Raw genomic sequence first — 122,396 nt, forward strand, 5'->3', positions numbered from 1 at the left:
GTAGTTTGGCTTTGTGTTGTTGAAGAATGGAGTAGAGTCGAAAAATGTTTTTTTATCATGGCAACCTGATCAACCCAATAAATATAAATTTAACAAAAAAAAGTGGAGTCGAGAGAAATGGATCTGAACAGTACCGAACAGAACAGCATAGATTCATAGTAGCTTCAATCAGTCCCTATACATATGCCCATAACTATATCTCTATTTTGGTTTATAGATCTCAAGATATTATTTTTCTCTTGTGACTGAATCATTTTTGCCTCAAGAGGCCACCAAAAGTTTTGAAGATAGCTGTCACTGTCACATAAGTCACTATCATTATGAAATTAGCCTGTTTGTCTCTTCCAAATCCTATGGATCTCCATGGAAAAGTAGAGTAGAGCAGAGCAGAGCAAAGCAGAGTTGAATAGAATAGAATAATAAATCTACAGTAGCTATAATCAATACCTAAACATATGCCCATAATTATCTCTATTTTGGTTTAAAGATCTTAAGATATTATTTTCGTCTTTGTAGTTCCTTCTTTCTTGCCGCGGGAAGCCCTCAGATGTTTTGAAGATGTTTACATGGGTGACAGTGTCTCTATCATAATAGGATTAGCTTGTTTGTCTCTTCCAAACCCTATTGGTCTCCATGGAAAAAGGAATTGCTGTCCCTGAAAGATGTTATTTATTGCCCCCATGATATTCCATCCCATGGATGGAAGCCCCAAAGCTTTGTGAGTTGATTTGATAGTATGTTCTATTCTCTATTTCTCTTTGAAAAATGTCTCAAGAAGACAGTGGAGTCTGATCTTCTTCAAAGATCTTTTTGCAGACATAGACATTTGTACACAAAAACAAGACACTCATGGAAGATGTTAGCATTCATGCAGTTACTGTTAATAGTAATGCCTCAAGTGGTGTGCAAGGATCCTAGTCTTCAGTGTGGTTTTGATGAGCTTTCTCCTATTCATCACACACATCATCAGCTTGGAGAGATTAACATTGCTGGCATTATTTCTGTATTCTTTACATTTTCTAAACCCATTGATTTCAGTCAACATCCTTCTCATGGATTTCATGATGGACTTGTGTACGTACATCATCATTTCATTATCAGGTTCTGGACATTGCTATTAAATCATATGAAACTTGAAGTGTTTTCAGGGGACATATTTCCCGTGATAATTTTCTCACTTAATATTTCTGGTACGTGAATTTAGCAATTTCATCCATATTTAAAAATGGAGGTTGGATACTAGACTTTTTTCATATATTAAGAAATAATGCTTATAATTTTGATCCAGGGTTTGTTTTCTATTAAAAATAACTCCAGTTCTTGGGAGGAGATATATATATATATATATATATATATATATATATATATATATATATATATATATATATATATATATATATATATATATATATATATATATATATATATATATATATATATATATATATATATATATATATATATATATATATATATATATATATATATATATATATATATATATATATATATATATATATATATATATATATATGATAGTTTTTTGTTTTGCATTTCCCAGGATCTTAGATGAATAATGAAAATACTGTACTGAAACACATTTCACAAAATGTGTTTTGCTGAAAGATTGTGTCAAAATAAAAATAAAAATAATTCTTAATGCATTTTTAATGCTGATGTTTTGCTTTTACAGAATATTTTTTCAGAATTACCAGCATATTATGGCCTTAGTTTTTACTATAAAACAGATCAATGAAAACCCTCAGATTCTACCCAATGTCACGCTGGGCTTCCACATTTTTAACAGCCATTTTAGTCCAGGCTGGACTTACTTTGCCTCAATGTTGCTCCCTGTCACTCAGGGAAAATTCATCCCTAACTATAAGTGTGGGGTCCCAAAAACTTTGGCTGCAGTCATTGGCGGACCTGACATCGCTCTTCACATGGCAACTATATTGTGCATCTACAAAGTTCCTCAGGTAAGATATACTGAAAATATACATTAGCATTCCCCAGACATCTGTATGCTTTTGTTTGCAAAAAGGATAGAACTTTCAGATTCCTAGTTATTATTTTTTTGCTTGGTAGGATTTCCACAACAACATGAATAATAGTAACTCTGAACAGACAGTGGATATCTTTGGCATAGCAAATCATTCCCCAATTCCAAACTTTGAACAAAGGTTCAAGTCTGAAATATTCACAATGAGACTAGTTCCAGGAAAAGGTATTTAGTGATACCTTAGAAGGGACATTTTGGTTGATATTTCAGAATAAATATAACTAGTATTTCATTACATAAACTCAAGGGCAGTCAAATGAATATGCACATTTTCAGAGACTCATGTCAACCTTTGGAATTGCATATGTTTATCTTTCTGTAGTTGACCTATGGCTCTGCTCCAGTCATGGATAAAAGGACTCAATCTATTTTCATCCAACAAATGTTTCCAGCTGAATCATACCAACGTAAGGGCCTCTTGCAGCTACTGATGCATTTTAGATGGATCTGGATTGGAATTCTTGTAGTAAAGGATGAGAAAGGAGAAAAATTTCTCCAGGAGATGATCCCCACATTTTCTGAGTATGGAATCTGCACTGAATTCATAGCAGAATTACCAAATGTAGCTTTTTATGGTGATTTTATTGATATTATGGAGGAAGGATTATACATATACCATGTTCTCATGAACAGCACAGCTAATGTGATAATCTTATATGGTGATATTCAGTCTATATCAGTTGTGAGAAATTTCCTCCAGTTTTCAGAAGTGGAGGATATACCAAGGAAGAAAAAGATCTGGCTTATAACTGCTCAGACAGATTACACTTCAACATCTGTTCATAAATCTTGGGATATCCATTTCCTACATGGTGCTTTATCCTTTGCAGTTCATACAAAGACAGTCCCATATTTCCAGGAATTTCTTCAGAACTTAAGTCCTAATAACAACCAACATGATCATTTTCGGAAAGATTTTTGGGAACAGGCATTTGATTGTTTCTTTGCAAACTCAAAAATGGAGAGGTCTGAGAAGAAATGTACTGGACAGGAGAGGATAGAGACCCTTCCCACATCTGTGTTTGAGACACACATGAGTGGACAGAGTTACAATATTTTCAATGCAGTCCATGTTGTGGCACAAGCTTTGCAATCTCTGTATTTATCCAAATCCAGGGAAAAAACAGTCATGAAAAAAGGAAGAAAACAGTTTCATAATCAAGTATGGTGGCAGGTAAGTCTGTAATTAAAGTAGTGAAGAACCTGCCATATCAGTAGTTGAAGCAGCTGTTGGTAAACTCTAGCAAACAATGTTCACTAGCAATATTGACATTAAGTCTGAAAGCTGTACAACTCAATTGAAAAAAAAAACTGAAATCTTTTATGGGGGGAAATAACAATAAACATATGGAGTGTTTTAATAAGTGTCCCTACCTTACTATAAGTAGGGATGGTCTATGCTCAGAATTAACCAATCATATTATACTGATGAAAATTAGTAATAGGTATATATCTGCATCCATTCAAATGTCTCTAATTTATCTGGTATAAAGTTACACTGTTCTAGAAGGATTTTTCTGACATTTACTCAGTTGCCTCTTAAAGGAAAAGCTATGATCTGCAAAGAGCATAAAAACATCAAAGATATTTAATAGTAGGAAAGCTTCAGTCAGAAGGGTACAAAATAATTTCTAACATAGTGGATATATCATAGAACACAGTGAAGGCAGTCATCAACAAATGGAGAAAATATGCCGGAACAGTTACATTACCAAGACTTAGATGCCTTTCCAAAATTAATTGAAAAAACAGAAGAAAACTGGTCTAAGAGGCTGCTAAGAGGCTTAAGGCAACATTATAGGAGCTGCAGGGATTTCTGGCAAGTATTGTGTTCTATATGTGACAATAATCTCCAATAATCTTCATATGTCTGGGTTAAGTCAAGGTGGAGATCATTATGAACAGTTCGAAATACCAGTCAATTTTGGCACAAAGACTTCAGGCTTCTGCTAAAAGACTGAAGATGTAGAGGACTGTTTTCCTTGCAATATGACTACGACCAAAGGTATACCCCCAAATCAGCAAAAGTATGGATTTATCAGAAGAAGAACAAATGTTTGAAATGGCCCAGACAGATTCCATATTGGAATCTAATAAAAATGTGTGGCTTGAAGAGGGCAATACATGGAAGATGCCCTTGCAATATGACAGAGTTGGACTGCTTTGGCAAGGAAGAGTGGGCATACATTGCCAAGATAAGATGTGCCATGATGATACATTCTGAATGCAAAGACTGATTGCGGCCATAAATTCAAAAGGTGCTCCAACAAAATATTAGTTTAACAGTATGCACATTTATGGGTAAAGGTAAAGGTTACCTTCACACATATATGCTAGTCATTCCCAACTGTAGGGGGCGGTGCTCATCTCTGTTTCAAAGCCGAAGAGCCAGCTCTCTCTCAAAACATATCTGTAGTCATGTGGTCAGCATGACTAAATGTTGAAGGTGCATGGAACACTTTTTTGCCCACCAAAGGTGGTTCCAATTTTTCTACTTGCATTTTTTACGTGGTTTCAAATTGCTAGGTTGGAAGAAGCTGGGAAAAGTCACAGGAGCTCACTCAGTTACATGGCAGTAGGGATTCGAAATGTTGAATTACCGACCTTTCTGATCGACACATTTATACAACATTATACATATTATACATGCACATTTATACAACCACATTATTATACATGTTTATTTTTGTCCCCCCAAAAAAGGTATCAGTTTCAGTTCAAATGGAAAACAATAAACTAAATTGTACAGTTTATATATTATATTAGGGGTGGGGGAATGGAAATGGTTTGTCTTGGCCTGATATTTTTATATCTTTAGAACCTGACATTTTAATAAGGGTGTAAAGCAACATTGTGGCTCATGAGTACTCCTGCATGGGAGGCTGAGCTTCCATTGATTGCTCCAGCTCCTGCTCACCAAGCAGTTTGAACACATGGAATTACAAGTAGATAGATAGGTACCACTTTGATGGAGATGTTAATAGGATCGTGTAAGAAGCCTTCATCCAGGCATCACTTGGGCAACAGTGATGTCACTGGATAAATCTTTCAGCTAGGAAGCTCCTTGGTGCTTCCAATACAAAAATGAATGCTAATTGGTGTGTAGATTCTTATATCCATCATAAGTAGAATTTTGTTTTCTAAAATTAATTCAGATTGATTTTACTTTCTAAAAGTTCATCTGTCTTCCATTATACTGTACACTTTATAGGTAGTTTATAGGTAGTCCTTACTTAACAATGTTAATTGAGGTCTGAATTTCCATTGTCAAGTGATGCAGTTATAAGTGTAATGTTTCTTGACTATGTGGCTTAACAACAGCAGTTGGTGAAGACTCCAGTTACCATTGTTAAGTGAAGACTGCAGAGATTTTTGGCCAAGGACCTAATGTGATCACAATTTCCAACTACTTTCTAGCTTTCCCATTGACTTTGCTTATGGAAAGCCAGCAAGGAAGGTTGCAAATCACAACCATGTAAATCTAGGAGGACACAATAGTCACAAATCCAGACCAATTGCCAAGATCCAGGATTGTGATCATATGATCACAAGGGTGCTATGACAGTCAATATTTCAAGGAAGTCATACGTGCCACTCATCCTGCACCATTTCAATTTCAAATCCTTGTTGAACAACAAGCAGTCATTACACAAAAGTCCCTTGCATTTATGTGTTGCTCTGCTGCTTCATTTACAGCAGTGGTGGGATTCAAATAATTTACCAACCGGTTCTCTGCCCTAATGACCAGCTGGGTAGGTGGGGCTCAGTGATCATGTGATCATGTGGGGGTGGCCAAGTCAATGTCACTCAAGTCGATGGGCACTTCGCCTTAGTTGTTACAAAGGTAATAAGGGTTAACTGGAGAGGGCAATAAAGATTAGGCTAGAAAAAATACCAGAATGTTTCCTTCCTGACTTCCTTACAGGATTAGCCCTGTAAAGTGGGGGGGGGGGATTTCTTACAACAACCAGTTCTCTGAACTGCTTAGAAAGTTAACAACCGGTTCTCCCGAATAGGTGTGAACTTGCTGAATCCCACCACTGATTTACAGAGACCTCAAAATGTTGACTGAGAAACTAATACCATTTAGGTCAGGACTAATTTAATGAATCCTACAAGTTTGAGTGTGCTTAACCCTCCCTCATAGTCTTTGTTTGAACTGGGTGTGACATAAATGTTTTCTCAACTTATATTTCTTGGTCCAGGCTCAAGTTCTTATTTGACTGTTGCCTTGATAGTGGCTCTTCATCATGTCCTTCAAGACCATTCCTATTAGCTCTAGAGAAGGAGGGAGGTTGATTTCCTTATCCTCTTATCAGCTGGCCAGGGATTGGATTATCAAACATTGTAGCTGGGTTTCTTATGGAAGCCATGATTGAATGCATATGACTCCTTTAAGTGAAATGATCCTGATCCCATCTAGCTTAACATAAATCGATATGTCTTATGATCATTTTCCTCTCTCTTTTCAATATAAGATTACATATTTAACAATGTAAGACAAGAACAATATAAAAATAATACTGAAAAAGTATGTCCTACTGTGTGTTTATGTATATCTTTTCAATTACATATAATTTTATCTTATTATTTATCTTGTTTCTGGTCTGTTGGATTGATTTCAATAATCCCGATCCAATCTTAGAAACCTAGAGCATGAATAAGGCTCTTTAGAAGTAAAAATAGTATTAAAGTTTTGTAGCCTTATACATCCTTGTATTTCTTATATATTTATCAGAAGTCATCTAGTTTAAGTAATTTTCAAAATTAAATTACAAACGGTTATTTTTTTGTTTTTTTAAATTGCAATTCTATGTTCATTTTATTTCAGTAATCTGATATTTTACCTGTACCCCTATTTTGGAATGACTGTTGTTTGTATTGGCCTACAACTAAAAAAAAGTTTTTATACTTTCTTTCTTTAATGAGGCATTCACATAAGTATTTTGAACATATGCATTTTCCCCCCTCCCTTTATCCTGTTCTCTCTTTGCCCCTTTTTCTGTGTTGTTGTGTTTCAGGTTCATTCTTTTCTGAAAAGGGTCAGATTCAACAACAGTGTTGGTGAAAAGATCTCCTTTGATAAAAATGGAGAATTGATTGGCAGATATGATATTATCAACTGGATCACATTCCCAAACCAATCCTTTCTTAGGGTCAAAGTTGGCGTGGTAGATCCCACAGGTCCAGCAGACAAGTTCTTCAATATTTCTGTAGATTCCATCACATGGCCAGTAGGCTTTAATCAGGTTAGCTGTTAGAATCTAGACTGGTTTGTCTCAATTTATATGCTATAAAATATAATTATTAATGAAAGTTTCAGAACATCATTTCTGAATAAAGTTTGTTCTAAGGAGAAATGACCTGAAGAAGGAAAACATTATCTCTAAGAATGTTTACTTTTCTAATAGTTGGTATTATTTTGGCTCTTTTAATTACAGACAATGTTTTATGGTTTAGAAGCAAAATCTGAAGTCTTACTGTTGACTTCAAATACAGAAGCTGAGAAAAATATCTGTAACTAACCAGTACAGAAATTGTCTTTGGAGAGTGTGGATGATAGTTTTGAAAAGTCATAGATGCCAATAAAGATAGATATTTAATGAATTATTATTTCAGACCAATTCCATCTCAAAATGATGAAAGCCTCAGAGCATCGCCTCTGAATAAGCTAAGCACAAATGTCCTCAGGAAGAAGAAAAAAAACTGCAGTTGGTATAGAATATTTACGTTGGCCTTCTGTTAATTATGGACAATGTTTTTCATGGTTTTTGAAGTAAAAGCTGCAAGCCAGTATACTAGATTTAATAAGTCTGGAGATTTCAAAATTCAGAGGCTGAGAAAAACATCTTCAACTAACAAGCACAGAAACTGTCTTTGGAGAATAGAGCATATAGTTATGAAAGATCATAGATGCCAATAAAGATAGATATTTAATGAATTATTTGTTAACTTGCAAAGCCAATTCAAGCCAACATCATTTCAAAAAGATGCCAATGCACTACTGTTATTAATCCCTTTTTGTTCTGTTGATTCCATGAAGACACTACTTCTCCATGCATTTCCTTTCCTGTCTGTATCTTAAAATATTCTTCTTCATTTGTTGATAGGCACTACCTCTCTCATTGTGTAATGATCCTTGTGAGACAGGATACAGCAAGGCCAAGAAAGAAGGGGAGTTGTTTTGCTGCTATGATTGCCATCTGTGTCCAGAGGGGAAAATTTCAAAGGAAAAGGGTAGGAACTTTCTGAATATAATGGACCTAAGCCCATTATACCTTATGTTACAACACTGCCTGTAATCAACTGTATCAATTCCACTGCATTCTTTTTCAGACAAGGATGACTGTTCTCCATGTCCTGAAGATCAATATCCAAATCCTGACAAAAATAGGTGCATTCCAAAACAGATTACTTTTTTGTCATATGAAGAACCTTTGGGGATCAGTCTGACCGTTCTTTCCCTTTGCTTTTCTTTAATGACAATTTTGGTAATAATAATCTTCATGAAACATAAAGACACCCCCATCGTGAAAGCCAACAACCGGAATCTTACCTACACTCTCTTAGTTTCCCTCCTCCTCTCTTTCCTTTGTGTGTTTCTATTTGTTGGGAGACCTGATAAGATTGTTTGTCTCCTTCGTCAACCAGCTTTTGGGCTCATCTTCTCTGTGGCAGTTTCTTGTTTATTGGCCAAAACCTTTGTTGTGATTCTAGCATTCATGGCCACCAAACCTGGTTCCAAACTGAGGAAATGGGTGGGTGGAAGAATGGTCAGCTACATTATTCTTTCCTGCTCCTTTCTTCAAATATGTTTTTGTGCTGCATGGCTGATAACATCCCCACCATACCCAGATTTTGATATGAAGTCATTGTCTGAAGAAGTCATCTTGGAGTGCAATGAAGACTCTGTCATGTTCTACTGTGTTTTGGGCTTTATGGGTTTTCTTGCTCTGCTTAGCTTCTCTGCTGCTTTTCTAGCTAGGAATTTACCTGACAGCTTCAATGAAGCCAAATTCATCACCTTCAGCATGTTGGTCTTCTGCAGTGTTTGGCTGTGCTTTATTCCAACCTATCTAAGCACTAGGGGAAAATATACATTAGCTGTGGAGATCTTCTCCATGATTTCTTCCAGTGCTGGATTATTGTTGTGCATTTTTCTTCCCAAGTGTTTTATCATTGTGATGAGACCTGAACTGAACAATAAACATCAGCTCATGAAAAGAAAGTTTTAAGAATGATATTCTTTATTTCTCCAAGTTGCAGATCTTCCCCACTTGCACATCTAAACTGGAAACAATCTGCATTTAGAATGGCCTTTTATGTTGCAATTCCTATCCTTCCCTGGAGCTATTGGTAGCTCATAACATTTTTCCTTCTGAAAGGCAATTCAAAATGTGGACCATAACACAAATAAATAATAGTACAAATACATTTATTGAAATTTTTTTGTTATGTGGTAGACATCTCTGACTAAAAATATAGATTAAATGTGAATTTTAAAGCTGTTTTACTGGTCATCTTAATTCCTATGCTTGTTGTGTTCGAATGAAGGCATCTATGTTTCTTGGCTGAGGGAGCCAGCATTTTCCAAAGATATTTTCTGTGATCATTTGACAAGCATGACTATATGCCAAAGGTGCACAGAATACTATAACCTTTTCATCTGATAAACCCGGTGTCTTTAACTGCTGAGCCATCGTGTCCCCTCAATATATGCACACTAGCATATGTATACATAAAAAGTGAGGATTAAATACAAATGAGATTTTCATTTCAACAGGGAAGGCCTCCGAGTTGGACAGTGGGGATTCTCTGGTGCACATCATGTGTTGTGATCACCTACGAAATATGGTGTCAAATATCTTTTATCGGGACATATGTCTTCTCCTCAGTAGCAAAGACAAATGTTGAAACTCCTTTGGTTTTAAATGCTACTTTTAAGCCTTCAAAGAATTGTATTTGATGACTATAATCTCTGTGATGTTTTGGTTAAAAGAAAAAAGAGAACAGGGTTTCAAAGGGTACTGCTATTTCAAACCAAGTTGGAGAAAAGAAAATAGAGTAGAGAGAAAGGAGAAGAGAGAAAGAAGAGAGATGGAAAAAAAAGAAAAAGAAAGAGGACAGTGTGCTGGGGTGATCCTTCAGAGCTGATCTGCTCACAAATGCTGATAGAAATCTCTGATTGGTTGGCTACAGATTTGTCCTCTTATTCACTAATATTAAAATTACCCCCAAGGAACAGATAAATAAAGCCAATCCAGGCAATTATTGTCACAGTAGCTGTCTATGCATAATTATCAACCGGAGCAACCTGGGTTAAATGCCAGGTTTCTTTTTTTATTGTGGATCAGTGAGTCACTTTTTGCCAACTCTCTGCAAAGTATATTAATCCTCCTGGGGTGCTCTTTGTAATGTTTTCATAAATCTACAAGTGGCATTTGATTGAAAGATTGTGGCAGAAACTGGTTCATTCATTGACTACTGGTTTCTGCAACTATATCTAGTTCTTGAGCTACAATCAGCTTTTTAGGTAATGTTCAAAGTTACAATGGACACCTATAGGGCTACCTATGACCCTGATTTAAAGCCCTGACATCTCCCTACGATCATATGAATACATTTTGTGTTGAGTATTAAGATGTTGATTGATTGTCATTTTAGCGGGAGGAATGCTTGTTGTTGATTGGACAGTTGTGGTTGACAGCGGGGTGTCAGGCCTGCAGTTATATTCCTTGGATTTTTGGCCTGCCACAGTCTCTATTATTTTCCTATGCTATTTCATTAGTGTAGTAATTTGGAGGGGGAATAGTAAGGAGGAGAATTGTAGAATGTGTTGTTGTCATTCCTTTCTAGAAATCAAGGTCATCTTTTGCCTCTGCACTTCTACATCTGACCGGAACTAGATGGGTGGAAATGCCAGCATGGCCAAAGAAGATTGGACCATGTGATGGATTTATGGGTGTGGGGATAAGATCATGAACTTTCAACTGGGAGAAATCCCAGGAAGCTTTTAGATTTGGGATTCGACAGTTTGTGCCAACATGTCTGTCTTATTAAATGGGAACTTTAAGGATAGCTCTGTCTTGGACTCTGATTTAATTCTGCATGATATTTGGAACGCTAACATTATCCCAAATCTCCCTTCAAAATAAATCACCAGCAAAACCCCACATGGGGGCTGGCGAGGGGTGCTGATTTCCCAACGCTGACTGACCCGGTCAACAAAAAATATTAGCAAAGAAAATGACCTGGACAAGACACTTCTCTGCAAAACTTCAGAGTGCAAAGGAATCTCTGTTTGAAGCTTATTTGCAAAGCCTCAGAGTGCGAAGGAGTTTCTGTTTGAAGATTTATAGCTTCTGGAGGAATGCAGTCGGAGAAACATTCTACACATGGCTGGAAGCAACAAGATATTTGGAATCCCAGACCTACTTCTTCAGCCAAACGTGAGTCAATCTTTCCTCCCCTTCACTAGTAAAAACTGGAATGGCCTGGAGAACTGGAGTGGAGATAATTACTCATTCCAAACAGCGATAAATGAGATGACCCATTACCCTACAACTGAGTTGAAGATAGATTCCCTATCAATATGGGAAATTCAACCCAGCCAGCAAGAAGGGATTTGGCCAGCATCTTTCACTAGACAGCCACTGTAAATTGGGCTGCAGCTTATGAATCAAGCACTACTAAATTGGGCTTTCTTCCCAGGTCATGGATGGCAGAGATGCCACTGGGCACCTGCTTGGCCATCATGGGAAAATCCTCCAAGCCAGCAGAGGGGGTCTTGGCACATAACCACCCCCCCAGCCAGCCATCATTGGTTGAATTACAACCTGTGAATCAGGCAACCCCGGGATGGGTCTTAACCCCAGGTCATGGATGGAAGGGATGCCAGTGGGCACCTGCCTTCCCTCAGCAGATGGTACCATGGCAGATAACTGGGCAGTGGCCAACCCAGGGATTGCCCCCCCCCCAAGAGTACAATGTCACCTGCAATGCCCCAACAGGTTCTTACCCCACCTTCCTACAGAGAAGAGTTCTTGACAATGGAAGAAAGGATGAATAAGGGAAAAGTTGCAGGATGGATAGCGGAACGATGTGATGAGGTGGTTCCTAAGTTTAAAAATGTAACTAGGTTCCTTCCCTCGTGGGGCCAATAAAATGCCACCATTGCTGTTAACTTGGCCACAGAGCGTCAGAGTGCTTGGCTCCATCCCCAAAGCCACAAACATGCACACCAACCACCACGGCGGTAAAGAGAAGGCCCCAGATGCCACCAGAAAAGAGTAATCTGGGCCAACAACCTCACACAGAGTATTTAAAGGAACTGTTGACTGCAAATTGCGCTTCACATTTCTCTGGGGTTTAGAATTGGAGTTCTCAGTTGTTAAATAAAGAAGGTTACTTAACTGAGCTATTGCCTGATTATTGCATCCCGAACCTTTTGTTATACACAACAAAGTGGTGCCGAAGGTGGGATAGCAATAATTGGCTGCTTAAGCTGGAATTAGGGAAGCGGACCATTTAGGAGTAATTACTGCCTGAAGGAACGACATTACCTCAGGTGCTGGTGGTTGTGATATAGGAGATGGCTTCACAAATGGTTTTCGCACCTTTTGACCCAATTGCAGAGAAATGGGAGTCATACACAACAAGATTTGAGTGTTTCTTACAAGCACATGAACTTTCAGAGATTTTGGATGAGAGGAAATGTGTTTACTTTTTAACTGTGTGTGGTGCTGAAACATTTGACACCGCCAGAACTTTAATGGCACCCATCCCTATTCACGAGGCATCTTGTGAAATTCTGAAGTCAAAATTAAACAACCACTATGCCCCCACACCCTCTAAGATAGCTCATAGGCATGAGTTCCATAAGAGAAACCAGGCTGAAGGGGAAACAATTAATAATTATGTGACTGTGTTGCGATCATCTGCCATAAATTGCGAATTTAAACATATTGGACTGCCTAGTCTGTGGGGTCTGACAGTTGCTAGCAAAACCTGATTTAACATTCCAGACATCTCTGGATGAGGCTAGTGCAGCAGAGATGGCACAGAAATCAGTAGCTGCTATTCAAAATAGTCAGAGCCAGACAAACAACAGGAATTTAGTTTCCGTGCCCAGTGCTGAGGCTCATCAAAGTGAGGGGGTTTGTGAGGCAGATGAAGAGGAATTAGATGAAGTGAACTGAATAAGAGAAAACAGAAAGAGGAATTGGAAGCCTGGGAGAATTTCACATTCTGAACAATGTTAGGGCTGTGGGGAAAATCATTCCCAAAGTAATTTCAATTTTAAATTGATAGTCTGTCAGAGATGCAATGGGAAAGGGCACCTCACCTGATATGCAGGGCATCGCAGCCCACAAATTTTCAATTGAGCCTGTGACCCCCAGCCAAGAAGCCTCATTTAGGAGATGATTGCCTCACTGTCCAGACTGGGTCAGAGGATGTAATCAGTCAAATTAGTAATGGACTAAAAAAGAAAATTCAATTAACAGTAACTATTGGAGGAAGGGATTGTGTAATGAAAGTGGATACAGGTTCTGCCATCTCCATCGTATCATGGAGTAATAAAAAGGCTTGTGCCTTTGATATCCAAATGTAAATTAAAAGCAGGAGATTTGACCCTCAAAGACTATCAAGAAAATTCTATTCCTATAATAGGTAGTGGATATTTCAGGGTAGAATATAATAAATTACGGGGACGCCTTCCTTTAGTGGTGGTTGAAGGAGCGTTGCCTAGTCTTTTGGGACTAGAATGGTTTGAAGCATTGGGGTTCAGGGTTAGTGGCATTCATCAAGTATAGACCTCTGATTTGGACATATTAGAGAGGGCATTTCCTGAGGTTTTTGGTGAGAAGTTAGGCACTTATACAGGCAAACCAGTGTCATTTAATTTAGACCCCAGTGTGGCGCCAGTGCGAATGAAACCACGTCGAGTACCATTTGCACTCAAAGCTGGGATCGATGCAGAATTGGATAAACTGATTGAGCAAGGGATATTAGAACCTGTAGAGTATTCAAAATGGGAAACCCCTATTGTGACCCTAATTACATCAGACGGGTCCATTCGCTTGACTGCTGACTACTGTTATACTTTGAACTGTGCCCTAGCTGCTCATGTGTACACTGTGCCAGTGGTCCAGCATCTTCTCCATTTGCTAGGGAGAGGAAAAATATTCGCTAAGCTGGACCTGGCACAGGGGTACCAGCAATTGCTGGTAGATGAAGAAACAGAGGAGGCTCAGACTATAATAACACACAGAGGAGCTTTTAAATGTAAGAGGCTTCAGTTCGGAGTTAGTGTAGTGCCAGGGCTCTTCCACAGTTTAATGGAGTGGATATTACAGTGAGTCCCTTGTGTCATACCCTATTTTGAACATGTCTTAATATCTGCTACTAGCAATGCAGAATTGTTCACCAGATTAAGGGAGGTGCTGAAACATTTTTTTTAAAAAAATGGGGCTTAAAGTGAAACAAGTGGCAGTGCCACAAGTAGAATTTTTATGGTTTTCAGTGGATAAGAATGGAATTCACCCCACACCTTCCAAGACTCAAGCTGTGAGAGATGCCGCTGCACTGACTTGCAAGGCAGAATTGCAAGCATTTTTAGGACTTCTTAACTTTTATGCCATTTTTCTACCTCATAAAGCTTCAGCGGCAGAACCATTACATCGGTTACTGGATAAAGTTGCCACGTGGAAATGGGGATTGACAGAAGAGATTGTTTTTAAGACTGTTACTATCAAACTGAGTCCTTGCTCAATATAGTAAATTACTTCCACTCAGGTAATCCTGCGATGCTTCTCCATATGGGGTGGGGGCTGTGTTAAACCATATTTTGTCAAATGGAAGAGAAGCCCCCATTGCATTTTCTTCGAGAACTCTGGCGTCAGCCGAACGTAACTATAGCCAATTGGACAAAGCTATAGTTGCAGTTGTGAAGAAGTTCCATGACTATGTTTATGGCTGTCAATTCCAGATTGTAACAGACCATGAGCCTCTTTTGGGATTGTTAGCAGGGGACAAATGAATTCCCCAGATTTTATCTCCTAGGCTAACCAGGTGGACGGTATTCCTAGCGGCATACCATTATGAATTCATTCATCAGCCTGGAAAACACCTGGCCCATGCAGATGCCCTGAGTAGATGTCCATTGCCAGTTACCCTTGAAGACCCTGCACCAGCATTGCAAGTGCTCTTAATAGATAATTGTATCCTGCCAGTGACTGCTGCTGACATTGCCAGGTTGTCAGCTAGGGACAAAATATTATCCCAAGTGTTAGATTGGGTCAAGAGGGGTTGGCCATGAGACGTATCTAGCCTCAAAATCCAACCTTACATGAATTGCAGATTGGAATTGTCAGAGATAAAGGCTTATTTATTATGGGGGCAGTGGGTGATTGTCCCTCCCCCTCTAAGAAACACCGTATTGGCTATGTTGCATAGCGCACATCCTGGAATAGTAAGGATGAAGGCATTAGCTAGAAGATATCTATAGTGGCCAAAAATTGACAAAGCTATTGTGGAGTGGGTAGCTGCCTGCAAACAGTGTCAGATGGTGCAAGCGGCTCCACCGAAGACCCCTCCCCGAATATGGGAGATGCCCACATCCCCTTGAGCACGCATCCACATAGATCTTGCAGGCCTGTTCTATGGGAAGAAGTTTTTAGTAGTGGTTGCCGCTTTTTCAAAGTGGGTGGAAATCACAATGATGTCATCAACCACCTCAGAGGCTTTTAATAGAGTATTGGGGAAATTATTCACCACCCATGGGTTGCCAGAACTTTTGGTCTCAGATAATAGACCACAGTTTACCTCTGTAGAATTTGAGGATTTCTTGGCAACCCTGGGCAAACACCATGCACTAATTTCTCCATTCCATCCATCCAGCAATGGTCTGGACAGCAAAGAATGTTGCAACTAAATTGGCCCCAGGGGATTGGCAGGATAGGATAGATCAATTTTTGCTCATCCAGCATTCCACCCCTTGTCCTTCTTTTAATAAATGTCCTGCGGAATTACTTATGGGGCACAGGTTAAAGACGGTACTAGATAGGCTATACCATAATTTCTCCCCAGTGAAACCCCTTGATGCTACAGGAGGACAATGGGTGTTTGCTTTAGGGAACCTGGTTTATGCAAAAAAAAAATTGGGGGCAGCCATTATGGCTACCTGGCAAGATTGTGCGAATAACTGGACCTTGTTCATATAGGGTGGACTTGTCGGATGGATGGACATGGAAGTGCCACATTGATCATTTGAGGAGCCGGACAACACCAGCAAATATGGCAGGGAATGAGGAGAGTGGCGTAGAGAGACAGAACCCCAGTGTGAATCTGGAGGACGATTGGCAGCCTACCCAAGCCATGGGAAGGGATGAAGCGCGCATGACTGATGACCAAGAAGAGGAGGTGAATGGAGACTTACTGTTTGGTGCAGGTCTAGGTCCAGAGGAGGCAAGGATGCAGGTTGGAGTTGTGTGCCAGCAGGAAGTCGAACATTGGCAGATTCTGGAAGCAGGTCAGAGACTGGCGGAGTTGGAAGTGCGGCCTATGACACCTAACTGGAACATCGAACCATACCAACCCTCCCCAGGCCCAGGTGGGCCAGTGGTGAAGATAGACTGCAGAGGTCAGGCCAAATCAGGTGCCGGGCAGCATATCTTCAGGAGTACGCTTGCACGAATTTACGGGAAAGGAGTGTTGAGTATTAAGATGTTGATTGGTTGTCATTTTAGCGGTAGGAATGCTTGTTGTTGATTGGACAGTTGCGGTTGACAGTGGGGTATTTAAAGGAGCTGTCGACCGCGAATTGTGCTTCACATTTCTTTGGAGTTTAGAGTTGGAGTTCTCTGTTGTTAAATAAAGAAGTTTACTTAACCGAGCTATTGCCTGATTACTGCATCCTGAACCTTTCATTTACACAACATTTTAAATTCTCAGTAATCTGCCCACGTTAAAGGATATTTTCAGCATCCAACAGTCATTTATGGTGGGTTTTTCTGGAAACTTCTAATTTCTAACAAAAACTTATTCATGGCAAATGATGGATTTGCTTAATGATCACCACTTTCACTTTTCATCTATAAAGAAAAATTGAAAAATTGAACCCAGTCATGAAGTGACCTGCTTAATGACTGTCATGAGAGATCACCATAATTATGAGCTCAGTTATGTTAACAGAATAAGGACTTCCTGTAGTTAAAATGTTATATAAAAGGAGTACAACATAGGTTAAATGGTAGAGATTAGTAGAGAAGTGACTCACACTAACTCTAAGAGAGTTAAACCGAACTCTATTTCGACTCAATTTCTATGGAGATTTACAATCATCCAGGTCAAGGTTGTCTCGAAGGTACTTTTTCAAAAAGCGACTGAACTTTCTTGTTTTTTAAAAAATGTTTTGTTTCTTATCTAATTCTTCAGTTCCATATTCTGACTCCTACATTTTTTAGTTTTCAAATTAACACTATGCTTTGAGCCCTTACCAAAGCTAACATTTTACTATGTTCTGTGGTTGGTAAACCAATCCTCACTCTGCTATGGGCTTACCCACACTGTCCTTTGTGTGTTTCACAATGCAGTCTTCACAAGTTAGCATCAGACTCTATCATATGCCAAACTTACATGGTAACCAACTATTGCAAAAAAAAAAACAACCCAAATCCATCCTTATTTCTGGGGGAACTCATGAAAATACAGGTAATCCTTGAGGTAAAACAAGCCATTTAATGCCTCACACTTACTTTCAGAAGCTCTCTGTGTTACATCCTAGCATAGTTACTGGCAAGCTAAGAAGATCCCTATTGGCTGATGCGCATCTGCCGGCTGGCGGGAAAATAACAAGCGCCTAATTGGCTGCCTGTCTGACAGCTAACAATATAAATAGCTGTCAGACAAGGAGTGTTTGTTCTTGTTGTGTGGTTAACTAGTTCTGTTAACAAAGCCTTGATAGTTACAGAAGCCTGCTCTCGTTCCTCAATAGCTTCGAATAAAGCACTGGCAACGAGGATGGGATCAGGTTTCTAAAACACCCACCCACAGAGAGCTTAGATATACTGAGGAGATTAACAAGGAAAAGGAAAAGAAATTAAAAGAAAAGAAAATTTCCTCACAATGCCGTCATGTCAGCGATTCCCCCTTTTGCCGCTTTTGCTGGACAAGGAATCTTGGGAAGCATTTCTTGAGACATATGAATGCTTTCTCAAAGCAGTTTTACTGACATTTCCTCAGACAGGAAACAAGTATTTTTTAAGTTTGTGTGGCCCGGAGATGTTCTCCACGGCTAGGGCTCTTGCAGTGCCTGTTCCCATGCACTCGCTACCATGGGAAGTCTTAATTAACAAGTTAAGAGCCCATTATGCTCCAGCCCCATCCCGCATAGCTAAGAGGCATTCTTTCCGAAAGAGTTTTCAGAGTGAAGGCGAGACTGTGAGTCAGTTCATGGCTACTTTGCGGAATTCAGCCATACATTGCGAATTCCAGAATCTTGATGAGGCTTTATTAGAGCAATTAGTATGTGGAGTAAAGGACTTGCATCTCCAAAGACGTTTATTAGCCCATTCTCAGCTTACTTAACAAATCACTATGGATGAGACTAGAGCAGCAGAACAGTCTGACAGATCTGCCACTGAAATTCAGAAGTACCAGGCTGCCTGTACTCAAGCCTTTTCTTTGGCGGCAGTCAATCACTAGCGAGATGGGGATGGAAGCGTGATGGGAGGTGACGATGATATCAGTCACCTCAGGGCAATCCAAGGGGATAAGTGGAAGGTGAAGCCGAAAGATTCCCAGTCTGGCTGCCTAAGCTGTGGCGATAATCACTTGCATTCCAATTGCAAGTTCAAGACAGCCACCTGCAGATGCTGTGGGAAGACGGGTCACCTATCATACATGTGCCGTGCCACACTACCCTCCCCTGAGATGGAATCACTGCAATCTGGCAAGCAACAGAATGGCAGACAACCCAGCAAACCCAGTGAGAAGTGTCATGTTATCAACTGTGCTGCTGATTCCGAGAAGCAATCGAGAGTTTAAAAAATGCACCTCACAGTACTGCTTGAAGGCACCCCATGTAAAATGGAAATTGACACCAGGTATGCTCGGTCCATTATATCATGGGGTAACCTCAAGTGGTTAATGCTTTCTGTTAGCAGTCAGAATTTGAACTCGTGTCCCTGCAAATTAAGAGACTATCAGGGCAATTACATCTGAATAATGGGTTGTGGGGGTTTTGAAATTGAATATGGGTCTTTTAAAGGGCGCTTATTGTAGTGGCTGACCCCCCTGGCTACCTTGTTGGGGCTTGACTGGTTTGATTCTTTAGGTCTTTCTATTGCAGGGGTCCACGCCATGGATTCCAAGGATGACTACGCCACCCTGACCAGGGAGCTCAAGGATGTGTTTAGTGACACTCTTGGTAAATATACCGGGTCACCAATCTCCTTTAACTTAGACCCTATTATTGCCCCAATCCGATTAAAAGCTTGTCACGTTCCTTTTGCCTTGAAAGTTAAGGTGGACACTGAAATTGATAAATTGTTGGCCCAAGGGATACTAGAGCATGTAGATTATGCTTGTTGGGAAACCCCCATTGTGATTCCTCTTTAGTCAGACCGATCCATTATGATCTGCGCCAACTATAAGGCGACCATAAATAGAGCCCTTCAGGCTAACCCCTACCCTGTTCCAGTAGTGCAGCATTTGCTGCACTTCCTGGGACAGGGTAAGCTGTTTGCCAAACTTGACCTGGCCCAGGCATATCAACAACTGACTGTTGATGATGCAACAGCTGATGCCCAAACTATAGTAACTCACCATGGGGCTTTCCGGTGCAGACGCCTTTGGAGTATGCGTGGCTCCGGGCATTTTTCAGAGTATAATGGAGCAAGTGCTCCAAGGTCTGCTAGGGGTAATAGCATATTTTGATGAAGTTTTAATTGCGGCAAATAATCGTCACAAATTATTAACTAAATTAAGGAGTGTCCTTCAGCGTTTTCACAGCGCTGGCCTAAAATTGAAAAAAAACCACCAACAACAAATGTTTCATTGTGATAGCCTCCATTGAATTTCTAGGGTTTCTGATAGATGCCTGAGGAATTCACCCAACTCTGTCCAAAATTGAGGCCATAAAAATGCCACTGCCCCTACGAATAAGGCTGAACTGCAAGCCAGTTTAGGGCTCTTAAATTTTTATGCAATGTTTCTGCAGCATAAGGCTACAGTTGCAGAGCCATTACACAGGCTGCTTGACTGTTCAACTACCTGGAAATGGGACAGCCACGAAGCGCATGTGTTTGCAGCTGTCAAATCACTGTTTACGTCATCTACTGTCCTTATGCAGTACAGTGATAAATTGCCCCTCATTCTGGCTTGTGATGCGTCCCCTTATGGTATCGTGGCTTTTTTGAGCCATCGATGCCCTAATGGGACAGAGGCACCAATTGCTTATTTCTCTCAGACCCTGTCCAAGGCTGAGATAAATTATAGTCACTTAGATAAAGAGGCTTTGGCAGCTATATCTGGAATCAAGCGATTCCATAATTACCTATACAGCCACTACCTTTTGCTCCTTACTGACCACAAACCTTTGTTAGGGATTCTAGCGGGCAACTGCCCTACTCTGACCATTCTTTCCCTACCCATGTCGCAGTTGACTGTTTTTCTGGCGGCTTATTCTTACCAACTTGAATACTGTCCTGGTAAGAATATGGGGCATGCAGATGCCTTCAGCCGCTGTCCTTTGCCATCCTTAGGCCCCGATGCAGTCCCGGCCATGGCAGTCCTCTTAATAGAGGACATAGAGTTGCCTCTAACAGCCACTGATATAGCTGTTCACTCTAAGCAAGACTCAGTTCTTTCCAAGGTGCTGGATTGGACATGCAGGGGGTGGCCTAGGGACAAGCTGTCCGATGAGTTCCTTCCGTATTTTAGACGGCGTCTGGAACTTTCGTAACTGAAAGATTGCTTGTTATGGGGCAGTAGTCGTTCCGCCTTTGCTCCACAATACAGTGTTAGACTACCTCCACAAGGGCCATCCGGGCATAGTGCGGGTGAAATCTGTAGCCTGCAGCTCCGTATGTCTGGTGGCCCAATCTTGATAAGGAAATTGCTGAGTGGGTCAGGAGTGGTCAGCCATGTCAGCTATCCTGACCGGCTCCTCCAATTGAATCGCCAAGGGAATGGGAATTGCCTCATGGACCGTGGTCCCCCATCCACATGGAATTCACGGTCCCGGTCCAAGGGCAAATCATCTTAGTTGTAGTGGACACATTTTCCTGTTGGATAGAATTGGTGCCTATGAAATCAACTACTTCGGAGAACACAGTAAGGGCCCTGCAGCACCTGTCCGCTATCCATGGATTGCTGGACATATTGGTGTCCCACAATGGGCCCCAACTAATGTCAGCAATCTTCCAAGCCTTCTTGGCAAGATTAGGTATTAGGCATATCCTGGTGGTCCCTTACCATCTGGCCAGCAATGGCAGAGCCGAGCAGGCAGTTCAGTCAGCCAAGGAGTCGCTGTCGAGAATGGTCTCTGGTAAATTAGAAGAGAAAATAACTAACTACCTAGCAATCCAACATTCTACTCCCTGTCCAGTGTCTGGCAAAAGTCCTGCTGAATTGTTAATGGGACGGCAATTACGGACATTGCTAGACCAATTGCACCCCACATATGAAACAGACACCCTGCATGCTGAAATAGGTCACACTAGAAGTTTCATTCCTGGGGATAGAGTTTATGCCCAGGAACTGACACGCTCAGGGCGGAGCCAAAGTCAGCCCACCTATTTAAAGGACTATGTCTGCGCAATCCGGGGGGGAGGAGTGTTATGTCCTGGCATAGTTATTGGCAAGCTAAGAAGATCCCTATTGGCTGAGGTGCGCCTGCTGGCTGGCGGGACAATAACAAGCACCTGATTGGCTGCCTGTCTGACAGCTAACAGTATAAATAGCTGTCAGACAGGGAGTATTTGTTCTTGTTGTGTGGTTAACTAGTTAACTAGTTCTGTTAATAAAGCCTTGATAGTTACACAAGCCTCCTCTCGTTCCTCAGTAGCTTCGAATAAAGCACTCCATTGTGGAAGGAGGCCAGGCAATTTATTCCCAAACCATGTCCCATCTGTTTGTGGGTGGGACAAAATGGCAGCCACCAGAGATCATGTTCATTTTGCTGCTTTATTTTTTTTATTAACAAACATGTAAAATACACACACACAAAACTTAGACGTACACCACATTTACACAGTACCATACGAACAGGAGCTTCCTGTTCTTTCTAATAGCAACAATCAAGTGTTGTGGCAGGTAAGTCTGTAAGTAGAGTAATGTAGAAACCACATATCTTAGTTCCAACATTGCTCTATAAGCTCTCGTGAATAATATTCCTCTCAGCTATGACCATTTAAGCCAACAAATCCATCCTCTGCTTAGTACAGGATTTTAAAGTCCAGCATCTCAGCCAATGTTGACTCCACTTCTCTTTGAAGTCATCCAGTAAAAGAAAGGGCATTGCCTTCAGTCGTTAATTCACATTGCCCAACCTCTTCTACTGAGACATGCTTTCTTGTATAGAATACAGTTTCCTAAAAAAAATATAAAGATACAGATATTTTCCTAATCACAACTCATTAGCGGGAGCAGGGTGGATGGAGGCTGATTTCCTTAGTTTTTTTGCTAGATGGCCAGGAATGGGTATCTCACACATTGTAGCCCCATTCCTTATATGAGCATGACTGAACGGATATGACTCCTTCAAGTGAAATGATCCTGAACCCCATCTAGGCAACCATAAATTGATATGTCTTTTAATCATTGTTCTCTCACTTTTGAATATAAAGGGGGACATGATGGCTCAGCAGTTAAGAAGCTGTGCTTGTGGGCTGAAAAGCCAGCAGTCCAGGTTCAAGACCTGAGCATTGAACGATGGGGTGAGCTCCTGTCGTCATCCTGGCACCTGCCAAACTGCTTTAGCAGTTTGAAGGGATCAGTTATAAGTAGATAAATACTTATTTATCCCTTCAGCAGGAAAGTAAAAATTTCTCCATGATATCAAGCTGGCCATAGGATGGTGGAAACTGTCATAGGACAATGTTGACTCAATGGCCCTTGAAATGGAGATGTGCACCATCCCTGGCAATAACTAGCATAGTAAAATCCTCAGAGACACTTTTATCTTTTCCTTTTGAGTATAATATAATATATTCTAATATATGAATGAATAAAAAACATACTTGAGTGTGTGAATGTGTGTATATATTTTGCAATTATATATTTTAAATATTTTTATTATCTTCAGGTTTGTTGGATTGTTTTTAAAAAAATATTTTTATTATTTTCTAATTTATTGGATTGCAGCTGCAATAATTCAAATCATACTTTAGCATGGCTACTGAAAGTATAATACTCTTGATAAGTAAGAATAGTTATATTTGTGTTGCTATGTTGCAATATTTACCATAAACCTGATAGTTGGATAGCACAGAACTGTTTCTTTCCTTATAGAAGTCAATTATGCATACATACAAACATACATACATATGCACGCACGCACGCACACACAAACAAACATACATACACACACATAGACATCATAAATAATAGTACAAATTAATTTATTGATATATTTCAGTATGTGATGGTGATCTCTGACTAAATATATAAGTTAAATGTGAATTATAAATGTGTCTATATCTTAATTCATATGCTCACTAGAATGTGTAAAAAAACTGGATTAAATACAAATAATTTGTTTACACATCCTGTAACACTAAATGCTATATTGGGTTTCCTTCCTCATAGGTAGAAAACCTTGAAGGCCCCCATCCCTCTTTTGTTATTCTGTCAAAGCATGGGTAAATTTAAAGTTTTTCCACCTGGCAATGTGTTTTCTTCTTAGTATCAAAGACCAATGAAATCTCTGGCACAAAAATAATTTTAGTAAATTCAAATAAATTCCACTAAACATCCAAATGAACCAACTCTCTGCAAAGTATATTAAACCTGCTAAAGATGCTCTTGGTGCCGTATTCATAAATCTGAAAACATTACTGGATTAAAAGATTGTGGCAAAAACTGTTCGGACCTAGGCTTCCCCAAAAAGCACAAAGCAGAGTCCTGGTCCCGACAATACTCATTTTATTAAACTAATTTGAATTTCTCTCATTCACATTCAGCAACGGCCTGGTAAACAGTCTTTTAAAGGTGAATTTATGACCACAGACCTTATCTAGCTTGGAAATCTACCATGTAAATATTTTCCAAATGTAATGCTGTGCAAGGAAAGACTTGGCACAGAGTCTCATAGATTTATGGAGAGATCCTCACACTCCTGAAATGAATGAACAAAAGAAATAATTGTTTCCTGCAAAAGCCCACTCCCCTTTCACTCCTCTTTTATTTCCTATGGGAGGGGCCATTCACCGTCTACCTGTGGCTTTACTCTCAAGTCAACCCTGATTTCTTATCTGTTCTTTTCTTCTGGCAGGTCTGAGAACTTCCAGATGGCCTTGGCTCCATCTCTGCCTCTGATGCACAGCCCTCATCCAAGCCTTCCTCAGCCTCCAGGATTGGCCCATGTCCCTCCCCAAACTCCTCTCTGTCCAACTCTGCTGCCAGCTCTGCTGGCCACAAGCAGACAACAACAAAAAGTACCTATTTCCTTCATTGACCACTGAATTACTTCTCTAGTTACAGTTCCTTAGTGTCAGTTCAAAGTTATAATCTCCAGGGCTACATAACTCCTGATGGCCAACTCACCCCTCCTCTGGTTACATGATCACATGTTGAATACTCAGCAATCATCCCACATTTATGGGTGCTTGCAGCATCTCACAGTCATACAAGAATTATTTATGATTTTTTTTGCTGGAAACTTCCAGTGACCTGTGAAATGACCATCATGACTTATGACCATGAGTCTGCACTCAATTGCAGTCATTAATAGAGGACTTCCTGTACTTTGAATGCCACTTAATGAGAGTAATTTTTGAACCTTTATGAAAACTGATTTTTCCTCTCTTTTCTGTGTCTAGTAAACCAATATTTACTCTGCTGTATGCTTAGAACACTGTCATATGACTGTTTCCCAATGCAGTCTTCATAAATTACTATCTGACTAGATAATATGCCAATATGAAATAGTAGAATTCAACTACATGACAGACAAGTATTGCAATAAACATCCCAATTTTTGGAGGAATGCATGAAAATATTTGCAATGAAATGGAGAATAGAGAATGGAGAGTAGTGTGGTTTAGTGTAGTGGAAGAATGGAGTGGAGTTGAGAACTGTTTATTATCAGGGAACCTGGTCTACCGAGTAAATATATATATTTTTTAAAAAAATTGAGAGTGAAGTGGAGTAGAGTGGAGTGGAGTGTAATGGAATAGGACAGAATGGAACAGAACAGAACAGATCTACAGTAGCTACTATCAGTGCCTGTACATATTACCATACCTATATCTCTATTTTGGTTTATAGATCTCAATATTTTTTTCTTGTGGCTCGTTCCCTTTTGACTCAAAGGTTCACCAAATGTTTTGAAGATAGCTATCACTGTCACATAAATAATTATCATCATGGAATTAGCCTGCTTGTTTTTCCAAATCCTATGGATCTCAGCGAGTAGAGCAGAGTAGAGTAGAGTAGAGTAATAGAATATAATAGAAAGAATAGGATAGGATAGGATAGAAGAATAGAATAGATTTATAGTAGCTATAATCGATACCTATACATATGCCCATAATTATCTCTGTTTTGCTTTATAGATCTTAAGATATTATTTTTGTCTTGTACTTCATTCTTTCTTGCCTCAGGAGGCCCTCAGATGTTTTGAAGATGTTTACATGGGTGATAGTGTAATAAGTAATAAGTATAATCTTTATTGTCATTGTGCTTAAATACAACGAAATTAGTTGGATCTATCAGAATGGAATTAGCTTGTTTGTCTCTTCCAAATCCTATGGGTCTCCATGGAAAAAGGAATAAATATCCCTGAAAGATATTAGTTTATAGTTTTTATAGTTTTATTAGTATTTGTAGGCCGCCCTTTTCCCTGAGGGGACTCAGGGCGGCTCACACAAAACCGGGAAGGGGGGATACAAACATAAGATAAGAACATATAATAAAATAGTAGGCAACATACATTCATCATTCGGGAGGGGTAACTATCCTTATCCCCAGGCCTGACGGGCGAGCCAGTTCTTCAAGGCTATGCGGAAGGCCTGGACGGTGGAGAGGGTACGAATCTCCACGGGGAGCTCGTTCCAAAGGGTCGGGGCTACTGCTGAGAAGGCCCTCCTCCTTGTAGTTGCCAGCCGACACTGGCTGGCCGATGGAATGCGGAGGAGGCCTAATCTATGGGATCTTATAGGTCGCAGGGATGTAATTGGCAGAAAGCGGTCTCTCAAGTATCCAGATCCACTGCCATGTAGGGCTTTATGGGTGACTAATAGCACCTTGAAGCGCATCCGGAGATCGACAGGTAGCCAGCGCAGCTCGCGGAGGATAGGTGTTATGCGGGTGAATCGAGGTGCACCCACAATCACTCGCGCGGCTGCGTTCTGCACTAGCTGAAGTCGCCGGATGCTCTTCAAGGGCAGCCCCATGTAGAGCACATTGCAGTATTCCAGCCTAGAGGTCACAAGGGCCCGAGTGACTGTTGTGAGAGCCTCCCGATTCAGGTAGGGTCGCAACTGGCGCACCAGGCGAACCTGGGCGAATGCCCCCCTGGTCACAGCCGCTAAGTGGTGGTCAAATGACAGCTGTGGATCCAGGAGGACTCCCAAGTTGCGAACTATTTATTCTCCCCTGATATTCCATCTCATGGATAGAAGTCCCAAGCTTTGTGAGTTGATTTGATAGTAGGTTATACCCCTTCTTTGAAAAATGTCTCAAGAAGATAGATGAGTCTGATCTTCTTCAAATATCACACAGAGACATTTGTACACAAAAAGAAGACACTCATGGAAGATGTTAGCATTCATACAGTTACTGTTAATAGTAGTACTTCAAGTGGTGTGCAAGAATCCTAGTCTTCAATGTGGTTTTGATGAGCTTTCTCCTATTCATCACACATATCATCAGCTTGGAGAGATTAACATTGCTGGCATTATTTCTGTATTCTTTACATTTTCTAAACCCATTGATTTCAATCAACATCCTTCTCAGGGATTTCATGATGGACTTATGTACGTACAAAATCACTTGATTATCAAGTTCTGGACATTGCTGTTAAATCATATGAAGCTTGAAGTGTTTTCAGGGGACATATTTCCTGTGATAATTTTCTCATTTAATATTTCTGGTACATGAATTTAGCAATTTCATCCATATTTAAAAATGGAAGTTGGATACTGGACATTTTTCATATATTAAGAAATAATGCTTACAATATCGATCCAGGGTTTGTTTTGTATTAAAAATAACTGCAGTTCCTGGAATACTATATGTAATAGTATTTTGCTTTGCATTTTTCAGGACCTTGGATGAATAATAAAAGTAGTGTACTGAAACTCATTGTACATTTTTTTTCTATTGAAAAATTGTAAGTGCCATAATAAGAAGTAAACAACTCTTAATGCATTTTTAATTTTGATTTTACAGAATATTTTTTCAAAATTACCAGCATATCCTGGCCTTAGTTTTTACTGTAAAACAGATCAATGAAAACCCTCAGATTCTACCCAATGTCACGTTGGGCTTCCACATTTTTAATAGCCATTTTAGTCCAGGTTGGACTTACTTTGCCTCAATGTTGCTCCCTGTCACTCAGGGAAAATTCATCCCTAACTATAAGTGTGGGGTCCCAAAAACTTTGGCTGCAGTCATTGGGGGACCTGACATCGTTCTTCACATGGCAACTGTATTGTGCATCTACAAAGTTCCCCAGGTAAGATATACTGAAGATATACATTATCATTCTCCTGTACCCCCCAGACATCTGTATGCTTTTCTCAGTAAAAAAAGAGAGAATGTTGAAATTTCTAGTTATTATTTTTTGCTTGTTAGGATCACCATAGCAGCATGAATAATTGTAACTCTGAACAGACAGTGGGTATGTTTAGCATAGCAAATCATTCCACGATTCCAAACTTTGAACAAAGGTTCAAAGTCTGAAATATTCACAATGAGACTAGGTATTTAGTGATTCCTTAGGAGGAAAAGCTATTTAGTGATACCTTAGGAGTGACATCTTGGTTGATATTTCAGAATAAAAAAAACCTAGTATTTAATTACATAAACTCAAACGCAGTCAAAGACTGAAATGAATATTCATGTTTTCAGAGGGTCACATAGACCTTTGGAGTTGCATATCTTTATCTTTTTGTAGTTGACCTACGGCTCTGCTCCAATCATGGATAAAAAGACTCAATCAATTTTCTTCCAACAAATGTTTCCAGCTGAATCCCACCAACATAAGGGCCTCTTGCAGCTACTACTGTATTTTAGATGGATCTGGATTGGAATTCTTGTTGTAAAGGATGAGAAAGGAGAAAAATTTGTCCAGGAGGTGCTCCCCACATTTTCCGAGCATGGCATCTGCACTGAATTCATAGCTGAGTTACCAAATGTAACTTTTTACAGTGATTTTATTGATATCATAGATGAAGGACTACATCTATACCATGTTCTCATGAACAGCACAGCTAATGTGATCATCTTATATGGTGAAATTCAGTCCTTAGCAGGTCTGAGAACATTCCTCCAGTTTTCAGAAGTGGAGGATATACCAAGGAAGAAAAAGATCTGGCTTATAACTGCTCAGACAGATTACACTTCAATGTCTGTTCATAAATCTTGGGATATCCATTTCCTACATGATGCTTTATCCTTTGCAGTTCACACAAAGGAGGTCCCAGAATTCCAGGAATTTCTTCAGAACTTAAGTCCAAACAAAAACAAACATGACCATTTTCGGAAAGATTTTTGGGAACAGGCATTTGATTGTTTCTTTGCAAACTCAAAAATAGAGAAGTCTGAGAAGAAATGTACTGGACAGGAGAGGATAGAGACCCTTCCCACATCTGTGTTTGAGACACTCATGAGTGGACAGAGTTACAATATTTACAATGCAGTCCATGTTGTGGCACAAGCTTTGCAATCTCTCTATTTATCCAAATCCAGGGAAAAAACAGTCATGAAAAAAGGAAGAAAGCACTTTCACAACCAAGTGTGGTGGCAGGTAAGTCTGTAATTAAAGTAGTGAAGAACCTGCCATATCAGTAGTTGCAGCAGCTGTTGGTAAACTCTAGCAAACAATGTTCACTAACACTATTGACATTAAGTCTGAAAGCTGTACAACTCAATTGAAAAAAATAACTGACATCTTTTATGGGGGGAAATAACAATAAACATATGGAGTGTTTTCATAAGTGTCCCTACCTTACTATAAGTATATCATATTCAAACTGATGAAAACTGGTAGTCAGTATACATCTGCATCCATTCAAATGTCTCTAATCTATCTGGTATAAAGTTACACTGTTCTAGTAGGATTTTTCTGACATTTACTAAGTTGTCTCTTACAGGAAAAGCTATGATCTGCAAAGAGCATAAAAACATCAAAGATATTTAATAGTAGGAAAGCTTCAGTCAGAAGAAGGGTACAAAATAATTTATAACGTACTGGATATATCATAGAACACTGTGAAGGCAGTCATCAACAAGTGGAGAAAATATGGCACAAACATTACCAATAGTTAGATATCCCTCCAAAATTAATGAAAAACACAGAAGAAAACTGATCCAAGAGGCTGCCAAAAGGCTTACATCCACATTATAGGAGCTGCAGGGATTTCTGGAAAGTATTGATTGTGTCCTACATATATGACAACAATCTTTTATATTCTTCATATGTCTGGGTTAAATAAAAGTGGAGAGAACAGTTATGAACAGTTCCACATATCAGTCAATTTTGGCACAGACTTTAGGCTTCTGCTAAAATGCAGAAAATCAAGAGGATTTTCCCCTTTCAGTATGACTATGACCAAAGGCATCCTCCAAATCAACAAAAGAATGGCTTTATCAAAAGAACAAATGTTTGAAATGGCCCAGACAGATTCCATATTGGAATCTAATTAAAAATCTGTGGCTTGAAGAGGGCAATACATGGAAGATGCCCTTGCAATATGACAGAATTGGGCTTCTTTGGCAAGGAAGAGTGGGCATAGATTGTCAAGATCAGATGTGCCATGCTGGTACATTCTGACAGCAAAAGACTGGATGCGGCCCTAAAGTCAAAAGGTGCTTTAACAAACTATTAGTCTAACAGTGCGCACATTTATACAACCATGTTATTATACATCAGGGACAGTCAACCCTTTTATCCCTACCGCCCACTTTTGTATCTCTGTTAGTAGTAAAATTTTCTAACCTTCCACCGGTTTCACAGTAATGGTGATTTATAAAGTAGGGAAGTAACTTTACTTTATAAAATTTATAAAGCAGAGTTATAGCAAATCCCTACCGCCCACCATGAAAGCTGGAATGCCCATTAGTGGGCTGTAGGGACCAGGTTGACTACCACTGTTATACATGTTTACATGTTTTGACCCCCCCCCCAAAAAAAAACAAGGTTTAAGTTTCAGTTCAAATAAAAAACAATAAACTAAAGTGTAAACTTTATAGATTATATTAAAGGTGGAAAAAAATGGAAGTGATTTATCCTGATCTGATATTTTTATATCTTTAGAACCTGAAATTTTAATAAGGGTGTAAAGCAACATTGTGGCTCATGAGGAGACACGAGTACTCCTGCATGGTAGGCTGAGCTTCCATTGATTGCTCCAGCTCCTGCTGACCAAGCACATGGAATTACAAGTAGATAGATAGATAGTACATTGGTGGAGATGTTAATAGGATCATGTAAGAAGCCCTGATCCAGGCATCACTTGGGCAACAGTGATGTCACTGGATAAATCTTTCAGCTAGGAAGCTCCTTGGTGCTTCCAACACAAAAACAAACACAAACTGGTGTGTAGCTTTTTATATCCATCATAAGTAGAATTTTATTTTCTAAAATTATTATCTAAATTAATTTAGATTGATTTTACTTTCTAAAAGTTAGTCTGTCTTCCATGACACTGTACATTTTATAGGTAGCTCCTTGGTGCTTCCAACACAAAAACAAACACAAACTGGTGTGTAGCTTTTTATATCCATCATAAGTAGAATTTTATTTTTTAAAATTATTGTCTAAATTAATTTAGATTGATTTTACTTTCTAAAAGTTAGTCTGTCTACCATGACACTGTACATTTTATAGGTAGTTTATAGGTAGTCCTTACTTAATGCTAATTGAGGTCTGAATTGTCAAATGATGCAGTTATACCGTAAGTGTGGTGTTTCTTGACTATGTGGCTTAACAACAACAACAGTTGGCAAAGACTACAGTTACCATTGTTAAGTGAGGACTGAAGAGATTTTTGAGCAAGGACCTACTGTGATCACAACTTCCACCTTCCTTCTAGCTTTCTCATTGACTTTGCTTATGGAAACCAGCAAGGAAGGTTGCAAATCACAACCATGTAAATCTAGGAGAACTCAATAGTCACAAATCCATAGCAGATCCAGGATTGTGATCATATGGCCACAGGGATGCTGTGACATTCAGAATTTCAAGGAAATCATATGTGCCACTCATCCTGCACCATTTTAATTTCAAATGACTGCTTGAACAACAAGCAGTCATTACACAACCATCCTTTGTATTTATGTTTTGCTCCGTTGTCTCGTTTACAGAGAACCCAAAATGAAACCAATACCATTAAGGTCAATTTTATAGTAACATAATCCTACAAGTTGGAGTGTGCTTAGACCTCCCTCATAGTCTTTGTTTGATATGGGTGTAACTGAAGTGTTTTCTCTGGTTATACTTGTTGGTCCAGGCTCCAGATCTTGACTGTTGCCTTGATAGTGGTGCTCCATCCTCTCCTTCAAGACCACTCCTCTAGAGATGGAGGGAGATTGATTTCCTTAGTCTCTTGGTTAGCTGGTCAGGAATTGACATATCAGACATTTTAGCTATTTTTCTTATGGGAGCCATGATTGAATGCATATGATTCTTTTAAGTGAAATGATCCTGAGCCCATCTAGCTTAAAATAAATCAATATGCCTTATGATTATTTTCCTCTCTCTTTTCAATATAAGATTGTATATTTAAAAATGTAAGACAAGAACAATATAAAAAATAACACTGAAAAAGTATGTCTTATTGTGTGTTTGTGTGGTGTGTATATATACATACATACACACATATCTTTTCAATTACATATACTTTTATCTTATTTATCTTGTTTCTAGGATTACTCCAATAATTCCAATTCAACCTTAGTATGGCTAGAGCAGGTATAAAGCTTTTTAGATGTAAAAATGGTATTAAATTTTTATAGCCTTATACATCCTTGTATTTCTTATATATTTATCGGAAGTCACATTGCTTTCAGAATTAAACTACAAGTTGTAATTTTTTCCCTTTTTTATATTGCAATTCTACGTTAATTTTATTTCAATAATCTGATATTTTACTGGTGGGATTCAGTCAGTTCGCACCACTTCAGGAGAACCTTTTGCTAACTTTCTGATCAGTTTAGAAAACTAATTATTGGAAGAAATCACTAGGACAGAGAACCAGTTATTAAATTATTTGAATCCCACCACTGCCTCTACTCCTATTTTAGAATGCCTGATGTTGTTTTTTGCATTGGCCTACAACTAAAAAAGTTTTTATATTTTCTTTCTTTAATGAGGCATTCACATAAGTGTTTTGAACATATGCATTTTCCCCCTCCCTTTATCCTGTGTTGCTATATTTCAGGTTCATTCTTTTCTGAAAAGGGTCAGATTCAACAACAGTGTTGGTGAGACGATCTCCTTTGATAAAAATGGAGAATTCATTGGTGGATATGATATTATCAACTGGATCACATTTCCAAATCAGTCCTTTCTTAGGGTCAAAGTTGGAGAGGTAGATCCCACAGCTTCGCCAGACAAGTTCTTCAATATTTCTATAGATTCCATCACATGGCCAGTAGGCTTTAATCAGGTTAGCTGTTAGAATCTAGATATCTATCTCAATTTATATGCTATAACATATGATTAAAAATGAAAGTGTCATAGCATTATCATAATGTTTGTACTAAGTTGAAATGTCCTGTAGAAGGAAAACATTACCTCTAAGAATGTTTACTTTTCTAATAGTTGGTATTACTTTGGCTCTCTAATTACAGACAATGTTTTCATTGTTTAGTAAAAGCTGAAGTCCAGCATACTACATTTCATCAGTCTGTTGACTTCAAATTCAGAAGCTGAGAAAAATATATGTAATTAACCAGTACAGAAATTGTCTTTGGAGAGTGTGGATGATAGTTATGAAAAGTCATAGATGGCAATAAAGATAGATATTTAATGAATTATTATTTCAGACCAATTCCATCTCAAAATGATGAAAGTCCCAGAGCATCATCTCTGAATAGGCTTAGTACAAATGTCCTCAGGAAGAAGAAGAAAAAAAATCTGCAGTTGGTATAGAATATTTACGTTGGCCCTCTCTTAATTATGGACAATGTTTTTCATGGGTTTTGAAGTAAAAGCTGCAATCCAGTATACTAGATTTCATCATTCTGGAGATTTCAAAATTCAGACACTGAGAAAAACATCTTTAACTGACAAGCACAGAAACTTTATTTGGAGAATAGAGCTGAAAGTTCTGAAAGGCCATAGACGCCAATAAAGATAGATGGTTAATGAATTATTTGTTAACTCGCAAAGCCAATTCAAGCCAATATCATTTCCAAAAGATGCCAATGCTCTACTTCTGATATTAATCACTTTTTGTTCTGTTGATTCCATGCAGATACTACTTCTCCATGAATTTCATTTTCTCTCTGTATCTTAAAATATTCTTCTTCATTCGTTGATAGGCATTCCCTCTCTCTTTGTGTAATGATCCTTGTGAGACAGGACACAGCAAGGCCAAGAAAGAAGGGAAGTTGTTTTGTTGCTATGATTGCCATCTGTGTCCAGAGGGGAAAATTTCAAAGGAAAAGGGTAGGAACTTTCTGAATATAATGGACCTAAGCCCTATTATACATTATGTATATGACATTACAACACTGCCTGTAATCAACTGTATCAATTCCACTGTATTCTTTTTTCAGACAAGGATAACTGCTCTCCATGTCCCAAAGATCGATATCCAAATCCTGACAAAAATATGTGCATTCCCAAAGAGATCACTTTTTTGTCCTATGAAGAACCTTTGGGGATCAGCCTGACCGTTCTTTCCCTTTTCTTTTCTTTAATGACAATTTTGGTAATAATAATCTTCATGAAACATAAAGAAACTCCCATCGTCAAAGCCAACAACCGGAATCTCACCTACACTCTATTAGTTTCCCTTCTCATCTCTTTCCTTTGTGTGTTTCTATTTCTTGGGAGACCCGATAAGTTTGTTTGTCTCTTTCGACAACCAGTTTTTGGCCTCATCTTTTCTATAGCAATTTGTTGTGTGCTGGCGAAAACCTTTGTTGTAGTTCTAGCATTCATGGCCACCAAACCTGGTTCCAAACTGAAAAAATGGGTGGGTGGAAGAATGGTCAGCTACATTATTCTTTCCTGCTCCATTGTTCAAATATGTATTTGTGCTGTGTGGCTGATAAGATCCCCACCATACCCAGATTTTGATGTGCATTCAATACCTGAAGAAGTCATCTTGGAGTGCAATGAAGACTCTGTCATGTTCTGCTGTGTTTTGGGCTTTATGGGTTTCCTTGCTCTGGTTAGCTTCTCTGCTGCTTTTTTAGCTAGATCGTTACCTGACAGTTTCAATGAAGCCAAATTCATCACCTTCAGCATGTTGGTCTTCTGCAGTGTTTGGTTATGTTTTATTCCAACCTATCTAAGCACTAGGGGGAAATATATGTTGGCTGTGGAGATCTTCTCCATGGTCTCCTCCAGTGCTGGCTTATTGGTTTGCATCTTTCTTCCCAAGTGTTTTATCATTGTGATGAGACCTGAACTGAACAATAAACGTCAGCTCATGAAAAGAAAGTTTTAAGAATGATATTCTTTATTTCTCCATGTTGCAGATACCCACTTGCACATCTAAACTGGAAACAATCTGCATTTAGAATGGCCTTTTATGTTGCAATTCCTATCGTTCCCTGGAGCTATTGGTACCTCATAACATTTTTCCTTCTGAAAGGCAATTCAAAATGGGAACCATAAAACAAATAAATACCAATACCAATACATTTATTGAAAATTTTTGTTATGCGGTAGAAATCTCTGACTAAAAATATAGATTAAATATGAATTTTAAAGCTGTTTTTACTGGTTATCTTAATTCCTATGCTTGTTGTGTTTGAATGAAGTCATGGTGCTCATTTATGTTTCTTGGCTGAGGGAGCTAGCATTATCCAAAAACATTTTCTGTGGTCATGTGACCAGCATGGCTATATGCCAAAAGCATATGAAATGCTATTACCTTCCCACCAATGTGGTACCTATTTATCAACTTGCAATTGCATGCCTTTCAATTGTTAGGTGAGTAGGAGCTGGGACACAAACCAGAGCTCACTTCATTGTACAGTGCTTGGGTCTCAAATCTGGGTTATAACCTTTCCAGCTGACAAGCTTGGTCCCTTTCTTTTACTGCTGAGCCATCATGCCCCCTCAACATGCACACTAGAATATGTAAAAAGGTGAGGATTAAATACAAATGAGACTTTCATTTAAATAGGGAAGGCCTATGAATTGATTCTGTAGCAATTGGACAGTGGGAATTCTTTGGAGCATATCATGTGTAGGGATAAACTACAAAACATGGCAATGTAGCAAAGACCAACAAAATCTCTGACACAAAAATAATTCAAATCTGGTTCCAGGCTGAGGAAATGGGTGGGGCGAAAGATAGTCAGTTTCATTCTTCTATTCTGCTCCATTATTCAAATATGTTTGTGCTGTCTGGCTGATAATATCCCCACCATATCCAGATTTTCTTCCAGAAGTCATTGTCTGAAGAAGTCATCCTGGAGTGCAATGAAGACTCTGTCATGTTCTACTGTGTTTTGGGCTTTATGGGTTTTCTTGCTCTCCTTAGCTTCTCTGCTGCTTTCTAGCTAGGAAGCTACCTGACAGTTTCAATGAAGCCAAATTCATCACCTTCAGCATGTTGGTCTTCTGCAGTGTTTGGTTGTGTTTTATTCCAACCTATCTAAGCACAAGGGAAAATATACATTAACTGTGGAGATCTTCTCTATGATCCCCTCCAGTGCTGGATTATTAGTGTGCATTTTTCTTCCCAAGTGTTTTATCATTGTGGTGAGACCTGAACTGAATGATAAACACCAGCTCATGAAAAGAAAGTTTTAAGAAATCTTCATTTTTACCTGATATTTTTTTAATGTAAATTTGTGTTTGCTGGTCATCTTAATTCATCTTATGCAGTAGAATGTGTAAAATGATGAATTTGTTTAAACAGGAAAGGTCTATGGTATTTTTTTCTGAAGTAATCGGACAGAGGGAATTCCCTGATGAACACCACTTGTAGTCATCTCCTAGAAAGCATGGGATAAATTCAAAAGCTGGCCATATGTCTTCTTCTCAATAGCAAAGACCAGAGAAATCTCTGGCACAAAAAAAAAATTCTAGTAAATTAAAATAAATTCCATCAGAAATCCAATACATGCTAGTATTCAATTTGCATAATGGTATCCTTTTGAGAGATTCAATCAAATATGATGACTATGTAGAACAGTATGTTTCATGGTCATAAGTCTATTTGAGTAGATAAGAGTTTTGCAACACTTGAATAACTGTGTAGAAGTGGAAGTTTAATTGTCATAAGCAGTAGTAAGATTCAAATAATTTAACAACTGGTCCTATGATGTAATGACCTGCTGGGTGTGCGTGGTCAAGATGGGTGTGGCCAGGGATGGGACAGCACCCAGCTTCTTGCAGAACTCTGCCAGTCAAAACAGGGTGCGTGGGTTAACTACTAAACGTTGGCTTTGCTTTGTGATATCCAGATCCAGCGAAGAAGGGATGTGAACTCCATAGAAAATACATTTTGGTTATGAAAAAAAATCCCCAAAGTCAGATGTACACTAAATGTAGACTGACCTTTACCTACACATCTCTCCAGCAAAAAGCAAATTTTGAATCTCCAGGTAAAAAGAATCATTTTAGGATGAGTTACAGGAATTTGCATTTGGGGTTTGCATCCTAAAGGAATGCTGGGAAACTCTGCATTTTAAAGAACATTTGAGGGAGGGGTGCAAAATACTTTACTTTTCAGTGTATAAGACACTCCGAAGTATAAGACACACCTAGCTTTTGGAGAGCAAAACAAGTGAAAAATATCTGCCTCTGCCTCCCAGCAATTTGTTTCCTTGCAACAAACAGCAAACAGTACAAACAATATACACTATTTGTAGTGTTATATTTCAGACTATACAGATGCTGTTAAAATTGATATGCTTTTGGGAAGTATCGTTATTCTCTGCTATTTAAAAGAAGACCTCCTGCATCAACCTGGAACTTCAAAATGTGCCATGGATGGACTCCATGGTGGGGTATGGTGGGGAGGGCCAGCCAGAGGTGGGATTAGCCAGTTTGCCAAACTGGGCTAAAAGTTAACAACTGGCTTGCCCGAACTGGTATGAACTGACTTAAGCCCACCTCTAGTTATAATAATAATAATAATATAATCTACTCTATGTCTGAGTAGATACTTTTACAACCCTTGAATGAGAGGCACACAGTGATTCTAATTGCCATTTGATGAGATGTTTCAGTGAGCCCTAGCTGAAATTTGCAAAGAATATGAAACCAAGTTATCTGAGGAACCATCTCACTCCAATGGGTTTAACACATACTGGCAGAAGAGACATGCTCTGAATCCCATTGGTTAAGGAATTTTGGCTGACAGGATACAGGAGAAGAATCTTTTCTGTTGTGCTCCTCTACTGCAGAATATCATGCCTGCTGTGGTGTTTAATTAGTTGCTACATCCTCCTCATGCGTATTTTACTCCCCTCTTGGTTAATTGAATTTTAAATATATGCATTTTTGTTGTTTCAGGATTCTTGATCATATTATAATCAAATGAATATAAACTTCCTCATATGAATATAAACTGCCTCATCTTGGCAAGATGGACGGCATAGTCATTTAATAATAAATAAATCTTACCTTGCTGATCTTATTTTCCAACCTGATGTTTCATTTTGGTGGTACACTGTTTGGCTGTTTTCTTTTTTGTTGAATTTGCTTCCTAGAAAATTCAGTTATAGCTGCAACTGTGCTGCACAACAGCTGGTCAGTTTGTTGTAGTGAGCTGGGGCTTATATTTGATATACGGTATCGGTGTCTTTTAATGCTTATGCTAGTTATTTCTTTGCTTCAATACAGGCAACCTTATTCTGTTATTTTTCTGCTACTCTAGTCATTCAATTATTCTTTTCTTCAATTCTTCCAGTTCTTTAATTATAGGTTTTTGCTCTTTCTGAGGCAGAGAAAAAGGTATTTTTTTCCAAATGAAAACAATTCTATAGTTGTGTTAGTGTCATGCATTGCCAATTCCTCCTGGTTTACCTCTATAGTCTGAGTTAGATGGCAAGAGTTGGACTTCTTTGCCCTGGATTGGTTCCAATTCAGCTTCTGTGAATACTTTATTTCACATTATAAATAATGACTGATCTGCTAATCCCCATTTTGTTTTTTCCAATTTTAAATATTATTTTATTTTCCAGAACTGGTCCATTCATTTAAAATGTCCTCTATTTCCTGGACTTTATTCACAATCACTGTATATTTGTGATGACTAAACACCTTTCCTTCCAGTAGTTCTACAGATGCTGGCCCTGGTTTCTTAGCCAACAGTCCTGTAGCCCATTTTTCACCAGATGTCCACAAACTTCAAAACCTTAGCAAAGTCCTTGTTGACCTGGGCAATGACCAAGCCAATATGAGTTTCTGTAATTTATGTCTCACCATATTTTTACAGGAGAATGACACTTTTTGTCTGACTCATCTGATGAGACCTGTCCAAAATGGTTGAACTTCTGTCATAGCTCTCACATTCTTCAGAGCGCAATAGCCCCATAACTACATCAAGGTAGTATATTACTGGCGCCCAAGGAACTTCCTCTCTGGGGATTATTATATTTAATCAGCAGATGTGGAAAAGGCAAAGAATCTTGACAGTACAAATAATATTAATAGACGTCTGGATTTTGGCAAAAGGAAAGAAAGAAAGGGAAAATGGAGGGTTGAAACACTAGTCCCCCCATAAAAGACATTTGTTTTGATTTTTTTTTTATTTGAAGTTTATTTGTATGCCGCCCTTTTCCCTGGGGGGACTCAGGGCGGCTCACAACCAAAAGGGGAGAGGGGAGACAAACTTTTAACATATAAGACAATACATAATTAAAAAACACAACATTCATACCATTCGGGCGGGTTACAGTCTTAGCCCCAGGCCTGACGGGATAGCCAGATTCTGAGGGCTGTGCGGAAGGTCTGGAGGGTGGTGAGGGTACGAATCTCCACGGGGAGATCGTTCCATAGGGTCGGAGCTACCACCGAGAAGGCTCTCCTCCGCGTAGTTGCCAGTCGGCATTGACCGGCAGATGGAACTCGGAGGAGGCCTAATCGATGAGATCTAATAGGTCGCGTGGAGGTAATTGGCAGTAGGCGGTCTCTCAAGTACCCAGATCCACTACCATGTAGGGCTTTATGGGTGACAAGTAGCACCTTGAAGCGCACCCGGAGATCGACAGGTAGCCAGTGCAGCTCGCGGAGGATAGGTGTTATGTGGGTGAAACGGAGGTAATTGGCAGTAGGCGGTCTCTCAAGTACCCAGATCCACTACCATGTAGGGCTTTATGGGTGACAAGTAGCACCTTGAAGCGCACCCAGAGATCGACAGGTAGCCAGTGCAGCTCGCAGAGTATAGGTGTTATGTGGGTGAAACGGGGTGCACCCACAATCGCTCACGCGGCTGCATTCTGGACTAGCTGAAGTCGCCGAATACTCTTCAAGGGCAGCGCCATGTAGAGCACATTGCAGTACTCCAGCCTAGAGGTCACAAGGGCCCGAGTGACTGTTGTGAGAGCCTCCCGGTTCAGGTAGGGGCGCAACTGGTGCACCAGGCGAACCTGGGCAAATGCCCCCCTGGTCACAGCTGACAGATGGTGTTCGAAAGTCAGCTGTGGATCCAGGAGGACTCCCAAGTTGCGGACCCTGTCTGAGGGGTATAGTGTTTGACCCCCCAGCCTGAGAGGTGGAATATGTGCCGAATTGGTGGGAGGGAAACACAACAGCCACTCGGTCTTATCTGGGTTGAGCACGAGTTTGTTAGCCCTCATCCAGTCCCTAACAGCTTCAAGTCCCTGGTTCATCACGTCCACCGCTTCATTGAGTTGGCACGGGGCGGACAGATACAGCTGCGTATCGTCCGCATACTGGTGGTATTTTATCCCGTGCCGCCGAATGATCTCACCCAGCGGTTTCATGTAGATGTTGAAAAGTAGGGGGGACAAGACCGAACCCTGCGGCACCCCATATGTTAGGGGCCTAGGGGTCGATCTCTGCCCTCCAACTAACACTGACTGCAACCTGTCCGAGAGGTAAGAGGAGAACCACTGCAAAACAGTGCCTCCCACCCCCACCTCCCGCAGTCGTCGCAGAAGGATACCATGGTCGATGGTATCGAAAGCCGCTGAGAGGTCAAGGAGAACCAGGACGGAGCCTCTGTCCCTGGCTCTCCAGAGGTCATCGGTCAATGCGACCAAAGCAGTTTCTGTGCTGTAGCCAGGCCTGAAGCTGGACTGGAATGGGTCGAGATAGCTAGCTTCCTCCAAGGACCGCTGGAGCTGAAAGGCCACCAAAAAAGACATTTGTTTGAAACAATTCAGACAGAAAGGGAGAAAGCAGAGAAGTTACAAACCCACTCATACACAAACTCTAAACTTGGTTTTGGATTTGAAATAGAAACCAAACTTTCCAAAGGAATTACTTCTTCCAAATGTCTGCCAACTAATATATCTTAAGCAACTCCAATTAATAAGAGGTGGAATGCAACAACAGAGAAAGATCAAGGAAAAAGTGCTATTTTCTCACTGACAACTGATAACCTAATCTTGCCTGTGTGGGAAGTTTTAATTAACCAACTAACCAACTTGGAAAAGCAGGAGGCGAAAAAACATACCCGGGTTTGGCTCTATGCAAGTATGTTCTAATTGATATATTTTGAGGAACTGTGGCCAATGAGAGGTGGAGAGTGGTAAGGGGAAAATAATAACAACATCAAGATTTGGGAAAATACAAAGGTTTTTTGTTTCTTTTTTTCTGCAAAACATCAAGACGGCTCCAGCTTCTCTTCTGTTTTCATATTATTTGAATTAGCTAAATTTAAGGTGGACCAGAACTTTGAAATAAGATTTGTATAATTAACTGCAATTTTGGAACTGGATATTAAGGAAGAACAAAAGACCAAGATGGCTCCCGTCATTCTTCTCCACAGCAGCTGAATTAGATAAATTTAACTGTAACTTTGGAACTAGATATTATGGAAAGGTGGGAATTTGAAGAACTATGTGAAATTATAAAAATATGCATAAATCTTTAAAATCAAGACTAAATAGACTTCTGAATCCCGAAGGGAAGGAAGAAGGGGGGAAAGATAATGAAGTGGTAGAAACTGTTGGAAACCAATGCAAATACAATACTCCATGATTTGGTATATGGTGTGCATGCTTACTTGCTATATGATAAAAAGGTGGATAAGAACTTTAAAAGTCAGATTTTAAGGAACGCTCTACTGTGGGTCTGGAAAAAATATCAATACAAACTAAATCTGAGCCGAGGTGGCGCAGTGGTTAGGGTGCAGTACTGCAAGCCACTTCAGCTGACTGTTATCTGCAGTTCAGCCATTCAAAATCTCACCGGCTCAAGGTTGACTCAGCCTTCCATCCTTCCGAGGTGGGTGAAATGAGGACCCAGACTGTGGGGGCAATTTGCTGACTCAATTTGCTAAAAATCTGTAAACCGCTTAGAGAGGGCTGAAAGCCCTATGAAGTGGTATATGTCTAATAAATAAATAAATAAATAAATAAATAAATAAATAAATAAATAAATAAATAAATAAATAAATAAATAAATAAATACATAAATACATAAATACATAAATACATAAATACATAAATACATAAATACATAAATACATAAATACATAAATACATAAATACATAAATACATAAATACATAAATACATAAATACATAAATACATAAATACATAAATACATAAATGATAAGATACCAATGTGAGCAATTCCTAGACACGCAATAGAAAACATAAAAATAGTACAAAAACAGGATGTAATTACATACAGACAACTTCTCACCTTAGAAAGAGGTGTATTACAATTAAAACCCTTGAATGTACTAAAAGAGGAAAGGGCAATTCAAACATAGTTTTAGTATGGGCAGTTACAGGCCAGATGGAAAAAAGATCAAAAAATCGGTTTTACGCAAAATGAGGATAATTTACTAAAACAAATTAGGGATCAAAGTCCAATGCATATAAAGAGACTATATAATGCATTAATAGAAATGGATTCGGAAACAGAATTAGTTAAAGACTGTATGATAAAGTGGGCACAATATTTTTTTATTACATAGACAACATCACATAACAATAGAGAAAAAAAACAATGGGAAAAGGAGAAGGAAAAAAAAGGGGGGGGGAACCCCATCATCACATACAATATGTCATTTGATCACAGGTGCATCCCTACTAAGTTTATACATCCCATATCTCTCTGTTGTATATTTAATAAACACCACAATAAGCTAGGGTTTAAAAAAGGGGGGGAGGAGGGGGAAGCCAAAAAAGACAAAAAAGAAAAAAGAAAAAAAAAACCATCATCACATGCAGCATGTCGTTTGGTTACAGTTGTTTTAACCTCTGCCTCTTCAAGTATTATTTACCGTCTCAAATATTTGATCTAATATAACTAAAGGCCTTATTTTCATGCTACAATATATATTTAGTTAACATTAGCATTATTTTTCCCCAGAGAGTATACTTCTATTTATTGTTAACCTTGCATTTCATACCTTCAAACAGAGATCTTATTCCTTCATTGTTCAACAAAGCATCACTGCCTATATATACCAGTTTTCATTTGTTCCCCTATTAGAATTGCTTTATCAGCAGTGACATGTCATTATAGTAAGTTCTTAACCTTATAGATTATATCCCCAGACCTTATGTTAATACTTCATTGTGTCATTATTAGATTATTTCACAGCATAATTATATCATCATTTACTTTTTTCAATTAAAGCATAAGTATATCATTTTTCATTTCCAAAGTTTTTTTTTCCCCCTAGCCACCGATAAAACAAGTCCCATATCTTATAAAATTGTTCATCCTCTTGCTCTCTAATTTCAAATGTCAATTTACTCATTTTGGCACAGTCCATTATTTTTCGGATAACTTCTTCCTCTTTTGGTATTGTTTCATTTTTCCAGTTTTTTGCAAATACAATTCTGGCTGCTGTTAACACATTTACAATCAGATATTTTAAGTCTTTGTTGTAGATTTCTGGTATGATTCCCAATAAAAAGACCTCTGTTTAAAGTCTATTTGTTTGTGTGTCACTTTCTCCAACCACATGTGGATTTTAGTCCAGTATCTTTTAGCTTCAGTGCAAGTCCACCACATGTGGTAGTATGAGCCAGGTATCTGGTGACATTTCCAACATTTTTCTGATTTATTCTTGAACATTCTTGCGATTCTGGTCGGGGGTAGGTGCCACCTGTAAAACATCTTATACAAGTTTTCTCTATATGCAGTAGACATTGTCATTTTGTAATTTTGAGACCACAATTTCTGCCAATTCTCTAAATCAATCCCATACCTAAAGTTTTTTCCCCAAGCTATCATAGTTTGTTTAACTTGTTCTTCATGCAATTTAAACTCCAATAAATATCCATATAGTTTTTTAATTACTTTTTCATCAGTACCTGTTAAAATTTTGTCTAACTCAGTCATTTTGTTATAAAGACCTTTAGTTTTTCTATCTTCATTATATCTAGATTGTATCTGTACATATGAATACCAGTTCATTTCCATCTCTTCTTGCTTCAACTCTTGACTAGATTTGAGCTCACCCTCTGTATTCAATAATTCTGTATATCTAACTGTTTGTTCCTTTTTGTATATTATCGGATACGAAAATGCTTCAATTGTTGATATCCAGACTGGAATTTTTAAATAATGTAGTCTTTTAATTTTTTCCCAATTTAACAACAACGCCTCCCTTATATAATGTCTTCTAAAATAACCATGTGATTTAGTACCCTTATACCATAAGAAAGCATGCCATCCCAACAGCAAGTCGTGACCTTCTACATTCAATAATCTAGAGTTTTTTAATGATATCCACTCCTTAATCCACATCAGGTTTGCTGCCTGATAGTATAGCTCCCAATCAGGTAACCCAAAACCTCCTCTTGATCTAACATCTTGTAGTAATTTAAGTTTTATTCTAGCTTTTTTCCCTTGCCAAATAAATTTCAAAACTATTTTATTTAAATCTTGAAAAAAATCCTTACCCAATCTGATTGGGATTGTCTGAAACAGATATAGAATTCTAGGTAGAATGTTCATTTTAATTGTGGAAATACTTCCCATCATTGATAAATGCAAGTTTTCCCATTTCTCCAAGTCGATTGCTATTTGTTGTTTTAATCTGGTATAGTTATCCTCTTTAAGAGTGCTACATCTAGGTGATAGCTATATCCCCAAATATTTAACCTTACTTGTGTTTTGAATCTGCAACATTTCTGACAACTCTTCCTTTTGTGTTGCTGGGATATTCTTTGTCATGATCTTTGTTTTATCTTTGTTTATTTTCAAGCCTGCTACTTCTCCATATTCCTCTATTCTTTCTAGCAATTTGGGTGCGGTTTCTAATGGATCTTCAAGAATAAAGACTAAGTCGTCTGCAAACGCTTGCAATTTATACTCTTCTCTCTTAATTTTCATTCCTCTTATTTCTTCTTCTCCTCTGATCTTTCTATTTAAGACCTCTAATGTTAGGACAAATAGTAGCGGTGATAGTGGGCAGCCTTGTCTTGTACCTCTCTTTATTTCAATTGGATCTGTTAGTTCTCCATTTACCATATCTTTGCTATAAATATGAGCAAATGTGCCATGTCGGAGCATGCTCACCATCTTCTGTGCATGTGCAGTGCTCTCACATTTTGTGCTGGCGGGTGGCCACAACCTGCCACTGCTACTGGTTTGCCTGAACTGGAGAGAACTGGCTGAATTCCACCTCTGCAACCATCTCATTGAATGTTTACTTGAAAAAAGAAATTGGAAAAGAATTTCAAAATTGGAAAATGAATTGAAAAATTGCGGGGGGGGGGGAATAAAAAGGACTTTTTCTTTAAAAAATGAATTTCAGATACATTTTTAAAAATTAAGAATTTAAAGAGGTTTTTGGTCTTTTCTGAATTAATATGCAACTTCTTTTTTGTTGGAAATACTCAAGCTGTTTTTCTAGGAGATGCTTTGCTCTTCACCCTCTTCTCCCCACCTTGAAAGATTATTCCTTTCCTCCCTGTCCACAAGTGATATCTTTATCCTTTTTTGACCTGGTTTCTTGCCCTTTGGTTGCCTAGCGACTTCCAGGGTTTTCAGGTATGATGTGCTGATGTGGGAATTCTGCTTTCCTGGATAGACAAATTTGATCTCCTTGTACTCCAAGGAACTCTCAAGAATCTTCTCCAGCACCATAAATCGAAAGCATAAATTCTTCAGTGCACAGCCTTCCTTATGCTCACACTCTCACAGTTGTACTTTACAGTACATAGTTATTCAGACCTTTGTTGACAAGGTGATGTCTCTGCTTTTTAATATGCCATCTAGATTTCCAAAGGAGCAAGCATCTTTTAATTTCATGGCTGCAAACAGCATCTGCAGTCATCTTGGAGCCCATGAAAATGAAATCTGTTCCTGCTTTAATTTCTTCCATTTTTATTTGCTATGAAGTGATGGGACCAGAGAACATATTCTTAGTTTTTTTTAATATTGCATTTCAAGCCAATTTTTGCACTCTACTCTTTTAACTCATCAAGAAGATCTTCCCTTTCTGTCATTAGAGTGGTACGGTCTGCATATCTGAGATTTTTGATATTTCCTCAAGCAATCCTACTTTTGGCTTGTGATTCATCCAGCTTGGCAATTCAAAAGATGTACTTTCCATGTAATTTAAATAAGCAAGGTGACAATATATAGCCTTGTTGTACTTACCCTATTTAGAAGCAATCAACTATTCCATGTCAGGTTCTAATTGTTGCATCTTGGCTGGCATGCAGGTGCTAGACCTGCCCCTATCTGATCCCTAGCGGAAAGAAGGACCCTCTACTCCATTTTGTTAAAGCAAATGGTTCTTTTATTAAAGATGTTGGTTGCAGTAATGTGAAGCCAGCTCTGAATTCTTCTGTGCTTGCAAGATACAAAAAAGCTTCATGCATAGCCCATTCTTCCTCCATCTCTGTGACCTTTCTGTTTCCAGCCAACCAGATAATGCTGAAATATTTGCAGATAATCCACCTATTTCTCAGGCTTCACCTTGGGATGCTGGTACAAACAAGAGCTGGCTGTTCTGTCTTTATCACCTGTCATTGCCCCTCCCAATTTCCCATCACCTAGATATACAGCTTTATTGCCCTTTCACACTTTCCACCTCTACCTGATTTTCACAGTAGGAAGCCTTTGAGGTTCCAGACGGAGCTTGGGGTTATTCCTGATACTCTCGCCCACAGTCCGGTGGAGACTCTGGTTGCTGCCTGGCACTCGGCAGCATCGGAGACCCTTGACCGGATTGCGCCACTACGGCCCCTCTGAGGCGGCGGATCCCGGAGGCCTCCTTGGTTCACCGAGGAGCTCCGGGAGATGAAGCGCCGGAGGAGACGCCTAGAGCACCTATGGAGGTCCGGTAAATCCGAATCGAACCGAGCAATCCTAACAACCAGCACCAAGGAGTACATCAGGCCACTTAGGGCAGCAAAAAGATCTCACATTGCCATCTTGGTTGCGTCCGCTGAATCCCGCCCAGCCACCCTGTTTAGGATAGCCTGCTCCCTCCTAAATAGGAGGGATACGGGGGAACCCTTGCAGGGTGGAGCTGAGGATTATGCCCAATTCTTAACGGACAAAATTTCTCGGTTTCGGTCAGATTTGGACTCCATCCCTGCAGTTCCAGCGGAGGCACAAGAGGATGAATTGGTAGACCACCTCTGGGTTGAGTTTCAGGATGTTGCCCCTGGGGATGTGGACAAGGCCATGAGAGCTGTGAGTGCCTCCACCTGTGTACTGGACCCGTGTCCCTCATGGCTGGTCGCCAACAGCAGTGAGGTGACACGAGGCTGGATCCAGGCGGTTGTTACCGCCTCTCTTTGGGAGGGGCACTTCCCCGCCACACTTAAAGCGGCGGTGGTGAGACCCCTCCTGAAGAAGCCATCTTTGGATCCAGCTGCCCTTAACAACTACCGTCCAGTCTCCAACCTCCCTTTTGTTGGGAAGGTTGTCGAGAAGGTGGTGGCCTTCCAGCTTCAATGGTCCTTGGAGGAAGCAAGCTATCTCGACCCCTTCCAGTCGGGCTTCAGACCCGGCTACAGCACAGAAACCGCTTTGGTCGCATTGACCGATGATCTCTGGAGAGCCAGAGACGGAGGCCATGCCTCCATCCTGGTTCTCCTTGACCTCTCGGCGGCTTTCGATACCATCGACCATGGTATCCTTCTGCGACGACTGCGGGAGGTGGGGGTGGGAGGCACTGTTTTACAGTGGTTCTCCTCCTACCTCTCGGACAGGTCACAGTCGGTGTTAGTGGGGGGGCAGAGATCGACCCCTAGGCCCCTAACATATGGGGTGCCTCAGGGTTCGGTCTTATCCCCCCTACTATTTAACATCTACATGAAACCGCTGGGCGAGATCATTCGGAGGCACGGGATAAGATACCATCAATACGCGGATGATACTCAGTTGTATCTGTCCACCCCGTGCCAACTCAATGAAGCGGTGGACGTGATGAACCGGGGTCTTGAGGCCATTATGAACTGGATGAGGGCTAACAAACTTGTACTCAACCCGGAGAAGACCGAGTGGCTGTTGTGTTTTCCTCCCAATAATCCGATCAGTGTTCCATCGCTCAGGCTGGGGGGTCAAATTTTATACCCCTCAGAGAGGGTTCGCAACTTGGGAGTCCTCCTGGATCCACAGCTGACTTTCGACCACCATTTGACGGCTGTGACCAGGGGGGCATTTGCCCAGGTTCGCCTGGTGCGCCAGTTGCGACCCTACCTGAACCGGGAGGCCCTCACAACAGTCACTCGGGCCCTTGTGACCTCTAGGCTGGAATACTGCAATGTGCTCTACATGGGGCTGCCCTTGAAGAGCATCCGGCGACTTCAGCTAGTCCAGAACGCGGCCGCGCGAGTGATTGTGGGTGCACCTCGGTTCGCCCACATAACACCTATCCTCCGCGAGCTGCGCTGGCTACCTGTTGATCTCCGGGTGCGCTTCAAGGTGCTACTTGTCACTCATAAAGCCCTCCATGGTAGTGGATCTGCGTACTTGAGAGACCGCCTCCTGCCAATTACCTCCCTGCGACCGATTAGATCGCATAGATTAGGCCTCCTCCGAGTTCCATCTGCCAGTCAGTGCCGTCTGGCAACCACATGGAGGAGAGCCTTTTCAGTAGTAGCTCCAACCCTTTGGAACGATCTCCCCGTGGAGATTCGTACCCTCACCACCGTCCAGACCTTCCGCGCAGCCCTTAAGACCTGGCTAGCCCGTCAGGCCTGGGGATAAAGATAATCTGTCCCCACCCGAATGATGAATGAATGTTGCTTACTATTTTACTTTTATGTATTGTTTGCGTCTATTGTCTGTACCCCCCCTTCCTTATTTTATGTAAGCCGCCCTGAGTCCCCTCAGGGAAAAGGGCGGCCTATAAATACTAATAAAATCCACAAATCCACAAATTCCAAGCTCATCATTTCCTGATGAGGAAATGCCTAAAAAAGGGATTTCCCATACAATCCATGCGTGGAAGAGAGCGAACTGATAATTATATCATGACATTCCTACTCAAGCAAGATTTTGTACAAGAGCTGGTCAGTTTGTTGCAGTGAGCTGGGGCTTATATTTAATATTACAGTATTGTTGTCTTTTAATGCTTATGCTAGTTGTTTATTTGCTTCAATGCAGGCAACCTTATTCTGTTATTTTTCTGCTACTCTAGTCACTCAATTATTCTTTTCTTCAATTCTTCTAGTTCTTTAGTAATAGTTTTTTGTTCTTTTTGAGGCAGAGAAAAGGATACTTGGTTTCCAAATGAAAACAATTCTATAGTTGTGTTAAGTTTCATGCATTGCCAATTCCTCCTAGTTCACCTCTATGCTCTGAGTTAGATGGCAAGAGTTAGATTTCTTTGCCCTGGATAGGTTCCAATTCAGCTTCTATGAATACTTTATTTCATATTATAAATAATCACTGATCTGCCAACCTCTGTTTGATTTTTTAAATTTTAATTATTGTTTTATTCACAATCACTGTATATTTGTGATAGGTAAACACCTTTCTTTCCAGTAGTTCTGCAGATGCTGGCCCTGGTTTCTTAGCCAACAGTCCTGTAGCCCATTTTTCACCAGATGTCCAGGAACTTCAAAACTTTAGCAAAGTCCTTGTTGACCTGGGCAATGACTGAGCCTGTATGTGTTTCTGTAATTTATGTCTCACCATATTTTTAAGGGAGAGAAACACTTTTTGTCTGACTCATCTGATGAGACCTGTCCAAAATGGTTGAACTTCGTTCATAGCTGTCACATTCCTCAGAGGACAATAGCCCCATAACTACATCAAGGTAGTATCTTACTTGAATGCAAGGAGCCTCCTCACTGGGGATTATTATGTTTTGTTGCACAATCACCAGATGTTCCGACTGGATTTCGCATTTTAATCTACATATCACATATATGGTGTATGGAGAGCAGAAAAGCCAATAATTGTTTTTGGGAGTTGATGGCAAGACGAGTTGATGTACACATTTAATAATACAATACGGTGTTGGCTATGTAATACTATACATGTGGTTATATATTATGAAAATAAAACAAAAAACTTTACAAAGAAAAAAAATGGACAAAAATTGAGGACTATTTGTATGACGTTGGTGGGGAACTCAGGTTCTGATGTGAGATCCCCCAATCACAAAAAAGGACCAGTATCATCTTCATTGCTAGGAATCTCCAGGTTTTGTAGAAGTTCACCAGAGAGGGACTTCCAGAAGATTCCTGAGGGGGGGCGGTCCTGGCACATGCATTAAAAATATGATCATATTTTGACAATCAAGAGAGGATATCAAGTGATAGCAGAGGACAGTGAATTAATGTTGTATTCATGCAACACAATGCACTCAACTATAGTTGACATATTTTGTAGTCAAATGGATTGTGGGATCTTGGGATTTACACCTTTTCCAACTTCTGTGTCTGTATGATGCAACTATTTTTGTTTATTTTGCACCCATAGTCTATTTTCTTCAATCACATCCTTAACTTATGAATGAAATACACTGAAGGCACTTTTAGCTAGATCAGAGTAATAATTGATTGATTCATTAAATTGGCACTCCTACCAGTCTCATTATGATGTTTCACATGTCTTTCTCTGTGTCTCAAGAAAAAAAAAATTGATGATGTACAAGAATCAGGAATGAAAATACCAAGGACTATATCAAATAAATAACAATACATTTTTTAAAAGTGAAGCAATAAACCTGTAATAAAAAGGCATTCCATGAACAACTACAAATAATTGCATTAAACAATTAATGGAATGGAATGGAGTGCAGTTGGGTAGAGAATGTGGTATTAGTGTAGTGTAAGAATAGAGTAGGAGAGGATAGGACATGACAGGACTGAACTAAACTGGGCAGGAGAAGAATAGAACAGAACAGAAAAGAAAAGAATAATAATGCCCTTACACATACATATATTTACATCTACAGGATAGATACATTTACATACAGGATAGGACAGGACTGAACTGAACTGGACAGGAGAAGAGAAGAATGGAATAGAATGGAATGGAATGGAATAGAATAGAATAGAATACTAATGCCCTTACATATACATATATTTTACATCTCCATTTCTCTTTATGGATGTAATCATTTTATTTTATTTTGTCTTGTGGCTCATGTGTTCCTGCCTCTGCAAGACCTAACATGTTTTGAAGTTGTTCACATATGTGACTGTTATACAAACATTATTAAATTAGTCAGTTTTCTCTTCCAAATCCTATGGGAGTCCATGAAAATAAGAGCAACTAACACTGCATAATGGTATTTATTGTCCCCATCCTATTCCAACCCATAGCTGGTAGCCCGACAACTCTGTGAGTTGTTTTGATAGTATGTTGCTCTCTCTAGAAAAACATCTCCAGAAGGCATATCAGTCTGATCTACTTCAAAGATGCAGAAATAAGCATTTGTACACAGAAAGAAGGCATTCATGGAAGATGTTAGTATTTGTGGAGTTGCTGTTAATAGTATTGCCTGAAGTGGTGTGCAAGAATCCTAGCCTTCAATGTGACTTTCAGGAGCCTCTTCCTATTCGGCACAACTATCATCAGCTTGGAGACATTAATATTGCTGGCATTATTTCTGCCTTCTTTGAATCTTCTGATCCCATTAATTTCCTTCAATATCCTTCTCAGAGTTTTCATGATGGACTTGTGTAAGTATATCATTGATTTATTGTCAAGCTCTGAACCTTCCTTGTAAATCACATGATGCTTGAAATATTTTCCTTCAACTGCAAAAACTCCAGAGAGGAATATCTAAAATAGGATCCCTAGGTTTATTTTATGTAAAGTTATATTTCACTTCAGTTTCCAGGTAAAGTCAAAATAGTTGAAATAGGGATCAAATCTCCACTTATAACAAATCACACCCAAATATTGATTCATAAAGGGGTATGTATGGCTATGAAGTTGTTACTGCAGTTAAGAAAGGGGAAGCATATATTTTATCTGATAAGTTTTCTCATTGATATTTCTGGTACCAAAATGTAGCAATTTCCTTCTGCATATAATACTAGAACATAGAAATAAGAATTATTAAACACATTCCATAAAATATGCTGTACTGAAGGATTGCAAGGCACATAATGTGAAACAGAGCTTTTGTAATGTATTTTTTAAAATTGTTTTACAGCATAGTTTTTCAGAATTACCAGCATATCCTGGCCTTAGCATTTACTATAAAACAGATTAATGAAAATCCCCATATTCTAACCAACATCACGCTGGGCTTCCACATTTTTAACAGCAATTTTAGTCCAAGCTGGACTTACTTTGCCTCAATGGTTCTACCTTTCACTCAGGGAAATTTCATCCCTAACTACAAGTGTGGGATCACAAATACTTTGGCTGCAGTCATTGGGGCACCTGACATCTCTCTTCACATGGCAACTGTATTGTGCATCTATAAAGTTCCCCAGGTAAGATTTGATGTAGATATACACTATCATTCTGTCATAACTCCCTAAACATATAAATGCTTCATTTTGTAAAAAGGAGAGACCTTTCAGATAAGTAGATATTATTTTTGCATGAATGATAAAGTTGGCATAATAGGATGAGTAATCATAAGTCGGAATAGATGGTGAAGCTATTTGACATAGCAAATTCCAGACACCAAACTAAGGCTGAAATTTGAAATATTCACAATAGGTTCCACAATAATGTATTTACTGATACTTCAAGAGAGGCATCTTCATTGTTATTTCTTAATCAACACAAAGTGTTGCATAATGTTTCAATATATAAAAGTAACCAAACACTTAAATCAATGCACATATTTTCATAGGCTCAAATATACTTTTGTAATTGCATACGTTTACATTTCTGTAGTTGATATATGGCTCTGCTCCAGTAATGGATAAAGAGACTCAAGCAGTTTTTTTCCAACAAATGTTTCCGAATGAATCCCACCAACGCAAGAGCCTCCTGCAGTTATTGTTGTATTTTAGATGGATCTGGATTGGAATTCTTATAGTAAAAGATGAGAAAGGAGAGAAATTCCTCCAGGAGATGATCCCCACATTTTCGGAGCATGGCATCTGCATTGAATTCATAGCAGAGTTACCAAAGGAAGCTTTTTACAGTGATTTTACTGATACCATGGATGAAGGATTACATATATACCATGTTCTCATGAACAGCACAGCCAATGTGATAATCTTATATGGTGAAACTCAGTCCTTATCAGTTCTGAGAACTTTCCTTCAGTTTTCAGAAGTGGAGGATGTACCAAAGAAGAATAAGATCTGGCTTATAACAGCTCAGACAGATTACACATCAATTGCCGTTCATAAATCTTGGGATATCAATTTTCTACATGGTGCTTTATCTTTTGCAGTTCACACAAGGGAGGTCCAAGATTTCCAAGAATTTATTCAAAACTTGAACACAAAGAACAACCAGCGTGATTATTTTCGAAAAGATTTTTGGGAACAGGCATTCGATTGCTTCTTTTCAAACTCAAAAACTGAGACCTCTGAGAAGAAATGTACTGGACAGGAGAGGCTTGAGACTCTTCCCACCTCTGTGTTTGAAACACTAATGAGTGGTCAGAGTTACAATATTTACAATGCGGTCTATGCTGTGGCACATGCTTTGCAATCACTCTCTCTGTACAAATCTAGAGAAACAACATTGATGAAAGAAAGAAGGAAACTTTTTCACAATCAAGTGTGGTGGCAGGTAAGTCTCTTAGCAGAGTGGTACAGGTGGAGTTGGAGTTGTAACAGGTGTCCATAAACTCTAGCAAAGATCATTCTCCAAGGATATTGATGTCTGAAAATCCAAAATGAGATGTAGTAATAGATTAACTAATGATAACATTCATATGCTGATATTAAAATTGTAAATGGCATTCTACAAAATTCCTTAGAATATGTTTCTCTCAATGAAATTTACTTAGCACTTAAACATATATACTACTTCATAGTGTCATCTCTAAGCAGTTTACAGAGTCAGCATGTTGCATATTGAATTCTACAATCCACGTTCTCATTTACCAAGCTTCATTGAATGGAAGCCTAAGTTACCTTTGAGCCTTTGAAAATCGAACTGTCAAACTGCAGTCAGCCAGCAGTCAGCAGAAGTAGCCTGAAGTACTGCCTTCTAACCTTTGTTTTAAGCTTATGTTCTTTTTCTACGAGGCATGGGATTCTGACCTCTTCATAGACTATTTCTACACCCATTTATTCTCAACAACACATGCATAGTTTTACAGCAAGTGGAGGGAGATGAATGAGAGCAGCCTTACATGCTTCTAAGAACATGGCTCTGAGAGAAGATGGGAAGGGAAGAAAGGTGATTTTAATATGTCAGGGTGCTTAATAAAAGAGGACCAAGATGGAATGTGATTTTGAGACTAGTTTTTGTGAGCTATATGTACTCCTTTGGTATGAAATAATAATAGATTTCAAATGACGGACATGTAAACCATGAAATTAATGCAGGATTTCAAATTCCAGAAGCCTGCAGATGTTGACTCTGGCTCTACCTCTTCTTCTGAGACTTTGTTTCCTAGGTAGAATATAGTTTCCTAAAGAAATATTTTCTAAATTATTTTTAGATTTTTCTGTCTAAAAGTATCTATCTTCCATTATATTGTACATTTTATGGAGAGTCCTAACTTAATGATGGTCATTGGGACCTGAATTTCTATTGCAGTTAGAAGTTGTGACATCATTTGACCAATAACTGACTTACAAGATTGGGGATCATGCGAGCGCAATAAGGAGGTCATAAGAATTGCTTTTTCTGCACTGTTGCAATTTCAGAGGGTTCCTGAACAAGCAGTTATTAAATAATGAACTCCTGTATTCAGTCGCTAAGTCCTGTTTGAGTCTTGCAATCTCATTACCCATAACAGCCCAGATATTGGTATTGGTATTGGTATTTATTCAATTTGTCAGCCACCCTATTCCCCGAAGGAACTCAGGGCGGCTGAACAAAAACCAGGGAAAGGGGAAAACAAATATAGAAAATAAGACAAACAGGACAGTAATACAACAATTTAAAAAACACAGCAAGCACAGCAAATTCGAGTAGGGGGGGGAACTCACCCCCAGGCTTGCTGGGACAGCCAGGTCTTAACGGCTCTCTGGAAGGCCTGAAGGGTGGTGAGGGTCCGAATCTCCACGGGGAGCTCATTCCAAAGGGCCAGAGCAGCCACAGAGAAGGCCCTCCTCCGGGTGGTCGACAGCCGGCATTGGCCGGCAGATGGAATTCGGAGGAGGCCTAATCTGTGGGATCTAATGGTTCTATGGGAGGTAACTGGCAGGAGGCGGTCTCTTAAGTACCCAGGTCCAATACCATGTAGAGCTTTATGGGTGACAAGTAGAGGAAAAAAACACAAGCCACTCGGTCTTGTCAGGATTGTGAGCCAGCTTGTTAACCCCCATCCAGACCCGCACATCCTCCAGGCACTGACACATCACGTCAACTGCTTCACTGAGCTGGCACGGGGCGGACAGATACAATTGAGTATCGTCCGCATACTGGTGGTATTTTATCCCGTGCCATCGGATGATCTCTCCCAGGGGCTTCATGTACATGTTAAACAGGAGGGGGGACAGGACTGACCCCTGCGGCACCCCATAGTTAAGGGGCCTAGGAGTCGACCTCTGTCCTCCAACCAACACCGACTGTGACCTGTCCGAGAGGTAGGAGGAGAACCACCAAAAACGGTGCCTCCCACCCCCACCTCTCGCAACCGTCGCAGAAGGATACCATGGTCGATGGTATCAAAGGCTGCTGAGAGGTCCAGGAGCACCAGAACGAAGGCCTGGCCCCCGTCTCTGGCTCTCCAGAGATCATCGGTCAGTGCGACCAAAGCAGTTTCCATGCTGTAGCCAGGCCTGAAACCAGATTGGAAGGCGTCTAGATAATCGGCTTCTTCCAAGGACCACCAGAGCTGAGAGGCCACCACTTTCTCAACAACCTTCCCAACAAAGGGGAGGTTGGAGACTGGATGGTAGTTATTTAAAACGGCTGGATCCAAGGACGGTCTCTTCAGTAGGGGTCTCACCATACTGCTGTCTTCCACTGTCTTCCAGAATTAATGTTCATTGTGCTGATGACATTATCCAACCATCCTGTGGTGGGATTCACTTACCTTCTCAACCAGTTTGCAAATGTGAGCAAATGTGCCATGTCAGTGCATGCGCACCACCTTCTGCGCATTTGCAGTGGTCTCGCATTTTGTTGGGCTGGGTGGCCACAACCTCCCAATGCCACAGCTACCGGTTCACCTGAACTGGAAAGAACAAACTGAATTCCACCTCTGCAACCATCTCATTGAAACTGGGTGGGAGGGGAAAATAAAAAGGACTTTTTCGTTAAAAAATGAAGTTCAGAGATATTTTTAAAAATTAAGAATTTACAAGAGTTTGCTCTTTACCCTCTACTCCCTGCCTTAAAAGTTTATCCCTTTCCCCCTGTCCACAAGTGTTATCTTTATCCTTTTTTCACTTTGTTTTTTGTCCTTTGGTTGCCTAGTGATTTCCAGGGTTTTCAGGTATGATGTGCTGATGTGGGCACTCTGCTTTGCTGAATTGACCAATTTGATCTCCTTGTACTCCAAGGGACTCTCAAGAGTCTTCTCCAGTACCACAAATTGAAAGCATCAATACTTCAGTGCACAGCCTTTCTTATGCTCCAACTCTCACAGTTTTACTTTATAGTACATAGCTATTCAGACCTTTGTTGACAAGGAACTATCTCTGCTTTTTAATATGCCATAGAGGTTTGTCATAGCTTTGCTCCGAAGGAGCAAGAATCTTTTTAATTTCATGGCTGCAAACATCATCTGCAGTGATCTTGGAGCCCATGAAAATAAAATATGTTACTGAATTTTCTTCTCTCACTATTATTTGCTATAGAATGATGGGACCAGATACCATATTCTTAGTTTTTTTAATATGGCATTTAAAAAATATTTTGCATTCTTTTAACTCATCAAGAGACTTTTTAGTTCCTTTTCCCTTTCTGTCATTAGAGTGACATCATCTGCATATCTGAGGTTGTTGATATTTCTCCAAGCAATGCTACTCCTGGCTTGTGATTCATCCAGCTTGGCATTTCACAAGATGTTCTTTCCATGTAATTTAAATAAGCAAGGTGAAAATATATAGCTTTGTTGTTCTTATCCTATTTAGAAGAAATCAATTATTCCACATCTTTTTATAACTGTTGTATCTTGGCTGGCATCCAGGTGCTAGAACTGCCCCTATCTGATCCCTTAGGAAAGAAAGACCCTCTACTCCATTTTGTTAAAGCAAAGTGTTCTTTTATTAAAGATGTTGGTTGAAGTAATGTGAAGCCAGCTCTGAATTCTTCCGCAGTTGCAAGATACAAAAAAGTTTCATCCACAGCACATGTTATTTGTTTGATACCTGCCTACAAAAAAAGTTTTTATATTGTCTTTGTTTAAAGAAAAATTATTTAATTAACATATGCATGTTTTGAATACATGAATTATTTCTCCCTCCTTCGATTTGTTCCTCTCTGATTGCCTCTGCGTTTCAGGTTCATTCTTTTTTGAGAAGTGTCAGATTCAACAACAGTGTGGGTGAACAGATCTCCTTTGATAAAAATGGAGAGTTCATTGGTGGATTTGATGTTATCAACTGGATCACATTCCCAAACCAATCCTTTGCTAGGGTCAAAGTTGGAATGGTAGATCCCACAGCTCCAGCAGACAAGTTCTTCAATATTTCTGTAGATTCCATCACATGGCCAGTAGGTTTTAATCAGGTTAGTTTTTTTAATCTAGATTTATCTGTCTTTATTTAAATATCTTTATTGATTAAAGTATCACAGTATCATCTCTGACTCACCTAAGTACAAATTTCCTGGAAAAGGAAAGTTATCAGTAAGACTTTTTAAAACGTTTCTAGCAATTGCTATTGAATATTAGGAAATATACTTTGCTGCTCCCTGTTAAACTTGGGCAATGGTTTTCATGGTTTTGAAGTAAAAGCTGCAAGCCAGCACATCAGATCTCATCAGTTTGCTGGCATCAAAATTCAGAAGTTGAGAAAACCAATTTTAACTAACTAGCGCAGGAATTCTTTTTGAAGAGAAATATGATGGTTAATGAAGGTTATAACGATTTAATTAATTATAATTTGAGAACAATTACATCTAAAATTATGTCATGCTGCTATTTCATTTTTAATCTGTTGATTCCACAGTAATTCTCCAAGCACTTCCTTTTCTCTCTGTATCTTAAAATATTCTTCTTCATTCATTGATAGGAGTTACCTTTATCTTTGTGTAATGATCCATGTGAGACAGGACACAGCAAGGCCAAGAAAGAAGGGAAGTTGTTTTGTTGCTATGATTGCCATCCGTGTCCAGAAGGGAAAATATCAAATGAGAAGGGTAGGAAATGTCTAAATATAATAGGACTAAGACATGATGGCACAGCACTATAATTCCCATTAATTCACCTGCATTCTTATTTCAGACATAGATGACTGTTCTCCATGTCCAGAAGGTCAATATCCAAATCCTGGGAAAAATATGTGCATTCCAAAGGGGATCATCTTTTTATCCTATGAAGAACATTTGGGGATCAGTCTGACTGGTCTTTCTTTTTCTTTTCTTTAATGACAACTTTGGTAATCACAATCTTCATGAAACACAAAGATACTCCCATCGTCAAAGCCAACAACCGGAATCTCACTTATGTACTCCTAGTTTCTCTTCTCCTCTCTTTCCTTTGTGTCTTTCTATTTGTTGGGAGGCCCAATACAATTGTCTGTCTCTTTCGACAACCAGCTTTTGGCCTCATCTTTTCTGTGGCAGTTTCATGTGTATTGGCCAAAACCTTTCTTGTGGTTCTAGCATTCATGGCTACCAAACCTGGTTCCAGTCTGAGGAAATGGGTGGGGGGAAAGATGGTCAGTTTCATTCTATTATCCTGTTCCCTTGTTCAAATATGTATTTGTGCTGCATGGCTGATAAAATCCCCACCATATCCAGATATTGATGCAGAGACAATGTCTGAAGAAGTCATCCTTGAGTGCAATGAAGACTCTGTCATGTTCTACTGTGTTTTGGGCTTTATGGGTTTTCTTGCTCTCCTTAGCTTCTCTGCTGCTTTTCTAGCTCGGAATTTACCTGACAGTTTCAATGAAGCCAAATTCATCACCTTCAGCATGTTGGTCTTCTGCAGTGTTTGGTTGTGTTTTATTCCAACCTATCTAAGCACAAGGGGAAAATATACGTTGGCTGTGGAGATCTTCTCCATGATCTCCTCCAGTGCTGGCTTATTGGTTTGCATCTTTCTTCCCAAGTGTTTTATCATTGTGATGAGACCTGAACTGAACAATAAACACCAGCTCATGAAGAGAAAGTTTTAAGAAATCTTTATGTTTGTCTGATATATTTTATATATGCATGTTGGAGAACAAATAACTCTATAAAACATAAATTACATCACAAATTTATGTATTGACATATTTATTGATATTATTGGTTTTTTAATAGATTTTAGTATGTTATAGTGAGCCTTTACTAAATTTATTGATTAAATGTGACTTGTAAATTTGTCATTACTGGTCCTCTTAAGTCATATACAGTAGAATGTGTAAAAAGAGGTGCAGTCAAATACATGTAAGAATTTTTTTAATTGTGGAAAAAATTCTATGAATTTTTTTCTGAAGAAATTGGACGGAGGGAATTTCCTGATGAAGTCCACTTATAATGGGCTACAAAACATGGGGTAAATTCAAAACCTGGCCATATGCCTTTTTCTCAATAGAAAAGACAAGAGAAATCTCTGGCACAAAAAATAATTTTAGTAAATTCAAATACATTCCATCAGCAGTCCAATACATGCTAGTATTCAGTTTGCCTAATGGTCTCCTTTTAAGAGATTCAATTGAGTATGTTTACTGTGTAGAATAGCATGTTTCATTGTCATAAATCTATTTGAGTACATAAGAGTTTTGGAACACTGGAATAACTGTGTAGAACTGGAGGTTCAATGGTCATAAGTCTGTTTGAGTCTATAGTTTTGCAGCACTTGAATGAGAGGCACACAGTGATTCTTAGTGCTAGTTGATGACCCCAATGAGTTTAACTGTTTACGCATGCTGGCAGAAGAGACTTGTTGTGGACCACATTGGTCATGGAATTTTGACTGACAGGGTACAGGAGAAGAATCTTTGATGTTTTATTTTCCAGAAATGGTGCATTCATTTCAAATGTACTTTAATTCCTGGACTTGATCTGTAATAATAAATCATTATATCTTTACTTCTTATTTAATTAAAAAGTTTTTTTTATTAAACATGAATTAAAATGTTGGACACAGTGTCACCATCCTGGCAGAATCTATTCCAGGCATGCTAAGATATTCAGTTGTACATTCTAGCCACCCTGTTTTTTTAACATTTGATCCATACCGTATTTACAAAAAAGAAAAAAGTAACCTATTTCCAGCTGTGTTAGTTTATATTTATCTTGTATATTACCACAGTTATTATTTCATACATAATCCCAGATCCTATAATATTGTGATTCATCTTTATTCTTCAATTTCCACATCAATTTATCCATTTCAGAGCAGATCAAGATTTTCCTAATTATTTCATCTTCATGTGGAGTTTCCCTAATTTTCCAATTTTGGTCAAAGACCATTCTTGCTGCCATCATAATGTGTTATAGTTAAAAAGATAACTCCTTTGTTGTATTTCTTGTTTATGATTCCCAGCAGAAATAGTTCCAGTGTGAAATTTATTTCCTCTTCGGTTATCTCTATCAACCATTTTTGGATATTCTGCCACATATTTTGGCTTTTTGGCATGACTACAACATATTTAGTATGTGCCTGGTTCTTGGTCACATTTCTAGAAGTTTGGTGATTAATTTCTAAACATTTTGGCGATTCTTGCGGGTAGAAGGTGCCATCTTTAAAACAACTTTTATAGGTTTTCCTAATACAGTATTGACTATGTTATTTTCCTGTTCCTTTTCCATAGTTCTTGCCATCTGTGCAAATATATATTATAACCAATAGCAGTAGACTTATATACCGCTTCATAGGCCTTTCAGGCCTCTCTAAGCGGTTTACAAAGAGTCAGCATATTGCCCCCAACAATCTGGGTCCTCATTTTACCCACCTCGGAAGGATGGAAGGCTGAGTCAACCCTGAGCCGGTGAGATTTGAACCGCTGACCTGCTGATCTAGCAGTAGCCTGCAGTGCTGCATTTAACCACTGCGCCACCTTGGCTCTAAACCAAAGTTTATCGCCCATGTTTTGGGCGATATACTCCAACCAAAAAGCTAAAGTAATAGTGAACAGAGAAGTGGCCAAAAAGTTTAAAATTCAGAAAGGTGCAAGGCAAGGGTGTCCTTTATCTTCTTTGTTATTCATATTATCTTTAGAAGTGCTAACAAGGGGCTGAAGAAGGCGGGGCTTAGCAGTGAGAAGATGGACTTTCAGGCACTTCCTGAATGACCATCTATACCGGAGTCTTTTTTGGAGGATTCTTTTGAATCTAAGCTGTCCCGAAGAGACAGTGACGTGGAAGGAACTCCATGGTCCCAGAGGTGCCCGCAAAATCTCTGGGAACCTAAGGAAAGCCTTCCTAATCCAGTGGCTTCCGGATCGGCTAAACAATGCCGACTGTAACTGCGAAGACCCAGAGAGAGAGCAGAATATGAGCAGGTCGTGGGAGAGCCCCAGGACCAGATGGTCTACCCGTGGAATTCTACAGAACATTTGAAGAAATATTGACCCTCCCACTCCTACAAGTCATGAATGAAGTGATGACTGAGAACCAAATACCGAAGTCATGGTCAGAAGCGTATATCACATTACTACCCAAGGAAGAGACTGATTTAACACAAATCAAGAATTATAGACCAATCTCTTTATTAAACTCAGACTACAAGCTATTTGCATCTATACTAGCTGAGAGACTTAAAAAATACTTAAATGGCTTCATCCATTCAGATCAAAATGGCTTTTTACCTAAAAGACAAATCAAAGACAATATGAGAATAATTTTGAATACCTTGGAATACTATGAGGCCCATCCAGAAAAACAATTGGCACTGATGTTCCTTGATGCGCAGAAGGCCTTTGATAATGTGAATTGGCAGTTTATGTTTTTGCAACTGGAGCAGATGAACTTTGGCAAGAAATTCACTCAAAGTATACGAACGATATACCAGAAACAAGCAGCAAAGATAATGGTAAATGGAGAACTAACAGAACCGATTGAAATAAAGAGAGGTACAAGACAAGGCTGCCCACTATCTCCGCTACTTTTTGTCTTAACACTAGAGGTCTTAAACAGAAAGATTAGAGAAGAAGAAGAAATAAGAGGAATGAAAATTAAGAGAGAAGAGTATAAACTGCAAGCGTTCGCAGACGACTTAGTTTTCATTCTTGAAGACCCATTAGAAACTGCACCCAAATTGTTAGAAAGAATAGAGGAATATGGAGAAGTAGCAGGCTTGAAAATAAACAAAGATAAAACAAAGATCATGACAAAGAATATCCCAGCTACACAAAAGGTTCAGTTGTCAGAAATGTTGCAGATTCAAAACACAAGTAAAATTAAATATTTGGGGATACATTTATCGCCTAGATGTAGCACTCTTAAAGAGGATAATTATACCAGATTAAAACGACAAATAGCAATCGATTTGGAGAAATGGGGAAACTTGCATTTATCAATGATGGGAAGAATTTCTACAATTAAAATGAACATTCTACCTAGAATTTTATATCTGTTTCAGACAATCCCAATTAGACTGGGTAAGGATTTTTTTCTAGACTTAAATAAAATAGTTTTGAAATTTATTTGGCAAGGGAAAAAAGCTAGAATAAAGCTTAAATTACTACAAGATGTTAGATCAAGAGGAGGTTTTGGGTTACCTGATTGGGAGCTATACTATCAGGCAGCAAACCTGATGTGGATTAAGGAGTGGATATCATTAAAAAACTCTAGATTATTGAACGTAGAAGGTCATGATTTGCTGTTGGGATGGCATGCCTTCTTATGGTATAAGGGAACTAAACCACATGGTTACTTTAGAAGACATTATATAAGGGAGGCACTGTTGTTAAATTGGGAAAAGATTAAAAAATTACATTATTTAAAAATTCCAGTCTGGACATCAATAATTGAAGCATTCTCGTATCCGATAATACATAAAAAGGAACAAACAGTTAGATATATAGAATTATTGAATGCAGAGGGTGAGCTCAAATCTAGTCAAGAGTTGAAGCAAGAAGGGATGGAAATGAACTGGTATTCATATGTACAGATACAATCTAGATATAATGAAGATAGAAAAACTAAAGGTCTATATAATAAAATGACTGAGCTAGATAAAATTCTAACAGGTACCGATGAAAAAGTAATAAAAAAATTATATGGATATTTATTGGAGTTTAAATTGCATGAAGAACAAGTTAAAGAAACTATGATTGCTTGGGGGAAAAATTTTAAGTATGGGATTGATTTAGAGAATTGGCAGAAATTGTGGTCTCAAAATTACAAAATGACAATGTCTACTGCATATAGAGAAAACTTGTATAAGATGTTTTATAGGTGGCATCTACCCCCGACCAGAATCGCAAGAATGTTTAAGAATAAATCAGAAAAGTGTTGGAAATGTCACCAGATACCTGGCTCATACTACCACATGTGGTGGACTTGCACTGAAGCCAAAAGATACTGGACTAAAATCCACATGTGGTTGGAGAAAATGATACATAAACAAATAGACTTTAAACCAGAGGTCTTTTTATTGGGAATTTTACCAGAAACCTACAACAAAGACTTAAAATATTTGATTGTAAATGTTGTAACAGCAGCCAGAATTGTATTTGCAAAAAACTGGAAAAATGAAACAATACCAAAAGAGGAAGAAATCATTCGAAAAATAATGGACTGTGCCGAAATGAGTAAATTGACATTTGAAATTAGAGAGCAAGAGGATGAACAATTTTATAAGATATGGGACCTGTTTTATCAATGGCTAAGGGAAAAAGAACAAAATTTTGGAAATGAAAAATGATATACTTATGCTTTAATTGGAAAAAGTAAATGATGATATAATTATGCTGTGAAATAATTCAACAATGATATAAGGAAGTACTAATATAAGGTCTGGTGATACAATGTATAAGGTTAAGAATTTATTATAATGATATTTCGCTGCTGATAAGGTAATTCTAGTAGGGGAACAAATGAAAACTGGTATATATAGGCAGCGATGCCTTGTTGAACAATGAAGGAATAAGATCTCTGTTTGAAGGTATGAAATGCAAGGTTAACAATGAATAGAAGTATATTCTCTGGGGGAAAACAATGCTAATGTTAACTGAATATATATGGTAGAAGGAAAATGAGACCTTTAGTTACATTAGAGGAAATATCTGAGATGGTAAACATTATTTGAAGATGTAGATGTTAAAACAACCGTAATCAAACGACATGCTGCATGTGATGATGGTTTTTTTTCTTTTTTTTTTTTTTTTGGTTTTTTTTTTTGTTTTTTTTTTTTGTTTTGTTTTGTTTTTTTCCTTCCCCTTCCTTTTTGGACCTTTTTTGTCCTTTTTGTCCTTCCCCCCTCCCCCCATCCTTTTTTTTTTCTCTTTTCCCCTCCTCTTCTGGAACTTTTTTTTTCTTCTTTTTTTTTGTCCTTTTTGCCCCCCCCCCACCCTTTTTTTTCTTTTTTTTTTCTCCTCTCTCCCTTGTTTTACTTTGTTGTTCTTTGTTCTCTAAACCCTAGCTTATTGTGGTGCTTATTAAATATACAATAGAGAGATACGGGATGTATAAACTTAGTAGGGATGCACCTGTGATTAAACGACATATTGTATGTGAAGATGGGTTTTCCCTCCCCCCCTTTTTTTCTCTCCATCCTCTCCCTTTCCCATTGTTGTCTATGTAACCAAAAAATAAAAATAATTAAAAAAAAAAAAAGAAGTGCTAACAAGGGTAATTCAGAAAAAATCTCAAATTAAAGGTCTGGTTGAAGAATCCCAATTAAGATTTTATGGAATACCTGAACAACCAGGAGAAGACATAGATTGAGGATGGTGAAGGCCTTGGCCCAGTTATTTAATAAAGGGGAAAAAAGAAATGGGAATCGATATGGACAAGATTTACAGAATAAAATCCAGATTTGCCTTCACAAGAGAGTTACCAAGGGATGTTGTAGTTCATTTTGTAAGAATAATAAGAAGGGATCAGGTTCTGGATTGCCATATTAAATACAGATTGAGAATAGAAAATATAGATTTTATTGTTCAGAAGGAAATTCCATTTTGAATTCCTTACTTACATTATGAAACAGATAAAAAATATTCCATTAGGATGAGTTGGAAAGGGTGATACTCACCTACCATGAGCATAGATTTAGACTGAATTCCACAGCATAAGACTTTTTGATCAAACATAAATTAATTACAGCTTGTGATGGAGAAATGGGTATAGAAAAATATTAGCGGTTGAGCAAGCTTAAAAGGGTGGTTTTGAAGAAGATGGCATGGCAGAGAGAAAAATAGGGAAAGAAGAAGATGTGGCCAAGACAGTTGTACAAGAATCTACTATGTTGCTTAAAGATGGAGGTTAAGTTTTTCACATGTTTGGAATGTTTGGAATGTTTATTATACTTTATAGGCCACTCTTTTCCCTGAGGGGACTCAGGGCGGCTTACAAAACACGGGGAAGGGGGTACAAAGACAAAAAACATAAGACAATACATAATATTAAAAATAGAGCACAACATTCATTCATCATTCGGGAGGGGACGAACTAAGATTTTTATCCCCAGGCCTGACGGGATAGCCAGATCTTAAGGGCCGTGCGGAAGGCCTGGGCAGTGGTGAGGGTGCGGATCTCCATGGGGAGATTGTTCCATAGTGTCGGAGCTGCAACTGAGAAGGCTCTCCTCCGCGTAGTCGCCAGTCGGCACTGACTGGCGGATGGAATTCGGAGGAGGCCTACCCTGTGCGATCTGATGGGACGCAGGGAGGTAATTGGCAGAAGGCGGTCTCTCAAATAGCCAGATCCACTACCATGGAGCGCTTTGTGAGTGGTAAGTAGGACCTTGAAGTGCACCCGGAGATCAACAGGTAGCCAGTGCAGCTCACGGAGGATCAGTGTTATGTGGGCGAACCGTGGTGCGCCCACGATCACTCGTGCGGCCGCATTCTGGACTAGCTGAAGTCGCCGGATGCTCTTCAAGGGCAGCCCCATGTAGAGCACGTTGCAGTATTCCAGCCTAGAGATCACAAGGGCTCGAGTGACTGTTGTGAGGGCCTCCCGGTTCAGGTAGGGCCGCAACTGGCGCATCAGGCGAACCTGAGCAAATGCCCCCCTGGTCACAGCTGACAAATGATGGTCAAAACTCAGCTGTGGGTCCAGGAGGACTCCCAAGTTGCGGACCCTGTCTGAGGGGTATAAATTTTGTCCCCCCAGCCTGATTGATGGAACATTAGCCAAATTATTGGGAGGAAAACACAACAGCCACTCGGTCTTTTCGGGGTTGAGCACCAGTTTGTTAGCTCTCATCCAGTCTTTGACAGCCTCAAGGCCCTGGTTCATCACTTCCACCGCTTCATTGAGTTGGCACGGGGCAGACAGATACAACTGTGTATCGTCCGCATATTGATGGTATTTTATCCCGTGCCTCCGAATGATCTCGCCCAGCGGTTTCATGTATATGTTAAATAGTAGGGGGGATAAGACCAAGCCCTGCGGCACCCCACAAGTAAGGGGCCTCGGGGACGATCTCTGCCCCCCCACCAACACCGACTGCGACCTGTCCGAGAGGTAGGAGGAGAACCACTGCAAAACAGTGCCGCCCACCCCCACCTCCCACAGTCGTCGCAGAAGGATACCATGGTCGATGGTATCGAAAGCCGCTGAGAGGTCAAGGAGAACCAGGATGGACGCATGGCCTCCATCTCTGGCTCTCCAGAGATCATCGGTCAATGCGACCAAAGCAGTTTCTGTGCTGTAACCGGGCCTGAAGCCAGACTGGAAGGGGTCAAGATAGTTAGCTTCCTCCAAGGTACGCTGAAGCTGGAAGGCCACATGGCATATTAGTGGAGGAAATACCCCATGTAAGTGTAAAAAGTTTTTTCATTATCTGAGGAAATTTAATGTTGATATAGTCTGTATCCAAGAAAGGCATATCAAGAAACAAGATTAGCAATATTTGGCAAATAAACACCTAGGAGATGAATTTATATCAGCTGGTGTAAAAAAGAGCAATGGAGTTGTCTTATATATAAAATCCCAATTTAAACCCAAGCTACCTATAAGCAGATGAATATGGAAAATTTGTAGTAATGGAAATTGAACTCAGTGGAATAAAATCAATAGTGGTGGGTGTGTATAGGCAAAATGATGATAGAAGAAGTTTAAAAAATATTTAGTGGACCAGTTACTGCCCTTTTCATGTAGAAACTGGCTTATGATGGGGGATTGGAATGGAGTGACTACACTAGCTTTGGGTAGAACATACATCAAGAGGATTAAACACTCACATGGTAAATTATCAAAGACTTCCTTTGAGATGATGAACAATCTAATATTGATAGATTCGTGGAGAAAATAACAATGAAGACACCAGAGAATGTACCTTTTTTCCTGAAAGACATTCATCTTTTTCAAGGATTGACATGATATGGATATCTAAAAATCTCTTAAATAAAATTCTGAAAGTGGACAGTCTGCCTAAATCTTTTTTCTGATCATAACCCTGTACTTCTGGTTCTAAGAGGAAAGAGTACCGGAAATAGAAACAAAATTGAACTAGGCACAACAAAGACACTTCAAGTTTGAAAATAAACCAGGGAGATGGTTGGCATATATATTAAGAAAGGAAAAGCAAAAGACAATGATTGTAAACATTTATGTAGGCAGTAATGTAATAATAGACATTGAACATTAAAAAGTCCTTTCATAATTTCTATTCACATTTATACAAAAGACAGGAGATTGATACGTCAAAAATAGATGAATATCTTTGAAGGCAACTGCTGTCTAAACCCAGAGGCCTCAATGACCTGATAACTGTTTTTGAAATATCATAAGCCAATTTAAAAAAATGAAGCCAGGCAAAGCCCCAAGCCAAATTTCCCATCACCTATAACTACAGCTTTATTACCCTTTCATAGCCCCACCTCTGCCTGATTTTCATAGTAGGAAGCCTTTGAGGTTCCAAGCTGAATCTGGCAGAGGTGACATTAGCCTTCTCAGGTCACAGTTATGGTGGTCAGGTACTCTCAACACTTTAAGAACTTGCCACAGATTGTTGTGATCCAAATAATCAAAGGCGTTAGCATGGTCAATGAAGGAGAAGTAGATGGTTTTCTGGAATTACGTTGCTTTCTCTTATTCCAGCAAATGCAGGAAATTTGATCTCCCGTTCCTCTGCTTTTTCAAGAAATCATTTGTACTTCTTAGTTCTGGGTTCATTTAATGCTGAAGCCTAACTTGTACCATTTTGAATATAACCTGGCTAGCGTGTGAAATGAGTGCAATTTTATGGCACTTTTATAAATCCTAGTATTCATTATATATTTATCAGATGTGATCTGGCTTAAATAGCTTTTGCAATTAAACCACAGAGCTTAATTTTATTTTTTGCTAGTTATTTATTGTGCAATTCTATGTTATTTTTATTTTAGAAATCTCATATGCAATCTCTATCACTATTTTAGAAACTTTGTGATGTTATTTATATGATACTGGACTACAAAAAAGTTTTTATCTTGTCTTTGTTTAAAGAAAAATTCTTTAATTAACATATGCATGCTTTGAATAAATGAATTATTTCTCCCTCCTTCGATTTGTTCCTCTCTGATTGCCTCTGCGTTTCAGGTTCATTCTTTTCTGAGAAATGTCAGATTCAACAACAGTGTTGGTGAACAGATCTCCTTTGATAAAAATGGAGAGTTCATTGGTGGATTTGATATTATCAACTGGATCACATTCCCAAACCAATCCTTTGCTAGGGTCAAAGTTGGAGTGGTAGATCCCACAGCTCCAGCAGACAAGTTCTTCAATATTTCTGTAAATTCCATCACATGGCCAGTAGGCTTTAATCAGGTTAGTTTTTTCAATCTAGATTTCTCTGCCTTTATTTCAATATCTTTATTGATTGAAGTCTCACAGTATCATCTCTGACTAACCTAGGTACAAATTTTCTGGAAAAGGAATGATACCTGTAAGACTTTTTTTAAAAAAAAACTTATTGGTATTGTATATTAGGAAATATACTTTCCTGGCTCCCTGTTAGTTATGGGCAATGGTTTTCAGAGTTTTGAAGTAAAAGCTGCAGGCCAGCACTTTAGATCCCAAATATTTGCTGACATCAAAATGAAGAAGTTGAGAAAACCAATTTTAACTAACTAGCACATAAATTGTCTTTGAAGGGAGATGGTGATTAATGAATGCTACATATATTTATTTAATTATAATTTCAGGGCAATTATATCAAAAATTATGTCATGCTGCTACTTCATTTTTAATCTGTTGATTCCCCAGTAACTCTCCAAGCACTTTCTTTCCTCTCCGTATCTTAAAATATTCTTCTTCATTCATTGATAGGAGTTACCTTTATCTTTGTGTAATGATCCTTGTGAGACAGGACACAGCAAGGCCAAGAAAGAAGGAAAGCTGTTTTGTTGCTATGATTGCCATCGGTGTCCAGAGGGGAAAATATCAAAGGAGAAGGGTAGGAAAATTCCAAAAATAATAGGACTAAGCCATGATGGCACAGCACTATAATTCCTAGTAATTCACCTGCATTCTTATTTCAGACATAGATGACTGTTCTCCATGTCCACAAGGTCAATATCCAAATCTTGGGAAAAATATGTGCATTCCAAAGCGGATCATCTTTGTATCCTATGAAGAACATTTGGGGATCAGTCTGACTGGTCTTTCTCTTTTCTTTTCTTTAATGACAACTTTGGTAATCACAATCTTCATGAAACACAAAGATACTTCCATTGTCAAAGCCAACAACTTATACACTCCTAGTTTGTCTTCTCCTATCTTTCCTATGTGTCTTTCAATTTGTTGGGAGGCCCAATACGATTGTGTTTCTCTTTCAACAACCAGCTTTTGGCCTCATCTTTTCTGTGGCGGTTTCATGTGTATTGGCCAAAACCTTTCTTGTGGTTCTAGCATTCATGGCTACCAAACCTGGTTCCAGACTGAGGAAATGGGTGGGGGGAAAGATGGTCAGTTTCATTCTATTATCCTGTTCCCTTGTTCAAATATGTATTTGTGCTGCATGGCTGATAACATCCCCACCATATCCAGATATTGATGCAGAGACAATGTCTGAAGAAGTCATTGATGCAGAGACAATGTCTGAAGAAGTCATCCTTGAGTGCATTGTCATGTTCTACTGCGTTTTGGGCTTTATGGGTTTTCTTGCTCTCCTTAGTTTCTCTGCTGCTTTTCTAGCTAGGAATTTACCTGACAGTTTCAATGAAGCCAAATTCATCACCTTCAGCATTTCATTTCATTTATTTCATTTATAGTTTATTTATATGCCGCCCTTTTCCCTGGGGGGACTCAGGGCGGCTTACAACTTAAAAGGGGGGGGGAGACAAACTTTTAACATATAAGACGAATACAAAATTAAGAACACAACATTCATACTATTCGGGCGGGTTGTAGTCTTAACCCCAGGACTAACCGGATAGCCAAGTTCTGAGGGCTGTGTGGAAGGTCTGGAGGGTGGTGAGGGTACGGATTTCCACGGGGAGATCATTCCACAGGGTCAGAGCTGCCACCGAGAAGGCTCTCCTCCACGTAGTTGCCAGTCAACATTGACCTGCAGATGGGACTCGGAGGAGGCCTAACCGGTGCGATCTAATAGGACGTGTGGAGGTAATTGGCAGTAGGCGGTCTCTCAATATCCAGATCCACTACCATGGAGGGCTTTATGGGTGGCAAGTAGCCCCTTGAAGCATACCCGGAGATCGACAGGTAGCCAGTGCAGCTCGCGGAGGATAGGTGTTATGTGGGTGAAGCGAGGTGCACCCACAATCGCTTGCGCGGCCGCATTCTGGACTAGCTAAAGTCGCCGAATACTCTTCAAGGGCAGCCCCATGTAGAGCACATTGCAGTATTCTAGCCTAGAGGTCACAAGGGCACGAGTGACTGTTGTGAGGGCCTCCCGGTTCAGGTAGGGGCGCAACTGGTGAACCAGGCGAACCTGGGCAAATGCCCCCCTGGTCACAGCTGACAAGTGATGTTTGAAAGTCAGCTGTGGGTCCAGGAGGACTCCCAAGTTGCGGACCATGTCTGAGGGGCATAGTGTTTGACCCCCCAGCCTGAGAGATGGAATACTAGCCAAATTGGTGGGAGGGAAACACAACAGCCACTCGGTCCTATCTGGGTTGAGCATGAGTTTGTTAGCCCTCATCCAGTCACTAACAGCTTCAAGTCCCTGGTTCATCACTTCCACCGCTTCATTGAGTTGGCACGGGGCGGACAGATAAAGCTGGGTATCGTCCGCATTCTGGTGGTATTTTATCCCGTGCCGCCGAATGATCTCGCCCAGTGGTTTCATGTAGATGTTGAAAAGTAGGGGGGACAGGACCGAACCCTGCGGCACCCCATATGTTAGGGGCATAGGGGTCAATCTCTGCCCTCCAACTAACACTGACTGCGACCTGTCCATGAGGTAAGAGGAGAACCACTGCAAAACAGTGCCTCCCACCACCACCTCCCGCAGTCGTCGCAGAAGGATACCATGGTCAATGGTATCGAAAGCCGCTGAGAGGTCAAAGAGAACCAGGATGGAGGCGTAGCCTTCGTCCCTGGCTCTCCAGAGGTCATCGGTCAATGCGACCAAAGCGGTTTCTGTGCTGTAGCCAGGCCTGAAGCCGGACTGGAATGGGTCAAGGTAACTGGCTTCCTCCAAGGACCGCTGGAGCTGAAAGGCCACCACCTTCTCAACAACCTTCCCCACAAAGGGGAGGTTGGAGACTGGATGATAATTGTTAAGAACGGCTGGATCCAAAGATGGTTTCTTCAGGAGGGGTCTCACTACCGATGCTTTAAGTGCGGGGGGAAAGACCCCCTCCTGAAGGGAGGCAGTAACAACCGCCTGGATCCAGCCCCGTGTCACCTCCCTGCTGTTAGCAACCAGCCAGGAGGCACACGGGTCCAGTACACATGTGGAGGCACTCACAGCTCTCATGGCCTTGTCCAGGTCCCCAGGGGCAACATCCTGAAACTCAACCCAGGGATGGTCTACCAGATTATCCCCTTGTGCCTCGGCTGGATCTGCAGAATCGGAGTCCAACTCTGACCGAAACCAAGCAACTTTGTCCGCTAAGAACTGGACATAGTCCTCAGCTCTACCCTGCAGGGGATCCTCCGTAACCCTCCTATTTAGGAGGGAATGGGTTATCCTAAACAGGGCGGCGGGGCGCGACTCAGCGGAGGCGATCAAGGTGGCAATGTAAGCTCTTTTTGCCGTCCTAATTGCCCTGATGTATTCCTTGATGCACGATGTTGGAAGTGCTCGGCTCGATTCGGATTTGTTGGACCTCCATAGGTGCTCTAGGCGTCTCTTCCGGCGCTTCCTCTCCCGGAGTTCCTCGGTGAACCAAGGAGGCCTCCTGGATCCACTGCCTCGGATGTTGGTCTTCTGCAGTGTTTGGTTGTGTTTTATTCCAACCTATCTAAGCACAAGGGGAAAATATATATTGGCTGTAGAGATCTTCTCCATGATCTCCTCCAGTGCTGGCTTATTGGTTTGCATCTTTTTTCCCAAGTGTTTTATTATTGTGATGAGACCTGAACGGAATGATAAACATCAGCTCATGAAGAGAAAGTTTTAAGAAATCTTTATCTTTGATTGATATGTTTTATATCTGCATGTTGGAGAACAAATAACAGGGGTCCATAAAAATTGAATTGAATTGAATTGAATAAATTTATTTATAGGCCGCCCTTTTCCCTGAGGGACTCAGGGCGGCTTACAACGTATAGGGGAGGGAGTACACACAATGACATATAAAACAGTACATAATTAAAAATAAAAGCAACATTCATCATTCGGGAGGGGACAGATTATAATCTTTAACCCCAGGCCTGACGGGATAGCCAGATCTTGAGGGCTGTGCGGAAGGTCTGGAGGGTGGTGAGGGTATGAATATCCATGGGGAGATCGTTCCAAAGGGTCAGAGCTAATACTGAAAAGGCTCTCCTCCGCGTAGTCGCCAGTCGACACTGACTGGCGGATGGAACTCGGAGGAGGCCTAATCTGTGTGATCTAATAGGTGGCAAGGAGGTAATTGTCAGGAGGCGGTCTCTCAAGTACCCAGATCCACTACCATGGAGGGCTTTATGGGTGGTAAGTAGCACCTTGAAACGCACCCGGAGATCAACAGGTAGCCAGCGCAGCTCGCGGAGGATAGGTGTTATGTGGGCGAACCGAGGTTCACCCACAATCACTCGCGCGGCCACATTCTGTACTAGCTGAAGTCGCCGGATGCTCTTCAAGGGCAGCCCCATGTAGAGCACGTTGCAGTATTCCAGTCTAAAGGTCACAAGGGCACGAGTGACTATTGTGAGAGCCTCCCGGTTCAGGTAGGGTCGCAACTGGCACACCAGGTGAACCTGGGCAAATTCCCCCCCCTGGTCACAGCCGACAGATGATGGTCAAAGGTCAGCTGTGGGTCCAGGAGGACTCCCAAGTTGCGAACCCTGTCTGAGGGGTATAATATTTGGCCCCCCAGCCTGAGTGATGGAACACTAGCCAAATTATTGGGAGGGAAACACAACAGCCACTCGGTCTTTTCCGGGTTGAGTACAAGCTTGTTAGCCCTCATCCAGTCCCTAACGGCTTCAAGACCCCAGTTCATCACGTCCACCGCTTCATTGAGTTGGCACTGGGCGGACAGATACAACTGGGTATCGTCCGCGTATTGGTGGTATCTTATCCCGTGCCTCCGAATGATCTCGCCCAGCGGTTTCATGTATATGATAAATAGTAGGGGGGACAAGACCGACCCCTGCGGCACCCCATATGTTAGGGGCCTAGGGGTCGATCTCTGCCCCCCAACCAACACCGACTGGGACCTGTCTGAGAGGTAGGAGGAGAACCACTGCAAAACAGTGCCTCCCCCCACCTCCCGCAGTCGTCGCAGAAGGATACCATGGTCGATGGTATCGAAAGCCGCCGAGAGGTCAAGGAGAACCAAGATGGAGGCATGGCCTATATCCCTGGCTCTCCAGAGATCATCGGTCAATGCGACCAAAGTGGTTTCTGTGCTGTAACCAGGCCTGAAGCCGGACTGGAATGGGTCAAGGTAACTGGCTTCCTCCAAGGACCGCTGAAGCTGGGAGGCCACCACCTTCTCAACAACCTTCCCAACAAAGGGGATGTTGGAGACTGGACGATAATTGTTAAGAACGGCTGGATCCAAAGATGGTTTCTTCAGGAGGGGTCTCACCACCGCCGCTTTAAGTGCGGAGGGGAGGATCCCCTCCCGAAGGGAGGCGGTAACAACCGCCTGGATCCAGCCCCGTGTCACCTCTCCGCTGTTGGCAACCAGCCAGGAGGGACACGGGTCCAGTACACAAGTGGAGGCACTCACAGCTCTCATGGCTTTGTCCACGTCCCCGGGGGCAACATCCTGAAACTCAACCCAGCGATGGTCTGCCAAATTGTCCTCCTGTGCCTCGGCTGGATCTGCAAAGGTGGAGTCCAAATCTGACCAAAACCAAGCAACTTTGTCCGCTAAGAACTGGACATAGTCTTCAGCCCTACCCTGCAAGGGGTCCCCCGTATCCCTCCTATTTAGGAGGGAACGGGTTATCCTAAAAAGGGCGGCTGGGCGAGACTCAGCGGATGCGACCAAGGTGGCAATATACGATCTTTTTGCTGTCCTAAGTGCCCTGCTGTACTCCTTGGTGCAGGTTGTTAAATGTGCTCGGCTCGACTCAGATTTATCGGACCTCCATAGGTGCTCTAGGTGTCTCCTCCGGCGCTTCCTCTCCCGGAGCTCCTCGGTAAACCAAGGAGGTCTCCGGGATCCGCCACCTCGGAGCGGCCGTAGTGGCGCAATCCGGTCAAGGGACTCCGATGCTGCCGAATGCCAGGCAGCAACCAGAGTCTCCACCGGACTGTGGGCGAGAGTGTCAGGAATAACCCCAAGCTCCATCTGGAACCTCAAGGGGTCCATCAGTTGCCTGGGGCGGAACCACCTGGTCGGTTCCTCCTCCCTACAGTGGGGGTTTGGTCTCCGGAAGTCAAGCCTCAGTAGGCAGTGGTCTGACCACGACAGGGGTATGATCTCATTACCCCTCAGACCAAGATCACAAGTCCACTGCTCCGAGAAGAATACCTGGTCAAGCATGTGACCCGCTGAGTGGGTTGGGCCCCGAATTACCTGGGTCAAGCCCATGGCTGTCATGGAAGCCATGAACTCCTGCGCCCCATCAGAGTGTTAACCGAGCGAAGGCAAATTGAAATCCCCCAGGACCATAAGCATGGGGAACTCAATTGCTAGCTCGGCTACCGACTCGAGGAGCAAGGGGAGGGCTGCTGCAACGCTGTTGGGAGGCAGGTACGTTAACAGCAAACCCAATTGACCCATGAGGTCCAACTTCACCAGCAGGGACTCACACCCAACAAGCTCCGGAGCAGGGATCCTACGAGGTGCTAAAGACTCCCGGATAACAATAGCCACACCCCCACCCCTTCCCTGGGCTCTCGGCTGATGAAGCACCTGAAATCCTTCTGGGCACATCTCTACGAGGGGGACTCCTCCCTCCGGGCCCAGCCAGGTCTCAGTAATACATGCCAGGTCTGCCCTCTCATCTAAAATTAAGTCCCGGACGAGGGGAGCCTTAAATTGCAGCCATATTAATGGATTGACATATTTATTGACATTATTGATTTATTGACATATTTTAGTATGTTATTGTGAGCGCTGACTAAATGTATCGATTCAATGTGAATTGTCATTTTCTCTTTCCTGATCATCTTAATTCATGTACAGCAGAATGTGTAAGAAGAAGTGTAGTCATATACATGTAAGAATTTGTTTAAACATGGAAGGTCTATGATTTTTTTCTGAAAAAATTGGACAGAGGGAGTTCACTTGTAGTCGTCACTCTGAATGCTTGGGGTAAATTCAAAATCTGGCCTTTTACTCAATAGAAAAAAACAGAGAAATCTATGGCACAAAAAATAATTCTAGTAAATTCAAATAAATTCCATCAGAAATCCAATACATTCTAATATCCAACTTGCGTATTCGTTATTCCTGCACTTGATCTGTAATAATAGATAATTAATTCTTTACTTTCAAACACTGGGTCAACATTGTGATCAACATTGTAGATGCTGGCCCTGGAGAAATAAAAATGGAGACACCAGAGAATATACCTTTTTTTCTGAAAGACATTAATCTTTTTCAAGGATTGACATGATATGGATATCTAAAAATCTCTCAAATAAAATTATGAAAGTGGACATTCTGCCTAAATCTTTTTCTGATCATTATCGTGTGCTTCTGGTTTTAAGAGGAAAGAGTTTGATTTTAGATGGAGATCAAGTGAAGCTATTCTACAAAAGGATTATAAAAGACCAAAAAAGGCCTTTGAGAATAATTTAGGTAAAAGGAGAAGCTTAATGACAGTATGGGATGCCAATAAAGACGTTATGAAGGGTAATTTTATACGGCAGGTTTAGGTTTAGGTTTTGTTTTATTTATATGCCGTCCTATTCCCAGCGGGACTCAGGGTGGCGCACAAACCCAAGGAGGGAAAGGGAAACACAAGAACTACAAATATAATGCATTTAAAAGTAACCAACAGCCACACGAATCGAGAGTGGGAGGGAACTCATCAACCCCAGGCCTGCTGACACAGCCAGGTTTTAACTGCTTTCCGGAAGGCCTGGAGAGAGGTGAGGGTCCGAATCTCTGTGGGTTGTTCATTCCAAAGTGCTGGAACTGCCACAGAGAAGGCCCTCCCACAGGTAGTAGCCAGATGACATTGGCTGGTAGACGGAACACGGAGGAGGCCTGCCCTTTGTGATCTAATGGGTCTTTGGGAGGTAATTGGCAGCAGGCAATACCAGGTCCAATACCATGAAGGGCTTTATAAGTGACGACTAGCACCTTGAAGCGCATCCGGAGACCAATCAGTAACCAGTGCAGCTTGCGGAGGATAGGTGTAACGTGGGTGTACCGAGGTGCACCTACGATCGCTTGCGCGGCTGCATTCTGGATGAGCTGAAGTCTCCGAATGCTCTTCAAGGGCTGCCCCATGTAGAGCGCATTGCAGCACAATCATTTAGGAAACAAAAAATCTCAGGAAATGACACAAAGTATATTTGATCCAATGAGACCGAAATAAATTCAATTGCAAAAGACACCCATGGATCTTATAGTTTTGCACTATATCAAATTCTTACAAAAACTATTGTCTATGTTAACAGTACAGGAAATAGAAACAAAATTGAACTAGGCACAACAAAGAAACTTCAAGTTTGCAAATAAACTAGGGAGATGGTTGGCATCTCCCTAGAAAGGAAAAGCAAAAGACAATGTTTGGAAAAAAATTTGAAGGCTGTAATTTAATAAGAAACAATGAATTTATTAAAAAGTTCTTTCAAAATTTCTATTCAAATTTATATAAAACACAGGAGATAGATATGTCAAAAATAGATGAATATCTTTGAAGGCAACAGCTGCCTAAACTGAGAGGCATCAATGACTCGATAACTGTTGTTGAGATATCAGCAGCCTTTAAAAAAATGAAGCCAGGCAGAGCCCCAGGCCCAGATGGTCTTACAAGCCAGTTATCAGGTCTGGAAGCCATCTTTTGCATTAGGCTTTCAGTCCTGGGAAATTTATTGCTGTGGGAAAATGGGAGTGTGGATTGAATGGAGTGGGGTAGATATAGTCAAAATAACATTTCTTTCTCTGTAAGTCAAGGACATCTTGTCCTGCACATGGAGTGCAATGACTGGAAGCCAACTCCATTCCCACGGTGCTTGATTGGACCATGTTATGGACATGTGGGTGCTAGGCATGGACTTGGACTTTGCTTTGGGTTGGGAAAACCTGGAAACTTTCATATTTGGGTTTACCCAGATGTGCCAATATGACATCTCTAAGAAAATGGAACTTTGAGAAAGTTTCTCAAAGTCCTCTGCACATCCTCATATGTTTTGAAGTTGTTCACATATGTGACTGTTTTACTATCATTATTAAATTAGTGAGTTTTCTCTTCCAAATCCTATGGGACTTCAATAAAATAGGAGCAACTGACACTGAATAATAGTATTTATTGTCCCCATCCTATTCCAACCCATAGCTGGGAGCCCCAAAGCTCTGTGAGTTGATTTGATAGTATGTTGCGCTCTCTAATTTTGTCTGAAAAACATCTCCAGAAGGTCTCAGTCTGATCTACTTCAAAGATCTTGTTGCAGACAGAGGCATTTGTACACAGAAAGAAGGCATTCATGGAAGATGTTGGTATTGGTAGAGTTGCTGTTAATAGTATTGCCTGAAGTGATGTGCAAGAATCCTAGCCTTCAATGTGACTTTCAGGAGCCTCTTCCTATTCGGCACACCTATCATCAGCTTGGCGACATTAATATTGCTGGCATTATTTCTGTCTTCTTTGCATCTTCCAATCCCATTGATTTCATTCAAGATCCTTCTCAGGAATTTCAGGATGGACTTGTGTAAGTATATCACTGATTTATTGTCAAGCTCTGAACCCTCCTGGTAAATCACATGATGCTTGAAATATTTTCCTCTAATGGCAAAAACTCCAAAAAGGAACATCTAAAATAGGATGTCTAGATTTATTTTATGTAAAGTTATATTTCACTTCAGTTTCCAGGCAAAGTTGAAATAGACTAGAGATCAAATTTGCATTTATAACAAATCAGATCTAAATATCTATTATGTATTATGTATGGTTATATTTATGAAGTTGTCACGGCATTTAAGAAAGGGGAAGGACATATTTCCCATGATAGGTTTTCTCATTGATATTTCCAAAATGCAGCCATTTCCTTCTGCTTATAAGCAGCTGTGGTTTGGTACTGGGCAATTCTCACAAACTAGAACATAGAAATAAGAATTATTAAACACATTCCACAAAATACGTTGTACTGAAGGATTGCAAGGCACATAATGTGAAACATTCTTAATGTATTTTTTAAATTATTTTGCAGGGTATTTTTTCAGAATTACCAGCATATCCTGGCCTTAGCATTTACTATAAAACAGATAAATGAAAATCTCCAGATCCTAACTAACATCACGCTGGGCTTCCACATTTTTAACAGCAATTTTAGTCCCACCTGGACTTACTTTGCTTCAATGGTTCTACCCTTCACTCAGGGAAAATTCATCCCTAACTACAAGTGTGGGATCACAAATACTTTGGCTGCAGTCATTGGGGCACCTGACATCTCCCTTCACATGGCAACTGTGCTGTGTATCTACAAAGTTCCTCAGGTAAGATTTGATGTAGATGTACACTATCATTCTGCCATAAATCCCTAAACATCTGCATTCTTCTCTATGTAAAAAGAAGAGACCTTTAGGATAAGTAGATATTATTTTTGCATGCATGATAAAGTTGGCATAATATCATGAGTAATCGTAAGTCCGAATAGATGGTGAAGGCATTTGAGCTAGCAAATTCCAGATACTGAACTAAGGCTCAAATTTGAAATATTCACAATGAATTCCACAAAAAAATGTATTTACTGATACTTCAAGATTGACATCTTGGTTGATATTTCCTAATTAACACAAATAATTACATAATGTGTCAGTATATAAAAATAACGAAACACCCAAATCAATGTGCACATTTTCAGTGGCTCACATATATTTTTGCAATTGCTATGTTTATCTTTCTGTAGTTGATATATGGCTCTGCTCCAGCCATGAATAAAGAGACTCAAACAGTTTTCTTCCAACAAATGTTTCCAAATGAATCCCACCAACGCAAGGGCCTCCTGCAGTTATTGCTGTATTTTAGATGGATCTGGATTGGAATTCTTCTGGTAAAGGATGAAAAAGGAGAGAAATTCCTCCAGGAGATGCTCCCCACATTTGCAGAGCGTGGCATCTGCATTGAATTCATAGCAGAGTTACCAAATGTAGCTTTTTATAGTGATTTTACTGATATGTTAGATGAAGGATTACATATATTCCATGTTCTCATGAACAGCACAGCCAATGTGATAATCTTGTATGGTGAAACTCAGTCCTTAGCAGTTCTGAGAACTTTCCTCCAGTTTTCAGAAGTGGAGGATTTGCCAAAGAAGAAAAAGATCTGGTTTATAACTGCTCAGACAGATTACACATCAGTTGCCGTTCATAAATCTTGGGATATCCATTTTCTACATGGTGCTTTATCCTTTGCAGTTCACACAAAGGAGATCCCAGAATTCAATGAATTTCTTCAGAACCTGAATCCAAACAACAGCCAGTATGATCATTTTCGAAAAGTTTTTTGGGAACAGGCATTTGATTGCTTCTTTTCAAACTTGGAAACTGAGACCTCTGAGAAAAAGTGTACTGGACAGGAGAGGCTTGAGACTCTTCCTACATCTGTGTTCGAAACACTAATGAGCAGCCAGAGTTACAATATTTACAATGCAGTCTACGCTGTGGCACATGCTTTGCAATCTCTCTCTCAATACAAATCCAGAGGAACAACAATGATGAAAGAAAGAAGGAAATATTTTCACAATCAAGTGTGGTGGCAGGTAAGTTTGTGATGGAGAAAGCACCATATCTGTAATTACAAGATATATCCATAAAATTAAGTGAACAATAATTTTTGTGGGATTGATACGAGGTTTAAATCTGAGATATAGTAATAGATTAACCAAATAAAACTTTGTATGTGTTCTGACCTAGGCTTCCTGATACAATAAAAAGCAGACACTTAGAACCAAATACATCCCCTCCTTACTACATTCCATAACTCTGCCGTAAGTTCTGTCTATTAATAAATAGAATCTTTTGCAAAAGGATTCTCAATCATGAATGAAAGAAAGAGAATAGAGAATGTTGAATAGATCCAAATATATGGCTTAAATACATTTGGTATAACAGATCACTATCCTTAACTGTCATGGTCTTCTAAAGTGATATACCATATTTTTCAGAGTATAAGATGCACCAAGATTTTGAACAGGCAAATTAAAAAAAATTTTTTTCACTCTGGTGACCTCCACAATATGGCCCGTTTTTCATGAAACTGGGCCTGGTTTTTGAAAAAAAAAAGGGGGGGGATTCATAGCCTTTAGGAGGCTTATAGAATGTGGCTGGGGGAGGGGACTGAGCAAAAAATGGATTCGGGTGACCAAAACCCCTGTATTCAGTCTATAAGACGCACCCAGATTTTCACCATCTTTTTTGAGGGAAAAAGGTGTGTCTTATACTCCGAAATATGCTTAAAAACTGTAAGCTTTTTGCCTATACTGCAACAAATTCCCAAACCAGAAATCCCCTTTAGAATTCTCTTACCTCATTTCCCCATAACAAGATATCTAATCTCATCATGGCAATTTTCTTCCTGACAACGTCCAAAGTAATGTCAAGCTGACCTGAGTCTTATGTTCTAATCAACCTTATACACTTGTTTTCCCAAAACAAACCCTTTACATAATTTCTTATCTTAATGTTTTACAGATGAGCTGCTAAGGTTATTAAAAGTGTAAATATGGAGTCACTCAGGTTCTTTTCTTTTACAAGAATAATCCTATTTCTCTCAGAATCATAAATTTAAAAATGGATATTTAAGCCATAAGAACTAGCCCCTGCTTAGCGCAGGATTTCAAATTCTAGCATCTCAGCAGATGTTAATTATGCCTCTCTTTGAACGTATCAAGTGAAAGAAAGGGCACTGCCCTCGATCCCCAATTATCACTGCTGAACCTCTTCTACTGCAACTTTGTTTCATGGATAGAATATAATTTCTAAAAATAATTTTCCAAATTAATTTTAGATTTTTTATTCTAAAAGTAAGTTTGTCTTCATTTATACTGTACATTTTACAGATCGTCCTTACTTAACTATGGTAATTAGCGTTGCCAATTTCCTTTGGTAAGACATAAAGTATGCTGTCCTTTGAACATGAAGCTTAGCAAATGCAATTCCAGCAGTTCCCAGTTACCATTGTTAAGCAAGGACTGTCCAGGTTTTTAAGCACCGCATGGATTACAACTTCCAATTTACTTCCAGTTTCTGCCTTGACTTTGCTTGAGGAAAGCCAGCAAGAAAGGTTTCAAATCACAATCATGTTTTGCAACTTTGGGATGTAGCAAAAGTTAGAAAACCAATGGCCAAGTCCCAGTATTGTGATCATGCTATCATAGGGGTATTGCGACAACTGGAATTTCAGGAAAGTCATAAGTACCATACATTCTGCACCATTGGAATTCAAATGTTTGATGAACAAGTGACCATTTAATGAGGATTACTTATACTTAAATATTCCTGTGTTGTCTCATATGTACAAACCTCCAAGACATTTTCAGCCAAAAAGATAGACCAGACTGTGAAATCAACACCAAGTAGGTCAGGACTAATTTTATTGCAAGAGCTACAGTAACTGAATCTTGTAATGTGCTGAGTCCTGTACTGAGTCCTCCATTATATTCTCTTTGCTTGATACAGTATGGCTTCTCTGAAATGTTTTCTCAATTCATGTTTGTTGGTCAAGGTTCAATCTCTTCTTATTTGACTTTTGCCTCGATAGCAACTCTCCCTCTTGTCATTCAAGACCATTCATGCGATCTTTAGAAATGTAAATATTTCCACATTCATAACACATTAGCTGGAGGAGCTATATTCAGATATATAATATCTATATAAGACATATTGTAAGCGGAAAGATGTCTGTGTGTGCGCGCGCGTACATGTGTGCATGTGTTTGTTTATGTACCCTGTTTCCCCCCAAAAAAGTCCTCCCGGATAATAAGCCCAAATGGAGTTTTTAGCGGTAATCCTTCTTCAGAAAATATTGCAACACAGCAGCAGAAACCATGAGGTGAACATGTTCGTTACTTCCTGAAATTCAAAAATAATAAGACCTTCCTGAAAATAAGGCCAAATGCTTATGTTGGGGGTCAAAAGAAAATAAGAGGCTGTCTTATTTGATGGGAAACACAATATCTATGTATTATCTATCTATCTATCTATCTATCTATCTATCTATCTATCTATCTATCTATCTATCTATCTATCTATCTATCTATCAACCAGCTCTATTTCCATCTCCATCTCCAATTCCGTCTGTCTTTCTGTCTGTCTGTCTGTCTGTCTGTCTATTATATATGAATATACATCTTTTTAGTTATATTTTGTTTTATTTTGTGAGTACATTGCCCCTAGTCTGGTGGATTTTAACAGTAATAATTGAAATCAAATTTTAGTATGGCTACAACAAGAATAAGAGTCTTTATAAGTAAGAAGAGTATTCAATTTTATAGCCCCATATATTCTACTGTTTGGTTTAATCATTAAGTTGGATCTGAGACTTTGTGACTGCATCGACCCTTGCATTCCACGCCCCCTGTCCTCCACTGTCTTCCAGACTTTGCCCAAATTAATATTAATTATGTTGATGACACTATCTAACTCTCTCATTCCCTGCTGTCCTCTTCTCCTTTTGCCTTCAATCTTTTCCATATCAGGGTTTTTTCCAATGAGTCCTCTCTTCTCCTTAGGTGGCCAAACGACTTCAACTTTAGTTCAGTATCTGTCCTCTAAAGGACATTCAGGATTGATTTCCTTTAGGATTGACTGTTTTACTCTCCTTGCAGTCCAAGGGGCTTTAAATAGTTTTTCCAGCACCACAACTCAAAAGCATCAACATTTCAGATTTATGGTCTAACTCTCACAGCCATACATTACTATTGGGAAAACAATAGCTTTCATTATACGGACTTTTTTCAACAATGTTATGTCTCTGCTTTTTAATATGCTGTGTAGGTTTGTCAGAGCTTTACTCCCAAGGAGCAAGTGCTCTGAATTTCATGGCTGCAGCCACTATCTGAAGTGATTTTGGAGCCTGACAAAATAACTCTGTCATTTCTTTCATTTCTTCTCCTTCTATTTACCAGAAAGTGATAGCACGGGATCAGAGGTGACATTCAATTTTTTCCTACCAGTTCTGTGGGTGTGGCTTGGTGAGGGGATCCTATGACTGAGTGCTCTTGGCCAACATGATGTCACTCATGGCCATGCCCACTGTCACATGTCCCCACCACTTCCAAGTCACACCCAAATAACATGGTAGGAAAAAATACATGGATGAACATGAGAAGGCTGTGGCAGAGAGAATCCAAAAGTTTCTCCCTCCAATTACAGCAGATCTGCTTAGGCCGCTGTGAATGGAGGGAGAAACATTTGGATTCTCCCTGTGGCATTTAACATTGAATTCTATAACAGAGAGAATCCAAGTGTTTCTCCCTCTGTTCACAGCAAAACTGCTGCTCCCTTTATGCCTCCTCCCTCACTGGGTCTACCTTAAAGGGCCAGTCTGCAGAAACTTTCCTGTGAATGGAGGAAGAAATGTTCAGATTGGGTGAGTGGATGAAGCAGCTAGAAGAGATGAGCAGCGACAGGGGGAGCAGGCAGGTGTGGGCCGGGCCACCAGATATTTTTGCCACCAGTTCAGAGAACTGATGCTAATTGTCACTGCCAGTTTGGCCAAACCAGGAGGATGTCACCCCTAGACTGGATGCAAAGATCTTAGTTTTCTAATGTTGAATTTCAAGCCAACTTTTCACTCTCATATTTTACTTTCATCAAAAAGTTCTTGATGAAGGTAAAACTGCAAAGAAGACCAACAAAGATGATCAAAGGCCTTGGGACAAAAACATATGAAGAACAGTTGCCAGGTTTCGCTAGTCTAGACAAAAGAAGGACTAGATGAGACAGGATAGCTATATTCTAGTGTTTGAGAGGTTCCGACAAAGATCAATTCATTTTCCAAAGCACCATAGGGCAGGGCAAGAAACAATGCATGGAAATTGATCAAAGTTTTTTATCTCCTTTATAAGGTTTTTATAGACTTCTCTCTGCACTTTGTTGCTTGAACGATGTCTCAGGTAATCTTGTTGCCCTCCAGCTGTTACTAAAATTAGCTTTTCTTTGGTTGTCAATCTTGCTTCTGAAAATAAATTCTTTTCTTAAGTCCATCATCATTACTATTTTTTTTCTGTATCTTGGAATCTGGGATAGAACTCCAATTCATCAAATTCCCTTTAACATATTCCACTTTTTCCACTTTCACCCACATTTGCTCCATTAATAAATTCATCTATTGTATTGTCCATAACTTCATTCCCCCTTTAATTTTTGGGGCTCCAACCCCTTCATCTTTTGCTGTGAGGAAGACTAGTCTTTTCAACTTCTTCTCAATTCTCCCATATGCTGCCAATAGATTTTGAATTCCAGCCCAAATATTTTGGAATTTTAAGGTTTCCTCATCTGAATATTGATCCATGTTTCCAAAAAAAGAAGAAAGAAATAAAAAAACTAATAGCACTGCCCCTCTAGCCTTCCAGGGCTCTTTCACTTTTAATTTTAGGGTAACTTGAACACAAGTTCTTTTATGTTCTTCAAAGGAGAAGGGTTCTGTTTCCCCCAGCTTTCTTTCTCATGACAAAATAGTTCTCAAAGGGACCTGTGAAAACAATTTATGTCCTTGGCTCTTTATTGGTTTCTGTAAATAAATTGTAAACCCTTCAGCTACAAAGTCAGTGAAATCAAAGAAGGAAAGAGAAGAGATACGTTGTTTCAAAAACTCCAGCTTCTGACCTCTGAGTGCAGTGTTGATACTTTTCACTTTCTAATATTTATCTCTGGCTAATACGAAACAAACTTCTTTCGATTTCTTTTAATGAAATTTAATAACAAGTAATAGGAAGAATTTTTAAAATAAAAAGGAAGGTTTTAATCCAGAAGTCAAAAACTAAAGCAACAAAAAACAGAAGAAAAAAAATCAATCCGTTCACTTTAAGAGGAGAAATGAGAAACATTGTGAGCACTTCAATCCACAAAGTATAGTTACAAAAAAAAAAAAAAGCTTTCCAAAGCAATCAAATATAAATTAATTTTGTCGCTAACTTCTTTTGCTTAAGGATCTAATTTGGCTTAAAGAAAAATTTCTTTGGGCAGTCTTTCACAAAGAAGAAAAACTACCTCACCAGATGGACTCACTTTCTCTTTTCACTTCCTTCCTTCCGGAGCCGTCCTGACTTCATCAGCCTGGGGGCTTCCTGTTTACCGCCAGCTTGAAGTGCTTCCCTTGAGTAAAATCAGGGACTTTGCAATGTCCCTGAGACCAGCAAGGCTTCCTCTTCCTGATCACCATCTCTGCAGGACGATTTAGGTCTCAATGGACTGTCCAGTGGCAAAAGTGTCAATGGATGTCTCAGAGCTCCTCCTTCCACATGACTATAGTTGTTTTAATGTCCCTTTATAACAAATATTCCAAAACTTAAAACAAAATCACCTAATGGCATTCCATTATCTATTTTCTTTCCAATATTTTTATTTTTTAAATAAAAACAAATAAAATCATTCTCCATTGCAAAGTTGTAGAAAGTGTGTCAATTGGTTACACAGAGTTTCCATGCATCCCTTTCACTATCATCATCTCTAATTCATATCAAATTACCTACTTTGCATCATATATATTTATATATGGTTGTTATCATCATACCTCCTCCTTCATATGACTATAGCTGTTTTAACTCCTCTTTATAACAAACATTCCAAAATTTAAAACAAAACCACATAGTGGCATTCCCTTATCTATTTTTAATATCATCCAATCACATTATTCCTTTATAACAAATTCAAAATAAAAATATAATTATATTTAATAACAATGTTTTAAACCTCTTTTCTTAATCATTGTTTATAATTTTTATCCAATTTCCCTTTTATCCTGTCAATACAAATTATTACATTATTATCATTATCAGTCATTTATTTAGTAATATTGACTAAGTTTAACTAACTTTTTCCCCTTTTTTCACCATTTAAAATTTTAACCAAATTTCCTCTTATCAAATCAATACGCACACACACACACACACACACACACACATTATTATCCTTATCAATTATTTATTTAACTTTATCCATTAACACTACATTTTTAACATAATGCTCTAATTTTAACAAAAAAATTAAACCGCTTTTCTTAATCATTGTTTACAATTTATATCCAATTTTCCCTTTTATCATGTCAATATAAATTATTACATTATCAGTATTATTAGTTATTTATTTAATGATAGTTTGACTAAGTTTAACTTGCTTTTTCCCTTTTTTCACCATTTAGTTTTTTTACTAAATTTCCTCTTATCAAACACACACACACACACAGACAGACACACACAAACACACAAACACACATACACACACACACGTGTGTGTGTGTGTGTGTGTGTTTGTGTGTATCTGTCTCTGTCTGTGTGTGTGTGTGTGTTTGATAAGAGGAAATTTATATATATTCTGAGGTTTTCGCGGATGTTAGTATGTAGGTCTTTGGTTGTTCGGGTTTTCTCCCGCGTAAAATTGGGAGTGTCTTGGCAACGTTTCAACGAAGTCTCATTCGTCATCTTCAGGCTTTGTGCTTCCAAAAGCAATGTAAACAGCTGAGATCTCACATTGCTTCCAATTTTATGCGGGTGAAAACCCGAATAACCAAAAACCTACAAACACACAAACACACACACACACAAACACACACACACACACACTGTTATCCTTATCTAACTTTATCCATTAACACTACATTTTTAACAGAATGCCCTAATTTTAGCAAAATTTTAAACCTAATATTATTATCATTATCAGTCATTTATTATAACTATGTCTAACTTACTCTACCCTTTTTTCACCATTTAAATTTATACCAAATTTCCTCTTATCAAACCAATACATATGTATACCTTGTTATCATTATCAATGATTTACATAACTTTATCATTATCACTACATTTTTAACATAATGCTCTAATTTTAACTAAATTTGACTAGTATTTTATTATTAGTTTTCATATCTCAACCTGTGTCTTTCTAATAATAGTGTAGTCTTGTTTCTTTTGCTATTTGTGCCATTGATCTTCTGGTTATTTCCTTAATCAAATTTGTTTGGATATCTCTTCACAAGTTTTTGCTTATTACATATCTTGTAAAATCTCGAAACCCTCCATCAGATTTCTTAATCAATTTATCTTTGGTTATCACTAGTGTTTTGATCAAAATATCTCTCCTTAGGTCCCTCCATTCTTCTGTTTTTCCTTCTTCTATACGATGAAATCTGTAGTAAAGCACCTTTCCATCTATCTTCCCTTTCCTTGTTCCACTCTTTCCATCTCCATCCACACTCAGTTCACTATCAATATCCACGGTTATCTTTCCTCTTTGTTCATTTTTCCACTGGGTTTTTAGAAATGCAGCCTCAACTTTTTCCATTTGCTATATATATTTTTTTGCTGAGTATCTTCCATTTTTCCATCAGGTTTTGCCACATTAAAATTTATATTTCCAAAACTTTCCAATCTCTTTTCAATTCTCTTTATTGTTTCTAATCATTTTTGAATTTCCGACATAAACTGTTGTAGTGTTATGGTTTCTTTTTGAAGTAGTGTCCTCCTTGCAATTAATAAACACTGCCACTCTTGTTTTCACTTCTTTCCAGCTAGCAACAAGCAACCAGAGAGCACCTGTGTAAACAATCCATGCCCTTCTTTATAACACTCTGAAGCCTTTAAAGTGCAAGATCAAAATGATCAAAGGGAACAAAGAAAAAGCAATGTTTCCAAGTCTCAATCTCCAAACTCCAAGTGGCAGTGTAACTTCTTTTCCCTCAAAGGTTGCTACCCTCTTTATATAACTTTTAAATTTTCTTTATGTTTCAGGCTTAGAAGAAATAAAGTTCTTAAATAAAACCAAATAAAAAGAAGACATCCATCCCAACCAATATTGTAGAAGTAAAGGGAAAAAAGTTAATCCATAGATAAAAAAGGAAATAGAAGAAAATCCGAAACTTTCACTTTAAAAAGTAAAAAAATATTCACAAAACTTCCATCAATATAAAAAAAGATAACACACTGTCCAAGAATGCTTAATTCTGCAACTTTTTTCCTTTTCTTTACCAATTTAATTTAACTTCAATCTTTTTTGGGCTCTCTTTTATAAAAATAAAATTTCCTCACAAGATGGACACACTTTCTCTTTCGGCTTTCCTCTCGTTGCAGAGCTGTCCCAACTTCAGTAACTTGGGGCTGTGCTTATGTTGCCAGCAAGAAGAGATTCTCTTGAACCAATCAGGGACTTTGTGGTGTCCCTGAGATCAGCAAGACGTACTCTTCCCTGTCACCATCCCTTCATCAAGCAGCAAAAGTGTCATCGTGACATCAGCTCTCCTCTCCTTAATTTTATTTATTTTTGGTGTTTTTTTGCAACTCTACGTTAGTTTTATTTCAGTAATCCAAAAAGTTATCTCTACCTCTTTGTTAGAATGATTGTTATGTTATTTGTTCGAAACTGGCCTAGAGCTTAAATAAAAAAGTGTTTATATTATCTATGTTTAAACCAGTGGTGGGTTCCTACTGGTTCAGCTGAACTGGTCCAAACTGGTAGGAACCCAACACTGGTTTGGCAGCTTACCATGCCCCCAAACCGGTTCTCCCGGCAGCCCCATAGGAGTTGCCATCTTAGAATAGAATAGAATAACAGAGTTGAGAGGGACCTTGGAGGTCTTCTGTTTCAACCATCTACCTAGACAGGAAACCCTATAACATTACAGACAAAGTGTTATCCAACAACGTCTTAAAAATCTCCAACTGTCATGAAATTTGTTTTCAGTTCTAAGTTGCTTCTCTCCTTGGTTAGTTTCCACCAATTGCTTTTTGTTCTACCCTTAGCTGCTTTGCAGAATAGTTTGACTCCCACTTCTTGGTGGCAGGTCCTGAGATATTGGAACACTGTTATCATGTCTCCGCTAGTCTTTCTTTTCATTATACTAGACATACCCAGTTCCTGCAACGATTCTTCATATGTTTTAGCCTCCTTTCCCCTAATCATCTTTGTTGCTCTTCTCTGCACTCTTTCTAGAGTCTCCACATCTTTTTTACCTTGTGGTGACCAAAACTGATTGCAGTACTTCAGGTGTGGCCTTACCAAGGCATTATAAGGTGGTATTAACACTTCACGTGTTCTTGATGCTATCCCTCTCTTTTTGAAGCCTAGAACTGTGTTGACCTTTTTGAGATCTGCTGCACACAATTGGCTTATATTTAATGTTTTTGCTTCTGTGCATGCACAGAATGATTTTTATTGCTCTGCAGATGTGCGAGCAGATGCACCAAGCACATGTGTAGCGCATCCATGAGGGATTCGGCAGTAGAGATTGCCAGAACACACCCCTGGTTTAAACAAACATTCATATGTATATTTTGAATATATGCATTATTTCTCCTTTCCCCTGTCATGTTCTCTCTTTGTTCCTATCTGAATATCAATGTATTTCAGGTTCATTCTTTTCTGAGAAGTGTCAGATTCAACAACAGTGTTGGTGAAAAGATCTCATTTGATAAAAATGGAGAGTTCATTGGTGGATTTGATATTATCAACTGGATCACATTCCCAAACCAGTCCTTTGCAAGGGTAAAAGTTGGAGTGATAGATCCCACAGTTCCAGAAGAGAAGTTCTTCAATATTTCTGTAGATTCGATCACATGGCCAGTAGGCTTTAATCAGGTTAGCTATTTGAATCTAGATTGGTCTGCATTCATTTAAATATATTTATTGATGAAAGTCTCAGAGCATCATCTCTGACTAACCCAGGTAGAAATGTCCTGGGTTAGGGAAAAAAATCAATACAGTTTTATTACTTTTGTAGCAATTGCTATTGAATATTCTATCCTTTCCTGGCTCATTGTTAATTATGGACAATGTTTTTCAGGTTTCGAAGTAAGAGCTGCAAGCCAGCATTCTAGATTGCAGATTTCAAGTTAAGAAAAACAAATTTAATTAGCCAGCACAGAATATTTCTTTGGACAGTGATGATGTGGGTTATCAAAGACCATAAATGTCAATAACTGTAGAAATTTAATTATTATTTCTGACCAATTTTATCTACAATTATGTCATCACAATATTTTTCATCTCTTGATTCGATAGTAACACTAACTCTCCATGCACTTCCTTTCCTCTCTATATCTAAAAATATTCTTTTTCATTCATCGATAGGAATTACCTTCATCTTTGTGTAATGATCCTTGTGAGACGGGATACAGCAAGGCCAAGAAAGAAGGGAAGTTGTTTTGTTGCTATGATTGCCATCGGTGTGCAGAGGGGAAAATATCAAAGGAGAAGGGTAGGAAATGTCTAAATATAATAGGACTAAGACATGATGGCACAGCACTATAATTCCTATTAATTCATCTGTATTCTTATTTCAGACATAGATGACTGTTCTCCATGTCCAGAAGGTCATTATCCAAATCCTGGCAAAAATATGTGCATTCCAAAGCGGATCACCTTTTTGTCCTATGGAGAACCTTTAGGGATCAGTCTGACTGTTCTTTCTCTTTACTTTTCTTTAATGACAACTTTGGTAATCACAATCTTCATGAAACACAAAGACACTCCCATCGTCAAAGCCAACAACCGGAATCTCACTTATACACTCCTAGTTTGTCTTCTCCTCTCTTTCCTTTGTGTCTTTCTATTTGTTGGGAGGCCCAATACGATTGTGTGTCTCTTTCGACAACCAGCTTTTGGCCTCATCTTTTCTGTGGCAGTTTCTTGTGTATTGGCCAAAACCTTTGTTGTAGTTCTAGCTTTTATGGCCACCAAACCTGGTTCCAAATTGAGGAAATGGGTGGGTGGAAGAATGGTCAGCTATATTATTCTTTCCTGCTCCTTTGTTCAAATATGTGTTTGTGCTGTGTGGCTGATAAGATTCCCACCATATCCAGATTTTGATACGCAGTCAATGTCTGAAGAAGTCATCTTGGAGTGCAATGAAGACTCTGTCATGTTCTACTGTGTTTTGGGCTTTATGGGTTTCCTTGCTCTGGTTAGCTTCTCTGCTGCTTTTCTAGCTAGGAATTTACCTGACAGTTTCAACGAAGCCAAATTCATCACCTTTAGCATGTTGGTCTTCTGCAGTGTTTGGCTGTGCTTTATTCCAACTTACCTAAGCAGTAGGGGAAAATATACATTGGCTGTGGAGATCTTCTCCATGATCTCCTCCAGTGCAGGATTATTGGTCTGTATATTTCTGCCCAAGTGTTTTATTATCGTGATGAGACCTGAACTGAATGATAAACACCAGCTCATGAAGAGAAAGTTTTAACAAATCTCTCTTTGCTGAGAGAGAGATGGACACACACACACACACACACACACACAGACAGAGGTAGGTAGGTAGGTAGATAGGTAGGTAGGTAGGTAGGTAGGTAGGTAGGTAGGTAGGTAGGTAGATAGATAGATAGATAGATAGATAGATAGATAGATAGATAGATAGATAGATAGATAGATAGATAGATAGATAGATAGATGGATGTTGGGGAACTTATCCACTTGAAGCTAGAAAGCACCATGCAATTAGATTGGTGTTCTTTGATCCACTGTTCCCCAAGTTTTGGACAGTTTGAAACTCTTTTTCCTTCTGGAAGTTAGTTAAAATGGGGTCCATAAATGTATAAATAAGGACAAATGGACATATTGACATATCAGTATGTGATAGACAATACTGACTTAATATATAGATTAAATGTGAATTGAGTATTTATCCTTACTGGTCATCTTAATTTATATCCAGACTAGAATGTGTAATAAGAAATGAGGATTAAACAACAGCGAGCCTTTCATTTAAACAAGACTTATGAATTATTACTGAAGCAATTGGATACTTGGAATCCCCTGGTGCACATCATGTGCAGTGGTCACCTACAAAACATGGGGTACATTTAAAAGAGATTCCACCAAGCCACATTTCTTCTCCTCAATAGCAAAGATCAATGAATCTCTGGCACAAAAACAATTCTAGAAAATCCATATAAATTCCGTCATAAATCTAATACATATTAGTATCCAATTTACATAACAGTCTCCTTATGTTCTGATCTAGCTTCCCAAGAGCATGAAGCATACTCTTTGCTCTGACAAAAACTCCTTTTATTAATTTACTGTAAATTATGCTCATTCACATCCAAAAAAAAAGTCTTTCAAGGGAGGATTTCAGTCACAGACCTTATTTGGCATGGAAAGCTGACAGGCTGATATCTGCAAAACCTGACAAGGCATCTTGGAGAGTTGTGATTAAGCAAACTAATTGTCTCCTGCAAACTCCACTCCCTTTCACTCCTCTTTTATTTCCTCTGGGAGGGGCCTTTCATTGTCCACCTGTGGCCTTCCCCCCCAAGTCGACCCCTGTTATTTAGCTGTTCTCTTCATCTACAACTCTGCTCATGTTCATACTGGGAACAGGCTCCAGCTCTTCATCTGCTTCACCGATGTCTGACTCTGAAGGCAGCTGATAACTGGCATATGGCTCTGGCTCACTCTCTGCCTTTGACACAGAGCCCTCATCAGAGCCTTCCCCAGACTCCAGGACTGGCCCGTGTTCCTCCCCAACCGCCTCTCTTGTCCAAATCTGCTGCCAGCTCCACTGTCAGGCCACAACACCTTCAAGGAAATTCAATCAACTAAGATGATTGTGTAGGACAGCATGTTCCAGGGTCATAAGTCTCTTTGGATAGGCAGAATTTTTCAACAGTTGAATGAGATGGTGATTCAACCTATGTTGTAAATTTATTGCCATGATCACCAATGTCAGATGCCAACATTCCCAAAAATTGCACTGGTGGATGAAACGTAACCCAAGAAAATGGTGCAAAATGATATAGTTGAATACAGATGTGCACCCCAGCCTAAAAAAATATCAAAGGGAAAATCCCAAGCAGCAACCAGAACAGACTATCATACCAAAACATGTAGAAAAACTGGTGGCCACCATCAAGACTTCTTCCCAAAGACATGCTGACTAAACCCAGATTAGCGTGTGTGTGTGTGTGTGTGTGTGTGTGTGTGTGTGTGTGTGTGTGTGTGTGTGTGTGTATATATATATATATATATATATATATATATATATATATATATATATATATATATATATATATATATATATATATATATATATATATATATATATATATATATATATATATATATATATATATATATATATATATATATATATATATATATATATATATATAAAGTTTCTCAAAAAAGTTGAGGTTTGATGTTATTTCTTATTCTACCTAACCAAAGTGAGTTAGAAGTCAATGCCTTTTCTTCCTTCTCCCCTTCTCTACACCTTTCTCTTTCCTTTCCCTTCCCGTACTTTTCCTATTTCCTTTTGTATTTTATATTATAAACTAATAAAAAAAAATAAAGTTTTCCAAACAACATAAACCCACCGGGCAAAATTAAATCTGAATACAAGAGGGTTTACAAGGTACATGTATATCCAAAGCAAGACAGGGATCACAACGACCAGGAGAGACACAGCTAGGAAATGAACACATTGTTCCAAGCATTGTCTCCATCTGTTTGCTGTGCTAAATAGCCAGCTTCCGTTACAGCCAATTAAGTGGGGTGAAACTGCCTCATCACAAGTAATTAGACTAATTTTCCCTAGGTGTTCTTGGATCAGTGCAGAAGGCAGTTCCTCTTCCTCATCACTGACCAGCTACAGATGCATGCTTTCCCGACCAAAGCCTTAGGAATGTCCTGCTGCAGCTGTGCTTCATCCAAATCCCCCTCTGACAGCTGTTCGGAGTCATTGACCAACTCACCTCCTGATGTGCCCGGAACATGTTCATCCTCCTCTGAAATTATATCTGGCGAGGTATCTGAAGAAGCATCCAGGGGAGTCATCTAAAGAGGTAATTATGAACAGTTCCAAATATCAGTCAATTTTGGCATAAAATCAAATGAAGATGAAGAGGATTTTCATCTTTCAACATTATTATTATTGTTATTGTTATTGTTGTTATTGTTATTGTTATTGTTGTTGTTGTTGTTGTTGTTATTGTTATTATTATTATTATTATTACACAATTGTATCACAGCGGCCAGTTGTTTCGCCGGATTTGGCATTGGTTACTAGTCGGGCCCCACCCAGGGGCCTAGGACGTCGTAACGTATTTTCGTAATATGCGTGCAGATCCAAGCAGTGCGGCTTTTTGCATTTGACTGATGGTGATTTTGTCAATTTTTAACTGTTTTAAATGTAATTCCAGTGCTTTTGGAATAGCACCCAGTGTGCCAATTACCACTGGAATTACCACTGCTGGTTTGTGCCATAGTCGTTGAATTTCGATTTTTAAGTCCTGGTATCTTGCGATTTTTTCATGTTCCTTCTCGGCGACCCTGCTATCACCTGGTATTGCGATGTCTATGATTGTGACCTTATTTTTCTCAACCAGTGTGATGTCTGGTGTATTATGCGCCAGTATTTTGTCGGTTTGTATACGGAAATCCCACAAGATCTTGACCATCTGATTTTCGGTGACTTTTTCAGGCTGATGTTCCCACCAGTTTTTTGCTGTTTTGATATTATAATTTTTGCACAAATTCCAATGGATCATTTGTGCTACTGAATTGTGCCGAAATTTATAATCAGTCTGAGCGATTTTTTTACAGCAGCTGAGTATGTGATCAACAGTTTCATCAGCTTCTTTGCAAAGTCTGCATTTGGCATCATCAGAGGATTTTTCTATTTTGGCCTTAATGGCATTTGTGCGGATAGCTTGTTCTTGCGCAGCCAGGATTGTTGTTGTTGTTGTTGTTGTTGTTGTTGTTGTTGTTATTATTATTATTATTATTATTATTATTATTATTATTATTATTATTATTTATTTGTCCTGTATGCCGCCCACTCCCAGAGGACTCCGGGTGGCAAACAAAAGACAAGGGAAAGGGGGGAACAAGACAAAGGCAACATATTAAAAACAAAACCAACATTCACAATTTCTATGGCGGTAGCTGCTTCTCAGCTCTTCCCAGCCTGCTGGAACAGCCAGGATTTGGTGGCTTTGCGGAAGGCCGGGAAGGTAGTAAGGATCTGGATCTCAACAGGGAGCTCGTTCCAGAGGGACGACATTGGCTGGCAGATGGAATCCGGAGGAGACCCAACCTGTGCAATCTGATTGGTCTGAGAGAGGTAATCAGCAGGAGGCGGTCTCTCAGGTACCCAGGTCCGATGCCATATAGGGCTTTATAGGTAGTGACCAGCACCTTGAAGTGGATTCGGAGACTAATAGGTAGCCAGTGCAGCTCGCGGAGGATAGGTGTAACGTGGGTGTACCTTGGTGCACCCACAATCGCTCGCGCGGCTGCATTCTGGACTAACATGAAAAGGACCCAAAGTATATTTGCAGTTAAGAAACGGGAAGGCCATATTTCCCATGATAAGTTTTCTCAATGATACTTTTGGTTCCAAAGTGCAGCCATTTCCTTCTGCATATAAGCTATTGTTAAAAGCTGGGCTTTGGTAGTGGCCATTCCCACATACTATAACACAGAAATAAGAATTATTAAATACATTCCACAAAATATGCTATACCAAAGGTTTGCAAGGCACATAATGTGAAACAGACCTTTTTAAACAGATTACTGAAAATCCCCATATTCTAACCAACATCATGTTGGGCTTCCACATTTTTAACAGCAATTTTAGTCCAAGCTGGACTTACTTTGCCTCAATGGTTCTACCTCTCACTCAGGGAAAATTCATCCCTAACTACAAGTGTGAGATAACAAATACTTTGGCTGCAGTCATTGGGGCACCTGACATCTCCCATCACATGGCAACTGTATTGTGCATCTACAAAATTCCCCAGGTAAGATTTGATGTAGATATACACTACCATTCTGCCATAAATCCCTAAACATCAATATGCTTCCCTCTGTAAAAAGGAGAGACCTTTTGTATAAGTAAATATTGTTTTTGCCTGATAAAATTGGCATAATAGCATGAGTAATCATAAGTTGAACAGATAGTGAAGCTATTTGACATAGCAAATTCCAGATATTGAACTAAGGGTCAAATTTGAAATATTCACAATAGAGTCCACAAAAATGTATTTACTGATACTTCAAGAGTGACATCTTGTTTCCTGTTTGAGATTGCTTGCTGAGGGGAGCTGGTCGTTACAGCTCCAGAATCCTGGACACATTTATCTGTCAGATGAGCCATCCATCAGCCATCTGATAGCTTGTTTACCTTATTCTTCAGGCCAAGGAGATAAGGTTAGCGTTGTCCCGGGCAACGTGCCAACCAATTCTCGCAGATTGTCTCTGGAGGGGTGGGGAGGCCAGCCAATGGAAGAATTGTCTCCATGACAGGAATTCATGTTGCATTAGCAGCACAAAGCAACACTCAAATCCTCGAACAAAACTTGATTTATTGAGTCCAACACAAATGGACCCTGTACATGTGGACTTTTAATTGTTTGTATTAAGCCTTAGCTTCATTTTTTTGTTTTTACAAGAACTTCTTCTGATATCTTACTTGCTAAAGAGATATTCAAAATGGCGCCGAGCAGCTTCGTAACACTGTTCGAGCTTTGAATTTCTATGGAGCCTAACAATCTCAAAGGGAAGGAGTGATTTAATATTAAATTAATCAGTAACAGCTGCACAATTGACCAGCACAGATTTATTAATTGGTTGAAGAAGGTTAAAACTCGGAATGGCTTCTAAGCAAAACCCTATTCAAAATCTCCCCCCTCGGCTTCAAAAGTTCGCCAGCCCCTGGCACAAAACCACAGTCTTTACTTCCTTCCCCCACAGGGGAGCCACTGACTAAACAATTTTTTTAGAAGGAATTGGCTAAAGCATTTAAAAATCATGTAGCTATGATGGAAACAAAACTTAAGAAGGAGATATTTGTTGTGCATAAAGAACTATCTGATAGACTTGACACTTGGGTTCAGAAGATCAGGGATGATATGTTGGGGTTGTTAATTTGTTAACAGAATATGTTTTGGAAATTGAAGACAGATTAGAAGATCTTAATAATGCTAATACTAATTTGGTATCAAAAGTCGACGTAGTGCAACAAAAAGTTGGAAATGCTGAAAAAGAAATTATTATGTTACAGTATAGACAAATGGAGTTTGCACTAAGAATAAGAGGTATGCGTGAAAACAATCAGGAGAACTTGAAACAGATTCTTTTAGAAGCTTTCGATTGTCTGTTGGAAGGCCAGGGGGAAATTTTGATTGGCAAATTGATAAGATTTATCGTGCTAACTCCTGGCTGGCGAAACAGAAGCAGCTCCCACGGGACATTGTATTAGACTTTACTACAAGAGGCATGAGGAATATGATATTGCAAGCGTCCTATAGAACCAAGCTTCAAATTGGGGGTCAGGAAGTGACTGTTCTGAAAGAGATGCCACTTCAAATGCTAAGATCCAGGAAAGACTATGCTTTTTTAGTTGAAGAACTTAAAAATCGTCAGTTACAGTTCAGATGGGAGGCACCAGTTGGGCTATCATTCATCTTTGAAGGGCAAAGATACCGTCTTAAATCAGTATGGGAAGCTCGAGATTTTTACCATAATAACTTGAATGCCGGACGTCCTGCCCCACCCGGGTCTAGAGAAAGAGATCAAGAAGGACAAGATAGACAGCAAACTACACAACTATTAACAAGGATGGATCACCCTTCTCCCTCAGAAGTACAAGGAGCCAAGGAACAAAGACAAAACTGTGTGATTACCAGACAAATGGATCAACAATTAAAAAAACAACAATCAACTAATTACCAATGATTTGTCTTCTAGGGTGAAGAAGATAAAGATATATGCCAGAGTTTTATCAGATCATAATCCAGTTTGGATGGAGTTGGAAGGGGTGATGCAAAAAGGTCTTGGAGATTGAATGTAAATTTATTTAGACTTGAGAAATATACTAATGAATGTAAAAAATTGTTAGCAGAATACTTTGTTTTTAATATGAATAAGGGTACTTCTATGGAAATTGTAGGGGATGCAAGTTTGGAGTTTGCTCAGAAGCGGAAATACACCAATGAGAGGAAGAGTGGAAAAAGAAGGGAGATGGGAAGAAAGGGAGAGGAGAGGGTAAGGGGGGAAGATGAGGAGGATAAGGAGGAGTGGAATGTAGAGAGAAAGATGGGAAGAGAGGGATAGGAGACAGGGTAAGGGGGGAAGATGAGGAGGATGAGGATAAGGAGGAGTGGAATGTAGAGAGAGGAGAAGGAGAAGGGAAGGGGAAGTAGAGTATGAAAGGATGATGGAGGGAAGATAGGAAGTAGGAGAGAGGTAGAAGAAAGAGGTGTATGGAGAGCAGAAGAACTAATAATGGGTTTTTATTTTTGGGGGGTGTTGATGATAAGAGGAACTGATGTAATCATTATTTATTACTATATGATACTGGCTATGTATAGCATACATGTGATTGTATGTTATGAAAATGGAAATAAAAATATGTATAAAAAAAAGAGTGACATCTTGTTTGATATTTCCTAATCAACACAAATACCATCTTTTTTGGAATATAAGACTAACCGGAGTATAAGAACCACCAAGGTTTTAAAGAGGCAAATTTAATCCTTTAATCCCTTTAATCCCGTCAATACAAATTCTTATATTATCATCATGATCAGTCATTTATTTAATGATAGTTTGACTAAGTTTAACTTGCTTTTCCCCCTTTTTTCACCATTTAATTTTTTTACCAATTCCTCTTATCAAACCCATGTATGTATGTATGTATGTATGTATGTATGTATGTATGTATACATTATCCTTATTAATTATTTATCTAACTTTATCCATTAACACTACATTTTTAACATAATACTCTAATTTTAACAAATTTTTAAACCTTTTTTCTTAATCATTGTTTACAATTTATATCCAATTTTCCCTTTTATCATGTCAATACAAATCATTACATTATTATCATTATCAGTCTTTTAATTTAACTATGTTTAACTTACTTTTTCCCCTTATTTCACCATTTAAAAATTTATACCAAATTTCCTCTTATCATAATGACATATGTATGCATTGTTGTCATTATCAATTATTTACCTCACTTTATCATTATCACTACATTTTTAACATAATGCTCTAATTTTAACTAGATTTGACTATTATTTTATTATTAGTTTTCATATCTCAACCTGTTTCTTTCCAATAATTGTGTAGTCCTATTTCTTTTGCCATTTGTGGCATTGATCTTCTGGTTACTTCCTTAATCAAATTTGTTTCAACTTTTCTTGGCAACTTGTTGCTTATTACATATCTTATAAAATCTCAAACCCTTCATCAGCTTCAGTATAGCATCGGAGTATAAAACCAAGGTTTTGAAGAGGCCAATTTAAAAAAAAAGTTTTTGCACTCTGCAAACCTCCCAAAGATGAAAAATGGGCCCATTTTGTTTCAAACAAAGGGCATGGATAACCTTTAGGAGGCTTGTAGAGTGTTCATAGGTGGGTGGAGGCCCAAAAACAAGCAAAAATGGGCATGGATAACATGTCGGAGGCTTATAGACTCTGAAATGTTATCAGATGGCTGGGGGGGGGGGGAACTGATTTCATTTCTGCCTTTTTCGGGCTCCAGGAGCTGTCTGAAAGCCTCCTAAAGGCTTTCATAAGGCTCTGTGTGGCCACTTTGTTGAAGTGGATAAGGTTTCAGGAAGCAAAAAATGCAGTATTCAGTATATAACACACACCCATACTCTTCATCCTCTTTTTTGAGGGAAAAATACTCCGAAAAATACAACAGTTGCATAATGTTTCAGTATATAAAAATAAGAAAACACTCAAATGAATGTACACATTTTCAGTAGCTCACATAGACCTTTGCAATTGCATATGTTTACCTTTCTGTAGTTGATATATGGTTATGCTTCAGTTGTGGATAATGAGACTCAAGCTGTTTTCTTCCAACAAATGTTTCTCAATGAATCCCACCAATGCAAGGACCTCCTGAAGTTATTGCTGTATTTTAGATGAATCTGGATTGGAATTCTTCTAGTAAAGGATGAGAAAGGAGAGAAATTTGTCCAGGAGATGATCTCCACATTTTTGGAGCATAGCATCTGCATTGAATTTAGAGCAGAGTTACCAAACGTAGCTATTTAAAATGATTTTTCTGAACTCATAGATTAAGGATTACATATACACCATGTTCTCATGAACAGCATAGCCAAAGTTATAATCTTATATGGTGAAACTCAGTCCATATCAGTTCTGAGAAGTTTGCTTCAGTGGTCTGTGTTATAACTGCTCAGACATATTACACATCAATTGCCGTTCATAAATCTTGGGATATTCATTTTCTACATGGTGCTTTATCCTTTGCAGTTGACATAAGGGAGGTCTAGGATTTCCAGGAATTTCTTCAGAACTTGAATCCAAACAACAACCCGCATGATCATTTTCAAAAAGATGTTTGGGAACAGGCATTCAGTTGCTTCTTTTCCAACTCAAAAACTGACACCTCTGAGAAAAAATGTACTGGATAGGAGAGGCTTGAGACTCTTTCCACATCTGTGTTTGAAACATTAATGAGGAGCCAGAGTTATAATATTTACAATGCAGTCTATGCTGTGGCACATGCTTTGCAATCTTTGCATAATATACAAATCCAGAGAAACAGCAATTGTGAAAGAAGGGAGGATACAGTTTCATAATCAAGCGTGGTGGCAGATAGGTGGGGAGGATCAAAGGCAGTTTGTCCCTGATGCTGGATTGACATGATTAAGCACAGGTGGTTGTTGATTGGCCCCTCCCAAGAGAGATTATAGGTGAGGCGTTGGGAGGGGACATTTGCAGGAAACATCTGTTAGTTAAGTGTTAGATATCTTTGCACTGGATAGGTTCCAATTCAGCTTCTGTGAATACTTTATTTCATATTATAAATAATCACTGATCTGCTAATCTCTGTTTTGTTTTTTCCGATTTTAAATATTGCTTTATTTTTCAGAACTGGTTCGTTCATTTAAAATGTACTCAAATTACTTGACTTTATTTACAATCAATATATATTTTTGACAGGTAAACACCTTTCCTTCCAGTAGTTCTGCAGATGCTGGCCCTTGTTTCATAGCCAACAGTCCTGTAGCCCATTTTTCACCAGATATCCAGGAACTTCAAAACCTAGGAAAAGTCCTTGTTGACCTGGGCAATGACCGAGCCACTAAGGGGTTTCTGTAATTTATGTCTCACCATATTTTTATGGAAGAGAGACACTTTATATCTGACTCATCTGATGAGACCTGTCCAAAATGGTTGAACTTCTGTCATAGCTCTCACATTCCTCAGAGCACAATAGACCCATAACTACATCAAGGTAGTATCTCACTGGCACCCAAAGGAGCTTCCTCACTGGGAATTACTATGTTTTGTCACACAATCACCAGACATTCTGATTGGATTTGGCATTTTTATCTACATATCAGACCTGGCATAGGCAGATGTAGATATTGCATGTGTTACAGTTATCATCACCGGATGTAAACTGCTCCAAGTAAAGCTGCCTTTTGCAATTTGTCAGTGCCAATGTGGTTCAAGTGGAGCTCCAATTGTTTGGATATTTAACCCAAGATTACTATTGGTACCACCTTTGCTTTTTTTGCCACAGTCATTCTATCTGTATTTGCATCTTTGTATTTTGTTATCATCTCAGTTCATTCTCTTCTACTTTGTTGTCTCCATCTACTGCCAGGTCTAAAACATGATCTAAAACTTCAAGTGGTCTTCAACTTACAACCACAGTTGAGACCCCAACATTCATTATTAAGTGGTACAATCATTAAGTGAAGCATCATAGAACTGTGGTGCACAGCAATTAGAATGCAGTACTGGAGTCTAATTCTACCGACTGCCAGTAGTTTGATCCTGACTGACTCAAACTTGACTCAGATTCGGGTTTTCCCAGATGTGCCAACATGACTCTCTTAATAAATTGGAACTTTGCCCTGGACTCTGATTTAATTTTGGATGACATTTGGAACCCTGACACTTGGATGCATAACAAACACTCCTGTAGCCCATTTTTTCACCAGATGTACAGTAACTCCAAAACCTTAGATTGGTCTGTCTTGACATGTATGGGTTTTTCAGAACATACTACATCAAGATTTACCTTCACTGGCACTCAAAGAACTGCCTCACATTCACCATATGTTCAGAATGGATTTGATATTTTTTAATCTGCATATAAAATCCTTCCCAAAGACTCTTCTCTTGGAATCTTCCACCTTTGAAGTCAGTGGAGTTATTAGCTCTGATACAGACCCTCTACAGTTTTACGCTTAGAGTGTTTTCTAAGCCAGAAGAATCCCAAATCCCGGGATAGGGGGAGGCTTTGGAAATTGACCCTTTTGCTCAGGGGCTGCAACTAGTTTTACACTCAGTTCAGTGATCACATGCACACATGCCTAAAGCACTTGTGTGAAGCATTCAAACAGCAATTTAAAGCTCAGCTCTAAGGCAGCCCCTGTAAGCAGAATAGCGGAGGTGCAGAAATCAGCTGTGCCATGTGAATCGACTGAGCTAGAAAGAAGGAAATATAGGACAGGATAGGACGGGGGTGGTTGGGTGTGGTCAGCTGATTTTTAGAAGTACCAGTTTGCTTGAACCTGCCTGATCCGGCAGCAGCCAACCACTGCTTTAGCTTCCTTGAGTAGCCAAACTTTCAGATTGCTTCTTGAAGAAAAAGAAGTAGTCAGATGAATCCCTGGGTGGGGCAGGGCAATCAAAAAGTTCATTGTAGAAGAATAAGCCATTCTCAATGGACAATCAGAGTTTCACTGCTTCTTAGACACTAGATTTTTTTTTTGCATGTTTACTTTTCATACAAAAAGAGACTTTCTCCAGTTGCACCATGCCGTTTCCATTTTTGTGGATCTATCATCATTTATGAGGCTTTGTGATTGAAAGATAGCAAGAGGGAGGAGATGAGATATCCAAACCAAACAAAGAAGCTGAAAACAGCTTGAAACTAAAGCATTGTGGACACTAATCCTGAAAATATTTTTGCAATTTTTGGCTTAAAGCTTTCAGAGAACTTCATATAATTAGCTCAATAGATTCGTTTTTTGGAGTTTAAATAAGAACTCTCAGTACAAACGTCTGAGACTGCTTTGAGGTGGGGGTGAACACTTTCATTTTTGACATCTCCTGAATGGCCATTTGTGGCAAAGCCTAAGTTTAGAGGCTTTTTTTATATAATAGTGTTGACTCACCAACAGAGAGAGCCAAAGACTATAGTATTGCCACCTCTCTTTAAGGTTCTGTTAGTCTTAACCCCAGTGGAATATATTGTATAAGCCCATAACTCTGAAACTTTTAACTTTAAAATTAAATTTTGTCATTTTAAACCCAAAGACATGGCTATGCAAAAGAAGACATAAAAATTAGACAGATGATCAGCAGATATAGAATTCTTAAAGCCTTTTAAGACTGTGTATATGTTAAAAACACAAAACCAAATTAAAGAAGAAAGCTTGAGGAAAAGTTTCAGTGACCAGCAAGGGAACTCTGGGAAGAAATCCAATGTCTGAAAGGATATATGAAACAGGTGAAAGACAGAGTAGATTGTATGGAGCATAAATTGGAGAAGACAAACTCTTTATGTGAAGCTGAATTGCAAGAGATAATTCTGGAAGTTCAGATTAAAGAATCCCAATTAAGATTTTGTGGAATACCTGACCAACCAGGAGAACATATCAGATTAAGGATGGTGAAGGCCTTGGCCCAGTTAATTAATAAAGAGGAAAAAGAAATGAAAATTGATTTGGACAAGATTTAATATTGCTGCTTATTTTCTTTTCTTTGGAAGTTTAATTTAGCTTTGACTTTTTTGGGCAGTCTCTTTTATAACAATAAAAATTCCTCACCAGATGGACACACTTTCTCTTTCCGCTTTCCTCCCATTGCGGAACTGTCCCAACTTCAGCAGCTTTTGGCTGCACTTCTATCGCCGGCAAGAAGAGATCCTCTTGGATCAATAAGGGACTTTGCGATGTCTCTGAGATCAGCAAGACGTTCTCTTCCCTATCACCCTCTCTTCGGGACGGTTTAGGTCCAAAAGGACTGTCCAGTGGCAAAAGTATTGACTGGTATCTCGGAGCTCTGTGATTGCAAGTCGTACTGTTGCAACGTCAGCTTCTGTCTCCACTGGAAGTCTGGAAGTCTTTAAGAAGATGATGGATAGCCATTTGGCTGAAACAGTATAGGGTTTACTTCCTAGGCAGGGGGTTGGACTAGAAGACCTTCAATGTCCCTTCCAAGTCTGCTATTGTATTGTGTATACTTATAGCAGATGAATATGGTAGATTTTCAGTAGTTTTAATTGACCTCAACAGAATAAAATCAATAGTGGTAGGTGTGTATAGGGCAAATGAGAATAGAAGCATTTTTTTAAAAAAAATAATGGACCAGTTACAGCCCGTTTCATGTGGAAACTGGCTTATGATGGCAGATTGGAAAGAATGACTACACTAGCTTTGTGTAGAACACCACATCAAGGGGATTAAACCCTCACAGGGTAAATTATCAAAGACTTTCTTTGAAATGATGGACAATCTAATACTAATAGATTCATGGAGAAATAAAAACCGAGACACCAGAGAATATACCTTTTTTTCCTAAAGACAATAATCTTTTTCAAGGATTGACATGATATGGATATATAAAAATCTCTCGGAGAAAGAGCTGACATCGCAAAGTTACCCAATGTGCGATCTCAGAGCTCCAAGATCGCAAGCGATACTTTAATGCTGGGTGGTCCATCTGGACCAAAACTATCGCAAAGACAGGGAAGTGTATGTCTTGCTGATCTCAGGGACATTGCGAAGTCCTTGATTGATCCAAAAGAATCTCTTCTAGCCGGCGATAGAAGCGCAGCCCCAAGCTGCTGAAGTCAGGACAGCTCCACAACTGGAGGAAAGCGGAAAGAGAAAGTGTGTCCATCTGGTGAGGAAATTTTATTTTTACAAAAGAGACTGCCAAAAAAAGATTAAAATCAAATTAAACTTGTAAAGAAAATAAAATAAAATAAGCAGCGAATTGAAGCTATTTTTGATAGTGTGTTATTCTTTTTTTTATGGATGGAAGTTTTGCAAACACTTCCTACTTTTTAAAGTGAAAGTATTGGCTTTTCTTCTTCTACTTCTTTTTTAATCTATGGATTAAATCTTTTTTTTATTTTCACAATACTGGCTTGGATGGGATTTATTTTTCTTTTTATTTTGTTCCATTTAAGAGCCTTGTTTCTTTTAAGCTTGGAATATAAAGAAGATATAAAAGGAATATAAAGAGATCAATAACGTCAGAGGGAAAAGAAGTTATACTGCCACTTGGATGTTGGAGGCTGAGTCCTGGAAATACTGTTCTTTCTCTTTTCTTTGATCATTTTGACCTTGCACTTCAAAGGTTTTAGCTTGCAAACAGATAAGATGGGTTGTTTATGCAGGTGCCCTTTGGAAATGGAAAGAATGGAACATGGAAAGGGATGAGAGATGGAAAGGAGTTCTACCTCAGATTTCAAGGTATAGAAGGAGAAAAAAAAGAAGAATTGATGGATTGAAGGAGAGAAACTTTGACAAAAGCACTACTGATAACCAAAGATAAGCAGATTAAAGAAGCTGATGGAGGGTTTCGAGAATTTATAAGACAAGCAACAAGCAATAAAGTGCAAAGAGAAGCCCACACAAAGTTGATTAAGGAAATAACCAGAAGATTAGTCCCACATAAGGCAAAAGAAATAAGACTGTACTACTACTGGAAAGACACAGGTTGAGATATAGAAACTATTAACAAAATACTAGCTAAATCGTTAAAATTAGAGCATTATGTTAAAAAGGAAGTGATAATGGATATAGCTAGATAGATAATTGATAATGATATAATGTATAAATATGTATTGGTTTGACAAGTGGAAATTTGGTATAAATTTTAAAAGGTGACCATGAAAGGAAGTTTTGAAACTTAGTTATATATGAAAGCCTATAATATTGAAATGGATATAAATTGTAACAGTGATTAAGAAAAGAAGTTTGGAAACTTTGTTATCAAACATACTTAATTTTCATTTAGAATGTTTCACAAAGATAGAATGTTGTTGGATGACATTGAAATTAGACAATGGAATGCAATTATGTGGTTTTGCTTTGAATTTTGGAATATTTGTTATAAAGGGATGTTAAAACAAGTATAGTTATATGAAGGTGTGATGATCGTAATATATACAAATATATTGGATGTAAAATATATAATTTGATATGAATTATGGGTGATGACTGTGGAAGGGATGCACAAAAGTTCTTTGTAACCAATTGACACACTTTTTAAAATTTGTAATGGAATATGTTTTTATGGTGTTTGTTGTGCCTTGTTTGTGTCTATTCAAAAATAAAATGATAATAAAAAATAAAAATCTCTCAAATAAAATTCTGAAAGTGGACACTCTGCCTAAATCTTGTTCTGATCATAATCCTGTGCTTCTGGTTTTAAGAGGAAAGAGCTTGAGTTTTAGATAGAGATAAAATGAAGCTATTCTACAAAAGAAAAGGATTGTAATAGACCAAAAATAAACTGCAAGAGTACTTTGAGAATAATTTAGGTAAAAGGACAAGCTTAGTGACAGTACTGAAGGCTAATAAAGTGGTTGGAAGGGGCTGTTTCATACAGCACAATCATCAGAGAAAAAAAAAATCCCAGGAAAAGGATAATGTATGTAATGAGACAGAAAGCAATTCAACTGTAATAGACTCCTATGGATCATAAATTTTTACACCATATCAAATCCTTATGACAACTATTGCCTATGTTAACAGTACAGGTGTAGCAGCAGCCCGTGGCTTTTACCACATATCAATTATAGAAACGGGACATAAGACCACGAAGGTAAAAGAGATATAGGTTTATTGATGCATGCTAACACACCAAAGTCTGAACTGTTTTATATCTTGCTACAAACTAGGCTTGAGGCTGGCGTTTCCATACAAGAGATAAACAGCTGTAGTAAGGCGTTTCCATACATGTGATAAACATGACATTTCAAAAGAGAAGGACATAAAAAAATACAAAAAGAGAAGTTTCTATAATATCTTAAGCTATAGGTGGCTTGACCTCTGTCTTATCTTACACCCACCCTTGGCTTTCCTGTGCCCTTCCTTTCTAGCATCTTGCCACACTTGTTCCAGTTGTACTTGTTACAACACACTGAAGAAATAAAATAAAAGTTAATGAAAGTGTATATCAAGCCTGTATTGATATTCAAAAGCTAGAAAGAATGAGAGCCTGGGGGGCTCATATACCCATGTAATACTTTGGTTCTTTTTCTCCCACCTGCCTCACAGGAAATAGAAATAAAATTGAACTAGGCACAACAAAGACACTTCAAGCTTGAAAATAAACCAGGGAGATGGTTGGCATATAACTTAAGAAAGGAAAAGCAAAAGACAATGTTTGTAAACATTTATGTAGGCAGTAATGTAATAACAGACATTGAACATTAAAAATTCCTTTCATAATTTCTATTCAAATTGGTACAAAAGACAGGAGATTGATATGTCAAAAATAGATGAATATCTTTGAAGGCAACAGCTGCCTAAACTGAGAGGCATCCATGACCCAATAACTGTTTTTGAGATATCAGAAGACATTTAAAAAATGAAGCCAGGCCCAGATGGTCTTACAAGCCAATTGTCAGCTCTAGAAGCCATCTTTTGCATTAGGCCTTCAGGCCTGGCACATTTGTTGCTGTGGGAAACTGGGAAGGAGGGTTGTTTGGGGTGGGAAAGATATAGTCAAAATAAATGGACTTGTACTTTGATTTGGTTGGGGAAAACATCTAATAAAATGGAACTTTGAGGAAACTCAAGTCTCACAGTCTTCTTTTGTTGGGGGTATTACTTGGAAACCTGACACCAACATTGTAAGTGTTTTGAGGATGAACTTCTCCAACCACCAAAGGACATAATAAATGATACATTACAGCAGGGAAAGATACACCAGACATGAAAAGAAGCCAAAATTGTGTTGTTACCGAAGAAGGGTCAAGATGTTAAAAAGACAAAGAATGGTAGACCAATTTCATTATTAAATAAGGACCAAACTCTTTGCTGCCATTTGGCAGAAAGACAAAAAAAGATTCAGTCTACACATGAAGACCAAGTGGGCTTTCTGCCAAAAAGGCAGCTAAGAGATATTGTGAAGACTGTCTTAAACATTACTGAACACGTAAAATATCGTAATGAAAAACAGACAGCCTTAATATTTTTTAGAATAGAATGGAATGGAATGGAACGGAAAGGAACAGAACAGAACAGAACAGAACAGAACAGAACAGAACAGAACAGAACAGAACAGAACAGAATTGAATTGAATTGAAAAATGCCCTTAAACATGTACATAATTCCATCTTCATTTCGCTTTCTAGATGTAGTGATTTTATTTTTGTTGTGTGGCTCATGTGTTCCTGCGTCTGCAAATCCTCAAATTTTGAAGTTGTTAAAATATGTGACTGTTATACTATCATTATTAATTTAGTCAGTTTTCTCTTCAAAATCCTATAGGACCATGAAAATATGAGCAACTGACACTGCATAATGGTATTTATTGTCCTCATCCTATTCCAATCAACGGCTGGGAGCTCCAAAACTTTGTGAGTTGGTTTGATAGTATGTTGCTCTCTCTAATTTTGTCTGAAAAACATCTCCAGAAGGCATATCAGTCTGATCTACTTCCAATCTTGTTGCAGACAGAGATATTTGTACACAGAAAGAAGGCACTCATGGAAGATGTTAGTATTTGTGGAGTTGCTGTTAATAGGATTGCCTGAATTTATTTAGATTTATTTTATGTAAAGTTATATTTCACTTCAGTTTCCAAAATAGTTGAAATAGAGATCAAATCTCCACTTTTAACAAATCACATCCAAATATCTATTAATAAAGTTTAGTTTAGTTTAGTTTAGTTTATTGAACATTTATAGGCCGCCCTTTTCCCTGAGGGGACTCAGGGCGGCTTACAATAATGAGGGAAGGGAGTGCAAGACAAGACATAAAAGAAAAACGTGAGTAAAAAAAATTAACCATAAAAGCACAACATTCATTCAACATTCGGGCGGGGAGAGAGTAAAATCCTATCCCCAGGCCTGACGGGATAGCCAGATCTTGAGGGCCGTGCGGAAGGCCTGGACGGTGGTGAGGGTGCGGATCTCCACGGGGAGATTGTTCCATAGCGTCGGAGCTGCAACTGAGAAGGCTCTCCTCCACGTAGTCGCCAGTCGGCACTGACTGGAGGATGGAATTCGGAGGAGGCCTACCCTGTGCGATCTGATGGGACGCAGGGAGGTAATTGGCAGAAGGCGGTCTCTCAAATAGCCAGATCCACTACCATGGAGCGCTTTATAGGTGGTAAGTAGGACCTTGAAGTGCACCCGACGATCAACAGGTAGCCAGCGCAGCTCACGGAGGATCGGTGTTATGTGGGCGAACCGTGGTGCGCCCACGATCACTCGCGCGGCCACATTCTGGACTAGCTGAAGTCGCCGGATGCTCTTCAAGGGCAGCCCCATGTAGAGCACATTGCAGTATTCCAGCCTAGAGATCACAAGGGCTCGAGTGACTGTTGTGAGGGCCTCCCGGTTCAGGTAGGGCCGCAACTGGTGCACCAGGCGAACCTGGGCAAATGCCCCCCTGGTCACAGCTGACAAATGATGGTCGAAACTCAGCTGTGGGTCCAGGAGGACTCCCAAGTTGCTGACCCTGTCTGAGGGGTATAAATTTTGCCCCCCCAGCCTGATTGATGGAACATTAGCCGAATTTTTGGGAGGAAAACACAACAGCCACTCGGTCTTTTCCGGGTTGAGCACCAGTTTGTTAGCTCTTATCCAGTCCTTAACAGCCTCGAGGCCCCGGTTCATCACGTCCACCGCTTCATTGAGTTGGCACGGGGCGGACAGATACAACTGTGTATCATCCGCGTATTGGTGGTACTTAATCCCGTGCCTCCGAATGATCTCGCCCAGCGGTTTCATGTATATGTTGAATAGCAGGGGGGATAAGACCGAGCCCTGCGGCACCCCATAAGTTAGGGGCCTCGGGGACGATCTCTCCCCCCCCACCAACACCGACTGCGACCTGTCTGAGAGGTAGGAGGAGAACCACTGCAAAACAGTGCTGCCCACACCCACCTCCCGCAGTCGTCGCAGAAGGATACCATGGTCGATGGTATCGAAAGCCGCTGAGAGGTCAAGGAGAACCAGGATGGACGCATGGCCTCCATCTCTGGCTCTCCAGAGATCATCGGTCAATGCGACCAAAGCAGTTTCTGTGCTGTAACCGGGCCTGAAGCCAGACTGGAAGGGGTCAAGATAGTTAGCTTCCTCCAAGGTACGCTGAAGCTGGAAGGCCACCACCTTCTCAACAACCTTCCCCACAAAGGGGAGGTTGGAGACTGGATGGTAGTTATTAAGAACTGCTGGATCCAAAGACGGTTTCTTCAGGAGGGGCCTCACCACCGCCGCCTTAAGCACGGTGGGGAAGTGCCCCTCCCGAAGAGAGGCGGTAACAACCGCCTGGATCCAGCCTCGTGTCACCTCTCTGCTGTTGGCAACCAGCCAGGAGGGACACGGGTCCAGTATACAGGTGGAGGCGCTCACAGCTCGCATAGCCTTGTCCACATCCCCGGAGGCAACATCCTGAAACTCAACCCAGAGACGGTCTGCCAAGTCATTCCCTTGTGTCTCGGCTGGATCTGCAAGAGTGGAGTCCAGGTCCGATCGAAACCGAGCAACTTTGTCCGCCAAAAACTGAACATACTCCTCAGCCTTACCCTGTAGGGGGTTCCCCGTCTCCCTCCTATTTAGGAGGGAGCGGGTTATCCTAAACAGGGCGGCTGGGCAGGACTCGGCGGATGCTACCAAGGAGGCAATGTGTGATCTTTTGGCTGTTCTTAATGCCCGAATGTACTCCTTGGTGCAAGCTGTCAACAGTGCTCGGTTCGACTCGGACCTATCGGACCTCCACAGGTGCTCTAGGCGTCTCCTCCAGTGCTTTATCTCCGGGAGCTCCTCGGTGAACCAAGGAGGCCTCCGTGAGCCGCTGACCCGGAGGGGCCATAGTGGCGCAATCCGGTCCAGAGACCCTGATGCTGCCGAGTGCCAGGCCGCAGCAAGAGTCTCCGCCGAACTGTGGGAGAGAGCATCTGGAATAACCCCAAGCTCCGTCTGGAACCTAACAGGGTCCATAAGTCGCCTGGGGCGGAACCACCAGGTCGGTTCCTCCTCCATATGGTGGGGGTTTGGCCTCCGGGAGTCTAGCCTCAGTAGGTAGTGGTCTGACCACGACAGGGGAATGGTCTCATTTCCCCTCAGACCAAGATCATAACTCCACTGCTCCGAGAGGAATACGAGGTCGAGTGTGTGCCCCGCTGAGTGGGTAGGGCCTCGGATTACCTGGGTCAAGCCCATGGCTGTCATGGAAGCCATGAACTCCTGCGCTCCATCAGAGTGTTCACTGAGCGAAGGCAAATTGAAGTCCCCCAGAACCATTAGCCTAGGGAACTCAATTGCTAGCTCGGCTACTGACTCGAGGAGCGAGGGGAGGGCTGCTGCAACGCAGTTGGGAGGCAGGTACGTTAGCAGCAGACCCACTTGACCCTTGAGGTCCAACTTCACTAGTAGGGACTCACACCCGGCAAGCTCCGGAGCAGGGATCCTACGAGGTGCTAAAGACTCCCGGACTACAATAGCCACACCGCCACCCCTTCCCTGGGCTCTCGGCTGATGAAGCACCTGAAATCCGTCTGGGCACATCTCTACGAGGGGGACTCCTCCCTCCGTGCCCAGCCATGTCTCAGTAATACATGCCAGGTCTGCCCCCTCGTCTACAATCAAGTCCCGAACGAAGGGAGCCTTATGAACAACAGACCTGGCATTTAGCGACAGCAGCCTGAGACCAGGGTCCTGATTGCTCGTGCCATCTGACCTTGGAGTGGGACTCATAGGGCCAGAAGGAGGGATCTCTGCGATATAGCGAACCCTCCTTCCCCGGTAATGGCCAGCCCTAAAGTCCCCGCCGTATCTGCCTCTCCCTGTTATGACCGCAATGCTCCGACTCTCTCCCCTGGGTGTAATTCCCCCAACCACCCCAATGACCCCCGCATGCCCCGCCAGGTCCTCCGAATCAGACATACTCATACACTCACACAAACAGTCCCCACAATATAATGGGCATGTATGACTATTTCCCATGATGATTTTTCTCATCGATATTTCTGGAACCAAAATGTAGCAATTTCCTTCAGCATATAAACTATTCTTAAAAGCTGTGCTTTGGTAGTGGGCCATTCTCACATACTATAACACAGAAATTAGAATTATTAAACACATTCCATAAAATATACTGTTCTAAAGGATTGCAAGGAACGTAATGTGAAACAGAGCTCTCTTAATGTATTATTAAAAATTGTTTTATAGAATAGTTTTTCAGAATTACCAGCATATCCTGGCCTTAGCATTTACAATAAAACAGATTAATGAAAATCTTCATAATCTAATCAACATCACGCTGGGCTTCCACATTTTTAACAGCAATTTTAATCCAAGCTGGATTTACTTTGCCTCAATGGTTCTACCTTTAACTCAGGGAAAATTCATCTCTAACTACAAGTGTGGGATTACAAATACTTTGGCTGCAGTCATTGGGGCACCTGACATCTCCCTTCACATGGCAAGTGTGTTGTGCATCTACAAAGTTCCTCAGGTAAGATTTGATGTAGATATACATTATCATTCTATCATAACTAACGAAATGTCTACATGAATCTCTCTGTAAAAAGGAGAGACATTTCGGATAAGTAGATGTTATTTTTGCTTGAAAAGTTGGCATAATAGCATGAGTAATCTAAGTCTAAATAGATGGTGAAGCTATTTGACATAGCAAATTCCAGGTACTGAACTAAGGCTCAAATTTGAAATATTCACAATAGATTCCACAAAAATGTATTTACTGATACTTCAAGAGTGACATCTTGGTTGATATTTCCTGATCAACACAAAGAGTTACACAATGTTTCAGTATATAAAAATAGCAAAATACTCAAATCAAATGTACACATTTTCAGAGGCTCACATAGACCTTTGCAATTGCATATGTTTACCTTTCTGTAGTTGACCTATGGCTCTGCTCCAGTCATGGGTAAAGAGACTCAAGCAGTTTTCTTCCAACAAATGTTTCCGAATGAATCCCACCAACGCAAGGGCCTCCTTATTGCTGTATTTTAGATGGATCTGCTTTAGAGTTCTTATAGTAAAAGATGAGAAAGGAGAAAAATTCCTCCAGGAGATGATCCCCACATTTTTGGAATATGGCATCTGCATTGAATTCATAGCAGAGTTACCAAACGTAGCTTTTTATAGTGATTTTACTGATACCATAGATGAAGGATTACATATATACCATGTTCTCATGAACAGCACAGCCAATGTGATAATCTTATATGGTGAAACTCAGTCCTTATCAGTTCTGAGAACTTTTCTCCAGGTTTCAGAAGTGGAGGATGTACCAAAGAAGAATAAGATCTGGTTTATAACTGCTCAGACAGATTACACATCAATTGCCGTTTATAAATCTTGGGATATCAATTTTTTGCATGGTGTTTTAGCCTTTGCAGTTCACAGAAAGGAGGTCCCAGAATTCCAGGAATTTCTTCAGAACTAGAATCCCAACAATAACCAGCATGATTATTTTCTAAAAGATTTTTGGAAACAAGCCTTCAATTGTTTCTTTTCAAACTCAAAAACTGAAACCTCTGAGAATAAATGTACTGGACAGGAGAGGCTTGAGACTCTTCCCACATCTGTATTTGAAACACTAATGAGTGGTCAGAGTTACAATATTTACAATGCGGTCTATGCTGTGGCACATGCTTTGCAATCTCTCTCTCTATACAAATCTAGAAAATCAACAATGATGAAAGAAAGAAGGAAATATTTTCACAATCAAGTGTGGTGGCAGGTAAGTCTGTTAGCAAAGTGGTACAGAAACCACCTTAGCTGTAGCTTCAATAGGGGTGTATAAACTCTTGCAAAGATTATTCTCCAGGGATATTGATGTCTGAAAATCCAAAAGCGAGATGTTCTCCACTGTCTTCCAAGATTAAAATTCATTATGCTGGTGACATTATCCAACCATCCTGTGGTGGGATTCACTTCCCTTCCCTTCCAGTTCACAAATATGAGTAAATGTGCCATGTCAGAGCATGTTCACTGCCTTCTTTGCATGTGCAGTGCTCTCGCATTTTGTGCTGGTGGGTGGCCACAACCTGCCACTGCTACTGGTTCGCCTGAACTGGAGAGAACTGGCTGAATTCCACCTCTGCAACCATCTCATTGAATGTTTACTTGAAAAAAGAAATTGGAAAATAATTTCAAAATTGGAAAACGAATTGAAAAATTGGGGGGGGGGGGAATGGAAATACTTAAGCTGTTTTTCTAGGAGATGCTTTGCTCTTCACCCTCTACTCCCCACCTTGAAAGTTTATCCCTTTCCTCCCTGTCCACAAGTGATATCTTTATCCTTTTTTGACCTGGTTTCTTGCCCTTTGGTTGCCTAGCGACTTCCACGGTTTTCAGGTATGATGTGCTGATGTGGGAATTCTGCTTTCCTGGATAGACAAATTTGATCTCTTTGTACTCCAAGGAACTCTCAAGAATCTTCTCCAGCACCACAAATTGAAAGCATCAATTCTTCAGTGCACAGCCTTCCTTATGCTCCAATTCTCACAGTTGTACTTTACAGTACATAGCTATTCAGACCTTTGTTGACAAGGTGATGTCTCTGCTTTTTAATATGCCATCTAGGTTTCCAAAGGAGCAAGCATCTTTTAATTTCATGGCTGCAAACAGCATCTGCAGTCATCTTGGAGCCCATGAAAATGAAATCTGTTCCTGCTTTAATTTCTTCCATTTTTATTTGCTATGAAGTGATGGGACCAGATAACATATTCTTAGTTTTTTAATATTGCATTTTAAGCCAATTTTTGCACTCTACCCTTTTAACTCATCAAGAAGATCTTCCCTTTCTGTCATTAGAGTGGTATGCTCTGCATATCTGAGATTTTTGATATTTCCTCAAGCAATCCTACTTTTGGCTTGTGATTCATCCAGCTTGGCAATTCAAAAGATGTACTTTCCATGTAATTTAAATAAGCAAGGTGACAATATATAGCCTTGTTGTACTTACCCTATTTAGAAGCAATCAGCTATTCCATGTCAGGTTCTAATTGTTGCATCTTGGCTGGCATGCAGGTGCTAGACCTGCCCCTATCTGATCCCTAGAGGAAAGGAAGACCCTCTACTCCATTTTGTTAAAGCAAACAGTTCGTTTATTAAAGATGTTGGTTGCAGTAATGTGACGCCAGCTCTGAATTCTTCTGTGCTTGCAAGATACAAAAAAACTTCATGCATAGCCCATTCTTCCTCCATCTCTGTGACCAGTCTGTTTCCAGCCAACCAGATAATGCTGAAATATTTGCAGATAATCCACATATTTCTCAGGCTTCACCTTGGGATGCTGGTACAAACAAGAGCTGGCTGTTCTGTCTTTATCACCTGTCATTCCCCCTCCCAATTTCCCATCACCTATAAATACAGCTTTATTGCCCTTTCAGACTCCCCACCTCTGCCTGATTTTCACAGTAGGAAGCCTTTGAGGTTCCAAGCTGAATCTGGCAGAGGTGACATTAGCCTTCTCAGGTCACAGTTATGGTGGTCAGGTACTCCCAACACTTTAAGAACTTGCCACAGATTGTTGTGATCCACATAATCAAAGGTGTTAGCATGGTCAATGAAGGAGAAGTAGATGGTTTTCTGGAATTACATTGTTTTCTCTTATTCCAGCAAATGCAGGAAATTTGATCTCCAGTTCCTCTGCTTTTTCAAAAAACCATTTGTACTTCTTAGTTCTTGGTTCATTTAAATCTGAAGCCTAACTTGTACCATTTTGAATATAACCTGGCTAGCGTGTGAAATGAGTGCAATTCTATGGCACTTTTATAAATCCTAGTATTCATTATATATTTATCAGATGTGATCTGGCTTAAATAGCTTTTGCAATTAAACCACAGAGCTTAATTTAATTTTTTGCTAGTTATTTATTGTGCAATTCTATGTTATTTTTATTTTCGAAATCTGATATCTAATCTCTATCAATATTTTAGAAAGTTTGTGATGTTATTTATATGATACTGGACTACAAAAAAGTTTTTATCTTGTCTTTCTTTAAAGAAAATTATTTAATTAACATATGTATGCTTTGAATACATGAATTATTTCTTTCTCCTTCGATTTGCTCCTCTCTGATTGCCTCTGTGTTTCAGGTTCATTCTTTTCTGAGAAATGTCAGATTCAACAACAGTGTTGGTGAACAGATCTCTTTTGATAAAAATGGAGAGTTCATTGGTGGATTTGATATTATCAACTGGATCACATTCCCAAACCAATCCTTTGCTAGGGTCAAAGTTGGAGTGGTAGATCCCACAGCTCCAGCAAACAAGTTCTTCAATGTTTCTGTAAATTCCATCACATGGCCAGTAGGCTTTAATCAGGTTAGTTTTTTGAATCTAGATTTCTCTGCCTTTATTTAAATATCTTATTAATTGAAGTCTCACAGTATCATCTCTTACTAACCTAGGTACAAATTTCCTGGAAAAGGAATGATACCAGTAAGACTTCTTTAAAAAAAACTTATTGGTATTGTATATTAGGAAATATACTTTCCTGGCTCCCTGTTAGTTATGGGCAATGGTTTTCAGAGTTTTGAAGTGAAAGCTGCAGGCCAGATCTCAAAAGTTTGCTGACATCAAAATTCAGAAGTTGAGAAAACCAATTTTAACTAACTAGCATACAAATTATCTTTGAAGGGAGATGGTGATTAATGAACGCTACATATATTTATTTAATTATAACTTCAGGGCAATTATTTGTAAAATTATGTCATGCTGCTACTTCATTTTTAATCTGTTGATTCCCCGGTAACTCTTCAAGCACTTTCTTTCCTCTCCGTATCTTAAAATATTCTTCTTCATTCATTGATAGGAGTTACCTTTATCTTTGTGTAATGATCCTTGTGAGACCGGACACAGCAAGGCCAAGTAAGAAGGAAAGCTGTTTTGTTGCTATGATTGCCATCGGTGTGCAGAGGGGAAAATATCAAGGGAGAAAGGTAGGAAAATTCCAAAAATAATAGGACTAAGCCATGATGTCACAGTACTATAATTCCTATTAATTCACCTGCATTCTTATTTCAGACATAGATGACTGCTCTCCATGCCCAGAAGATCAATATCCAAATCCTGGCAAAAATATGTGCATTCCAAAGCGGATCATCTTTTTGTCCTATGAAGACCCTTTGGGGATCAGTCTGACTGGTCTTTCTCTTTGCTTTGCTTTAATGACAACTATGGTAATCACAATCTTCATGAAACACAAAGAAACTCCGATCGTCAAAGCCAACAATAGGAATCTCACTTATACACTCCTAGTTTGTCTTCTCCTCTCTTTTCTTTGTGTCTTTCTATTTGTTGGGAGCCCAATACAATTGTGTGTCTCTTTCGACAATCAGCTTTTGGCCTCATCTTTTCTGCGACAGTTTCATGTGTATTGGCCAAAACCTTTCTTGTGGTTCTAGCATTCATGGCTACCAAACTTGGTTCCAGACTGAGGAAATGGGTGGGGGGAAAGATGGTCAGTTTCATTCAATTATTCTGTTCCCTTGTTCAAATATGTATTTGTGCTGCATGGCTGATAACATCCCCACAATATCCAGATATTGATGCAGAGATAATGGCTGAAGAAGTCCTCCTTGAGTGCAATGAAGACTCTGTCATGTTCTACTGCGTTTTGCTGTCCTTAGTTTCTCTGCTGCTTTTCTAGCTAGGAATTTACCTGACAGTTTCAATGAAGCCAAATTCATCACCTTCAGCATGTTGGTCTTCTGCAGTGTTTGGTTGTGTTTTATTCCAACCTATCTAAGCACAAGGGGAAAATATATTTTGGCTGTGGAGATCTTCTCCATGATCTCCTCCAGTGCTGGCTTATTGGTTTGCATCTTTCTTCCCAAGTGTTTTATCATTGTGATGAGACCTGAACTGAACAATAAACACCAGCTCATGAAGTGAAAGTTTTAAGAAATCTTTATCTTTGACTGATATGTTTTATATCTGCATGTTGGAGAACAAATAACTGGGGTCTATAAAAACATAAATTGCAGCCCAAATTAATGGATTGACATATTTATTGACATTATTGATTTATTGACATATATTAGTATGTTTTGGTGAGCTCTGACTAAATGTATCGATTCAATGTGAATTGTCAATTTCTCTTTCCTGGTCATCTTAATTCATATGCAGCAGAATGTGTAAGAAGAAGTGTAGTCAAATACAAATAAGAATTTGTTTAAACATGGAAGGTCTATGATTTTTTTCTGAAGAAATTGGACAGAGGGAATTCACTTGTAGTCATCACTTTGAAAACTTGGGGTAAATTCAAAAGCTGGCCATATGCCTTTTACTCAATAGAACAGACCAGAGAAATCTCTGGCACAAGAAAATAAATTCCATCAGCATTCCAATACATTCTAGTATCCAACTTGCATAATTGTCGTCTTCTAAGAGATTCAATTGAGTATGATGACTGTGTAGAACAGCATGTTTCATGGTCATAAATCTATTTGAGTAGATAAGAGTTTTGGAACATTTGAATAACTGTAGAACCGCAGGTTCAATAGTCATAAGTCTGTTTGAGGAGATAGTTTTGCAGCACTTGAATGAGAGGCACACTGTGATTCTAAGTGCCAGTTGATGACCCCAATGAGTTTAATTGTTTGTGCATGCTGGCAGAAGAGACTTGTTGTGGACCACATTGGTCATGGAATTTTGACTGACAGGGTACAGGAGAAGAGTTTTTTCTGGTGTGGCTCCTGTACTGCAGAATACCATGCCTGCTGAGGTGATTAATTTGTCACTACCTCCTCCTCATGCATACCTTACTACCTTCTCCCATCTTAATTGACTGAATTTTAAGTTAATTTTAAAGATGTGCATTTTTGCTGTTTCAGGATTCTTTATCATATTTTAATGATTGGAATATAAATTGTGTAGGGTCATCTTGGGAAAATGGATGGCATAGGCATTTAGTAATAAATAAATCTCATCTTACTAATCTTATTTTCCCTCTTGGTGTTTCATTTTGCATCCAAGTTATTCAGTTATACCTGGAACTGTGCTGTATATTAGTTGGTTTGTTCCTGGCAGTGAGTTGGTGCTTATATTTGATTTGATATTAAAAATATTATATTTGTCCTTACAGTATTGGTGTCTTTTACTACCTTTCTAGTCATTTCTTTGGTGCATTAGCTTCAATTGTACTTTAATTCCTGGACTTGATCTGTGATAATAAATCATTATTTCTTTACTTCTTTTTTTAATTAAAAAAGTTTTTTATTAAACATGAATTAAAACATTGGACACAGTGTAACCGTCCTGGCAGAATCTATGCCATGCATGCTAAGATATTCAGTTATACATTGTAGCCACCCTGGTTTTTTAACATTTGATCCATACCGTATTTACAAAAAAGAAAAAAGTAACCTATTTCCAGCTGTGTTGGTTTATATTTTTCTTGTATATTCTCACATTTATTATTTCATACATAATCCCACGTCAATTTATCCATTTCAGCCCAGATCAAGATTTTCCTAATTATTTTATATTCATGTAGAGTTTCCCTGTTTTTCCAATTTTGGTCAAAGGCCATTCTTGCTGCCATCATAATGTGTTATAGTTAAAAAGATAACCCCTTTGTTGTATTTCTAGTTTATAATTCCCAGGAGAAATAGTTCCAGTGTGAAATCTATTTCCTCTTCGGTTATCTCTAACAATCACTGTTGGATATTCTGTCCTATATTTTGGCTATTTGGCATGACTACCACATATGTTATCATGTGCCTGGTTCTTGGTCACATTTCCAGAAGTTTGGCGATGAATTTCTAAACATTTTGGCGATTCTTGCGGGCAGAAGGTGCCACCTATAAAACATCTTTTATAGGTTTTCCTTATATGGTATTGACAATGTTATTTTCCTGTTCCTTTCCCATATTGCTTGCCATCTGTGCAAATGTATATTATAACCGATGTTTATCACCCATGCAGCCATTGCCTCCTTGACCTGGTCTTCTTCCATCTTGTATTCCAATAAGAATTTGTAAATCTTCCTTAACAATTTATCATTTGTCCCCAAAAGGATCTTGTCTATTGCCCTCAACTCCCCACTAATAACTCACTTTCTTATATCTTTCGAGTACCGTGATTAGATTTGGAGATAAGACCAGCATTCCAGTTCTATCCCCTGTTCTCTTAAATCTTGCCTCGATTTTAATATCCCTTCTTTATCTAGTATAACTTTATAGGTAAACTATTTTTCCTCATTAATAAGATTGGGATGAACTACTGCTTTGATAGCCAAAGGGGTAACTTACTGTAAATTTTACTCTTAAATTTATTCCATGTTTTTAATAACGCCTGTCTGATGAAGTGTCTTTGGAAATATTGATGTGCTATCTGGTTCTCATACCACAGGAAGGCCTACTATCCTAAATGCAAATCACAGCTCTCAAGTGTTAACAATCTATTATTTTTTAAATCAATCCATTCTTTTACCCAGGTTAGTGTTGCTGCTTCATGGTATAATTCCCATTCTGGTACACTCAATCTTCCTCTTTCTTTTACATCTTGCAAAAGTTAAAATTTAATCCTGGATTTCTTCCCTTGTCAAATGTATTCTCATGTTATTTTATTCAGATTTCCAAGGTACTTTTAATTTAATTTTATGGGGATGTTTTGAAACAGGAATAATAATTTCAGAAGAATGTTAATTTTGATCACTCCAATCCTTCCCATGAAAGAGTCTCAGATTTTTCCACCTCTCCAATTCTTGTTTTATATGATTTAATAATTTAACATAGTTGTCCTTTTTGATT

The 122,396-nt window shown here is 39.4% G+C and overlaps 3 protein-coding genes and 2 pseudogenes across 3 annotated transcripts; all 5 read left to right on the forward strand.

Annotated features, from left to right (window-relative positions):
• Positions 1 to 1,841: 1,841 nt before the first annotated feature.
• Positions 1,842 to 9,297, forward strand: LOC148046459 (vomeronasal type-2 receptor 26-like). The gene is made up of 6 exons (XM_087714754.1): positions 1,842 to 1,979; positions 2,089 to 2,227; positions 2,407 to 3,236; positions 7,084 to 7,311; positions 8,173 to 8,299; positions 8,393 to 9,297. The coding sequence occupies exons 1-6, from the start codon at positions 1,842 to 1,844 to the stop codon at positions 9,295 to 9,297; spliced, it is 2,367 nt and encodes a 788-aa protein (XP_087570880.1).
• A 42,386-nt stretch (positions 9,298 to 51,683) lies between these two features.
• LOC148046460 (vomeronasal type-2 receptor 116-like) lies at positions 51,684 to 59,608 on the forward strand (annotated as a pseudogene).
• A 19,140-nt stretch (positions 59,609 to 78,748) lies between these two features.
• LOC148046461 (vomeronasal type-2 receptor 26-like) lies at positions 78,749 to 99,701 on the forward strand. Its single transcript, XM_087714756.1, has 5 exons — positions 78,749 to 78,966; positions 79,465 to 79,750; positions 80,164 to 81,015; positions 95,001 to 95,247; positions 99,155 to 99,701. Exons 1-4 carry the CDS (start codon positions 78,749 to 78,751, stop codon positions 95,241 to 95,243), a joined length of 1,599 nt encoding a protein of 532 aa, XP_087570882.1. The 3' UTR covers positions 95,244 to 95,247; positions 99,155 to 99,701.
• LOC148046462 (vomeronasal type-2 receptor 26-like) lies at positions 85,363 to 92,648 on the forward strand. Its single transcript, XM_087712183.1, has 4 exons — positions 85,363 to 85,371; positions 90,818 to 91,045; positions 91,538 to 91,664; positions 91,750 to 92,648. Exons 1-4 carry the CDS (start codon positions 85,363 to 85,365, stop codon positions 92,646 to 92,648), a joined length of 1,263 nt encoding a protein of 420 aa, XP_087568309.1.
• Positions 99,702 to 113,981: 14,280 nt separating the features above from the next.
• On the forward strand, positions 113,982 to 120,366 carry LOC148046463 (vomeronasal type-2 receptor 116-like; annotated as a pseudogene).
• The last annotated feature ends 2,030 nt before the right edge of the window (positions 120,367 to 122,396 follow it).

This window comes from Thamnophis sirtalis, unplaced genomic scaffold (assembly GCF_051295495.1).
Source record: "Thamnophis sirtalis isolate CommonGarterSnake01/CBP01778 unplaced genomic scaffold, rThaSir2_p1.2 scaffold_4, whole genome shotgun sequence".
Taxonomy (NCBI): domain Eukaryota; kingdom Metazoa; phylum Chordata; class Lepidosauria; order Squamata; family Natricidae; genus Thamnophis; species Thamnophis sirtalis.

Coding starts and splice junctions, on each gene's coding strand:
- LOC148046459 (XM_087714754.1), top strand. CDS start 1,842: ATGTTGCTCCCTGTCACTCAGGGAAAATTCATCCCTAACTATAAGTGT. Junction 1,980..2,088: donor GCATCTACAAAGTTCCTCAG/GTAAGATATACT, acceptor TTTGCTTGGTAG/GATTTCCACAACAACATGAA. Junction 2,228..2,406: donor GAGACTAGTTCCAGGAAAAG/GTATTTAGTGAT, acceptor GCTCTGCTCCAG/TCATGGATAAAAGGACTCAA.
- LOC148046462 (XM_087712183.1), top strand. Junction 91,046..91,537: donor GGCCAGTAGGCTTTAATCAG/GTTAGCTATTTG, acceptor ATTCATCGATAG/GAATTACCTTCATCTTTGTG. Junction 91,665..91,749: donor GAAAATATCAAAGGAGAAGG/GTAGGAAATGTC, acceptor TTCTTATTTCAG/ACATAGATGACTGTTCTCCA.
- LOC148046461 (XM_087714756.1), top strand. CDS start 78,749: ATGTTGGTATTGGTAGAGTTGCTGTTAATAGTATTGCCTGAAGTGATG. Junction 79,751..80,163: donor GTATCTACAAAGTTCCTCAG/GTAAGATTTGAT, acceptor ATCTTTCTGTAG/TTGATATATGGCTCTGCTCC. Junction 81,016..95,000: donor ACAATCAAGTGTGGTGGCAG/GTAAGTTTGTGA, acceptor AATTTTCCCTAG/GTGTTCTTGGATCAGTGCAG.